This window comes from Haliotis asinina, chromosome 5, assembly GCF_037392515.1.
Source record: "Haliotis asinina isolate JCU_RB_2024 chromosome 5, JCU_Hal_asi_v2, whole genome shotgun sequence".
In the NCBI taxonomy this organism is placed as follows: domain Eukaryota; kingdom Metazoa; phylum Mollusca; class Gastropoda; order Lepetellida; family Haliotidae; genus Haliotis; species Haliotis asinina.
This window is the reverse complement of record NC_090284.1, coordinates 18,126,318-18,228,461: the sequence shown is the minus strand read 5'-3', so window position 1 is coordinate 18,228,461 and position 102,144 is coordinate 18,126,318. Positions and strand designations below refer to the sequence as shown.

The window sequence follows — 102,144 nt, the reverse complement described above, 5'->3', positions numbered from 1 at the left end:
GGCAGGCTGAGGCGAAGATTTGTTTGATACGCATATATTTAGGGGAAAAGTTACATGCCATCAGACCGGTCATCGAGTGGCATGCAGTTGATTCCGATTGTACCGATGGGAACTGTAAAAGAACATGTGCCATACTGTCAGTCCAATAAGTTGGAAAGGCATGTTCAGATTGCATGACCAAAAAGCCAACCAAATCTCTACTAGAAGTAGATCCGTTATGAATATAAGAAGTAACTGCCCTAAGCATGAGGACAATGTATTTCGTTTCAGTTTCTTCTATCGACCGAAGAGACGGGCGTCTTTGATAGTTTTGGACTTGAGCAACGAAATACCGGCTTTGTTGTTCAAACTTTCATCGTTTAATTTTGGGTGACATGACTTTTAGGTCATATGTGGAATATATTTATGAAGAAGACACGTTTCAAGATGTCTTGAATTCCGGACTTAATTTAACATATTTCACAAAAATATTAACTGGAGGATATATTTTTACTTTCACCCCAGTTTATGTACGTTTCATTGACTGCTGAAGACCCCGTGAGGGGTAACGTTTCCCAGATACACTGCGTTGTTGATTCTATCAGGGATACTCTACAACTCTATATAAGCTCCTATTCTATATAATGTTTTTAACTGACGTTTATCATTTTAAGTCATATATGCTGGGCAGATAGATAAAGAGAAAGTATGCAGAGAGTGTAATATGTGACTCTGACATTTGTTTCATTCTATTACATATTCTGGCCAACACTGACTCGGAGAAGTCCCCCAAATTTTCTGCCCCTCAAAGAGACCACTCATAAATCTTTCCTTTTCTTTGTGTTGTGAATCGACTAGCATGCAGTGACTCCTCAAATAAGATTAATGCTTTTATTAATTCTGCTGTACTGTCATTACATATTGGTTGGGTTTACTTCAGAAAAAAAATACTCATACAGTTCATTAAGTACCATCAGTTTTGCTCTACATATTCCATTACATTGCAATCAACAAGGTGATTGTATTCAGTAGCAAACTTGATATCCTTTCTGTATTTCTCTTAACAAATGTAACAATGGATCCAGAACTGTGAGGATTGATCTGGTTAGAACTGGTCTGCAGCAAACAATGATGTAGTAAGAGGTGACTAACAGGATCTGTGTCCAGGCTTTGCTGACTTGGTTGATGCATGTCATCTTATCCTGAAATGTTTACAGACCATCGTAATGTTGCTTGAATGTTGCCCAGTGCCATGTTCAACAATAAACAAATAAAAACACTCACACGCAGCAAATGGCTTCTGAAGAAGCAGTGTATGCCACAAAATTCAAACAAAAACTGTGCCTAAAAAATTGGCTGATAGTTTACATTGAACAGATGCAGCAAGAATCATTAACTCTTGTTGTCCATTATGCTTAGTGCCATGAAAAAACAAGATAACATAATGAAAAAAAACCACTGTGAAAATATGGGTTAGAATTGGTCTTAAGCAATCCATGCTTGTCATTACAGGCGACTAATTGAATTGGGTGGTCAGACTTACTGACTTGGTGGACATGTCATTGAAACGCAAGTGCATAGATACATGCTCATGATGTTGATCACTGGATTGTCTGGTCTAGACTTGATTATTTACAGTCTGCCACCATATAGCTGGAATACTGCTGAATGTGGTGTTAAAAAACAACTCAACTTATCTGAGGACAGTTCAGTTAAAAATCCACTAAAGGTCGACTATTTTTTTATTTTCCTTTCTCTTTCGTCACCTCTGAACTCATGAAGATCCAGGTCAGAATTGGTGTTCAGCAACCCATGCTTAAGAGATGATTAATGGCCAATATTGGGATCATGGTTGACAAATCTTGGAATGTTATTAGGAAGAATAATCTCAGTGACCCAGAATCTGAACTGTCAGATTTACAAAATCATGACCTCAAGACATCTGGATTTATGAAATTTTACATCAAGGTCATAAACCAGTCACAGCTGGTTTGAGCTAATGATAAATACTTTATTACCAACAATCTGCACAGATGAATTCAATAAAATAAATCTTGTGTGGTTTAAAAATGCAAGAAATCTTCTCAAATTCAAACATATTTATTGACAGCTAAGGAAATATAAGCAAATAAACAATGAAAAATGAAGTTTAAAAATCTAATTACAAATTAATTTACAAAAAAACATCTTTCATTTGATCCTTGAGTAAGTGGATCAGAAACATATATACTATATTAGATTTGGATGTTGAGAAATCTACAATCTGTACCTTTCAGTATGGGAAAGTATCTGTGAAGATACAGTTGGAATTGATCTTCAGCAGCCCTTGTTGCAAGAGGCGACTAATAGGGTTGGAAGGTCAGGCTCGCGGACTTGGTTGACACCTGACATCATTTCCTAATTGTGTCGATTGATACTCATGCTGTTGACCACTGGATTGTCTGTTCCAGACTTGTTTACTTACAGACTGGAATTTATAGCTGGTATACTGCAGAGTGTGGCATTAAACAACCAACAATAACAATCAGTATTAGTGAGTCAGACAAACAGAATGGTTTAGAAAAAAACAGGTACAGCCATCAACATCCTCCAACATATCAAGATTCTGGGGGGCAATAAATAAAATATCTCCAGCCCCAACCATGTATGAGCACTTAAAAACAACTATAAATGTTACAAACCTGCTCACTTGTACATGTATAAAATTAGCACATATACACTACTACTATAAAGTAAATATAATAACGTGGCCCACCCTCTCCCCAAACAAATAAATGTACATATGTTAGTTACGATAATATGACTTGCAACTAACCTGTAATTGAGAATTGCATATACTAGTTGCTAGTTGTCCTGATTAAAAACAGGCTTGAAACCACCCAGTTTGTCCTGGTGCTTGAAGTCATACAATGATCCTTTAGATGTGATCTGATGAACAAATGTACATTGTTGTCATGGTATAATTGAACTATAACATGGGGGTTCATAATGTTCTTAATCACAAACCAGAAACCACATCCAGATAAAATTACTGTCAGACTGCAATGCAAACATATCACAAGCTGATTTGAAATTTGGTAGATGAATACTGGACGGAAATTAATGTCTTTCCTTTAATAATATCTAAATTCATATAGCATTTCGTAACTTTGTACTTCATAAACTATGTTCCTTTTAACAAAACAACCCGTTAACAAAAAACAACAGTAACAACACATAACATATATATATAAATAATAAATACAGTGGAATGTTGACTGAAAGTATTCAACTGTACACAAACATGATCTGAAGGTGGCCATGCAGAAAGTGAGGTCACTTGTTTACCCTACTTTATTTCCCTGCATAGTAGAAATAGAATTTACTCTGTGACCAAGCACCAATATTGCCTAATGCTGCAACAATTCACACCTTCATAGTAAGACTGCCACATAATTTTTGAAGGATTATTATCTTTTCTCTTCTTTCTCCTTTCCCAAGTTCACAAGTGATGTTATTACCACACCATAATTATCAGTATCAAACCATACAGACGTGCAGTTATTCATTATTCTTCCTGAACCTTCTTGCAACAGATCTGGGTATCAAAGCATCCATGCATCACTAGCCTTCTATCAAATGACTGCTTTTACTGATAATATACATTGCTAGATAACCATTCCAAGCTGTCTGCATGGTGACTGGAATTCAACAGTGACTATATTGTTTTTTTTTGTTCCCAGTGTAACTACACATGCACACTAAATGATACATCTACTGAGATATATTTAGATGTAATACTATACAAGATGGACATTTACAAGACTGTGTAGCATTTACAAGGTCTAAATCTAACCTAAGTATGACTCCAAGATGTAGCACATAATGGCTATCCACTGAATACAGCTGATAACAATACCAGCATGAGATATGAAGTGACAATACCAATATACTTGCTGATGAGGACAATGTGCTTTGCATAAGTGAGAGCTTGCTCAGCAGCAGCAGCAACAAATGTAGGGGTTTCACTGCAGCTGATTCTGATGCTAAACATCCATCAGTTTTCAAGGTATCTTGGCATATTTACTGGTTCAGTTATGTGTCTGCAATCGAAGACTGGAGTGTGGAATGTGATGAATGTTCATAAATGGAATCCACTGGACGTAGCCTAACCCTACAGTTTCTGAAGATACATGTATGAGTTTCTGAAGATACATGGTATGTACATAGGGAATTATTGTGACACTAGGCTATTGCTACATCTTACTAGTAGTAACCTAACTAACGTCATATGAATATTATTTAAAACAAATGTCAAAGGGTCCTTGACATAACCAATGCTGAACATAAATGATTTAAGGTCTTCTAATTTAAGTCCTATAACAGAAAACCGTATGAGTCCCTTGTACAGTACCAATATATAAAATGTCTAACACAGTTCGTTCATTCTCTGAAGCAATTATGCTTTAAGTATCATGGTCAGCACGTACCAAACATAATGACACAAAGTGCTATCAATCCTTTGTGGTACAGGGGACTGTATAACAACGGTGTACCAAGGATAAACAAAGCCATGAGTACCTTTTCTGACACTTGTGAAAATCTGGTATTGGTTTGTTTTACATGAAATACCTCCAGACAATGTACTGTATCAAGGAGTTGATGGATATGATCCAAGAAGTCATTACTCCTGTGTTGGTGGAACTGCCATGCTGGGGCAATCCAGTAAACAGCGTACACAGACCTGCATAGATGGCGTTGGGTAAACTGGGCACAGTCACCTACACAGATGGCTTTCCTGTGCACTGTCAACAACGATGAACATGCTTGGGATAGTTCAAATGATGCTGAAGCTGAACAGATCAACTCAAATGTGAGGCCATATCAAATGTGCACGGTTATGGCAAATGTGAGTGGCTGTTTGTGTCAGTGACGCTGCAAATTTTCTCGATGTGCCTTCTGAAAAAATCAAAAACAAACAAATTATAATGAGTGAAGCATTCATAATATTGATATGTGAACAGTCATTACAAAGTGGATTTCAAGGTGTAACACATGCAAGCAGAAAGTAGTGCAGATGGACTGGATGGTGAACCGGTGAACGTCTCAATGGTAGTTTGGGCTACTTTTGGGTGGATCCATGGGGGTCAATCAGGACATCGTTTGGCGAGTGAAGAATGAAATAACTGCTATTCCTAAAGAGTGGGGAAATATTGCATGATGTATCAGCTGATGAAGGATGATACAGTAAGAAAATACTCTGAAAAAAAAAAAAAAGGTTCATGGTCCTTATTACTGCTGAAGCTGGAATCCATAAAACTGCCCCCTTTATGGATATCACTTCTAAATTCCATTCAAAGTCTTTTGGGGTATTATTGAATGTACTGTCACCATGGATCTCTTTGGCTAGGAATACAAAGTAATATTTTCTTGAATAAATATGTGAAAAAAAAAATTCATTTCCTGTCTATATTTTGGCTTGAATGTATGTTTTTACACCTGCATCAGTAACGAAATTGAAAATATATGTCATAAAATCAACATGCCATGTAGGAAAGGATTAGAAATTTAAATTAATTCAAATTCTGTAAAAAATGCAGAAAAAATGAAAGTGCCATCTACATGTATATACTAAGAACACCTTTATAACTGTTTGTAACCGACATCCACACACAATGAACCTGGCAGTCAGTGTGAGGTATAAGGTTCTGTTCATTACTCTGTAATTATATCAGCATCGAGTTGCATATTCTAATCTGTTTGACTTAAATTAACCAGCTGCAACAGATGTCACACATGTAATTGAATCATGAAGTCAGTTTGTAGAATAGATAACAATACAGGCATGAATACACTGACCGAGGTGTGCGGTGAAGTTGGGTGTATTAGTACATGTAGTATATGTGGATGTGCTACTCTGAAGAAGTCAAGGAACACATGATCCTTATGTCCGATGGCTTATATACCACATGTGGAGGCACAACACTGAGCTGAAGGTGCTTTCAAACATGGCACGATCTGCTAAAGGACTGGCTGTTTAGCATTGGGGAAGGGTTTGAGTTTGATTTTGATCATCATATTTTGTCATGCTCATCAGAACTTTGGTATTGATATACTCATTGCATACTGCTAAAATAGTTGTTAATTCCCTGTGCTGTGCATTATATATATAACACAAAACATGCACAACACTTAACTCCTAACCTAGATTTCACGTTATATCAAGTGATTCACTTTTAGACTAATGCAATGGGCAATAAATACGGAAATTGTCTGGGTGTCATAAATCATTATCCCAAAAATATTTATGTGAAATAATTACAGTGTTAATGCAAATGTAAAATTTAAACATAGGGATGTATGGCACCCTTGTTTATAAACTGGTGAAACTAACATGTGGTCCCAGATGAATGTCCATACTGCTCTTGGTCTAATTAGTCCAACGGACAACTGGTGTCTCTGATTCTGATGATTCTACAGTGATAATAACAACCGTTTGTTGAGATTCTGGACTGACCAGGTTCTTATGCCATGTTAGATAGTTGCTAGATTTACAACAACGATGACTGGGCATGGGGAAATTCAACTTTCACCCTTTGAAGATAAACCTTTCTGCAAGACGAAGTTTCAGCTGCTTTCTGGCGGTTACCATACCCCATAATATGAATTGATACTAACCCTATCTCTGATGTTTTACCCATCCAATCAGGTGCATAAACAAGATCAATTATTCCCTGTCAACCTCCCTCCTGACTATGGGGTCAGGTGTTGGGGGGGGCTACAACTGACAATGTATCTGAAGACTTTCATGTCCTTCAAACATTCTTTTCAAGTTATTTTCCAAATACATTCTGGTATTACAGGACATACTATTGTTTTCACATGGTTCTTTCACCAGCCTTTACCTCTGGAAGCGAGCATCAAACGGTCATCTCCTAACTTCATTTACTTGCAAACCAACTCCTCCATAAACCCATCAACATCCATACCATGACCTTGAAATCTAATCTAAGCTGAAATTTACACGAGGACTGTCAGTATGGGGAGGAACATAATTCCCACAACACACCTCAAACTTAATAACGAACTGGTTGAATATTCCAAACATGTCGCTTGTGTCCATCTTGTTGGGGTCCTCCCCAAAGTACTGCACCATGTCGTGGAATGCCTCCATGGAGGCAGCCTGAAGACGGGACATCAACTGCACCTCACTGGTGGCACGCCCGATGAATTTCTGGGGGAAACTCAGGAGAAATAATGATAAAACCTTTCTACAAAAAAGTGTCCCTTGGCAAAACCAAGTATTCCTACATGACAAAATTTTTCTTATAGGTACATTTTACAATATAAAACTAATGAAAAATTAATGTTCATAATCAGATTTGGATAGATTTTTTATGAATAGTTTCGAAATCTCCCCTTGATGATGACACCACCAGGGATGGCAATTTTCTGCGAATATGCGGATTTACATGCAAATCAATCGATGCTGGACCACATTAGGAGCTTGCAGCCCCAAGATCCCCAACTGATTTTCAGCTGAAATCACTTTCACCTACTGCCATCCCTGCTTCACTGGTGATATCTTCAGACGACATGTGTATATTTTTCCTCTGTATTTTTCATAAAAAAGCAACATACACAATCATTTTGTTAACAGCAGAAATCCACATTAGGCCAGACCAGTTCTATTTCTTGTTTCACAGATTTTTGTCCCCTCAAAACCTAGAGGCAGGCAGGGAAAAGATATAAAAATAAAATTTCCAATCAAAGTAAAATTTTACTTTTGTCAATATAGGAAGTGAATATGGGTCAAACAACCCCAAAATTATTTTCTTTTGAGTTTGCATGTTTAGCCAATAAAAACATTAGGATTTTAGTTTTTGAGCAGGGAAAACTATGTTTATTTTTTTTCCTTATTCTTAAAAAACAAAATGTTCACCTGTACGTCAACTGCGACAGCAAACAACCAGCACCTTGTATAAATACCCTGACATGTTACTAACAGTAAAGGATACACCAATGACTTCGTTGAATCTGTCAGTGATGCCAGCAGGTGGTTGGTGCCCCTTCATCTTCTCCAAAGTGCTGGAGATTTCCTGTAATTGCCATGTATGCATCAGACAAATTTGAAGACCAGGGCCTAGATTTTCGAAGCTCTCTTAGTGCTAAGATAGTCATAAGATAATGTTCATGTATGGCACTTATGCTATCTTAGCGTTAAGAGAGCTCCGAAAATCTAGGCCCAGGGTTAGAATTGATTTTCAGCAACTGATGCTTGTCATAATAGGTGACTTATGGGATTGGATGGTCAGGCTTGCTGACTTGGTTGCCATATGTCATCATATCCCAATTACAAAGATCGACGCTTATGCTGATGATCACTGGATTGTCTGATCTAATGAGTGGGTGGGATTGGGTGGTCAGGTTGACATGTTATCACATCCCAGTTGATTACATCACTGGATTGTCTGGCCAAGACTCATTTATTTACACTACATCACTATATATATTGTTGGGATATTGTTGAGTGTGGTGTTAAACAAACAAACGAACAAACAAAATCAGACATATTTGAGAGTTATCTTAAACACTATATCTATCAATGGATGAATATGATGACATAGACCTGTTGAAGTTGATTGCTTATGTATTATTAAAAGGAACCTGTTATATTTGTGTATCAACCTGTCAGAAGGCATGGTTATAGAATGAAGGTGCCGTACCTGTACTGCCTTTCTGAGATCCTGTAATTCCTGCTGGAGCAGAACGTTGGACACTGCAACAGGGAGATATTGCAATTATAGCATGCTCATTGTCAGCACTTATAGTATCCTCATTGTAAAACTGTATCCATGGATACAGAACTGAGGTACAATATTCTTATTCTGACTAACCAGTGCTTGTTTTATACGGTTAAATCCCAACACTGGGAATGGTAACAAAAGGTACCATCTTTCAATATGTTTTGGCATGGTGCAGTGCGGTAGTGAGAACCATCAACCATCCTCTTCCAGGAAGGATGAGGACAAACTGTGTGTCATTTCAGTTAGTGGAAATACTCGTAACCTCAATGCATTGTGGGTGTGAGAGATCTGATGCATGATATGACCAGGAGCAGTACCTTTGCAAGCTTTAGAAACTGAGTTTATTTCCTCGCTGAGTGTGATGAGCTCGGGGAACTTGGTCTTGATGGTGTCCACCAGCACGTGGAGAAAGGTCAGCTTGTTATCGCTTGTCTTTGTAACATCCAGCTGGGAGATAAACATTACCATCATATACAAGAGTCTCCACATTGACAAAACACAGTTTTGCTTCACTCATCAATGGATATGGTGGTATAGATGAATGGATTTGATATTGAAACATATATTAATCAGATCCATGAAGTTCCTACCAATGTATCTCTCAAGAAGCTGGAATCAGTTCTGATGTCAAAACTCCTTGTAGAACTTCCATATCACTATATATACTGTTTGGAGAAGAGTAGAGACTGGAAATGCATCTAGGCAAACACTATGACCAATCTTCTCTGTGACCAATCTACAAATATCAGAATCAATGCGTGAGTCTTTACTGTTTAATTCATACTGCCAATTGGTCAAGCATTTCAGCTATACCTTTGTGTCATCTTGATTTGGTTGGGCAAATACTGAACCATGCGGTAGAATCATAATCAGAGTAAACTCCTGATCATTTGATGCGGACATGACAAAAACCTGGGACAAAAACTCTGCACAGTGAACTATGACACCTTGTACATCTGGTCCACCAGCACCATGTCTGTAGGATGTGTGTTGCCCTACCTGTGTGAGGAAGGTGACTCTGAAGCCAGCTGCCTCTCCTACTCTCTGGTTCCCTTTGTTCATGTAGTTCCCCATCGCCAGGATCAGCTGAAACATGGAATGATGTGATTAGACATTGTTGGACACAATTCTTAACTGATGTTAACAAGGCAAGACATGATCAGCCTTGCAAACTCCTGCCTGCCTGGTCATCTGGGATGGTCTGTTTTGCGATTGAATGGTCAGTTAAAAAAGTTTTACTGCTGATGGTCTTGGACGAATCTGACCTTGAATATAATGACTGAAGACTTGGCTGGCTGAAATTTGGGAGAGTTTACAACACTGCGTGACCAGTGTTTTTCACTAATGCTAACAAGGCATCACATGATCAAGGGGCATAACCCCTCAACATACTTTGATGCCATTCTGCTTACACATCAATGAGTGAATCATAGCTGGACTGCTAAAGTAAAACCATTAAGTCTGTGAAGAGGCAAAGCATCACAGTCAGACAGTCTGACACTCTTCCAAGTGTTTTTATCAAATCTTAATTTAATCAGTTAAACATGCTTGCAATGAAAGGTCTTCAGAGCTGACGCGGTGTCTCATCATTTCCCTAACAAAGTTCTGACTTCTTGTCACTGATAATGATGTAGCTCTGTCACAGGCCTAAATTTAGGTTTAGGGAAAAAAATCATGACTTAAACATACAGTCTTGTCAAGACAGTTGTATCACTCTACAATATTTTTTCTTACCTCTAAAATCTTTGCAAACTTCTTGCTCTCTTTCATTTCTATCGATGCAGTCTTGATGAAATGCAGATTCTGAAAAAAGGTCAACTAATTAGTGTAAAATATGAGTCTCTACAGGTTCACAATTGTTCTCAACCCGTGAAGGTCCCAGGGTAGAATAGGCCTTCTGCAACCCATGCTTGCCATAAAAGGCGACTATGCTTGTTGTAAGAGGCGACTTATGGGACCGGGTCATCAGACTTGATGACTTAATTGACACAAGTCCGCAAATGTGCAGATCAATGCTTATGTTGTTGGTCACTGGATTGTCTGGTTCTGACTCGATTATTTACAGACCGCTGCCATATAGCTGGAATATTGCGGAGTGCGGTGTATAACTAAACTCATTCACTCACAACTGTTCTCAAGTCATGAAAACAAATGAACCAGGTAAGTGGGAAAATAGTTCTCAAGCTGAAAATGTGTTCAGGCAGATTAAGTAAAGTCTGAATATCGTCTGACTATTATGGATATGTTGATACTAGTGGTGTTCCGATGATTGAAAATCAGTCAAAAGAAAGATTACGAAAGATAATCAATTGTAAATAAACACTTTTTCAATAAACTGGAATTTTGTTGGTTTTGTATAACAAACTTTAATGAAGTAAACAACCATTAAATATGATGAATATTCAAAAACAAGCGCTCAATAATGTAAAGCTATGTGCATTGTAAAATTTTAACCATTTTCAATGTTAAATTACATTTCCAGTGTCATTCTTGCAAGTGTGCATTTCACTGCATGACAGTATTAATTTATATGAAAGCATTAATTAGGAAAAACATGGGGAAAAACTCTAAAATTTGTGTTTAAAGTAAAAATATACATATATCTTGAATATAACTGATAATCATTCACAAGTCTTCTGATGACTGAAAGAGGATCTGGTTTCCAATTCCCAACACTAATTGATACTGTTCTCACAGGCATTGCTGACATTGTTTTGATGTGACTGGTCTATATACTGAACACTACAATATTGATTGTGTTTTGATTTACACTGCACTTAGCGATATTACAGTTATGTGGTAAATAACTGAGTCTAGACCAGATACTCCAGTGATCAACAGCATGAGCATTGATCAGTTCCAACCCAGATCTTCATGGATCGAACACTACAATAGCAGGAGATGTGTTCATGGGATTCGTTAAATGTTGATAGTTGGAAAATGTGTTTTGTGATGGCATAAGTGTCTTTGATTTGTGAACCCATACCAAGCATGATCATCTAAGATAAAATAATACATTAGGGGGAGATAACTTTTTACCTCCTTCATTTCAGAGATTTTCTCCTCAAAGCTTGTCTTGAACAGCATAGCCTGCAGTCGTGATTCGTACCCTGGAATCCTGCTCATCTGAAGATTAAAAGCACAAAGGGTCATCTTGAGGTCAAATGACATCATACTAGGAAATTAATTCCTCTTTTCTCACAATGAAAATAATCAAACTGTATAGGCTAAACAGCTACAACATAATCCTGTAAATAATAATTCTGTGTATATGGAAGGGTAGCAGAAGTTGACAGTAGGACCATCACACTACTGGACTGAGCAAGGCTTAAGAATTTCTTCACCCGATCACATGAAAATGTCTAAGACATAATGTTGAGATGGTAATTTTAGCTCCTTGGCTTCTCCATATTCAACATACATGTTTACAACCAGGTTTCCTCATTACGTTACTTTTGGGCGAAACAGAACAACAGATGACTAATCCTGCATGCTGATTTTATGCGTGCTTCATCAATACCTCGAGGTGCCATATCAAGCGTATGACTGGCAAGCTAGTGGATTACCTCATACGTGAACTGGTCAGGTTTGCTAAGATCTTCAATGTCTCCCTTGAAATCACCATAGCTGGCCATCTGACGAAAATGGGTTAAAAAAATAGATGAATAAGCTGTGTGAATCTTCATACCAGAAAAAATATGTTTACCTACATCAAAAGGATACTTGAAACAATGGGTCACATGGAGTCTTTGTGCATCAATTCCTTAACTGTCAGACTGCCTACTAAATAGAAATGTTTGGGGAAACATTTTTCTCCAAAGTGAGGAGCTGAGAAGAACTCAGCTGAAAAAAAAAAAAAAAAATTACAATGAGGGTCAGGAACAATTTGTCCCCAACCAGTAAAGGAAAACTGGACACACACTGATTGTGGCTCTTTAATGTAATGTCAATGCAAGCATGGAGAACAGAAATACAAGAAGAAATTTGAAAAAAAACCCAAACCAAACCCAAATACATGAGAAAAAAGACTGATGTGTAGGATAAAGTGACAGGCCAATGGTTGATAGAAACTGTTCTTTCCTTGCCCATTGTAATCATGTAACCTTGCACATGTCAATTCTTCAGTGCTATTGTTTGAAAACAAAATATATTTTGCAAGTAAATATGAAGGAAAAATTAAGTGGGCAGGTTTGGAGTTGATGATTTCAAGATCTTAACAATCCTTGACTGCACAACTCCACAGTCTCTAAGTGCAAAACTTACCTGTAACATTTCATGCATCTTGTGGATTGTTACATCAGTAGGTTAATAAGTGTCAAGTGAATCAGTGTCAATCTAATGTTTCAGTGTGGCAAAGTGAACACAATAACATTGCAAAAAACATAATTTTCTTTTAAGATGGCCTGTGACTCACAGCCTGGTCCTATGTATGCTTTAGGTGTAAACATTCCAGAAATTACAATGTGTGGGACTGATACATTATGGTGGTGGCCTTAAGATCGGAATGGAGATGTATTTACAAAATAACCCCATGAAAATTCACTTGCCAGCTGGGGTAGTGATTGTGGCAATTTACTGATCCGACTGGAGTTTCACTAGTCGCAGGCTAGTGGGCCAGCTGTATTTCACACATGGCTAGACAGATTCACGTAATACCTGAATTAGCAGAAATTTGTGGCTTTTGAATTACTTGAATCAGGACTGGCACTTGGACTGAATGTTGCCCGTTTCAGGTTTACATTTAAAACAACTCAATAAAGTTTAAGGATACATCATTCTTCAGTATTACCAAAGTTAACATTTCATGCTATGACAGATTAACTATAGTAATACTGAACTGGGTGACCTTAGATTTTCTTGAGTAATATATGTGACTTTCCTAAACTAGACTTTCACAACAGATATTTACATTGTTCCAGTACAAATATTTGGTAAAAGTCTTGAGGTTACCTCTGTTCCATTAGGAGAATAAGCCAGGAGTTGTTTAATGAGCTCTGGAGTCAAGATGTGTTCATCCATTCGATACAGGGCCTCCTTCATCTGGGCTCCAGTCATCTTCAGGTGGCCCATCAAAATGGCTGCCAACACACAGCAGAATACAGCACAGGGCTAGGACAAAACCTGTTTCCAAGACTTAACTGGATCTATCTCTGCAGGAATGCTAAGGACATTCAGTAAAGACACTACCATGGTGCCAGAAACAAAACAAACCCAAAGTATCTGTGAAACTAAACTCATAACTGGACAAACCAAATCTGACAAAGACAGTCTTCATAGTACTTTCATTTGGAAGGAAATACTACAATTTCAGTGCATCACAGAGCGTTACTTGCTTGCATGTTTTTGTGTCAATTCCAACATTTTGTGGGTACAATGGTATTTCAGTTACATGTTCTTATACATAATTTCAGGACACACTGCCACGGATTGGATATACTTACACACATTGTACGCTTTCTTGGGATTTAGAATACAGAGCTCCTGTCGCTTCTCATGGAAATCTGAAATTCAAACAAGGGGGAGACTTCAAGCAATGGACTCAGTATACATATATTTGACAAAAGCACTTTACTCATGTTTTCTGAATCTTGGTATCAAATTTACATCCATTCTTGCTTCATCTGTGAAGGTCTGTTTTAGAAATGGTGTCTAAAGGGATTGAGTTGATGCATGTCATGGTGTTCCAAATGGGTCAACGTTCTAGATGTGAATGAGAATATTTAAAGACTGATGTCATATAGCTGGAAAAATGCTTCATTCAGCTTTAAATAAGAAACAAAAATTCTATAGGCAGGAAAGACCGTTAAAACATGATTGGTTTTCTTTGCCATGGATCTGATAGATTTTAACCCCAAGTCCTGAAGATGCTTGTAGAGGGCCTTCCATATTGAGTAGTTTCTTCTACTTACGCTGACGCACATATATTATTAGAGAGCAGCTCTAGACTACAGTGATAGTCTTACTACCGTGACATTTGCTTGAATGGGTGATACCCCCTTGACTTAATCTGTGTGACTTACGTGTTTTCTGCATCTTGGTACTAAACTGATTTTCCAGCTCCATGTGCTTGACCATCTTTTCCAAGGAAGCATTGTCTTTCTGAAAGTTGGAACATTGTCATGCAGCATGATAATCAGTCAATGCTTGGGGACGACCTTTGCCAATATCAGTTGCTAAAGCTGGAAATATTGACACATATCACTGAGGGATCCATAATTGCTCACATGTTATTTATTGATTATAAACAAATATTGGAGAAGCAACTTTGAGCAAAAATGCCAAAACTGTCTGAAAGAAATGTGGGTGTATACATTTCAGATCACTGGTGAATGGTGACATGTTCATCCATGGATTACTAACTAAACAACATAATAAAAGAAATATAGAAGCAGCCAATGAGTAAAGACTTCACTTTAGACATGTGAGTGTATATCAACTTTATTTTATCACAAGACCCGTGAAGGTCCCGGGGTAGAATAGACTTTAAGCAACCCATGCTTGCCATTAAAAGGCGACTATGCTTGTTGTAAGAGGTGACTAACGTGATCAGCCTGGTCAGGCTCGCCGACTTGGTTGACACATGTCATCGGTTCCCAATTGCACAGACCGATGCTCATGTAGTTGATCACTGGATTGTCTGGTCCAGACTCAATTATATACAGACCACCGCCATATAGCTGGAATATTGCTGAGTGCGGCGTAAAACTAAACTCACTCACTCACTCACTCATTTTATCACAAAATTTAATGCACCATATTATCAATGACATAATTATCATGTTGATATTTATTGATATTTGCTTTTGACAATGTTTCTGATTATGAAGCCTTTCAGCAAGCCCTTTGAAGAGTTAGATCCAGTCAAGATTGTACTGATCACATGAAAATACACAAATATGAACCCAGCCTGAAATTCTGTATAGGAGTATGAGCAAGACCTATATAACTAGCAAACAAACAAGGACAAGTCTCTGTGGTTTGAATGGCTTTGGTCTGTAACTTCAAAATAAAAATCACTTATTGTGATTGGGTGAACATTTGCAATATGAACCCCTTATATTCAAATGACCTTTCTTACTGTATTTCTCAACAATAATAAACATCTGTGTGTAATGTGCAAACCACCTTTGGAGTAGGGTTTCATTAAAAGAATATGGATCACAGGGGAGCCTAGTGGGTTCAATTCCCCACATGGGTACAATCAGTCTGTCTTACAAACCCTGAAGTATATATATCCAAGAAAGCCCACGCAAGTGAAAATGAAGAAAGTCTCAGGGCTCCATTTCATTATATTATTTTTTTTTCACTATGAACGTTTTTTCAGTAAAATATGTTCATTTCAGAGACTAGCTGTTAGTCTAGGGTACAATGTGTGAAGCCCATTTCTGGTGACCCTGCTGCAATTTTGCTGGAGTTTGGTAACAGCGACATAAAACTAACCTCACTCATTGAAAAGAATATAGTTCATATATATAATCAATACAATTGTTTAATATTAGCCAGATGTATTTCTGGAAACAGTTTTGTCAGGACAAAATATCCATAGGGCTACTCATACTGATACTCCATCAAAAGCTAGTTCCGGGAACTACTCACATTGACATTTCTCCATATTGTGTTCTCCACAATACTGTTGTCCAGTTTCTCCCAGTTGATCCTCTTCACATTCATGCCACCAGGCTCTATCTTGCTGCTGGGACCTGTTGAAAGAGAACAGTAGTCAAACCATATGTTACAGAACTAACAACAGCAGGAGAATGCAGACATAAACCTGGACAATAAAATTGTTTTATTTTGACGCATTTGTATCAAGAAATGACATGAAATACTGACGAAAGTCAGGTTTTATGGAGATTAGTTCAATCAGTAAACAGCCTGGGCCCTTTATTTTTATCAATGATATTTTAACACTTATATTTCTTTCTTGAATTTGAAACAGATGTCACATGGCCACAGTGTTGATGCCACAGGGGTAAAGAGATGATGTCACATGACCATAACAATGACATACGATAAAAGCAAGGCTGAAATCATATGGGCAAATAAGTGATGTCACATGACCAAAAAGTTGATATCACATGACCAAAAAGTTGATATCACATGACCACAGAGCTGATATCACATAACCTTAGAGATGATGTCACATGACCATAAATTTGACCTCAGATAAGCATTGAGTTGATATCACATGACCAAAGACATCAACGAAATGTTATCACATTGTCACAAAACCACCAGGTTTCTCAGTATCTGGTGACACAGCTACAAACACTTCACAAGCAGTATGTCTGCCCAGTGTGCACACCTGTGTTGTTGGTATACAGTACAATATAATTATCAAGGAGATGGCCCTTTACCTGGTGGTGGAGGAGGAGGTGGTGGCGGTGGTGGTGGTGGTGGAGCCGGTGGTGCAGCAAATGTACTATTCCGAGCTGTGGCATTGCTACTGGATCTGGATACTCGGTTGTTCTGGGCTGTTACACTACTCCCTGACCTTGACACAACCCCATTGACTGCAGCCTGGTCACTCTTGGTCACTATGGTAATGTTATTGGTCCTGGGGCCCAAAACACCATTTGTCTGATGACTCCTGTTGACCATGGGTCGCTCCAGTTCTTCTGCCTCAGCAGCCATCACATCATCTAGTTCCTTCAGGGCCACCATGGCCTTCTGGTTGAATGTGTCCCCAGAGTAGCTGGATAAATCCCTATCTGTGTGATAGTCCGTTTCATCTGTACTATAAAACACATGATTGCCGACAGAGCTTTGCGACGATTCGTTTGAGGTGGTGTGGCTCACATTATTATGAATCTTTACCTCTGTGGACACTCCATTCGGGATGTTGCCATGGGAACTATGCTTTACCTGTTCTTGGTACCCAATCGGGATAACAGTTACAAACCGCTTTGAGTCTGAAGACTCTCCATTAGCGAACAGGGGACTGCCATTCGAATCACCTGCTGAAAGTGTAAGAAAACACAGCATATAACATACATCATCATTAAAACTATAAAATAAATCATGTGGACACTAACATTGTCTTTTAATGAGATAATGACCTAACTGGCTCTAGTGACAGTTTCCTCATATGCAACCTGGTAACCTACGTAACATTGACAAACACGTCCTGGGTGCCATAAACAGATCTCTTACCAATAAGAACCGTCCGGCTCATAAGTGCCTCCCTGACATCTTGCACAGCCTTCCTCGTCTCCTCCAACTCCCGCAGCAGTGCACGCTCAGACTTCTCCTTGTGATCTTTGGATTTTGGTCGCCACTCAATAGATTCAGAAGAAGCTGAACTGGTCTTGTCTTCATCATCAGACGATGACTGAATGACCATGAAAATGAGCAATGGTGAGTAACTTCAGCTTGTGTCTCAGCATGCCTATAATTGTTTTTAACTTCATCTCTGAGAGAAAGGCCTTAAAACACTGATGAAAACGGTTTCACTGTGAACTGTTCTATTGCTGATACTGATTTAGGGTCACTCTTTCAACAATGAGTTAGGAACAGAAAGTTTGTATATAATATGTGTAGTCCTCATTTTGTTTTGGAAGAAATGAATGATATGTCTTACCAATTCCTCGTGACGGTGATGGACTTTTCCAGACCCTGGAACAAGAATAAGCATACTACACTAAGTGGTGGAACTTCTTGACGAACAAAAGGGTTGATGAGACAGAACACTACCCTAAGTGGTGGAACTGCCTGAAGAACTAGACAGTCTTTGAGACGGAACACTTCACTAAGTGGTGGCTGTTCTTGAGGAACTAGATGATCTTTGAGACAGAACACTACACAAGGTTGTGGAACGTGTTTAGGAACTAGACTACACTAGGTGGTGGCTCATCTTGAGGAACTAGAAGGTTTTTCAGACAGAACACTACACAAAGTGATGGTTCTTCTTGTGGAAGTAAAAGGTTTTGAGACAGAACATGTACAGTACTTGAAGTGGTAGCTTTTCTTGAGGAACTAAAAGTTTTTTGAGACAGAACACAACACAAAGTGGTAGATCTTCTTGAAAAACTAGATGGTCTTTGAGGCAGATCACTACACAAGGTTGTGGAACTTGTTGTGGAACTAGACTACACTAAGTGGTGGCTCTTCTTGAGGAACAAGAGGATCTTTGAGACAGAAAGAGCACTGGAAGGTGACTGGCATCTTTGATGAATATTTCACTAATTGGGTGGTTGTGTTTTGATGAAGATAAGAGTATTCATGATTTGGGAACTACTTAGATAGACATGGTTGAGAGTTGTGCATCTGGTTTGGTTGGACCATATGGTTTGATGGTACTTGGTATGTCTGCAGGTTGTACGGCCACATTTACAGGTTGACCATATGATCATGGTTTGATGGTACTTGGTTTGTCTGCAGGTTGTACGGCCACATTTACAGGTTGACCATATGATCATGGTTTGATGGTACTTGGTATATCTGCAGGTTGTACGGCCACATTTACAGGTTGACCATATGATCATGGTTTGATGGTACTTGGTATGTCTGCAGGTTGTACGGCCACATTTACAGGTTGACCATATGATCATGGTTTGATGGTACTTGGTATGTCTGCAGGTTGTACGGCCACATTTACAGGTTGACCATATGATCATGGTTTGATGGTACTTGCTATGTCTGCAGGTTGTATGGCCACATATACAGGTTGACCATATGGCCATGGTTTGAAAAAGTAGCTAATGAACACGTCATTTCAAGACCACTGTTGGATATATCTGTGAAGCTGTTATCGAAATGATGGTTAAAGGACTTTCAGCTTTGTCAAGCATCATCATGCACCATGAAAATGAAGGCAAGGGACTGATCGAGGACAATAAGAAACTTGCTTGAAGTGTCATGTGAATGTAATGCATTACTGGTATCCCATCTTTCAGCCTGCAGGTTTGCTTCAGAACACAATAAACTTGGTGACATCAGGAGTGAATGAGATCTTACTCTGCTCTCATGAATATTACAGCAACGTGTAAATAATGACACAAGCAAAGGCTTGACTGGTTTCTACACCATCTGGAGACTCTTTTCTACCATGTCAATAACAGGACCTCATGGTCTGCTCTGTTGTAATAATGCTGCTTGACCACAACCATTTGCTGCAGGTGCTTGTAATGGTTTCTACTGATGATAATTTCAAATGTGCTCTGTCCATTTACTCGGGAGGGTCAGTGTTCAAGGGCATAGTAACCATGCCTTGACATTTCTATTTACATGTATAAGTGTTCAGAATGTCTTAGTGTGTTATCAAAATTGCATGTAAACAGGTTTAGAATGAATAAAATATAACTGATATTGACATTACAGATATGCAACATAAATCTAATGATTTGTTTAGATTTGTGTCACGACAATGGTGTATTTAGTTCTGGTACGTACAAAACAGACGACGAAAGAACACAACTCATAATCACAACCAGTGGAACACGCAGTCACATGCTGTGAAGATAATTTCAGCAAACAAATAAGTTGTGCACTTAAACACAACAACGTGAGACTGCAGAAACAACACCTATCTACCGATCTCAATCTCTTCCTGAACTGCAAGGTCATCGTGGACGTCATCGTCAGGGGGACCAATGTAGGAATCCATTGCTGAGTCAGAAATCTGACTGGCTGATTGAGGAGGGTCAGAAAACAAACCAATCTGATTGACACAATGCATCACAAAGTTGAACTCTGACTGGCTGATTGAAAAAGGTTATAAACCAATCCAGTGTGAATGTCATGATCCATCACAATGCCAGATATGTATGTGACTTTCTGATTAAGTGGGGTCACAAAACAAGTCAATATGATTGACACAATCCATCGCATAGTCAGAAATCTGACTCCCTATTTCAGAGCGGTTATAAACAAACCAGCTCGAGTGACAGATCCATGAGCCATCAGCAGACACATTTCTGGGAATACAATTCACTAACACAACATCCCCAAACATATCATGTCTAGTAGATTACCAGGTTGCATTTGATCTATTTATTGCAGGATTTGTTTTATAATTTATTTTTGGACAGACTAGAGGTCCTTGCTGAAGGCATTATTAGATTTCACCCATTTACAAGTAAAACATCCTTGACTCATTACTAAGCCAAACTAAGAGAATCATCTCAATCAGAATATAAAATCCCCCTGTTCTTATTAATTTTTTTTAAGACAAGGATGAAGGCATATGGGTATAAATCTAATGATCAACTCAACACGGCCTCTGGTCAGTTACATAGTGTCCAAGATTATGAAATGTTCTACCCTGACACCTAAAGACACAACATGGACATTTTTACTGAGAAATTATTTTTTTCAAAATATTCCCTATAAAAGCATTCATGGAAACAGGTTATTCAACATATCTTAATCATCTATTCTATGCCATAAATTTTCCTTGCTACCTTTTAACATAGTAGTAATATTTTATGCAATCAAGGAAAAGTTACAAAGCTTCAACAGAGACTCAGTCCTTGACATCAACACCAATGGTAATTAAATCTTAAAAATGGAAATGTTGGTACTTACTTATGTACTGCTGTCGGAAGTCAAGTCTGCGTTTGACAATATCTTGGTGTGAGGTTGTCAGCAATGGCAGGATAAACTTCCACAATGTCTTCTTGGATGGCGTGTCCAGCATCTCCTCCAGGTCATTCAGCAGAGCCTTCACATCTCTATAGAACAGAACAATGTCCCATTGTCAAACACGGCACCTGCCCTTTCAGCCACTGAGTATTTGCTCATAAATTGTCATACAAATTGGGTATTGCTTGTTTTCTTTGGGCATTTCTTACTCCATTGGGTCTTTTCCAATCAGTAGTCCTAGACATGCTTTCCAAAGAATTCTTCTCAAGTCTTCACATAATCCTTCAGTGATTAAGGATCATTTGTTAATTTAATGGGAGGCAGGCCTATTTAATATTTAATCCCCCATCCACCCAGATCTACCACAATGTAGAGCATGAAATCCCTTAATGAACTGTTTTATAAACCCACAATGGTGAGTGATCATGCAGTTCATCAGAAGTAAAATTTGAATACCCAGGATGTTTCTATGTTAATCAATAGTCACAAAAAAAAACGAAAAAAAGAAAAAAGAAATTTAACAAACCCCCCAAATAAAACCTATACCAGTTATTTAGGCCACCATTCAAACAAACAATGACATTATGACATCTATAATGAAAAACTTGGTTTTGAAACCAATTTTCTCTACATCCTGGCCTACAAAGGTCAGAATTCTTTTTTCGTGGTTCCTCAGAGATGCAAGGTTTAGATGAAGTTATGATGAATGTGTTCCCAGAGAATTAATGACCAGACTAAGGTCATACAAACAGAACAACATGTGGGAATATGGTCACCATGATGGTCCAGGAATACCAGCTCCACAGAGATGGAACACACAATAGAAGTTAGTGCACTGTAAACAATCTCGCCCAACACTAGGAGTTGTGTTGCAACACAGTGATAGCAGATCTGTTGGTGCTGTCAACATGTGGGAGATATAGCTATTGATCATAGGGATGTGGGTTAACACTCTATACAGGTGTCACTACATATAAGAGGTGTTAATGGCAAAGGTCAAGCTGTGGATACAACTTTGATTGGTGAAAGATTTGATCAATAACTTGCAATAATTAAAATACAAACACATATGTCTTAAAAAGGTGTTTCTAATGATTTGTGTTCATCAGATTAGTCCGTATAATTTTGAAAAAAAAAGAGACCAATAAAAAACCTGCATGACACCTGTGTTTCTGTGTTGATTTTAAGCTTTTGAAAATGGATATAAATATATTTCCTATTTTAAATTATGCCAGGTAGTTGTAATTACCTAGGTTGTCAAAAATGGTTTACTCTTGGCAGCATAAAACATCACCAATAGTTATTGCAACAGTAACTGATTTCTTTTATCTTTAGGCCAGAACAATTTTATTTCTTGTTTTATGGATCCGCCTGCCATATTTTTTCAAAAATTAGAAAAAAAAAAATTAATTAAAACTGCTCAAAAAAAATACTAATGTTTTTACTGGCTAAAAATGTAAACTCACAAGAAAATACTTTTTGACTCATATTCACTTCATAAATTACCAACAGTAAAATACTTTGATTATTTAGAAGGAATATTAATTTGATTTGAAAGTTAATTATATTTTTTTTTCCTGTCTGCCTCTAGGTTTTCAGAGGACAAAAATCCATAAAACAAGAAATTAAACTGATCTAGACTTAAGGTAAAAAAAACATGCAAGAATATGTATAGCTTGTGAACCCACAAATTTGTTTGTATGATGTTTAATGCCACAGTCAGCAACATTCAAGCTGTATGGCAGCCAGGTGAAAACAACTGAGTTGGGACCAGGCAGTCCAGTGACTGACATCATGAGCATTCATCACATTGGGGAATGATGACATTCATCCACCAAGTCAGCAAGCCTATCCACCCGATCCTGTTAGTCACCTCTCAATTTTACGAAGAGCATGGGTTGCTGAATAATAGTACAATAATAATGTGTCTCCTTACATTGCACTACTTCAATGTGCCAATGTGCTTACATAATTGTAATGGTTGGACCAAAAAGAAAGAAACTGGTAATCAAACTGATACAGCAATTGAAAAGGAAACTTGAAAGCAACTCTAATTCAATATGGCGCTGATGAAGATAAGTCTGTGCCTAGCTTTAAATGTTTCCATTTTTAGCAGATGACTGCCATCAGTTTGCCGGGCCGTTTTATGAAACAGATATGATGCTGAAGGTATACATGTTGGCAGGCAGCATGTTGTATCGAAACCAGTTCTTTGAAGAATTATTTACACAGAGAAAGACATGATCAAGATACTTATCCAAGAGTTCATTGCTTTGAGTTCTGCGATTTGTTATTAAAGGTACTTTAATCTAAAAGTAACAAATTCACATGACTTTAAAACTTACAATTATCTTTCTATCAAAGATTATATTTTCCCCTTCATATGGTTGTAAGGACATTCCTATGCACAATTTCACAAATCTTCAATATTAACCATTGAAATTTTGAGCAGCCTGGGTGCCTGAGTCAAATTTCATGTTTTTTTTCTAACTGCCATGGATTGCCATGCTCATCACGTTACTTCAGTTGCGGTAACTACGTAACTGCCTTGCTGAAATGAATACTGTCTATATGCTAGAAATATACTATGCCAGTATCGCTATAGCATCCTTGTACATCCATACTCGCACACAACGGTAATTGCAATTGCGTAACTGCCTCTCTGAAATGAATACTGCTTATATCCTTATGGTACTATACGATACTATTATTGTTGCAATTCTTTTGTACATCTATATTCTTATACAACTGAATATGTAACCATATAACTGCCTCACTGAAATGAATAAAATATTGAAAAAACCCTGTTTTTTAAAGTAGAAATTCAAATATGGCTAGTAGAAAAGGGAAGTGATCCTTCAAATTGTCCAACTTCAAAACTTCTAGGAACAAATAAACTTTTTTCTGGTGTTAAAGTTGTCCTAAGAACCTAATACCAAGCTGCCACTCCTGAAAATATATCTTTTTATTGACAATACCAACTGATTTTTCAATTAAAATTAAACAAGTTGGAATTGATGAAAAACTTATTCATTCCATCAATACTTGTGGATGCAATTAATTTGTGATTTCCCACCTGTTGTCTTCATACATGTGGAGGGAACGCTTGATCTGTATCCGTTCCTGGGATGTCAGCAGGAATTCGATCTGCTGCTGGAAGGAAGCGGGCAGACGGGCAGACGTCCCGATGTGAGTCTCCCACCCAGCCTGCTGGAGACCATCTGACAAAACATTGCATTGTGGGATAACAAGTACTAGATACCATTTACATGAAGAGTCTTGCACTTCTGTACTTACACCTGAATGGCATTGTTTACTTTCTTAATGTCAGTTGGCTTGAATCGCAGACTCTACAAAGTAATGTTTCGAGGCTTGTCAGCTATATGCTTGTGGGGGTTCACCAAAGTGGTAATGATCTAAGAACAGCCCCATTTTGAGATATTCTTCTGCATCAAGCCATGATAAAGTACTGTTCAAAGTGGCACCAATCCAAATTCATTAACTGGTCATTATCACAATCTCTCAGTCAAATTTACAATATTATATAAACTCAAATTAACAATATGTGTAAATCAAAATTAACAATATATCAACCAAAATTAACAAAATTATTTATAGACTGAAAATAATGTATATGTATATGAACTAAAACTAAACTATATAAAACAAAACTGACAATATATGAACTAAAATATATAATATTATATAGACTGCATGCTCTGGGTACCAGTGGTACTGTACACAACAAAATGATTTCTCATCAAAACTCATTTTGAAACCTTGTTGCTTACATTGCACTCATTTAGATTGAAATAGTATGACAAGTTTTGGTCGCTGGGTCTGAATAACAGATGAAATGAGCTCTACCTTAAGAAATCCATAATTATCAGATTTACACTGTTACTTCATAAAAAAATTAACTTCCTACACACCTGACTCATTTTTAGCATTTGAACGTAGACGACTGTTTGACCTTAAAATCATTTGGTCTCCTATGTAAATAGAAGTCACTTGGAAAAAGTGATGACTCAGCAGTCCAAGGAGAGCAATGTTTGATGTACAGAACAAGATTCCCCCTGGGGACCCTGCCTTCCACACAACTGCTGTTTTTATATGTTATTATGCTGATATTTCTAATAAACTCAAGTCAGAAACTTGCTCATCATTAGATTTTCTTTAAGTTGAAAAATCAGTTTTTATTGCTCATTTTAGCCATTGATGTACTGGATCAAGTTTAAGTAAAAAACCTGAATGTGTAAGACATAAAAGAGGTTCGCAAATCATTTGAACATATCTGAGAATGTTCATACCACTATTTCAACCTCAAACATTTGATATTTCCCCCATGCCAAGGATCACATCTCCCAAGTCCTGTCCAGGATAATGAAACTTTGGCATCAAGTAAAGTCATGATAACAATACATGAAAAGCAGTTGTGTGGAAAGCAGGGTCCCTGGACTAACAGGGTTGTACAGTATATCAAACCTTCCCCTCTGGGGATGCTGAGTCATCCCTTTTGGCAGCTGATTCCTATCACAAGACTGAGAGGAAAGCAAATCGATTTTTTAGTTCCAATTCTCATTTTTTATGAACCTAGCAAATTGTTTTTCATAAAAAAAGGGGTAAATAATTTTTCTCCTTACTTGCTGTCATTTGCCCATGGCCGTTTATTTTCTGTTGTGTTCGCAAAACCTCTGAAAAATAAATGTTCCAACATGTTGACTGAATGCAATGGTAATTTCTTTAATTGAAAACTTCTGACAGTCAGACACTCTTGAAAAAATGTTTGGAATGGAAGTCCTGAAATGTTTGTGCTTAGGGAAGTGAAAAGGGGATGTAATTATGTAGACATGCTTGCTCAGTGAGGCTGAGTGCCTGACCCATGGGGTGCCTCCAAGGTGGTTCCCAAATTGTTGGTGAATATGGGAAAAGACATGGTGGATTACTCAAGGGGGTTCCATAACTCAACCGCCTTCATTCCACACATTTACTAATTCTCTAGCTGCTAGTTTGTCTGAACCACTTAACACTGCCATGAACACTGAGGGCTGTGACTGGACTATCTCACTCAGCCTGGCCGTTGACAGGTGGAGCACAGAAAATTGCTGCTTCTCCAATGTTTTGTGATTTTTTTCTGGTTAATGAGCATGTGTGTTGAGAATACTTTTTGTGAATATATTGAAATTGTGGATGCAGGCATGAATGCTTGGGAGGATGGGGATATGTATGATGTGGAAAGGCAACTGGTGCATGCGTGCCAAACTCACCACACATGTGAGTTAGACAATTGGAAGTCAACCATAATGATTTTTGGCTGGGTAGGACACAAGGAACTCCCCCAGCAGTGGATATTGGTTGGGTACAACTCATGGAAGTCAACCACAATGAGTATTGATCTGACAAGACACAAGGAACTCCCCCAGCAGTGGATATTGGTTGGGTACAACTCATGGAAGTCAACCACAATGAGTATTGATCTGACAAGACACAAGGAACTCCCCCAGCAGTGGATATTGGTTGGGTACAACTCATGGAAGTCAACCACAATGAGTATTGATCTGACAAGACACAAGGAACTCCCCAAGCAGTGAGTATTGGTTGGGTGCAACTCATGGAAGTCAACCACAATGAGTATTGATCTGACAGGACACAAGAAACTCCCCCAGCAGTGGGTATTGGTTGGGTACACTGACCAATGGAAGCCAACCACAATGAGTATAAGTCAGACCGGACCCAAGGCGCTCCCGTAAAGGAGGTATTGGTTGGGTGGGGTACACAAGCTACTCACACAATAGAGGGAATTATGCTGGCAAGATACACAAACTCAGACAGCTATTGATATTGGCTGAACATGGCATACAAACTCACCCAGCAGGTATGAGTTGATTCAGACTAAACTCACAGAGGGTAGTATGTGTTGATTGAGAATAAAGTCACCCAGCAGTATGTGTTGATTCAGACTGAACTCACCCAGCAGGTATGAGCTGATTCAGACTAAACTCACCCAGCAGTATGTGTTGATTGAGACTAAACTCACCCAGCAGTATGTGTTGATTCAGACTGAACTCACCTAGCAGTATGTGTTGAGGCAGACTAAACTTGCCTGGCAGTATGTATTGAAGCAGACTAAACTTGCCCGGCAGTATGTGTTGAGGCAGAATAAACTCACCTAGCAGTATGTGTTGAGGGAGACTGATTCGGTGAATGCAGAACTCCTGATGTTGAGGAGGGAGACGGGCGATCACAAACATCCACAATGTCCTCTTTGATGGTGTGTCCAGAATTTCAGACAGACTTGTTTCAAGCTCCACCACATCCCTGAGTAAAAACAACATGAAGATACAATAACTGACAAAGAACCCTTATTTCAAAAGACATGATGCCACAATATGGCGCTATCTCCATTCAAACATAAATTGGATTTCTTGAGCAGAACATACAATTAGTACCAAAAATATATCGTTTATTTCAAAACAGGAGTAACTTCGATTAATTATTTTGACATGACAACATTCAGTTTGAAAACAGAAAGATACAATTAGCAACTGTCAGATTTCTTATGTCACAATACACAGGGACAGATGAGGAGCAATGATCCACTATGGTTCTTCAACTGAAGAGTGACTGAGTGAGTGAGTGAGTTTACTTTTTTGCCGCACTCAGCAATATTCAGCTATATGGCAGCAGTCTGTAAATAATCGAGTCTGGACCAGACAATCCAGTTACCAACAGCATGAGCATTGATCAATTTGGAACCAATGACATGTGTCAACCAAGTCAGCGAGCCTGACCACCTGATCCCATTAGTCGCCTCTTATGACAAGCATAGTCGCCTTTTATGGCAAGCATGGGTTGCTGAAGGCCTATTCTACCCCGGGACCTTCATGGGTCTCACCTGAAGAGAAAACAAATAACTGTATCATACCATTTAACAGAAACAATTAATTAATCTGTTATTCATGACATAGCTTCATGTCTGGCATAGACTGACTAGACAGTGAAGGTTTTGTTTGAATTTATGTAGATACAAACTGATCAATACTTTCAAATCCGTAACACTCTCTGAAGAGAACTTACTTGTTGTCTTGTGGAACAATAATGATAACACTAGGCAGGCACTGTGAGTGGGTGCTTGAGTGAGTGCTTGAATAGATGAGTGAGTGGTTGATCGATTGCTTGGTGGTTCACTGAGTAAGTTGTTCAGTGTCTGAGTGAGTGAATGAGTGAGTGAGTGAGTGAGTGAGTGAGTGAGTGAGTGACTCAGAGTGAATTGAAATGTGAATTAATAGAATGTGAGGTTGAGGGGTCGCTAGAGTAGTGGAGGTAATGGTTGACTGGTTGGTTGAGGAGAGTGTTTGAGTGAGTTGTTGAGTGAGTGAGTGAGTGAGTGGTTGGGGAAGTACAGAGTGATCTGTTGGTTCAGTGAGTGAGTGGTTGTGTAAACTTTGAATTAGAATTTCCAACTACGAAACTTTGGCTAACAAACTGGAAAAATTTTGTGTTCCTGTGAGTACATAAGTGATTGATTTGTTGTTATAATGGGTTGGAGAATGGTTGAGTGAGTTGTAGAACATGTGGGTGAGCGAGTGAATTAGTAGACCATGACTTGCACAGTATATATGTTAATCATCACACAAAATGAACCAACGCTTTATCCAGCAGTCTACCACCCACTGCCCTAAATCACAGTGGAATCTCCTGACCATAGCCTATATACCACAAATACTAATCTGCATCCCTCAAGCTTTATGTTTCAAAACAAGGCAGATGCGCTTAGCTCCACGGTGCAGTAAAGAGGTGGAAACACGAAAGCATGTGAGAGATACACTGTAACAAGTCGTATACTACAGGCTGACTGTCAGGAGGGTTCGCAAGGCAGTGTACGTGTGTGAGGCAGTGTTAGAGGGAGGTAGCAAGTCAATGGGAACACTTGGTAGGAGTCAGTTTGAAGGAAAGGTGAACTCAGCACAGTGGAACCAGACTCAGGACTACTGTCATGCTTCAGTTGCTTTGGTGACGAGTGTGGAGCGCTGTACATGGTAAGTGTGAGCATTGTACTTCCTGGGTGTCAATATTGTGTTGCATTTCCTGGGTGTCAGTGTTGAGAGTTGTGTTCCCTGGGTGTCAATATTAAGTGTTGTGTTTTCTGGGTGTCAATATTGACTGTTGTACTTCCTGGGTGTCATTCTCAAGTATTGTACTTGCTGGGTGTCAATATTGAGTAATGCATTTCCTGCCTGTCAATGTTGAGTGTTGTACTTCATGCGTGTCAGTATTGACTAGTGCACTTTCATGGGTGTCAGTACTGACTGTTGTACTTTTTTAGTTTAATCTCGATCCATTATTGTCATTGTTGCCAACATATGCAGCAGTGTGATCCAATGTTATGTTGTATGATCCCTAGAGAGCTGACACTGATAATACGATGTGCCTTTGACATCAAATGATTGATGGTAAATGAAAGCGCTTTTGAGTGCTAAGCTGGATATTGGCGCCATACAAATGTCAGTACAATAAACTGGATTCATAAGCGAGTGTCATTTTTATAACAAGCTACAAGCTTTTTGTTTTTGCTGATGATGAAAACTGGGCATGTATGTACAAGCTAGTCAACAGGACCATCTCTTTACATCTGTAACGCTAGAGATGTTTAATATTGACAAACTGGGTATCTATCTGATGGACTCAGTGAATGGATGTTGACAGATGTGGCAACATGTGTAAAATGTTTTGAGCATTGGTTTGGGTATTTTACCACAAAATGTTGTAAGTGTTGACATTCGTGTCTTGTATGGAGGCCGTTAATCTCCATCACTTACATTTACACCTGCAGTAGATATTTCTATACTCACACCACACCTGCAGTAATTCATTTTACACATGTACAATCACACCTGCAGTAAAATCCCTTTACATGTACAACCACACCTGCAGCAAATACCTGTAAATCTCACATCTGCAGCAAACATCCATCACTTTCACCTGCATTAAATACCTGTAACTCACACCACACCTATTGTAAACACCCATCACTACACACCTGACGTAAAATCACTTTACATGTACAACCACACCTGCAGCAAATACCTGTAAATCTCACAACACCTGTAGTAAACACCTATCACCACACCTGAAGTAAATACCTGTAAATCTCACCACATCTGAAGTAAACACCTATCACTACACCTCCAGTAAATACCTGTAACTCACACCACACCTGTGGTAAACACCCATCACTACACCTGCAGTAAATACCTGTAACTCACACAATACCTGCGGTAAACACCATCACTCACACATGCAGTAAATACCTGTATAAATACTTCACACCACACCTATCATAAACTCTTGTCACCTACCGTGTCACTTCATAGGTCTGCATTGCTCTCTTCAGGTGAGATCTCTCCTTCGAGGTCAACAGAAAATCAACCTTAAAGGAAAACAAACAGAACATTTTACAGTAAATTTATTCATAACCAATATAGATTTCAATATTATCAACTTTTGTGAAGATCAAGACTTTAAACAGGACAATAGCACTAATTCTCAGACATATTTTTACTCATAAAATCCAGATTGAAATGAAAAAAGGCAATGAATTTGAATTAAATTCTGTAGTTTCAATCCTACCCTCTGCTTGAATGTGCGCCCCTCTTTATCAACAAACTTCTGATCTGTCAGCCATTCTGTGGAGGCATGGCTTGAATCAGATGAGTCCGTGGACAGTGAACTGAGGCTGATGGTAGGTGCTACAAATGAAAGAGGCGATAACAACTTCAAAATAATCACTAAATGAACTTGAATGAACAATGCGTCTTGCCTTCATTTACTTAACACTTATGCACATGTTGCACAAGTGTTCTCATATCGAAAGATGCCTCTTTTCAGCATATAGTGAAAGGGTACCTGGTAGGAAAGTGACACTGACTGTAAACTTTCGAGTGTTTTAGTGGAGGCAGGTGTTGAGAATTGAATGCACATGATCCACTAGCTATATTACTGTAGCACTTTGTGTAAAATAAGTCACATTCTTGCTGTAGTTGTTACTACTACTACTACTACTACTACTACTACTACTACTACTACTACTACTACTACTACTACTACTACTACTACTACTACTACTACTACTACTACTACTACTACTACCACTACCACCACTACCACTACCACTATGAGATTCTTTAGACGCATTTTTAAGTTGGTGAATATATATCTCATACTTGTTGATGATGATGATGATGATGATGATGATGATGTTGATGATGATGATGATGATGATGATGATGAAGAGGAGGAGGATGCCTGAGACTACTACTACTACTACTACTACTACTACTACTACTACTACTACTACTACTACCACCACTACCACTATGAGATTCTTTAGACGCATTTTTAAGTTGGTGAATATATATCTCATACTTGTTGATGATGATGATGATGATGATGATGATGATGTTGATGATGATGATGATGATGATGATGATGAAGAGGAGGAGGATGCCTGAGACTACTACTACTACTACTACTACTACTACTACTACTACTACTACTACTACTACTACTACTATGACAAATACTCATAGCAAATGCTACAATGCTACACATCAGTCTACAGAGAAACATTTAAATCCTATGCATATCAGTGGAGTTGAGTGGAGTGAATTGTTCTATGAGGAATGGTACGTTCCTCAAAGGGTATCAAGCCATGACAGGAATCCTGCAGCTATCTGCATCTTATCCCCATCTCACCCAGTAAACTAATTCAGCGCTGCACGTTCGGAAATGGTCGGTGCCAGCTGATCCCCTGAACCTGCATTCCAGGAAGCATGCTAATGCCATTCCAGAGATGTGGTGAAAACAACCCATTTATCCACCAGCCAGTAACTCTTGATAACATCTGTGTTTTCCAACACAGAATAATCATGGAAGATTGCAGTGTATTAGATTAAATTACCTTTCAACATATTATCTATATTTTCATAGCTAATTACAACCAGTTACAACTTTTAAAGAGAGTCAAAGCCAGAAAGAAATTTCTACAATTCAGGAGACATTCAATGACTTTAAACACATTGTTTTATCTTGACAGAAAACATATAATAATAATAATATATTTTTACTGTGCTATAATACTCCATAATTCCTGTTAGTCTGAAAAAAGAACTTTGCAAATGACTTTAAATTCTAAAAAGATATAATCTGATCATAAGATATTAAGCAAGTGTAAACATATGCTTTCTAACAATAGATTTGTGTACAGACATTCTCCCATTACTATGCTCTATCTCAACTGCTTGTTGGTGGCAGTGAGTGAAACATTGTTTGTGATGAAAGCTGATAGGCTCAGTAACAGTGGATAAACAGGCAAAACATCCAGATTGACGTAGATGCTTGGTTATTCTAGCTACGTAGCTGGTTTTCACACAGACTGAGGTGAATAACCCTATGAGCATCATGACGACTAAATCAAGGTAAATATGATGAATTATGGGTAGATTTGAGTTAATGAATGTAATGCATCTTGAGATCATTCACAGATATTGGCAGAAAATTTTGTATTGTACTTAATTTCATACATTTATACACATTGCCCTGTCATATGTGTATCCAATGAAAATAAGAGTCAGCAATGGTCTTCAGCAACCCATGCGTGTCATATGAGGTGACTAACTGGATCGAGTCGTCATGCTCACTGACTTGGTTGACTCATGTCATCACATCCCAAGTGGGTAGATCAATGCTCATGCTGTTGATCATTGGCCATTTTGGCTGGATTATTGTTGAGTGTGGTGCTACATAACAAACCAACCACCTACTTAATGGACTTCTGCTGTAATGTCCTGACTCAATTGTTTACAGGTCGTTATTGCTGAGTGTGGTGTTAAGCAAGACAAAGGTAGTGAACTGAATCTGAATAAAATCTAGTATTGAATTTATTGTGCCCTAGATATATTTTAAAAAAAAATTCAAAAAGTGCATGTAGGAATGCTATCTTGCTTGCACAAATGTGTTCAGTGTGCATTAAATTCAATAAGATCAAAACTGTTTTTCTCCTTAGTAATAAGTGTTGAAAGGGCTGGACCAGTTTTTAGGGTATGTGCAATAACTGCATCCATTGTAGTGTTCAAATCTGTAAGATGTAATCGTATCAGATGAACTACATTGCAGACAGAATTTCAATCTAATATTGAATGCATTTCTTAACAGTATTAAAAGTCTGGGGTTCAGGTCATGTGACGTCTCATACTCACAGTTGAGTCCCCCTACACAGCGCAGCACCTCCAAGGTCGGTGCCGTCCCACTGTCCCTTAACAGCTGCACAAGGCGATTGTGGTCAGCACGCCTAGAGGGCAGTTGGAGCATAACATTAGATGTAACATAAAAGCGTTGTTTGTTAGTTCCTTAAATATGATGGTGATATTGATAGAAGTTGTAAAGCCTTTTCATTTTTTTTTAAAATGTTCGTAATTCCTACATCCCCAAATGAACTTTTACTGTGAGAATAATTAACAAATCTGTAACTTTGATGTAAAGGTCACACACGAATAAGAGTTTTTATCAGAAAAGCCACAAAAATATTTTGTGCAGGAATCGAAAATTAGATCATTTCTATCACTAATTCTCTATATGTCACACAAATACTACAATTTATAAAATGTGAAAAAAGGCACTTAGTCAAGATCTCAATTCTATGTGAATAACATTTCTTTTAATGTATTTTTTCGCCGAATTCTGGCTGCAAACCAGCAGATATTAGCTATACCCCACCTGACGTCAATGCCATTGAGTCTCATGATGAAGTCTCTGGGCTGAAGTCCAGCTTTATCTGCTGGGCCACCTTCATCAAGGTTCTCGATGTAGGCAGGGTTACTTCCCTTGATGATGAACCCAAAACTGCCTTCATCTCGTATGACCTGGATTACTCTGTAGAGGATATAAACATCACATCATGTGACATGGAATTATAGATTAAAATATTTGCTGTCATAGAGCAACACTATGATAACAGCTTTTAAAACAGTCACTTGAGAAGCAAAATCCATCTCCAAAATCAATCATGCATCATGATATATGCTATTTATTGTGAAAAATCAGATCCAATTGACATTTTTCATGGAATTTTCCATGTGTACAATGGAACTATAGTGGACAAAAATAGTTAGGGATATGTGTAAATTTTTAAATTATGAATAATGATGTATTTATTCATTGATATACTGATAAAAATACCAATATCCCTAACTTATTTTGTATGGTATATTTTTTTCAAATATTTGCATTAGCAATATTGTGATAACAACACTGACCAGTTTTCAAACTCAAAGCTAAGGATTGTTGGTTGAGAAGCAAAATCCATTCCAAAGTCACATGTGCAGCATGATACAGGGACTGGGAAAGACAGGGGTCATGGGCCATTTTGCACATTAGAATGAAAAGTGGCCCATTAAAATCTGAAAGTTCACTATTGATACTAGGAAAGTGGCCCATTCAAAATTCAGGAAATGGCTAATAGTCCTGAAAATGGCCCATTGTCAAAGTTCTCTTTCCAAGTCCCTGATGATATAATTGCTATTTATAGTGAAAAATCAGTTCAAATTCACAACACTTTTAATGTAATTTTTCATGTGTACAAGCGAACTATTTCTTCAAATATCTGCACTAGATAATGTTCCACAACCTTTTATAATCATGGGTAAATCACTTTATCTGTTTATTTCATTTTGAGTTGCAAATAACATTTCTGGATTAAAGAAATATCAGAGGCAGTAAATCACAATGTGATTTGTTCACAAAACCATCTGGTGCAGAACAAAACCTGGCGATTGTAATGTGAAACACATCCTTCACCTGGCAACTTCTGCCATCCTGCTTATTCTGTTCAACTTATTCAGGGAGAACTACGACTAAAAATACATCAAAGCACCCTGGAAACATACAACAGGAGCTGTATTTGATGAAATTCTCAACATTCCAATTACTTTTTCAAATCTCATCCTTACAGAGTGCCTTATAGGAAATTTTGTAGTTCACTGCACAGAAATGACAGGAGATTTAAACACCTTCAGAAAATACATTCAAGAAAGACTGAATTTATTTTTAGCTGTTGTTTCTCTTTGATGCATCATAAAAAGAAAGAAAAAGTCAAACAAAAATAAAAATGATAGATAATGCAGTATTTCCTGTAAAAAATGTGCATAGGAATTTGTCAAATGAGGGAGCTTGCTAAAACCACGTACAAAATTAGTCTGATGTGAAAGATAAACTAATCGAGTACTGATACAGTAGAATATTTTATAACAAACATAGATAAATAGGACTGTTGTGTTACAGCAAACTGTCTTAAAAGTCAAGAATAAACCTCTGTATATTATCATATAAAAAAGTCATGAATACCAAATTCACTATAATGAACTTACTATATATATAGTGAACTGATTTCCAGTCCCTATAAGTCCAAGTTAACACTAATTAACGGTGTGAATAATAAACGAACTCAAATAGCGGTGCTCACTTTGAAATCAGTGTATAGCAAACTGATTTGCAATCTCTGGACATTTCAGTGAACTTATGCAGTCAGCCAAGCGTGGACACAGACTTTGTAGTGAAACGAACGTATGAATGAATAAATAAACTGAGTAGAAATGTATTGTACTCCATGTCTTTAATCACTCCCGATATCTCCAGGGTATATGTTCCAAAGAATCTCCACAATACCCTAGATGCATCTACGGGTTGGCCCAATAATTTTAGTACCTCAAATTGCCTCCGTATACGCTGGAGATATCGAGGATGGTCTTTATTGTTCTATCAATGGAATCTCGTGAATAGTGTACTATGGATATAACAAACTAATTTCAGTGCTCCCTCATTATGAAGGTATTTCACTGTAGTTTAAACATCATGAGCTGAAATTGTCTGGATAATTGTTAACAGGAACTTTGAAAAAATTTCCATACTGCTGTGTTGACCATATCCATAATATGCGACAGAAAATATGAACTGATGTGAGAGTTTTTTAAGGTTTTTCTATATAGACTGTTCATAAATATTTTGTTATATATTAGTCAAGAATCTATTCAGTGTCTGCTTTTCAGTGTATTTCTTCATATATGGCAGATATTGTAATCTTGTCAGTGAGTGACTGAGTTTAATTTTATGCTGATTGTAGCAATATTCTAACAATATCATGGCTGGAGACACCAGAAACGGGCCCCACAAATTGTACCCATGTTGGGAATCGATCCAAGTCTTTGGCGTGATGAGCAAATGCTTTATCCTCTCGGCTACCCACCACCCCTTGATGTAATCTTGAGACAAACACTTCACTGATAGGTGTACAAATCCCACATGTTACTGTACAAATGTCAGACATCACACGTATAAGACAGAATTAGCATTTAGTTTTTCAAAATTAATTGCGATTCACTTTGATTAGTTCGTGCAACAAAAGTTGTTTTACTTAATCATACCATCAGTTTTTGTCACGAATTGAGAAATTTGTAATTTCAATTCAGGACTTTTCTTCTGACATTTGTATATCTCTTTGGACAAATATTTGTCTCAGAATACATCTAAATAATGCAGAGCAAGTCTAAATGTAGAACCTGCAGTGCAACTTCATGTAAAATAAAATACAGAGCATCCTTAAACAGAATTTTAATTTCAGTCCTATTTCTATCTCCAAGCTGCATGGTTAGTGGGAGATCTGTAAAAATATGTAACAAAGAAAGATCGGCCTTGTACCTTCTGTATCCGATCTTGTGGGCCAGGCCTCCAGACATATTGCTGGACTGGTCACTTGACATGTGAGATGGGTTCTTCATCTTCATCAGCTCTTCAAATCGGGGGCGGTGATTGGGTGGCACAAAAGGTCTGCAAAAACATCCCAAACTATTAGTCCACAACAAAAGAACTGTTTTCTTCAGTCAACCCATATGACCCTGTGAAAGTACTGCCTGCATATGTTTTGACATTTTTCAGCACCCAGAAATGCACCGTAAGAGGACAAAATGTGAGAGTCATTTCTAATGTTTTGAATGTTTTTTTTAGTCAAAAACTGCACTCTGCAACATTTACACTATGTGTTATCCAGTGCTTAACATCATGAACATCAATCTAAGCATCTGGGTTGTGATGACATGTATCAGATAAGTCAGCAAATCTGACCACCCAATCCTGTAAGATGCATCTTAGGACAAGCATGGGTTGTTGAAGATCAGTTCTAATCCAGACCTTCACAGGTACTGTCTGTAAAAACGGTCTAACTTAACTATACATAACCATGCCACAGTGTCCAAAACAGGTGCATTTACAATCATGGCCTTAAAATTTGTCATGTGAAACAAATAAGTTGCTGCATAATTAGGCATGGCAGTTCCAGTAGACTTGTATAACAGATGTGTTTTTGCAGCTTTACAACTGCTGAGCTACAGCTGGTCTAGTGTACATATGTGTGATGCTAAAAATAATTAATCTGTTACTCAGGGGTTTTCTGAGAGAAAAATACATCTGAGGTTTGATTATTAATTAGGGTGAAATTTTCAGAACATTCTTATGAAACTGGACTCTGTCTAAATAGGAAAAATTAGAGTCATTTTAAGCAAGTTTGTACCTGATTTGCCTGAGAACCCGTCGTTGATGTGGAGTTTTAAGAATGACACCAAGTGCCTCACAAAACACATCCACATCCCGATCCTCAGCATATTGCTTGAGTATTCCCACAACGGCCATCTTCTTCTCGTAGTCATCTCCAAGGATGAGGTTCATCTGTAACAGAACAACAAGTAGAGGATAGTGGGCAGTTAAAGAAGGCCTGGGTCCATCTATAGCAGAACAACAAGTAGAGGATTGTGGGCAGTTAGAGAAGGCCTGGGTCCATCTATAGCAGAACAACAAGTAGAGGATTGTGGGCAGTTAGAGAAGGCCTGGGTTCATCTATAGCAGAACAACAAGTAGAGGATTGTGGGCAGTTAAAGAAGGCCTGGGTCCATCTATAGCAGAACAACAAGTAGAGGATTGTGGGCAATTAGAGAAGGCCTGGGTTCATCTATAGCAGAACAACAAGTAGAGGATTGTGGGCAGTTAGAGAAGGCCTGGGTCCATCTATAGCAGAACAACAAGTAGAGGATTGTGGGCAGTTAGAGAAGGCCTGGGTCCATCTATAGCAGAACAACAAGTAGAGGATTGTGGGCAGTTAAAGAAGGCCTGGGTCCATCTATAGCAGAACAACAAGTAGAGGATTGTGGGCAGTTAGAGAAGGCCTGGGTTCATCTGTAACAGAACAACAAGTAGAGGATTGTGGGCAATTAAAGAAGGCCTGGGTTCGTCTGTAACAGAACAACAGATCAGTGTGTGAAATAGTTTCCAGATTTTGCTAGCCAGTCAGGCTAGTTATGCCTGAAAGTTTAGCCAACAAAATATTTAACAACCCTAAAATTTGAATGTAAAACCTAAGCAAATTATTACACAAAATAAGATATTGTCAGTGTGACACAGGTTTTATCATGAAGCATATTTTTATCAGGCAATAATCAAGGATGATTTGAAAGTGTATAGTATAACTTAACAAGTCGGAGAGAGTGCCATGTGTACAAAATGACTCCATGAAAATCAAACTGAGAGTCAGGCCAGTGAGTATGGAGATTTACTGGCCCAATGGATTTTTACTAGCCTGGGCTAGTGGGCTAGTGGGCTAGAGGGCTAGAGGCTATTTTGCACACTTTAACAGATAGAGTGTATTGGGCAGTGAAAGGAAGCCAAGGTTCATCTGTGTCTGAACAAGTAGAGAGTCGTCAAGAAGTCACCTCATTCACAGGTGACGCGTCCACTATACCCTGAGAAACTTCTACCCTATTAGTTTTTATGCTGCGTAACATTATCACAATGAACATCTAAGGTAAAATAATTAATAATTGCAACAACTGGTTCACAGGCATAATGGAAACCAGCCCTTTCATAAAATGTATTTCACAGTTTTCAAGAAACATGTGAATCTGTCTTTCAGGTCAATATTACAATGGGTGCATGTGAGGCTTGTCTCCAAGATGCTGGAATTGATGCTGAGTTACTTCCCTTTAGCATATCAGTAACCCATGATGCTGGGTTCGAATTCCAGTTCACCCTAGTTATGTTGTTTAGGTGTGTAAGCACCTGCTCAAAGCATGTTAAACCCTACTTACAATTCAACTGTAAATATAAATGAAAAGTTGTGAAGTATTCCCAGCCTTTCTCCAGAAATTCCATTCAGTGTAAAATAGAAATTATCTCAGACTTGATTCACACTGATTTTGCAAAACATTCATATTAATTATTATATCATGTACTTTGATTATGTTGTGATTCATCATTATATTCTGATTAGCTTGACACTGTGTATAAATACTTTCATCATTTGTTGTTATATACTTGTATTGACTCTATGAATGCAAGACAAATTTCCCTTGTGGGACAATAAAGTTTATCTTCTCTTAATAGGGGAAGTGGAGTAGCTGAGAGGTTCTTGTCTACTAGTTACTCTTAAACATAAATTCAATTCCCCTTATGGGTACAATGTAATCACCTCATTTCTGGTGTCACTGCAAAGATATTATGCTGGAATATTGCTAAAAGCAGAATAAAACTTAACTCACTCACTCTCTATAATATTATATAACGGTTGTAGAACATGATCAAAACCGTGTTTACCTAAATAATTCCAAACCCCTATATTTCAAGACAACAAAGCCAGAATACGTAGAAATATTCCATCCACTAAAAGGCTTTCCTCCTAAAACAGTGGCACTTAATGGCCGCCATCTGGTGCCTCAAACCATCAACAATCAATGGTCCGATGAGAAACCCTTGTCAGATTTAATTAGTTCTGAGGAACGCTTCATTAAAGTTTAAAGGGTGTCTAATAAACACTGGGAGTCTCTATGGGCAAGAACAACACACTGCAATCAATAAGACTAGTAGGAAAGGTTTTACTCTTTTCTCCTTATGTTGGGGACCGATATCTCATGTACAACCTGAGCAAGTGATGGCTTCAAATGGCTGTGATAAATCAAAGTGTTGTTCAGTTTAAGTAAAACCTTCAGTCATATTGCACGTCTGTGTGAATTGCTTTCGTAGGCTTGGATGTCAGTCTAATATCTCATCTTTGAAATGAACATGTTTAACAGAAAAAAAAAGTCTTAAATTATCGTCATAAAATCAAATAAGAAAGGAGTCTGGGTGCTTTCTCTGTGACATTCCTAAAGCAGCAGAAGTCTAGACTTGCTAAATGTTACACACTTTCACAGGCTGTCTTTGTTTCAGGGTCTGTATGAATTTAAATGGTCTATATTTTTCATGTGAATTATGAATCATAAATCAAGGAAGAAGGCTAATACCAATTGTATGCTCCACACGTTATTTCTACATTTCATGCTTTTAGCAGATCTGAATGTTACAACTGTCCAGTTGATAGATCACAGTTTTAGACTTGTTTTAGTATCTTTAGTGTGATTAGAACTGGCTTGTCACTCTGAAGAACCTTGTTTGATTTCCTTTGTGGGAAAACTAGACTTGTTTCATTTAGAGCTATCCTTGTAAAAAGGGAGGAAAATATTGCAGTTCTGGGGATGAGAGACAAGACTTATGGTTGCCTGATTTATTGTTTAATGCTGCACTCCACAATATTCTAGCTACATAATAATAGAGTCTGAACCAGAGAATCCAGTGATCAACAGCATGACCACTGATCTACCCAGTTGCAATGCCATAACATGATCACAACCAAGTCAGTGACTCTGACCACCTGATCCCATTAGTCCCCTCTAACTGCAAGCATGGGTTGCTGAAGACCAATTCTAACCCGGATCTTCAAGGAGAGACAAGCATGGGTTGCTGAAGACCAATTCTAACCCAGATCTTCAAGGGGAGACAAGCATGGGCTGCTGAAGACCAATTCTAACCCAGATCTTCAAGGGGAGACAAGCATGGGTTGCTGAAGACTAATCCTAATCTGGATTTTCACAGACAGAGGAAGTATTGGGATGAGTGAGTCTGTACAGTTTTATGCCATTTTTGGCAATATTCCAACAACCACAGGGAGAAACCAGATATGGCATTCACACACTGGACCCAAGTGGCAATCGAACCTGGGTCTCCAGCATGACGAGCAGATGCACTAACCATCAGGCTACACAATGCCCCTCCCCAACAGACTTATTTTGTATGTGTCAGAGACACCCTGCAGCATAATACTAGTGGGCATAATCAAACCAGAAGATTTGAAGACTGACCACAGTGACCTACTTGATGTTCAGGGGTCAGCGACATGTGTCACACCTAAATCTATATATGTTATCACACTCAGCTTAACTAACAGTCATGGGTCAGTACTTCATAAATACATCTATCTGGGTTTGTATCCCTACATTAACAACTGAGAAATCTAATTGTTTATTATGAAATTAAGACATCTGGAAATCTATGACAAGAAAAACGGAGGGAGGTTTACTGTTCAGTGGACGGCAAAATTTGTGGTCAGTTACATTCACATTTTCCAAAATTTCATATGCTCCTAAAATCATAGCAGCATTATTGTGACATATTTGCAGTGCAGTGACTTCTGTGTTGGTGTTGAGAGCTTTTAAGATGCACAAAGCAATCAGTTTATCATTCTTACCCAAATGGAGCCAAAACTATATGCAAAGTTATGCACCATCTGTGAACACCATCAATTCATGAGGTTCTTCTTACGCAGCAGAAAATTTGTTGATAAAACAATGAATATTCATATTGAGTCCAGTAAATGGACTGAAAAATCGTTTGTTAGTTCTGTCATTTTTTGCAGTAAATCGGGATTAGTAGGAGATCAAAACTGCGTAACAGATACGATGGACAAGATTCATTCTGACATTGCAGCCATTTGTCTCTCAACACCATTGAGTCTCTTACACAATCTATAAGTCCTGGACTTCTAGCCCGATAGTCAGACTCAATAGGTGGATGAATATCTATATATCCTTGTAATATTCCTTTGTGTGCAGTTTGGGCTTCACCAATAAAACATGTGCAAAATCAATAAATCTACATAATGGTGATAAACGCATGCATGCACACCTCGCTATAACAACACCTGTTTTTAGGACACACTATACCCCATGATCAATTGATAGTTCTTAATTATTTTTTTCATCGATAACATATTGCAGTTAAAACAACTGTGTTATCTATTTGTTGGGTAATTGTTACAGTTGAAAGGAGTTTTAAAATGAGGTATGTGTAGTAATATGAGAAAATAAGGACCACCTGCTGCACATCTCAATAATAATGGATGGCGCGTGAGCTGTGGTAGTCTAAATGTCTGCTACTGATCGGAATATCAAACGCAACATTTCCCTCTGATACTGCCCAGTTGATACTTTCACAGTTGCCTCTTCATTACGTGATGAGATTTTTTTACACTTCATAACATTCACTTTTCCTGATTCCAAAATGGTGAAACTTGCACGCTTAATATCTTCACCATGCTGTATCATCTAATGAGTTTAAACATTATTCAAAATTATGAAAACATTGTCATTACAAAAATGGATATCCCAAAAAATGTCAGTTAATTCTAATAGCTAACATTTTTATAATGGCGGTAACTAGCACTGAAGTTATTAAAAAAAATGAAGAATAATATTGAGTGTTCAATATGTTAAAGGTGTGGCCAAGTGATGTCATCTGCTACACCTAAATTTCTTATCATTTGATGCTGTTGTCTGAAACACTCGTATTCCAAGCCTCCTTACAACCTTTAACTGTCAACCATTCAGAAGATGAATCTGCAAATATTTTAATGAAGAGATTTAACAATATTCCTAAGTTAGATTTGAACTGACTGTTCAGTGGAAGGTTTCAAATGTATGCAGTTTAGGTTTGTTTTCACATTTTGAGCAGTTGTGAAAAAAAAAGATTTAAAATGCTTATGAAAGTAGAACCTTTTCAGCAATAATTTACACTCCTTTTTTCTGTAATAGATGTGGTATATACACAAAATAATTGTCTTAGCAGGGGGTATTTTTAAGATTACCTACCGAATGATCACGAATTTGGTTTTAAGACAAGGCAAGTGTGGTATTAAACTGACAACCGACACTGTTTTAGAAACTTTTCTATCAATGTCAGTGTCTTCTGTTAAATTTAGAAATCCATGGTAAAATTTGTGCTTATCCTACATGAGTGGAAATGTTATAGCCCAAAAAATGCCAGCAATTTAAAAAATACTTGAAATGAGTCAGGAATAGGGGTGAAACGGAATACTGTGGTATTAGTAGATATTTGGCCTTCGGTTCGGTATACCGTAACTAACTAAAAAATTTGGTAGATTCGGTTTTCATTCCGTCATTTTCTAAAACTTTTAATACCTTTTCTAAAATGTCTACAAATCGAATCATGTTGTTCAAGTCTATGCATTCTTAGATAATCGCCATTTTCCTGGAAGTAAGCTCGGAATTACAGAGAATGTCGTCTACTTAGATTTACAAGCCAGCAAGATATCAGAACCTGGGTTTCTGCTTCAGCTATTTAAAATAAATATATTTGTCAAGTAGTGTTATACCTTCTGTAACTTTGTGCATTATGTAAACATATTTTCTGGATCAAAGACGAGTTGTTACATATCGTACATATGAAATTCCGGCTGGGTTTTTCCAAATATGACTGGTAGAATACGTTAGACTTTAGAATAAATGCAAAAATCATCTGATACATAAAAAACCCTAGTTTCTTAATTTTAGTACAACCACAAATGGTTTATGAATAAAAACCACAAATGGTTTATGAATAAACATCTAGAACATGAACAGTGGATTTTCTGAGAACATATCATATTGACAGGTAAATTTTGTTACGTGACGTGGCAAAACTTACCTCTCATATGTTCTCAGTATATTCTATCTAAGAATTTCGTAATTGTAATATTGCAACTATTCCAAATTCATACATGTCTGAGATTTTGTACTATTTATTGAATTAACGTTCAACAGATAAGCTCATTGGAATTACGATCAAATGAGTTCTCAATCTTACGTAAATGTAACTGAACTACCGTATGCTGAATAATCAGTGTTGAATTTTGCAGCTCATGTTTCAGTACAATCAATTAAGAAAACATTTTCAAAAATTCATTCATACTAAAATAACAAAACTACCTACTTGATACACATCATTGATTACTTAGAGGTTATTATATGAGTGCCCATGTCATGCTATGCCTGAATATAGACACTCGTGTCATAACATAGTATCTTATGGGCACTCATATAATGTTTGAATTTATTACTGAAGTTGTTAAATTCAGGAAAATCAACCCGAATCTACCTTCAGAAATGAGGTGGCTACCCACAGTTGCACCATGTAGAACACAGCATCACAGAAGAACTGTGACATTATGGCATTGTTCATGATGTCACGTTACCATGGCAATGTGATACTTTGCCCTAGGGCATCATATGAAAAATATGAACGCTGATATGACTTCGTCCTCGTAGGTAACAAACTTTGATGTGTTTCAACAACTGGTCAGCTATGAATGAGATGACTTGATCTGAAATTAGGTGTTACTTTAGACATGTCATTATTCGGCATAACTGTAACATCAAGATGAGATATGGAATACATACTGTTATGAGCAAAAGCTATGAACGCACAAGGGATCACCTGCCATTTGCTATCCAGTTCTTATATCTTGTGTTAATTTATTTAATTTATTTAATATAATTTATATAATGACAGTTTTGTTCATTCAAAATATCAAAGATTATGGTAAGTTTTTGCATGTTATTAAGCAATGTAAGGTCTAGTTTGGCTCTTGCTGCCAATTTTCTGCATAATGATAATATCTCATATACTGAACCAAGATGGACCAAGGCCTTGTACCACAATACGTGCTGTACTGTGTACCGTTTCACCCCAAGTCAAGAATGAATTCATAAATTGATGCAGCTGGTCAGTTTACCATTTTGTAGCTTGGGACCTTTTTTAACTGGTACCTCACAATTTAAAGGTTTTGAGTTATTTGAACCTCTGAAATAGGGTCAGGTAAATCACTGAGTCACTGGATGGATGACCATACTTGCTAGCTTGATTCCTGAGAGTTTCTTAACTTCAGTCCCGGCCTCACATTGGGCATGTGAGTTTGTCTCTGTTCACCTAGCTGAAAATGGGTACCCAGTGGGATAAGTCATGTGACTATTAGCCTTCTAGCCTCACAGGCAGCTTGGGCTATGCGGAGAAATAAAGATCAGATTGTGTGTTACCACTTTACGAATGTGCCTTGTACATGGAAAAGATGCATAATAAATTCACAAGTATTATAGAGCATGAATGATTATAAAGAATGATTTGTTTCTCTCCTGTCAAGACATATTCTCATTCAATACTCAAATTCAAGGTCCAAACTGAATCACTTGTACGAATTCTTTATTTGTTATTTACTGTAAATCATGAAATTAATGCGTCATGAACTTAATGCGAGTCTAAAATGCGTCATGAAATTAATGCGAGCTCAGGAAGCTGTGTTGATCAGAAAATGCGACACCCTGATTCTTTGTTGTTCATTTTCTTTTCATTTCTTATTACCACACACTAGTTACCTGAATTGAACTTGTTAAGCATTGAATGGAATGGAGCTAACAATGTTTTGATTATGCTGCCATGTTTGATCATTTGATTGCTTTCTACTACTTGTCTTATGACAACAATTGATGGTGAATTCAAGGTGGCCATGAAGAACCAATTTATTAATTGGTATGCCAACAAAGTGTTAGACAATTTCACAGGTTCCAAAAAGGACTTGTGGATTTACGAATAAGTGTGATGAAGCCTCTACATGCCAAATGGATGGAGGCCGCGATTGCAAAGGTGAGCAAAGATCGCTAAATGATCCTGTGTGGCTGGAGAATGTCCGGTCTGGCTGATGTGCCTCAATGACTTTGAACAATTGACAGTGATTATTGTAACCAGTGATAACTGACTTGCGATACCCGTAATGAGGAAGTGACCTGTGTTGTCTGGTGTAGTCAGAGTCAACACTTCTGCTTAGTGACAAAATTTGCCGATGAATAATTTCAATAGGTATTAAGTAGTGTCAATGAAAGGAAGAGATTTCTGTTTATTCAAAAGTACACCCCCAGACTGAAATGCGTCATTTTAATAATGCGACACATGTACAGACGCATTTTTCGCATTAATAAAATGTTCGCATTAATTTCATGATTTACAGTACCCTTTACATGACACAAAATCTAAACACCACTCGTGACTTGTAAATTGAGGATACTGTGACCTTAGTATCACTCATCACTCGGTATCACACCTGTTTTTGTGTGATCTCATTCCAAACATGTAGGGCTGAGTATTGCCAAGATTTTTGTATTGTGTGATAAGTGTGTGATATAGTGTGATAAGTGTTAGCATACTGCAATATGTATTGCAATATATTGTGAACATGGAACACATGGTTTAAAGTAATGTAACTATTGCTCCCTTTCTTGTAAAACAATACCACTGGCCACCGTCAGGACCCAGATGTGAATGTACTTCGCTTTAAAGTTTGGAACTCGAGGATCCGTGAAGGTCCCGGGGTAGAATAGGCCATCAGCAACCCATGCTTGCCATAAAAGGCGACTCAGCTTGTCGTAAGAGGCGACTAACGTGCGGCACAAGGCCTACATATTGCTATCATCTGGTACTTTGTGTATGAGTGAGTGAGTGTCTTTAGATTTCAACAATATTCCAGCTGTATAGTGGCAGTCTGTAATAAATAAAGTCTGGACAAGACAATCTTCTGATCAACAGCATGATTATCAATCAGTACTTATAGGAACCAATGACACGGGTCAACAAAGTCAGCAAGCCTGACCACCCAATCCTGTTAGTCGCCTTTTATGAAAAGCATAGTCGTCTTTCATGGCAAGCATGGGTTGCAGAAAACCTATTCTACCCGAAATCTTTATGGGTATCTATGATTTAAAAACGTAATAAATATACAGATACTGAATCCTCAGACAGTTGTCATTTAACCAAAGGATGATGGATTACAAAGGCTTTACTGCAGTTGTCGTTGTGCACAGTTTCCTGTAATCAATATCACAATAACTAGTATCAGTGCACAGTGATAAATGTGCACCAGTTGTCCTCACACACATACAGTATACCAGTAATTCAATTCACCCAATTTACCCAGGTGTTGGTAGTGTCCTTCAATATCAGGGGTTTGCTGGGATAGTTTTACAGGATGGGTGATGACGCTGGAGATGCGGGTTTACTTCTTACAAGTTGGTTCTCCAAATGAGATATCTGACATTATTTTTATGGAACCATTTAATTTATCAATCCTACCAGGGACACTCTTACAAAGGGAGCCCTCCTCGAAAAGCCCCTTATAGGTGGCTACATGACCAGTCGTTACATGACCAGTGCAGCCAGTATGACGGTAGCTTAGTATTAAGGATTGAGCATGGTTTATTTTCAACAGCTGATTAAATTTGCTGAGTGTTGTGGCAATTGAAAACCTACATGTAGAAGATAAGGTAACTATTTTGTCAATTCAGTTTAAGTCCAATAATTGTTTTCAGTGTCAGTATTAGTACAGTAGATTTGTAGTAAAGTTCCATGTCAGCATGTTACAGCTGACTGACTTCCATTCTCGGTACACTGTGAAGATAGACTAAACTGTGCCAACAAAAACTTCTTTCACACATTCGTTTAATTTTTAGAAGAGAAATATACCTTTAGTTGAAATGTGTTTCAAGTAATAGTGATAGTTTTATAACTTAAAAAACTTGTTAGGGTGTATTGAGGTGTGTCTCAGTTTTGACTTAAGTTTGAGTGTTTACTCAAATTTGAGTAAACACAGGACAATTCATTTCCCAGAATGAACTGAAATCAATATTAAACTCAAACACAGGGGACAATTTCAGTTTGGTTGATAGATTAATCAAGTATGTATGTTTTTTTTTTATTTCATAAATAGTTGAGTTATTAAGATTCAGCTGTTTCATTTTGTCAAACTCAGTTTGAAATTTGAATTTGTTGATCTTAGTATTTGACAAAACTGGAAAGGTGTTTACAACGCTTTGTGATCGTTTTAAACTCTCTGTTTTTGAGGGGTGTGTGACAATCTCAGGTAACATTTTCTTAATGTCCATGCCATTTCCCCAGGCAATAACAGAGGCCCAGATAAGCTGCATATCAGGGTAAAACACACATACAAAATTTTCCATTACGTATTGAAAAATATTTGTTGCGTGCTAATTACGCACTGAAAATGTTAAATATGGAAAAAGTTTAAAACACATAACTACAGAATATATTCATAAAAGTCACTTGACCTAGATTGCCATGAAGTGTCAATATAGGATGAGTGATTTTTTAATGAAAATCTCCATTATGTTTAAGTTGGTTGTGATTAGGTGTGACATGAGGCAGAACATACCTGCTTAGTATAATTACTCAATGATGAGGTGTTTAAAAACACTGAAATACTCACTCAATATTCATACCACCTACTCCCAAAATACAGTGGGTACAGTACCCAGAGCTCTGCAATAAGATATCTAAATTAATTACTAATGTAAACAAATGTCCCAATGTAGATTGTTTTTAAAATGGGCAGATGATGTTAAGACGTGCTCTAGTGATAGTTTTGCGTTCTTTAACATGTTTGGGGAAGGATGGCCATGGTGTTATTCTTTCATTCGTTCATTTATGTATTTCTTTGTCCTTTTTCTTTCTTTCTTTCATTCATTCATGAATAATTCTTGCCCTGAATGAATGAATGAATGAATGAATGAATGATTATCCCTGATGCTACATGGTTTTGTTAAGTTCCCCAACTGCAGGCCCTTCAAAGAGTTGAAGCTGAAAACAGTCATCAAGACGCTGCAAACTTAGATATAAAACCTGTATCAAATGGTATACCATTAAATAACTAGGTCCTGTTTAGTTCAGTTTTAGCCGACAGCCATGGTTTCTATCAACCTGCAGTGTATATCATGAATGTTTTCCATTATTTGTAAAATGAACGCTCAGTGTGTGATGTCAAGGAGACATATCTGATCAACTTCAGTGTGTCAGCAGTATGAATATTACTTTCAATATTTCAATGTTTTTTCATACGGGCCTTATTTCATACACTAGTACGAGCCTGGTATTTATATCATGAATGTGTTGATTAATTTGAAAAAGATACTGTTTGGCAGTATAATGATGGTCAACGAGACATATCTGATCAGACTTGAGTCATACAAACATCCGAGACTCTTGACATTTTTTCACATATGAATATATTGTTGTTTAATGTCCAGTTCGTGCCTGGCGATGTTGGGTGTAATAAAGAAACGCCCAGGTTGCAGCAGCACATGTTGCAGTGTTGACTCCCATGCTGCCTCCCATCCTTGAGAACAATGAGCAAACACTCCACACACAAACACCAGCATAATACACATCAATACACAGGCGGGCGTGACTGGGAGCTGGTGACATTACCACTCTGGTCCACCCTCTCATGGACATTGATTCACTGAAGCCAAAAGTTAATGTTTGCGGGATAGGTAGGTATAGTATCAGAGCACCTTGGTCTTTTAGGAGGTGCAACCAGGGGTACTGTAGCTCACCTAGTCCACTGATTGACTGATGATAGTTGTGACACTCCATCAGCCATATGTAGCGACAGCTAACAGTCAGCTTTTATTGAACACCTGCCCAGCTGTGTCACAGAGAGAGAGTGGGACATTAATGAATGTGAGAATAGCTGCCTGCTTTCAAACTTATGGCTAGCAGAAATTTGGTTAGAGTAATGATTCTGAACTGTCCTGCAGCAAGCTGGCTTATAAAATTTAAAATTTTACTTTCATGCCCTTATTTGCTTGATTAAAACTAAAATGGTTTGCCTGTTCAGTATAAAAATAATATTGATAATGATAAATGTACCATACAAATCAATGCTTACATTGACTGGGATTAGCGTTATCCCCACTTAATCTTGTTCAAACATTGTAATGCTGTCAAAAATCTCTACAAACATCAAATGACTATAAATTACTTATGTGTGTGATTAAGGTTTGAATTACTTGTTTTGCTGATAGATTAACTGGGCATTAGAACTTATCATTACTTATCTTTATCAAGTGATACAGCTGTGGCTACAAAAGTAAGACATACTGGCATCTCCTGACATATTCAATAATTCTGATTAGGGGTATCAACAGGTATGTTTATTTATTACTGTGTTTAATGATACAGCAATACAATACTGTATAGATATATTGCCCACGCTCAATACAGATAGTATTGTGATACGAGGGTCAGAACAAAATACACTGATTTGCAACTCCTGAATTGCAGCAAATACAGTTAATTACATTACAGAGCTCCAGACAATTTTACAAGCAATTGGGTATTTACCCCCACATCTGTTTATGTATGAGTAATTGCATTTTTTGAGGAGTAACTAGCATCTTGTATGCAGGGTGCTGATCTGTGAGTAAATGATTAAATAAGCATAGGCAGAGTAAGAATGTTGTGTCTACCTTGTCATGGAGGTCTCTGGCCCTCTGAACCCGGTGTCTGGCTGGTGTGGACTTGTTCAGATTTTTCTCCACTTGCAACATGTTCCCTGTCCTTCCAACCGGGATGGTCAGGAGACTCATTCGCCCTGCCTTGGATAGTCTCCCCACATCGTCTAAACTCAGGGCAGGCTGGTTGTTCACCTCAAGAATCACATCACCTAGAAGCAACAATGTTAGTGAGTCATTTGGGTTTCATCTGATAGGTATGATGGGTAGCCTAGTGGTTAAAGTGTTCACTCAGTCCATGTTCAATTCCCCACCTGGTTTAATAATATGTGAAGGCCAATTCAGGTGTGATGTTGCAGTCCTGAACATTGCAAAGTGGCATAAAACTAAACTCTCTCACTCACTCTATCATAATCAATTTTCTGGTATATTCTGCATATGTGGTGAAATCCTCGTCCAAAACGGATATTTAAAATTGATATTTCACTGACCTGAGGCCTAAGTCTGGATAGTCAGCAGTGTTGACAGATACTACAGTGTTTACGAGTGGTGTTTCAAAGTAACAGCACATTGCGTCCTGTAAGTTTCAGATGTCTGTCTGACCCACTGAAAATTCACAGGACCCACAGAATAAAATTAAACACACATTTCAGATTTAACATTTCTTATAACTGGCATTGAAATTATTAACATATGACGACAAACATTATAAACATAAATTTATAAACAGTGAAGAAGTGTCACATGCCACAAATAAGAACTTCAGACAAAGTCATTGTAATATATTCAGTCAGACAATGAGGCTGGCAGGTTGGGGACTTCTGTCTGACCATTGGAAAATCTGTCAGATTTGTCAGAGGGTCAGACACTATTCGTGAACACTGATACTAAGGTTGAAATATTAATGTTTTTACATCAATGGATGGATGGACTGAGTAGTTCTCTAGAAGGTTGCAGAGTCTGTCCCTTCGTTTTCCAGGATCTGATACTCAAGGGTTATATAGAGAATCTCTCCCAAGTGTCTACTGATATCAAATGTATCAACATGAGTTGATAAAGTAACAAATATCCAAGGCTTGCCAAGGACATTTATACCTTTATCAATGAGTGTTGATATAATTGATATCAGTATATACGAGGGTGAGATTTTATTTATCATCCAAAAATCATTCCTTATTAGTTTTAATGAAAAATGTACAACCCAGCGGTGGCATCTGATTTGCAGTGCAATGATGTCATAGCACTGTGATGTCATCAAGTTCATGATGTTATAGCATTGTCGGGGTATTGTGCAAAATCTACTGCTAAAACAATATCTCCTAGTAAATATTGTCTGATCTCACACTAGCGATATCTCTTGTGGAACAGAGTTTTGGATGATAAACGCAGACATTACCTGATACTCATGGGTTATGAAAAGATATACCATGATATATCTGAAGTACTCTTCAAACAATCATGGCCTGACACACCCAGTTACTAATCTGAAAAACATTCGCATTGCTTCTTTATGTCCCAAATGATTTAGCATTTACATGAAAAGAATTATGAACGTTTGGATAAAAGTGAGGAGTATAGTGTGAACACATGTCCAATATCCAGAATCAGTACCATAATCACAGACAAGATGACCGTGACATGTTTGTTTAATCCGCACTCAGCACTATTCCATGTTTCCAGCTACAGGGCTGTGGTCTGTCAATAATACAGTCTGGACTAATATATAAATAACTAAACGCAGTGATTGACATCAACAGCATCAATGTATGGAATAGGGACATGATGACCAAGTCAACAAGCGTGACCATGAGACACATTATAGTCTCGATGACCACACCTTACAACAATCATGGGTTGATGAACACGAATTCAAACCCAGATCTTTACAGCTCCTGTATAATGTGATCATCATCAGGTATGCATTCAAAAATATTTTTAAACATGTAGAGAAATATAGTGAATAGCTTATTTTTCAAACTGAAAAAGAAACAAAAAGCAATCTAGTCCTGCATTATTTTATCTTCCTATTTTCTATCACAATTTTCAATGACTGATAGGAAACAAATATTGGTTTTTGAACAACCAAAACACAAAATTTAACATATATCTTCTATCAAATCCTCCAGTAGTCTCTGATGTACTGAACCATAGAGAAATGATTCCTGATTGCCAGGAACATTAATATTGCAGACACAGTTGTAAATAAACCATGCATGCTGGTTGTTACTGTAGTAATTAGGCTGATGGGTGCTGTTAAGATAGCACTGGCCATATGCCTTGGTGACCACACTAGGAATGATCCTGGTGTGCTCTTTGGTGTGGTTGCAGTACCAGTGTTCATTATACCCCTTGGCAATGGAAGGACAACCAAAGATTTGAAACTGGAAACATGTAGTGTTATACGGCATTGTGGACTGACTGACTGATTGGTTGGTTGGTTGGTTGGTTGATTAGTTGGTTTGTTTGAAACTGGTAACCTAGAGTGTTATGCAAATTTAGCTTATGGATTGATTGACTGGGATGGTTGATTGATTGATTGATTGAATTTGATTGATTGATTGATTGTGTGTGTGTGTGTGAGTGTGAGTGAGTGCATGAGTGAGTGATAAAAAAAAGAATAAAAAGAGACATTTCGGGGTTACCTTTTAACAAATGGTGCACCAGTCAATAGACATCAGGTAAAGACCGACTGACAAGAAATCTGTGCCCCACCTTTGAGCACTTGTAATGCTACAACCACCTCAAGTATAATTCAAAGTATGTGAGTTAGATCTCCTTTGTGCGATGTGGAACTGATTTCAGTTTCAGTCCACGGAATCCATCATGATATTTTTGATTCAGAACTTTTAAGCTGTACTGGTAATTTTAATGGATTTCTTTGGATGCTCAGTTTGACTGAACCCTGAACTTTGAACATACAAGATTCTGATTTGGTCAATCCGAGTCTTCAAATCACAAATCATCTCAGATTGAAACAGCTGTTTTGACAATGTATATGGTTGCAAAAATCACAATAGCTCATTCATATATGAAGTATCCTAACTCTAAACAGATAAGTATATTTCCTATATATAACATATGGTACGGCTTATATTTGTATTATACGACAAATGCTGTGAGCATAGATCCACACATTTGGGAACCAATGACATGTGTCAACTAAGCCAGTATGTCTGACCACCTGATCATGTTAGGAGCCTCTTACAATAAGCATGGTTTACAGAAGATTAATTCTAACCTGGATCTTTACAGGCCCATTTGAACCCCACATTGTATCCAAGCTTCACAAACAACATTGTATTAGAGAGCTGAGTGCAATGTGTGTGTGTTAGTTGTTGTTGATATTCTGGGTTGGTAAAACAAAAAATGTGTTTGTTTTTCCATGAAACATGATAAATGTATCTTTATGAAAATGGTAAAGCAGAATTCTTACAGTATGAATGTGTTTTATAAACGATAGGTTTTTTCTTGTGTTTTTATCCAGCATATAGTGGACATAGTGAAAATTGTGACATGTGAATACATGTGATATTATATTGATATACATTTCTTTTTTTAGTGAGCGAGTGAGTGAGTGAGTTTAGTTTTACGCCGCACTCAGCAATATTTCAGTTATGTGGCAGCGATCTGCATATAATCGAGTCTGGACCAGACAATCCAGTGATCAACAACATGAGCATCGATCTGCGCAAATGGGAACCAATGACATGTGTCAAAACCAAGTCAGTGAGCCTGACCACCCGATCCCGTTAGTCGCCTCTTACGACAAGCATAGTCGCCTTTTATGGCAAGAATGGGTTGCTGAAGGCCTATTCTACCCTGGGACCTTCAAAGGTCTCTTTTTTTCATCCATATTCAGAAATATCCCAGCTATATGAAAGTAGCCTGTAAACAGCGGTAACTGAGTTGGTCTTGATAATCCTGTGATTGATACTGCAATCATCAATACGAGGGTACCATGACATGCACTTTACCATGTCAGATGAGACCCATAAGGTCACCTTTTATGAACAGAAAGGTTGCTGGAGACAAATTCCACAACAATCTTGACAGAGTGTTTCCCAATACGCACCTATCCTTAGTCCGGCTCTGTAGGCGGGGCTTCCGAAGTCGACAGCTCCCACAACCAAAGGGCGCCCTTCCACAAGAGTAAATCCGTACCCTGTTGCGTTTCGGGCAGGTATATCCACCTGACACAGACATGACACTACTTCGATTCCGGGGGGCTGGGTACGACTTTGTTTGGCTAGTATTCTCAATGACTCTGCCGACAGAGCCGTCACATCTCGTCCTTCCAGCTGAAGAATCTGGTCTCCAGGCATAAGCCCTGACCGATGGGCAACACTGCCCTTCTCCACATAGATAACATAACATGGACCACGTCCATATATCTGAAAGCCATAAGACAGGGGCCACTTCACTGGCACCCTCAGTGGCATGGCGTCAGTTGAACAATTCACAAATTACTGTACTTGAGATATCACACAGACAAGTTATCCGTCAAAGCATGTGATTCTTCCTATTACATCCTTTCTTTATGTATAGTCCATTTTGTGGTCAGAACAATTCTGAAATTGAAAAACAAATATTAAAACAAAATCTTCGGACAAATGTAGATACAGCATCAAAATCAGATAAAATGATGCACTTGGCATTATCACCAATACTGCATATCTTGACCATGTTGAACACTGGTGCTTGTCACAGTCCATTAGACCATGTGGTCAGTACTCATACAGTTGGTCTATGAACATGTGGACACTGTTTCAAACCTTGTATGATTTTAGTAACATGATACATTCTGTCGCAAGTTCCATGTAACCAAGAAGGTTTGGAGGGTGGGAGGTGTCATACTATTTACTGGATAGTGCTTTTACTGCTGATGAGAGATCTTAAAATATGGGGACTTTTCTAGCATTTGGCCTGGGACTATTAAACTTTACATTTCTTTAAACGCTCACAAATCAGCAGACAATCAATGAATAAACATGATAATTAGTCTGTGATAGGTGAAATGACAGTTATTCTACATAACTCACTCAAACCAAATGTGCAGTGTACTGGTTGGAAAAGAAGAAAGGTGAGAAAAGTTTATAATTTTACATCTATCTCTAAAACCAAAGTCTAAAACATGATAAAATGCAAATATGTACGTACCACATTTCTCACAAACAGAAGTTCTGCATCATTTCAAAATTTACCATTATGATCCAGTACCAACTCAATTAGGTCGAAAGTGCAGTCACCTCGCTTTATAGTCAGAGCTCCTGGATTTCATCTATTATTCACGATCATCACATTAATTTGGATACTCAACATGTGAACTGGAACATCGCCATACTGGCTGAGTTCATCACAGCCAAATACAGACGAAGAAGTACCACTTTACACTCTGCTCACACATACATATTCCAATGTATTGTGTATATCTAACAAGTAATACAGCATTAATCATATTTATATACTGAGCTATTAGGGTGTGTACTTATAAAAATCAATAACACCTTTGTGCCAAATGGTGAATATATTATTGACCATTATGACTGTTATTGAAGAGCACTGCTGGAATATATATCCCAGTTTTTTACACAAAAGATTATGAATACTGTATCTCTAACATTTCTGTTATGAAAGTTTTGAAAGTACTAATAGAAAGTATGCAGGGGTTTCCGTTCGAGTGTACTGACAGTAACCTACACTTGCATAGATGACAGAGAATGTCATATGTATTGAATATTCTCGACAAATGCATTAATTCTAAGTCTTACTAACACCGTCACTTAAACTTGAAAAACAATGAGTAGATAATCACGTGATTTGTGAAGCTGTCAACATTTAGAAAAGTTACCTTTGAAGTCGTTTGATCTCAGTCTATCGCAGTGACACACATTTACCTGTTCAGCACGACCTATCAAACGATGTCTCACCGCTGCATAGTGAATAAATCCCATATCGATCAACAGCAACAAGTTGCGTTCGAAGCTAGCGCGCTGATCAATATTATGTCACGTGACGCCACGTGAGAAGCTGTTGATGTAAACTTCCGGTTTCACACGTGCGTGAGAATGGCTGCCGAAGTTGTAAACACACAGAAGGAACAACGTTTATTTTGACGATCCGTGGCGTCTTGGCAACGGGGAAGCGCTGGCGCTGTTCTTCAGATGATAGAGCAGCAGATGTCGCGCGTGGAACCAGAGGTAAAGGTTTCTGCGCTCGTTGAACAGGAACTTAAATAGAGCCGTGGTTTTGCCAACCCAAATGTCGTGTTGTCGATACACTGCAGATGGACATACTTTCTGCAGTGTATATGAATCTTGTCCTGACATCTGACAAATCGATGCATCATGTCAAAGTCACCTTGTCAAATATGTCTCTTCCCAAGGACTTATATTTCGATACGTGAAGGACAACCTGCCAGTTCGATTTTTTACTTTCTCTCCTGTTTTGAACATCGACAAATTATTGATTACCAATAATTGAGATAACATGATATGGGTGAATCATGACGCTATGCTTGATTCATCCCACAGTGTAGGCGATTTATGTCCTCATAAAAGAACACTGGAGGTCGCGAGCGTTGTAACTTCAGTGATGCCTTCTAGACTAGTGAAATGCATGAATGCCATGTTGACTTGAATGGAGTATTCACAGTAATGAAACATGTATCCTTATTTTTCTTATGTACCCTTATCTTACAAGTACACATGCTGGCATCTTGCTACTTTCGTATTTCCTGAAGACATATGTGATAATTTGTAGTTTAGAATACAACAGGTTGGATACTTTCCCTCATAACAGTGAAAAACAAAGAAATGAATATGATTGTTAAGCAATGTGAGCACTTGAATTCAAAGAGACCTGAAATATATCCTCTGCTATTCCATGTTGCACTGAACCGCACTCAGTGTCATTGCTGAGGGTGCAGCATTTTCATTTTAATGTGATATTTCTGAGAATCACTTTGGGACTATTCTGTTTGAGATTATTTAAGTTGAATAATAGAAATGCAATAAGTTGTTTCAAAGGCATTTAGAAGTTGGAGGAACGTTTTGAGACAGATTCTAGTCTCTTCTTCACCTCACCTGAAGAAGAGACTAGAATCTGTCTCAAAACGTTGTGACCTTGTATAATAAAGAAGTTGAACCATAAAGCACTTTTAGTTAGAAATGCAATAGGAGTAATTTATCTGCATATTTTGTGCTTGATTCTCCCATTTTATAAGCATGATATATAGTCATACAGAATGTGTGTCCCATGGATGAACAACAATCCACATCAGGACATGCACTGAACGTAGTCACAGAGTTTGACTATCTGATCCATTGGTTTGATTCTGACAACCAGCTTTGGCATCCTCAATATCTCCAGGGTATACGTTCTGATAAATCTCCACTATACACTGGATGCATTTATAATAGTTTTATTATCCCCCTTGGCTGGCTTTTTATCCAATCAGGTGTCTGTGCTGTGAAGCTGAGTGTACCAATCACAACTCACTTTCACTTTTAAAATTATCTAATTGATTAAACTTGGCAACACAAGGAGGTTGAAGGAATTCTTGCATATATTTTTTTAAAGTTTCAGACCTAACAATTTGTCTGTATGATTCTCCCAAAATCTGAGTCATACTGCAAACAACCTTCATAGCTTCGACCACTGTGAAGGTCCCGGGGTAGAAAAGGCCTTCAGCAATCGGTTCCCAATTGCTCGCATTGACGCTCATGCTTTTGATCACTGGATTGTCTGGTCCAGACTCGATTATTTACAAACTACTAGAATGTTGCTGAGTGCAGCGTAAAACTAAACACACACTCGACAGCTATCTTTGTTGACACTGGCTAGCTTGGTTGTAATGGTGGCTTAACTGATTGGCTACTGTGTGAATGTGGAGCCAGCAAAGGGAGGTAATAAAATTATCAGACTGAGCCGTAGATTCATCCAGGTTGTATTGGAGATTTATTGGAACATGTACTGTGGAGTTGGAACATTTACTCTGGAGATACCAAGGATGCAGCTGACCAGGAATACAGAGCCTTGATTTTCGAAACTCTCTTAGCATTAAGAAAGTTGTAAGGGCTCTACATTAACAACATTACCGCACATTACCGTGTATAAGCCAAATTTTGAGGATCAAAGAATGTTGTCTGTAGAAGGGGGTCGGTTTATCTATGAGGCACAATTTCACGAAACTATTTTTCTGGTCGTCAGTGCCGATCTTACAGGTTTGCGGTACACCTGCTAGGAAGTTTACGACGATTACAGCCACTTTCATATACATGATCAATAAAATACAAATCGAAGTATACAGTTTTCATTATTTCCAATTGTTTTGCACTTAGTCGTTATTGAGTTCCGTACCTACCTATTTACATGAAATATTTATTTTCAAAAAGTTCTAATCCTGTCCGGTCGCCATTTGATGTGCCAATCGAATCAGCTGTTTCCTGTCACTTCACATACGGTGATTGCTTCTGGCAGATGTCTGATGCAAGGGGTCGGCTTATGCATGAAACATACCAATTTGACACTGGTTTGGGGGGTCAGGTTAGGGGGTCGGCTTATCTATGGGGTCGGCTTATACACGGTAATATACGGTACATGGAGGATATTAATGGGTGCCCTTGTCATGCTATGATACGACACAAGTGCCTAAATATTGGTATTTCTCGGGTGAGAGCAAGGCATATACAAACATTTAGGCTCAAGTGTCGTAAACATAGTATGGTATAGGAATGAATATGATATTCTATTTATTACCAAAGTCATCAAATTGAGGAAAATAAACCCAAACTACTTTCAAACACAGGCTGGCTGCCCGCCATTGCCACCTGTAGAATGCAAAATCATAGAAGAAATGTGTCGTCATAGCATTGTTCATGACGTCATGTCACCATGACAAAGTAGTATTTTGCCCTAGGGCATCAAATGAAAAATAGGAGTCCTGACATGTTTGCCTTTGTAGGTAATAAATTAACATTAACTTACGAGTATATATTAACGCTAAGAGAGCTTTGAAAATCTAGGCAATGGTTCACAGACCTGTTAATCAAATCTGCAAAGTTGGCAACATGCTCTATAATCTATACAATCTTGGTACGATATGTAATGATATTCATCCAGATGACCCATGATAACATGATAACCAGCGTGTGATATACAAAATTTATGCTCATCCAGAATCCCGAAGGGATTGAAAGCAGATAATAATTGATTTCATCACTTTCCTAAACATGTTATGTTATTTTTATAAGGTTGTAGTTATAGCTTTTTCATCTCTTTTGCTGCAGGTGACAAAACTGTGATGTAGTACTTCAAACGTCTTCACGCCAGTAAGCCATCGTTGATAGAAGTGCGTGACCTGACCCACTGGCCTTGACCTTGACCTGACCTACGAGACATCATGGACTTTATCCTCCTCTTCACAATCTACATATCCCTCTTTGGATTGTTTGTCGTGTTTTACCTGTTTGGAGACCACCCTTTGCTGAACAGCGGGGTGGTAGGCCGACTGAAGGAAAACGTGATACAGGTACTGCTTTAAGACTGAAATATTTACCAAACCTTCAAAGGGATACTTAAGCAAAAAGTTGTAGCATGTCATCATTCATATTCCGAGTTTCTCTGCTGCCACAATATCTACATGGTTCATATGAATCACATGTGCTTAGAATATGTCCTGAAGAGAAACATTGGTCATGCAGCAATGATTTTATTCAATTGGTAACCATTATCTTTTGATGAATGCAAGACAAATTTTATTGGGCAACTGCAATTACAATCAACAGTCATGGTGTGATGTTACTGGAGATTTGTTTCAGACTGTGATGTTCTGCATCCCAAACTCAGTCCTCCGGATCGGATCTGACTCAGCGTACTACTTGTTTAATACAAGGTAGGGAAAACTGGCTTGTTAGACTCTGGGATACAACAGTGGAAGCTCTCTAAACCAGCATTCATTATAAGTGACAAAAATTGCTGAATTGGAGGGTGTGATGGTTTAGAGAACTTTTCGCTCTTCAACCTGAGAATGATCTTCCGTGTGCTGTAAAACATGATGAGCGACTGACAAGTTGTGACATGATAATTGATTTTTAATACAAGTGACACGTTTCACTCACCAATTTGCCCAATCTCTTATCACTCCTTTTGTCAGGCAACATCAGTGAGCTTAGTGCAGTAATTAATGGTGTCTCTGTCGCTGTTCCTCTCACAGGGTAGTTAATGAGCCCATTACTAAATAGTAATGTGGATGGTAAACCACTGTGTTGTTAATACTTGTTCAGCTAATTAGCCAATCAACAGGAGAGCTGAGATAACCGGATGCTGGTGGAGAGAGCATAAATTACTGTAAAAAGAGCCAAATGGGCAGTCTTTGTTGTGCCAAATAGACTGACGCTGTATTAGAGCATGTCTGTAAATGATCATAAATGAACTAGCTTGGACCAAATTCTAGTGCCGATATGCATGTTGGAAAGGAGAGCTGTCAGTTTAGAAAGCTTCCACTGTACATGTTAACACAGAGTAGGGAGGTAGGTTATGAGGCACAGGTGAACAACCTGTTTGATACAAATCAGGCAGTTTTTGATGAAACATGAATTATAGGACCTCTAAACAATAACTCAGGCTTTAAAGATGCTGTTCATAATGTTATCATTCTCCTTTACCCACAATACTCCACTGTCAACCATGCTGTCAGTCTAGGGACTTTATATATTCAGTAAAACTTGTGAGTGTATTGTTAATCTGATCTGCAGTAACATGGAAGAGTAATAAAATAGATGCCAAAATCTGCCTGAAGTGTGACTGAATATTCAGGGTTGGTGGTAGCTTAAGAATTTGCACACAGCATGTGTATAGAAATATATGATGCAGTCTTTGACTTGAGAAAGAATGTACTTTATTTCTCATTGAATTGGAAATAATCCACATCATAGAAATTGTGTCTTAGTGTTGAAGTTCACAAGAATTTTATTTGATGTAAGGTCAGATTCACATGGCCTTAAAAATGTCACAGCAGAAAATTGATGTCATTTGACAGCTGCGAATTTCAAAAGTGGTGGTTGTCATCTGTATAATTTTCTGAAGGATTATGAAATATGGGTGATATGTAAATTATTTTACTCATTTTTGAGTGATACTACTTTCATGAAACACACATCTAAATTCATGTGTACTACCCATAAAAAGTTTAGACTCATCTAAAGCACTCACTATATCACAAGTAGTATAGGGAATAGGGGTTCTGGACCACTTTCAAGAAATGTCTCTACAAAGCCTTATTTATTAAATAAGGCTTTGGTTGGGCTATTAGCTCTTGCTACTATTACCCCTACTACAAAAAAGTTGGCGGTAATTACTGTGCCTTGGTAGGAGGTAATACTGTGCCGTACGGTACGATCAATAATTCTTCTCTTACAAAACCCCTACCCGGCCCATCCCTCAAGTAGTACAAGTTAGGTTCGTTGGCTTTCATATCCACTTTATCTATGTTGTAAGTTTTGACTGACCATATAGGATCGGTGGCTCGCTTACGGCTATCGCCCTCGTGTTCCCCTATGTTATGTTTATATCGATGAAACAGTTTAACGTGAACCGCCTACGATCTCTTTGGTGTTCATAATAAAGGCTTGCTGGGCTTTTTGTATTCCCTGTGCTATGTACTTTTTTTTCTCGTCCTCGCTGATAGCAGACTTACGAGACTTGGATCGAATATCTTGTTTCATTCCGTTATATTTTTTGAGTTCAGAGAGGATTGAACGAAACTCCTCTTCTGAGATCTTACTATCAGAGAGTGCCGTGGAAATTCGCTCACTCACTGTGTTCAGCTTTGCTTCGGCCAGAACCCTGATCTCGTCGTGTTTCAATGCCTTACGATTAAGTCTGCGTGATACTAACTTAAGCGCCACCCCTACCAACCCTGTCACCCCAGCCGTTATTTCAATACCTAGCACTATAGGTGCAGCCACGATGGTGGTTAACAACCCAACGCCTGCCGCCCCTAGTCCCATGCTGGTTGTCATAAGGGCAGTGTCAGCCCCGTCCACGATATTGAAAGCTCTATTGTACTTTTTACATAGTGCTTTCCGCGTGTCACGGTCTTGTTCTAGTTGACGTTTCACATCACATAACTGCCTCAAACGGAACCCATCTACGGTTTCCAGCGTCTTCGCTACTTCCTCTACGACTGGGTACAGACCCATCCTATAATGTATATTTTGAAAGATATTTTAATTGGGTTTCAGTTAAAAACCTATCAATGAATTTGAAGTCTACAAGTTCTAGACTACTAGTCAGGGCAATAGGTGAGAGGCTAATAGAATTTCCTGTTGTAATAGAAACCCCACGGAGGCTTATTAAGTGGTTTATAGGACCCGTGGTATCCTGTTGTATAACAATACGACAATATTGGTATATGTCAGACCAGCGTATTGACACCCCGGGTAAAATTTGGTGTACTATTGGGGGGGTTCCATGGAATAAAGACGTAAAGAAGACTTCTATGATGAGGGTGAAAGGGGAGGATATTCTATCAAGATTACTGCTAAATGTTAATTTATTGTTTGGATAAGCACTTAACCCCTTTTTTTCGTAATTAATAGATGCTATGTGTACTAATGTATTCTCCGGAATGAAATCCCCGGCCCAGATACCGTTGTTCTTAATCTTAGAGACAACCCCATTATTTAATGTGATATAAGGTGAGGTGAATGTTAAGTTGATCAGCCATTTGGGCTCTTTTAAATCTGGTAACGGCACCCGTCTGTACACGTTGTCTTTGAAGTGTAGGATGTATAATTCATCTTCCTCACCAGGCTGATCGAATCCCTCCGTGTCTCCTAGGTCGTTAAGAGTAGTGTTGGGACGATGACTGGTCATTATTATACTATTACGATATAATTTCCAACTGGTTTTTTGATAATAATTCAGGGGTTAACTTCATACCCATGAAGTGTATGTTGTCAGGCAGGAAGATCTTGATTAGTGATATCTTGTTTTCCACGATCACGTTGACCCCCTCCATACTGGTGTCGGCTCCAACACCCACCCGCACGTAAACGTTGCAAACTTGATACTGGTGTCGTTTCACCCACCCGAGTTTGATCCCCTTCACGATCTCGATATCATTCACCGATGGTTCCCCTAGGTAGACTTTGATGATCAGTGTTGAGTTTGCCGGTAGACTCTCTAGTATCTTGACCACGCCTTCGAATTCAGACACCAACTGCAATGTCACGTTTTGTATGGCCGGTTTACTCGATAGCATGTGGGCTGCCATAGTGTTGACTGGGCTGACGACTACGCTACGTCTCTGAGTTGGGACGTAAGCCACGAGCAGGGTTCCATTGTTCACGACTTTGTTTAGGTGGTTGTCTTTGTTACCAGTAAACACGTAAGGGGAGACGAGTCTAATATTGAGAAACCAGTCGTTATCGGGTAACAACACCCACTTGTCATCTTCGGTGAAGACGAGCATATATGGCTTGTTTCGGGCGACGGTAGTGCTCTCAACATCGTCTAAGTCGAACAGTTTACCCCCGAACGATGGGTATATTATCCAATTATTATTACCGGTGTTGACAAGGGCGTACTTAGTGTTGACTGTTGCTCTTGTGGTATCTATCATATCACTTAGGGTTCCACCGGAGGGGATTTCAACGCGTTTGTAAATGTTGTTTTTCAGTTGCAAGGCGTACGATTTACCATCTACTCCGGGAGCGTCGAAACCGCGCGTGTCTCCGAGGTCGGAGATCCCGATATTAACGCATTTTTTCACTCAGGGCCCTTGTGCGCTGGTCATTTTACATGAAGCGTTAAGCTGAGGTATCCTATATTTACAGGATTATGATTTATATCTAACACCGATATTGTCAACTCAGGTATGTTGCCCTGGGTTAATCTCTTATACTGCCGTGGTGAAAACGACTCGGTTCTACCGTCGTTGAATTTCTCAGTTTTCACCGGCACTGCTCTCAGTATAGTGGAAGGGTGACCTCCTTGAATGTTATACGTTGTGCTCACCTGACCGAGATGAATGTACAGCTCTCGGTACGGTACTAGGTCGGGTAACTTCGTGCCTGTGACGGTTGTTGTTGGTTTTATCTCGTCAGGAGACATACCGAGTATCCTCGCTAATGGTCGGCCGAGCCTCAAGGAGGTTCTTCCGTTGTTGATTAACACCACTGTGCCGTTTGAGTCGTTCATCTTGAGTTCGGCTCCCAGGGGTTTGAAGACCTCGTCGTTTAGAGAGCAAACGCTGTAGTAGCCGTCAGTTATCTGACTGCGAGTTCCACTAACGAACAGCTTATTGTTGCTGATGTTGATGTTAGTCCATTGCGGTAGGTAGGTGATATCGCAGAGTGCGACTTCGAGTTGACCTGACGTGTTATCGATCGCGTGCGTCAGCTGAACGGCCTCACCGCTCGTTATTCCTGGAAGTGTTATGTACATATTATAATATATAATTTATATATTATAATATGGATTTAGCACACTTGAAAATCGTGGTGAATGCAGATGGTACGGGGTTTAAAACAACCTTTATTAATATCTTTGAAAAATATATCGTGTCCGTTAATAACGCGCAGGCGGTGGTAAACTGGAATCAAAACCCAATGCAGTTTTGGCAGAACCAACTAAACTTTGCTGTGTGGTGTGCGACGACAGGGTCGGGTGTGACACCAGACTACGGTATAGACGAACTGAGTAAGGCGGTTATTTTGTTTCATATTTATTATCAAACAAGACGAATATTGAAGGAAATAAGTGCTCCTCTTCCCCAAGATAAAGCGTGGAGTATGACGAATAACCCCTATGATAGACGCGCTTATGAACGTATTTGTGGGGAGTTTGAGATTCCAACGAATAAAGACTTTCGCCTTCCTGGTGTGAACCATGGTCTCGGTATAGTTCTCGTGTACTTCTACAGGTCCGGAACATATTATGCCGGTTCTAAAGATGGTTCATACAACCCAAACCGTCATACATTTACAGGCCCCACAACGAATGAAAAGATCCATGTCAGCTGTATAAAGCAAACCAGTCCTGATGCAGCCACAGCCTGGACTAAAATGATCTCAAAAACATCGAAAGAATTCACTCGTGCTGGTACAATACGCTTGAACGACTCGATTCGAACGTACGTGTGGGCGCTGTTGGGTGCGCAGTCGATGACGCGTTCCAACATCCTCGGTAAGGGAACTGCTTACGACGCTCAGACACAGTTCGTTGCCAACGTTGAGGATGCTATCAATTCTCCAGTTGATCTCCCGAGGGCCATCGACCGTTACCAAAACGTGTTAGAATACGCCAGATCGAAAGTCAATTACGTGTTCGGCGTGGGGTTATACATGGCCCCGAGTGATATGCAACTGAGAATAAAAAAAGTGGTGGGTTATAACAACAAAATAGTCATAGCCACGGCGGACCAAAAGTTGGGTATCAACCCCGATATTAACACCCCCTATATCCCACACATCCCACCACGTGAAAAGGGTATAGTGGCGCCACCCCCGGAGTCTAAAGTTCATGTGCCCCCCACACACACCCATATGCATGTGGGGTTACCCCCCTATCAGCAGCATATTGATAATAAAACGGCCCTGGTGGTTGGTGGGGTAACTTTGGGACTTATTTGGTTAAAGATTTCTTAGCCGCTACGTACACCAGACCCGCCACGGCGACGATGGCTGCCCACAGGTTTTGACTGAGCCACATGGCAGTTTTAGACAGAGCGCCCAACAACCACGAGACGATGCTACCCAGGATGCCGGGAAGGGCTTCGGCGGCTTTACCAGCCAGTTTAGCTAGGCCTTCCCCGAGTTTTTTTATCCAGTCTTTAACACCCCCACCGCCACTTGGAGTTCCGCCGCCTCCTGTAGACCCAACAGGGGTACCTCCTGTTAGTGACACCACCCCAGGGTTGATATGATAAAACCCAATGCAGTCAGAATGCTGGCGATGGTGATCCCTTGCTCCCGGAACAATATCCGAATCCTGTCTGCTAACGTGGTGTCTCGGTGGAGGACTTGATTGATGGTTTCCCGTATACGGCTGACCTGGGATCTAAGCTTTTCTTTGTAGCCGGACGCTGTCTCCAACCAGGTCTGCCTTTCATCTTCCAAATTACGTATTCGTTCCTCAATGGTGGCTTTCATAGACTCGTCCTCAGTTTCACCGAGTTTTTTCTTTTCATAGGCGATGTGGTCGTCTATCTCACTCATTTTGGCTGTGCTTTTCCAGAGCTGACCACGAATGGTTTGCATCAACAGATCCAACCCCCTCAGTTCCCGAACGGTAAATTCGAGCCCCGGGAAGGGTTCGTTCTCGTAGTCGGCCAACATCTTTTTAATATCATAAGTCATGTTTTGATCTGATGTGGCGTCCCTGATGCCTTCCAGACCTTGAACTAACTTCGGAGGATACTGCTTAGGTCGCGCGCCACCGTAATCTATGAAACCTAGTTCATCTTGGACCAACTGACTTCCATGTTTACCGGCTAATGTTGATAAAGCAAGCGGTTCTCTAGTGCGTTTATTCATGAGATCGATCTCCGGGCGAGACTTCAAACGCAGCGTGCCATTGCTGAGGGTAAAATCAGAATAGTTCCTTCCCAACGGCTTGAGTTTGGATTTATTTTCAACTGCGTTGTAATAATCATCGACGGTGTCCTTAAGGAGCTCGTCACCTTGCGAGAATGAGGTCTCCTGGTCATCATTGAATGCCTGGGCACTATCGTCCCACATATCATCCATAGGTATGTCTTCATCCATTAGTATTAAAAATATATTTCATTTATATAACAATGTACGGCAGAAAATTAGATCCTTTCAGAAGATTGAGAGAGCCATTAGGCGCCAGAGCCGTGCGACAGTCGGTGACCATCACCAACAATCCCAGCAAGATAGACCAGAATCAAACTCTGCTGGTTAGATTTCCAAACCTTGGTGAGAATGACCTCATTGTACCAGGCACTGTTCGACTGGCGTTCAATATCACGTTGACCTCCGTCAACGATAAACGCGAGCTAGTGCGGAACGTGGGTCGAGCCATCATCAAGAAAACGACCGTCAAGATCAGCGGTAACGAGGTGCTGAGCATCGACGACAGCGACGTGTTTCACTGCTACAAGGATCTCTGGAAAAGCGATGGAGAACGAGTCAATGATGTGTACCAGGGTATCAGCAAATCAACCCGGGCGCGCATAGGGTATGTCTTCACGCAAGACCAACAAGACAAGCTATCGGCCGGTGAAAAGGCCATCGCTCTAGCATACGGGAATCGATTCTGCGTGCCGCTCGACTTCGAGTTGCTCACGGGACACGCACCGTTTTACCAGGCCGCGCTGGGTGATAGACTCGAATACGAGCTCACGTTTAACGACTATAGCAAAGTAGTGCGTACGCCGAACGGTGATGAGGCCAGTTATGCCATAGACAACATCTCTCTGGAGTTCGACATGGTCACTAGCCCGGAGCTGGCCAGGCAGGTTCGAAGTCAGTACTCTGGGAAGATGGCTATCCTATACGATCGCGTACTGAGACATAGATCAGTCGTGCGAGATAAGAGCGACACTGTGTGGAATATCAACCTGAACGTGCCGGCGAGATCGATGAAAGGTATCCTGGTCGTCCCCGTGGAGGATTACGAGCCATTCCAGAGGGACAGCGAGAAGTTTTTCAACCCCGAGATTGAAAAGGTGGAAGTTACCATCGAGGGCGTGCCCAACCAGCTGTTCAGTCATGGTATGAGACCACACCAGCAGTGGGATGAGATAAAAAAGCTACCAGTGGGGGATTACATAACAAAGGACCTAGACCTAAGCTCCGTGCAGATCGGTGAATACCTGACCACCAAGTACGCCCTATGGTTGGACATGCGATCCACGGATGATGATAAACTGCACGGTAGCGGGCGCCGTATAGATAACGGCAGCGAAGGGATAACCATCCAGATTACTAAGAAGGCTCAAACCGCTGGTAAGTTGAAATTATATCTGTACGTTATTATGGACGCGCAACTTAATATAGACAATGGGAGATTCGTGCAAGCCATCTACTGATGGGGGGTACCCCCCCACACCCCCCAACAATAAACTGCCCCACCTCCCCACTGACCCACACTGCGCTATCATATGCGGGCAGACTGGCTGTGGGAAGACCGTTTTCGTGTTGGATATGTTGGAGGGTTACTACAAGGGTGTGTTCGATAACATCGTTATCATGTGCCCTACTCTGAGCATGAATAAAACGTACGCGCGACCTTGGGTGATGACGGACCCGGACGTACACAAAATCGACCCTGGAACACGCCTGCAGGACTGGTTGAAAGCTCTTCACGAGAAATTTAAAGGGGAACCGACGCTGTTTATACTGGACGACTGCAGCGCTAATCGCGAGATAACAAAAAAGAGAGACATGCTATCGTACCTGGCCTTCTCCGGCCGGCATGCAAATCACAGCGTCTGGGTGCTAACGCAGAAGTTCAACTCGGTGTTGAAAGACCTCAGGGAGCAGACGCGATGGGTGGCCTTATTTCACTGTAAGGACAGGGATTCGTTTGAGGAGTGTTTGAGAGAGAACGATGTGATGAGTAAATTAGAACGGGAACGGGTGAAGAAACAGCTCGCTGAAACTAAACACGCTAAGCTCGTTCTAAAAACCGACCAACCAGTAGCATATATAGTATGCTAAGCAAAGCTAAGCTAAAGCTAAGCAAAGCTAAGCAAAGCTAAGCAAAGCTAAGCAAAGCTAAGCAAAGCTATGATATTTGAAGTATTTGTCGTGTGCAACTTAACCTTCATTTCTCTGTGTTTTGCCTGTATCGGGTATTATATAGTTAAAACTAAATCTTACTTGTTATATTATAAGATGGAGTGTGAGGAATTGCTCGAACAATTGTCGTTGGAGGGTTCCCCCACTGGGGATTCCCCCAAGCGAGAGAAACTGGTGGCGTTGGCTGTTGGCGGCAAAGCCAAACATTACTTTGGAGACTACACTCCGGATAAAATTAACAAAATGTCAGCCGAAGAAATCGATAAGCTGTACGCTAGATACGAGTCCCGGCTCGGAGCAGAAATGACAAAGACAATAGGATCGGCTATGACCCAGATATACACCGGTATTGTGTCACATTTCCTTCCCATTCCACCAGAGCGCCGACTTTACCTGTGGGAGGACCTAGATAAAGACCCTTTTATCGAACACGCCGTGAGCTCTATCAGCTGCGGGCTGTACCACAAATATGGTATGTTGTTGGCTCCAGTGACGGCGGCGATTATCACAGCAAAACATTGTCAATTTGAGAGAAAGAATAATAATAATAGTATAGATGGATGCTGCACAGGAAACCCCAGTGGAGGAGACCCCACCCCCAACAGTGAGTTCACAGGAACCAGTGACGGTGGAGACCACTTCAGTGGGGGTACCCCCAACAGTAACCAGGCAGAAGAATCCTAAGAGAGTAGCTGCCGGTAAAAAACGGTGGTGTAACCAACATAAAGTGACCAACCCCCGACTGTTGTTGGCTGTAGGCGTAACTGCTGCCGTGGTTATAACATGGTTATACGTGGGGGTACCCTCCCACAGTGAGCCACCACCCACCCCCAACAGTGGGGGTATGGGGGTATCCCCCATGGTAGACCCGCATATCATGTTATAATTTTAATATTTTTATATATACATAATGTCTGAGGGGAAAACGTTCGTCAACGACGCATACCACGCCACAGTGGTAGCCAGTCTAGCTGTAGGGTACGCTCGGTTGACTAAAATGGTGCTTAAACAACCAACTATCAAGCTAGATTTCAACCTGCAGGATATGGGTATGCTCATAATGAACCTTGGTATGGCGATGGCCACAAAAGACATCCTAGTAAAACAAGGGATCATACCTGATAATATAATGAAATAAATATAGGGATGGCCACGATAGCTATGATGGTCGGTGGGGCGTTAGTGAATGCCCTGGCATTTTCCGGGAGTAATTTCCTCTTCTCGAAACTACGAGATGATCACGCGGCTGAAATACAGGAAGAAAGGAAGCGACACGATCTCGCTACTGAGAACTTACAAAAGGCACAGGACGAGTACGTTAAAAAACGCCTCCAGAGGATCGATTTTATTAATGAACAGCTCAAGCGTGAAAACCATGCCATTAAAACATTCTACGATGTCGATGAAGCAATGAAAGAATACTATCTACTAACTGGTAAACAATTGGAACCGCTCAATAAACCCACACTCGCTCAGTACTACACACCATCCAAGGGACAAATGAATCGTGAACTGGGCTTCATAGTGTTGGGTATAGCAGCTACTGCGTTGGTTGAGAAGCAATTAAACTAAAACACCTATATAAGTAAACATGAGACCCGCTCCATACCGATGCGAATACATACTTATGGGGAAGACCGAGGCCTGTGGTAGGAAATGCAGGAATCAGGGGTTCTGTTGTTTCCATATGGGAAGTCCTAACTACACGTGTTCTGTGTGTGGTATCGGGGTTAAAGGGCACTACTGTTTATGTAAAGCTCACGGAGCGAACGTAGTCAGACATCAACTCATCTACGAGAATAAAAAAGGCTACATAAAAGAACGTAGGCGACTGCTCAAGATAGCCACTTAAGAGTTACCTCCCCTTACTGTGAACCAATTAGACATTAGTTCTCTTAGGTGTAAACACTATGTATACTGTGCGCGAGCTGAAGAGGGTCGCAAAACAGAGAGGTGTGATCGGGTATTCTAGAATGCGGAAGTCAGCATTGTTGAGATTACTAGGTTTAGAAGCCCCTCCTACGGTAAAACAATTAAAAGCTCAAGCAAAACAGCTTGGACACACGGGTTATTCAAACCTGGGGAGAGCCGGGTTAACAGCATTGTTATCACATGCCCCCGTAGCACGTCCCACTGTAAAACAACTGAAAGTCGAGGCACACGATTTGGGTTTAGGCGGGTATTCCCGTATGAGAAAACCACAGCTTGTAGAATTATTACGACAGAATAGAGCTATTGACCTACAGTTCGTGCGCACTGAGCGCGCTGTAGGCAACTATTTGAGAGGTTGGCGCATGCACGTTGATAGAAACATAGACATTACAGATATCAAGCCTCTGATAGCTGATAAGGTCAACCAGGAACTAAATAACCTAGGAAGTATCAAGTTTCAGATCACAGTGAAAATGTCGCTCGATAAGCAGGTTGGGAGTACCACTGAGTATGTTCAGCCTTACTTCCGAGGTCAACAAGAGGTCGTCACACATGCAGAGACCATTGACGCATCAATCGATACCAGTTTTCAGCAGATACGAGAATACCTAGAACGCTATACACACTTGGGGTCCGGGTGGGCTGTAGATAAAATCGATAATGTCTATCTCGACATAGCTAAATACGTGCCGTTCAGAGGCGGGTCATACCTAGCCTTGCCTCCCTACTATAGGAACAAACATGCCATAGTAAACGTAAAGAATAGAGGAAACGATTGCCTGAGGTTAGCTATCAGGTCAGCCTTATTTCCAGCTGGCACTCATTCAGATAGGCTTTCTAGCTATCCCCAAGACGATGGGCTCAAATGGGATGGTATAGATGAACCCACCCCCATATCCCAGATCACTAAAGTAGAAAAACAGAATAATCTGGCTATAAATGTCTTTGGGCACGAAGGTAACACAACAATAGTACACAGGGTCAGCCCGGTGAAGGTCAGCCGGGGGGTACCCCCCGCTCGCGTTATCAATATATTCATGATCCAGCGAGGTGAAAAGTATCACTACACATGGATAAAACACTTTAGCAAGCTGTTGTATGACCAATCAGCATACAAAGGAAAGACCCACTTCTGTGAACGATGTCTACACGGTTTCAGTCGAGCTGATTTATTAGAATCCCACCGGGATGATTGTCAAGGTGTGGGGCAGACGGCCATACGAGTCGAAATGCCTAAGGAAGGTGAAAATATCCTAAAATTCAGTAACCACAAGAACCAAATGTCTGTACCTTATATTATATACGCCGACTTCGAAGCCTTAGTTGTGGGTGGGGATTCCCCCACACCCCCTAGTGGGGGTAGCTTCACCCACAAGACACAAGAGCATAAAGCCTGTTCGTTTGGATACATTGTCGTCCGTTGTGACGGGGAAACGAAAGCTCCGGTAGTGTATAGGGGCCCTGACGCGGCTGAAAGGTTTCTAACGTGTTTACAGGAGGAAGAAAAAATTATTAGGAATGCATTGTATAGAATCGCTCCCATGCGTATGACCCGAGCCGACAGGCTAGCTCACGCTAGTAGCACTAACTGTCACGTGTGCGACTCACCACTTAACGGTGATTCGGTGAGAGATCACTGCCACATAACTGGTAAGTATAGAGGCGCCGCTCACAACGCGTGCAACCTCAAGCTTAAAATCAACCCTAAGACAATAAACATCCCCGTTGTCTTTCACAACTTGAGAGGGTACGACTCACACTTGATCATGCAGGCCATCGCGAAAATCGATGGTAATATAACGTGCATCCCCAACAACATGGAGAGATACATCTCCTTCAGCTTAAACGGACTTAGGTTCATTGACTCGTTTCAGTTCCTCCTGTCGTCACTCGACAGTCTGGTCAAGGCCAACAATACCTTCCCTATCACCGATCGATACACAGACGCCGAGACTAGACCCCTGCTTATGAGGTAGGGTGTGTACCCCTATGAGTACATGGATAGTTGGGCCAAGTTCACCGAGACCAGACTACCCCCTATTGACTGCTTTTATAGCAAGCTGAATGAGGCGTCCGTCTCACGAGATGATTACTCGCACGCGACTAACGTATGGAATAAACTGGGTTGTAAGAACCTGGGTGATTATCACGACCTGTACTTGAGGACAGATGTACTGCTGTTAGCCGACGTGTTTGAAACGTTTCGGCAGACATGTTTAAAGCAGTATAAACTCGACCCCGCATGGTATTACACCAGCCCAGGTCTGTCGTGGGACGCCTTGCTTAAAAAGACCGGAGTTAATTTGGAATTGCTCACAGATTACGACATGCACCTATTCATTGAGAAAGGCTTGCGAGGTGGGATTTCCATGGCATCCAAACGATACGCGAAAGCAAATAATCAATACGTGAAAGGTTACGATCCTAACAAGCCAACCAATCACATTCTCTACCTCGACGCAAACAACCTGTACGGCTGGGCCATGAGTCAGTATCTACCTACAGGGGGATTCGAATGGGTACCCCACGTTGATGTTATGGGGGTTGCACCAGATTCGAACAAAGGGTATATCCTCGAAGTTGACTTAGAGTATCCCAAGGAATTACACACATCGCACAACAGCTACCCCCTGGCCCCCGAACGTATGAGGGTTAACCCAGACTGGATGTCTGAGTACCAACATAACTTGTCAGGTGGGCGTGTGACAGACGTTGAAAAACTCGTGCCTAACTTAATGAATAAGACCAAGTACATCGTTCACTATCGCAACCTACAGCTGTACCTGTCGTTGGGTATGAGGCTGACCAAAATACACAGGGTGCTCATGTTCGACCAGAGTCCATGGATGGAGCCCTACATCAGAATGAACACAGACCTACGAAAAAAAGCCACCAGTGATTTTGAGAAAAATCTCTACAAGCTCATGAATAACTCGGTGTTTGGTAAGACTATGGAGAACCTGAGGAAACGCGTGACCGTGAAGCTGGTTAGATCTAGTGAGGAAGACAAGCTCAGGAAATTGATAGCCAGTCCGGCATTCAACCGTAGTAAGATATTCACAGACAACCTGGTTGCCCTACACATGAAGAAAAGCCACATAAAATTCAACCGGCCTGTTTACGTGGGGATGAGCATCCTCGATTTATCCAAACACCTGATGTACGACTTTTACTACAACGAGCTCAAGAAACAGTATGGCGACAGGTGTGAAGTACTGTACACTGACACGGATTCCCTGCTGATGGAGATTCAAACCGAGGACGTGTACGAGGACATGAAAAAACACCTCGATTTATACGACACCAGCGATTATCCTAAGACCCATACCCTACACAGTACGGTAAATAAAAAGGTCCTAGGTAAGATGAAGGACGAGTGTGCTGGCACGCCCATAGCCGAGTACATAGGTTTGAGACCTAAGATGTACTCCATACTGAAAGCCGACAATAGTGAGATCCGGAAGGCTAAGGGGGTTAAGAAGTATGTGGTGAAACAACACATCAAACACGCCAGATTCAAGGAAGCCCTGTTCAAGACCCGTACCTTTAGACATAAAATGAACACACTTAGAAGTGATGGACATAAGATATACGGACTGACTATAAACAAGACGTCCCTGTCGCCTATGGACACGAAACGTTGGATAGCTATTGATGGTATAAACACATACGCGTATGGACATGAAAAAATTTGAGGCTATTTACTACAGCCCGCGTGGGTACTGGAAAGGAGCTAGCGCAGTAGATAAGCTAGCTAAAATAGCGCGAGTACCCCCGGAGGAAGCCAAAGCGTGGCTTGAAAAACAAGCCCTGTGGCAGATCTATTTGCCGGCACCACGCTACGTGCCTAGAAGGAGGTTCGGTATTAACATACCTAATAGCGTTCACCATGCAGACCTACTGTTCCTACCCCACGACAAGAGGTACAAGTATGCCTTAACCGTAGTTGATATAGCCAGTCGTTACAAGGAAGCCGAACCCTTGACCACGAAAGATTCGGCTCAGGTAGCCAGAGGATTCGAACGCATATACAAACGCAGTCCGCTGACGTGGCCAACAGAGCTGCAAGTTGACCCCGGACGGGAGTTCATGGGTGCCGTGTCACAACTGCTAGCCAAACACGATACAAAGGTCAGACGTGGTACGGCCGGAGTCCATCGCAGCCAAGCCATAGTTGAGAGATTTAATAGGACTTTGGCTGAGCGCTTGTTCGGCTATCAGTATGCTAGGGAGATGACCACCCCTGGAAAACGATCGACTGAATGGGTCACGAGGTTACCCAAGGTGGTGTCGGCAATCAACCATGAAGTCACCCGTCTCACCGGTAAGAAACCGGCAGACGCTATCAAACTAAAATCAATAGTTGCAGAGTCGGCCGCTCCATTGCGTGGGAAGGAGAAACAGATACCAGATAGGGCCCTAGTGAGGTATCTATACCAGCCGGGGGAACACGAGGGCGATAGCCGTAAGCGAGCCACCGATCCTATATGGTCAGTCAAAACTTACAACATAGATAAAGTGGATATGAAAGCCGACGAACCTAACTTGTACTACTTGAGGGATGGGCCGGGTAGGGGTTTTGTAAGAGAAGAATTATTGATCGTACCGTACGGCACAGTGTTACCTCCTACCAAGGCACAGTAATTACCACCAACTTTTTTGTAGTAGGGGTAATAGTAGCAAGAGCTAAGGGCCCAACCAAAGCCTTATTTAGTAAATAAGGCTTTGTAGAGACATTTCTTGAAAGTGGTCCAGAACCCCTATTCCCTATACTACTTCACATGATATATTTGTGGTCACATCAAAGATGTCTTTCTCCACTAACTTGGGTGAACCAACTGCAAACCTTATGCAGTGTTCACGAATAGCACCTGACCCTCTGACAAATCTGGCAAATTCGCCAGTGGTCAGATAGAAATCACCAACCTGCCAGCCCCAGTGTCTGACTGAATATTTCACAGTGTCTTTGTGTGAAGTTGTTATTTCCGGAATGTGACACTTGGTTGCTGTTTAGAAATCTTCTGTTTGTTATGATATAAATGTTAATAATTTCAGTGCCAATTATAAAAAGAAATGTTAAATCTGAAATGTTTGTTTAACTTTATTCTGGGGGTCCTGTGAATTTTCAGTAGGTCAGACACTGAAATGTTTGTTTAACTTTATTCTGTATGTCCTGTGAATTTTCAGTGGGTCAGACATCTGAAACTTACACTACACATTACAGGACCCAATGTCCTGTTTCATTGAAACACCATTGTGAACACTGCTTATGCAGATGAACCATGAAATAAATTGCTGAAAAGCATGTTCATTTATGGTGTTTTTTGTGCATGTGAACAGCTGCATTATAATGTAAAGCTTTTTTAAGAGTTTCATCATTTATTGAACCTATGACATTATAATTAACTTTTTTCAACATTACAAATTTGTTTTACAATACATTAACTCATTTGTATAGTATTCCCAGAAATTATTGAGAATCATGTTGCGTCATGTAACTCATTACGTTTATTAACTTCTGGCGTTTTACTTACATAAACATGTTAAAACATCATGCTTTTACAGTCTCAGTCTTGTTTTAGTACTTTGTTGGACCTCCTCGCTCAGCAATGCATGCCTGAATACGCCTAGGCACACTACCCATCAAAGTTTGTAGGTAATCGTGTGACAGGGTATCCCAATATTGGACCTCCTCGGCCTTCATATCTTCAATATTTCTCAGTCCCTTTTGGTTTATTCTGTCCGTCATGACTCCCCACACATTCTCAATTGGGTTTAGGTCTGGGCTGTAACTGGGCCAGTCTAAAACTTGAACATTTTCGCCCGACAACCACTGTTTTGTGTAGCGCGCAGTGTGTTTTGGGTCATTATCATGCTGGAAAATCCAATCATCTTCATACAATGTTTGTACTGTTGGAAGAAGGTGACCATTTAGAATGTCAACGTATCTTTCTTTTGTCAAGTTTCCCGTGAAAACACACAATGGTGTCACTCCGCGAGCCGATATGCCACCCCACATGTGAAACTTCGGGCTATGTTTTGGTCGCTGGTAGATAGGTTTGACAGTATCTTTGGTCCAAATTTTCACACAGTTAGGGAAAAGCCAAACAGAACTTTCATCTGAAAAGAAAACATTATCCCAATCTTGATTTTCATGAGCCCGACACCAGTTTAAACGTTTTTCCTTTTGTGCATCTTTAATCAACGGCGAGGGAATTCCATGTTTTTTCACCCAATTAAGTCTCTGTAATTCCTGCCTAACTGTTTTATTGCATACCTGAGGACTTCCTCTCCTAATCATTTCATTTCTGATGTTCTCAACACTTTTCAATTTGCCCCTACTCACAATCTCCCCAAGTCTTCGGCGATCCACAACACTAAATTTCCTAGGCCGACCTGCCCCTGCTTTGTGCTCTATCCCGGTTCCTGTTTGAATATTCTTCAAAGTTCTGTATACTGTAGACAGAGGAATACCATGTCTACAAGCTAACACTTTAGCATCAGCCTCACCCCTTTCAAAATCATCTAGAATGAGCTTTCTTTTCTCTCTTGCTGTAAATTCTGCCATGTCAACACAGGAAGCCGTCTGCTCAGACAAGGGAGATAAATCTTGACGTAATGAGCTGCCTTCTAAGCCTTCAAGAGTTGTCTCCCTTATTTAGTATGCTTAGTGCACAGTGAAAGCCCTTTTTCCAATCTTAGCATTATTAGGAAAAAAACAAAGATTTTCTCAATAATTTCTGGGAACACTGTAAACAGTACTTTTGAACAGTATGGAATATTTTGCAAAGTCTAGTTGAGAACAGTTGACAGAAGTAAGTGTATTTTACGCATGCTCTGATTTTGGTAATGTAAGAATTCTGACATTTGTTTCACAAAAACAGTGACACCCAATTGTGCAATTATCTGGATACGTTTTTGTATCCATATTAAAGGATACGCCTTTGTATCCATATTAAAGGATACGTTTTTGTATCCATATTAAAGGATACGCCTTTGTATCCATATTAAAGGATACGCCTTTGTATCCATATTAAAGGATACGCCTTTGTATCCATATTAAAAGAACTGAGCATGTGCTGCATTAGTCGCACTGAAATCTGAAGTCCGTGTTAATGACATCACAAGTTTGTTGTTAAAACTAGAGTAACATAAGGTCTCTAAAATGAAGATATTTCACAGGAAAAATGGCTCCAAAATTATGATTATAAAATGTGACGAAAAGGAGTTCAGAGACTTTCTTGAATTCTGTGTGGTAGACTTGCCACATATTGTTGACTTGCTTGGACTTTATCATTCTCTACTAAGAAAGTGAAATCCCAAATATGACATATGTTTCATCATTCTCTTCCCACAGTGGTTACTTGTCACATCTTCCGACGTAACCTCTGTTCTAATACGATCCATTCATGGTGCGAGTGTTCAAACTCGTGATTGGAGGCAATCAGATTTAGTAGTGCAATCAGTGACCTTGTTTCAAAAGTGATCGTTTGAAAGATCTCGGTAATTTCTGGATGCATCGTGAAAACTAGAACCTTTTCCCAAGCGTGATACTCAAATGTTTCTTCTAGACAGAACTAAGTCATGTCATTTTTGTTTCTCCACATTGCTTGCATTTGTCAAGTTGAATCTAAGTCAATGTAACATGTGTTCTGATTGGACAGAAAAAAAGGAGATAAATCTGCTGCCATTTTTTGCCGCTAGGGGATTTTATGAGAACCGCGAAATATGGCCGTATTAGAACAGAGGTTTGTAGGAAAATATGACAAGTAACCTCTGTGGGAAGAGAATGAGACTTTATTGGAAACAATTGTTTCAGGGTCTGTGTTACAGAGTATTGTAAAAACATGCTTTGATTTTCCAGAAACCACATTATGCAGTGTGTGTTTGGCCTGTTGGTTCTGATGGGTCACGCCATCTGGATGTTGGATCTGCTGCCAATCTTCTACACCCTGGACCCTGACACCAACCATATCATCATCCCCATCTCCATCGCCTTCATCAACCTGGCCTGCTTCCATTACAGCTGCACCACCAGTGCAGGGGAGATAACCCCAACCAATCAGGAAAAGCTGTGTTCCGTGTACAAGCCCGACAAACTACTGTACAGATCAGGAGCTGTTTGCTGTACATGTAAACTAGAGAAACCTCCAAGATCCAAACACTGTAGTAAGTGGACCCAAGAACAGTCAAATCTGCACAGTCTGAAATTACTTATATATATCTGTAAGTGCCAATACAGTGTTCAAATTGTGGATGAATGGAAAGAAATCTTAGAAATTATGTATGTTTAAGTTTAATTTGCTGCTAGAGTTACATTTTCTTCGGCAAAAGTCATTTCTTGACTCCCATGGTCATGATAATAATGAAGTTAAATGAGCATTAATTCCAACTCACTGTTCAACAAAGACAAAGAGGACTGTGTGAAATAGTTATACAAACAGGCTTAGAATGTTTATGTACTTTGTGTGAGTCATAAGATGAACCCAGGTATTCACAAATGGACTATGATATTATGATCACTGATTTCTAGCATCTGGAATTAAACAATAATGACTGATAATTCTGTGTAATTTCTGAAAGTGATTGTTCATGTAAGAAATGCCCATCTAACAAATTTGATAATGCTTCATCTGATGCATAGATAAAACCACTACACTACTAAGGTATGTTTCAAACAAACACTACTCTTTAAATATTGCTGATAGTGCAACAAATTGGGTTTTACAGCATAACTGTTCGTGTACACATCTTCAAATCATGCAATATTTCTCAGTTGCTAAATTCAGAGGCCACCTCAGTGTGTCTCAAGGCAGAAAAGAGACCCCTGACAGTGCAGCAGTTTTTTACTCACTTAATAATAGCAGACTCCCACTAAACTGAAGAGGTTAGGCCTGTGTGTCTCTGTTTGCTAATGGAAGAATGACTACAGGTGATTCAGCCATTTTACGAATGCTTCATTTACGTTGACCTCCATGCTAAGAGCCAGGAGCCAGGATTTTCAAAGCCCTATTAGCACTTAAATAGTCTTTAGTGCCATGCATCAACAGTAACTTATAACTATCTTAGTGCTACCAAAGCTATGAAAATCTAGGCCCAGGTTTTGGAGCACATTTCTCAGAGGCTCGATGATGGTTGTTACTAATTGTTACCTACCTTGTGGTGAAAGGATTTTCAAGATTAGTCTATTTGGTTTATATTAAATTCAAAAGTGGACATGTGAATAAGCTAAGATATAATGAGAGAATTCATTGGTCCATTCTCACAAACGCCATTATAATAAACACATTACACCATGTATGTACTTTGTATAAGTCGCAGATTGATGCTCAAGTTGTTGATCACTGGATTGTCTGGTCCAGACTCGATTATTCACAGACCGCTGCCATATAGCTGGAATATTGCAGAGTGTGGCGTAAAACTAAACTCACTCACTCACTCACTTTGTATAAGTGATATTTATGTCACAGAAAAACAAACATCAGATCACACCCTATGACATAAAAATGATGGTAATATGTTTAATACACATTTTACTAACTCAAGTAACAGTGATTGAAAATATTTTGTGAAATGACTTAAAAAATTGCTTATGAAAAAAATGTTTGAGAGTATGATTCCATTTACCACATATTGCAGTATGATATTTGCATACATTTCTATCCCTTTTGCTTGAGGACATGTTAAATTTGATCCTTTTCACATGTCCTTTCCAAGTTGTGCACATAGTGCATGTTTGCTCTTTGTGCAGGTATCTGTGATAAGTGTGTCCACCGCTTCGACCATCACTGTGTGTGGACTAACAACTGTGTTGGAGCAGCCAATGTCCGTTTCTTCAACTTCTTCCTCATGTCCCTCGTTGTCATGTGCCTCAATGGGGCCTACATGTGTTTCCGGGCTCTGTACCTCATCGTCAGTCGCATGAAGCTGCTGCAGACATCGTATGTTGACACTAGGACGGGTGAGGTGAAACCCATCACATTAGCAGTTTTGTGTCAGGTAAGTGTATAACTGTTGAACATATTGCCAAGGTTATAAGTTGCTGACGTTTTGAGAACGATCAAATCTCTAATCTGTGACCATTATTAGCACCTGTTCATTTGTCCTGTTATTACCTGCTCACTCAGCCTCCCTCTGTTTGAGCACTTGTTCATTCAGCACCATTTTTGTCAGTATCTGTCATGCAGCATCATGATGCAGTATCTCTTCTTCTTTCTGCAACTGTTTATGTAGCACCTGTTCATACAAACCCATTGGTTTCAGCGCCTGATCATTCAACACCACATGTTCAGCACCTGTTTATGCAGTATCATGATGCAGAATCACTCTCTTTCAGCACCTGTTCATGCAGTACCCTTTTGTTTCAGCACTTGTTCATGCAGCACCTAATACAGCATCTCTTTGTTTCAGCACCGGTTCATGCAGCTTCTCTGTTTCAGTATGTGTTCATGCAACACCTAATACAGCCTCTGTTTCAGCACCTGTTCAGGCAGCACCTGATCTCAGTTTCAGCAGTGTGATGCAGCACTATGCTACAGCATCTTTTTCAGTATCTGTTCATGCAGCACTATGATGCAGCACCATGATGCAGCATCTCTGTTTCAGCACCTGTTCATGCAGCACCTGATACAGCATCTGTTCATGGAGCATTTTTCTGTTTCAGCACCTGTTCATGCAGCACCCCCGCTGTGTATTCCTGGCAGCGTCCCTGTCTGTGCTGATCATTCTCCTGGGCACATTCATGGGCTACCACCTCTACCTGGTAGTCACCAACCAAACCACTAACGAACGATACAAAGTGTCATATCTGGCTGAGAAGGAATATATCGAAACAGGAGACACTCAGCGGAGGAAGAAACTCCTGGCCCATAGACCCTACGATAAAGGCCTGATACAGAACATATATGAAGTCTTATTCCCTTGGAGCGTTATCAAGTCTTCGTTGAAAGCCAAGGGGAGATAACTCTTTACATTCCTATATCCATCCCTCAGGATTCTTTCAAGGCAGTTTATCTAAATGCGAGACAACACCGATGTATATGGTCCATAACAGGTTTTCATTTGTATATATTCATGAAGAATGCTTAGTATCTTATTAACACTTGAATTATATTTATTGCTAACAGTATTCCTCTAGACACCAAACAGACTGTAGTTATGCTTGTTTTGAAGGATTCCTTGGATTCAATCTTTAGATAATTGTCTTTTCTAAAGCGTTACTTCCTTATCACATCTGTCAGTGGTTGTTTCTTTTGTCATTGAAACACACTGGTAAATGTTTAAGGGCAAACTCTCACAACATGGAGATACACCTCACAAGATGGAGATGCACGTGATGTAGAATGTGAAAGTGTTTAAGCTGTGATTTAGCTAGAGATGCTGTGATTAGGAAATCATGATTTTTTATCAAATGTGCTCAAATTTCACAATTACAAAAAAATTCCTTAGAAAGAATAGCTGTTCAGTGTCTGTTCAGTGAGAATATGAACTGATGTGGAATCATTATAAATACACAATAATTTTGTAAGTGTGAAAAAAAATGTGATGAAATTTCAGTTTTGATGAAATTCTGCATTGAAATAAAGAAAAAAATACGAATGACAGAAATATTTTTCATATTTATGAAATATCTCTGCTAGAAGCGCATTTTTTTGTACAGTTAAAACTAGGTGATAAACATGTGTTTATTAATGAGTAATGCATGGTATTTCTGGCTTAGACTACAGAAGGAGATGTTGGATCTTCTTAAGGATCTTCATGATGTTGATGATTGAGGATGTTCATGATGATGCCTTTTCTAAGTTTTCAGACTGTAGATATTTATATTGTCATACATATTCTGTCTCACGTTGCTATTTTCTTTAATGAATTACAATGCATCCTTCATGGATGATGATGATGATGATGATGATGATGATGATGATGATGATGATGATGTCATTGTCAATTAGTTTTGATTGGTGTGTTGTAAATTATGTTCATTCATAACCTTTTCACCAAATTGAAGTCAGTAGAGCCTTACGCACAAGTTTTTACCAAAGCAACACGATATGTGATATTTTTCTACCAAATGATGTACTTACTGAGAACAATACCAAAACTAATAATAACTTCAGTACAGCAACAATAACACTGGCATAGTTGTATTGAATAAGGTGAGCTATGTGATTGTTTTGTGAAACTCATTACAGATCTCTGTATCTGTTGATCAGTTGATTAAATGTGTTGCAAGGAATAAGTTATTTGGATTGGAGGGTCTGACATGCTGAATGGCTTTTCCTTGTTCTGATGTCCTTAGTGGTTGTTGCTCAATGTCGTTGGTTGTCTACAGTCTGTTTGCTTCAAAAGTGGACCGATGGATAGCAGTCTACCTCGAAAACTAATTAACATCAAATGATGCATGAACAGGTGCTTAAACTTTGTCAGCACTTGTGCACATGCTTCTCAAACACCTGGCTATCCCTTTCTCAGCTTTCATCCCTCATAACAAATAGTGAAATGTGTCAATATTTGAATGATACTTTGTTAAGAAACGCTTTTTATATTTTTAGGACATACATTCTGTGAAATCCTCACAGAGTTAGTCTGATTTTGATTATGATCAGTGTTTCATTGAGTATGTAATGTTTACTAGTTTTCAAGTTACATTCCAGTTCAAAGGGCCACTTTTGAGTCAAATTGACTGTAGTTTATTTGCTCCAGTTGTTTAGTGATGTAGCTTGCTGATTCAGGAGCATTCTTTTACTCATTCCCTATATGCTCCATGTAGCTTGGCTGGTTTTTGTCTCATGAAATGAGCCTTTATCATTGCTTGTTTTGAAGATTCTATCATATTTCACATCCTCCATTTTTGTTTGCAACCCAGCTGAGCACAACCATAACCTCAGGCGTTTTTGGTTTGTATAAGAGATAGGATCAAACTTAGACTGCTTTCAAGTGTTGTAACCACCGACCTACTCTGCTGTCCATCCTAGAAGGTGTTTGTGTGTTTTGAAAGACATCTGTAGTTATTTCAAGATACAGTGGAAGCTGCAATGACTGACATTTGTCCTAACGGCATAAAATCAATCTTGTACATTTATCGTCATTTAAAAGCTCCACAGTTCAGCAGCTGTCAATTCCAGATCCTGGCATGAAATGAGCCTCCCGAAAATGAGTTTATACAGTAATCAGCGCTGTCTAATAGGGCACAAGGCAAGGAGTCAGCTGGATGTGTGTTTTTAACAATTAATCCTGCGTTGAAACTACATGCTTGCTGACAGACTATTTAATCTTAGGTCAGTATGGATACACTTGTACATCATTCTTGAGTTGAGTCAGTGTGTGCAGTAACTGAGAGAACCACGTGATTCAACAGTGTATATGAGAGTGACAAAACTGGTTCAATTCTAGTCACATGTAACCAGGTCAGCTCATAAATGCAGCATGTTGTCTGAACCTGATTATTTCTTAGGTTAGACGTGTGCCGGTTCAGACAGTTTCCGCTGTACATCACTTATACATGACATGGCCAATATACACTACATTCCTCTGTCATATGGATAAAAAGTTGGAGTTGCATGTTGCACATGTCTGTTGTCAGGGTTTTTATTTAAGCATTCAGAACTTGCTCTGGGGCAACCTGAAACTGCAAACTGCAACCTCATGTTTATATTACTGTTTATTAAAAAGATGAGCCAAATTTTGAAGACTGAAGCAGCCTGTAGAAGGGGGTCAGTTTATCTATGGGTAACTGTTTTGTCCAACTTTTTTTCTGGTTACCTGTAACTTGAAAAACGACATTGTAACATCTGTAAGATTGGCTTATCTTCAGTAATATACGGTAACTTGCACATGTGACTATTTTGCCGTTCAAAGAACACAGGCTTCATCTGGACACCAAAATGATTTGGAACTACCTTGGAGCAGCGACTAGAATGATGACACTGGCAAGTGATTGGAAGACAATTACATTTCATGTCAGGAGTCTGTGAATGTTGATATATGAAATGGTGTATGTGTTTTTGTTACTTCTTTGTCTTGGTGATTGACTTTAACACCATGAAGTCAATGGAACACAGGTCAGACAAGCAATCAGAGTGTGTTGTACTGTGATTTTGTGTTGTTCTACTGCTAACTGTGATGTTGAAATGGGGGATGGTATGTAGCTTTCATAGTCTTCCATTGTAATGAATTTCCTGTGATGATGATGTCTTACAGTAGGAATATTTTACCTTTGACTGACTGTCACCTGATGGAACAGATACCGTGTTTCCTCTTATAAGTGCAGGCCTTCAGTAATCACTGGAGGTAAAGCAAGTGTTCAAGAAATATGTGTCGGGTCAATAAGCACTGGGTCTTGAATAAGAGTCGGATGTGCCATATGTTTACAGTGGAGTTTTCAAATAAAACACCACTGGAGAATCTATAATCATTTCTAATTAAATTTAGGTGCTGGGTTCCCAGTAAGAGCTGGCTTCTACTAAGCACAAGGTCTGAGAGTTTGCTGAATTAATATGCTCCCGGGCATTTATTAGGGTAAATACGGTATGTTAACTGTCTACTGTGATGTGTAAACCTTTGGGCAGGGCATGGCTGTGTCACATTGTTAAACTTTCACGGTCCAACCAAGGATTTAGCATCAAACCTTGTGTGTTTCTACCTGTTTATGGTTCATATATGAGTCATTCTCAAAACTTGCAGCTATTTGACATACAAAAACAGAATATTTGAAAAGTAACATAATCATTTTTTATTTCCACAAACCTCAAAATACATTGTTCATCTATTAATGTCAACATGATTTGGGGCTCAATCAACTTTAATTTTTCAACAACACTAATTAAACTAATCAATACAAGCGCACAGTGTCTTTGCAATAACAACAATATTTTGCACATTTTTATTAGAAACAAATTTTAAAATACTGATTTCTCTTTTGTAAAGTGCTGCTTACTTATAAGTTTTGTCACCCAAGTTTTAAATTATCTTCAAAATTTATTTATTTTTTTAAAAAAAACGTGTTCTATGTTTTGTTCAATAAAAAGAATGATTGTCAATACTTATATTTATAATGAATACACCGGCAACGGGCTCCCCAAAAATCGATGCACTGAAATTGATTTGCAGTGAACATCTAAACACCATATAGCCATTTCTTATGATATATTATCCTTTAGATCATAGAAAATCTACTTTTTATACCTGTTATTTGAAGGACAATATGCACTGAAATTGATTTGCAGTGAACATCTAAACACCATATAGCCATTTCTTATGATATATTATCCTTTAGATCATAGAAAATCTACTTTTTAAACCTCTTATTTGAAGGACAATATTGTTACATCAAAGACACAAACTGTTATTGGAAAGACAATCTGCAACATAAATTCTGTTTAAGAATTTTTAATATTGTATTCAGCTTTATACCATCTATCAACATTAGAAAAATAGTTGTTACTATTATGCTGAAGGAAATATTAATTATCTCCGTCGTGTCTACATCTTGAAGACGGTTGGAAACAATTACGCTTGTTACAGGAAAGACCATGAAGTGTTACAGAACGGACAATTTATCAGCATAACTGACTTAAGACATTATTAGTTTTTGCTTTTGATAAAAAAAATAGCTTGAGATCAACAAATTATAAAGAGTATCATTTCTGTCACAGCGAATACGTAGTGTGATTACTAAATTGTGTACTAAACCTGTCTGTTACTCCAAAGACATGCAAGTGTTACAGGAAAGATAAAATTAGAACAGGTAAAAATGGAAAAGTCAAACAACTATGAAATTGCTATAAAACACAACAATGATAGCAGTTATTGCTCTAAAAAATTTTTTTGCAACTATAAAAGACATAACAGTTAATATGACAGTTCCTGTCATGAATATCAAACAGCCTTTAGATTAAGAAACCAGCGAACACAAAAAAAACCCACTCCAGATGTCCTTCTTTAAGCTTATCTTCAAACTTCCATGAAAATAAGAATCATAATCTTTTTTAACAATAGCTAACACCAACTTCATTTGTAAACATCAAACAGGAACATAGTTATGTCAGTACTTGGACATTTTTGACCAAATGTCAGGGTCAATCTTGTAGTGTGACGTATGTTCAATAGGAATAGGTGGTGGAATGATTTTCAGTACTTTCTCCAACTCGTACCAACATTTATCTTTAATCTTTTTGGGCCAGAAGAATCTGTTATCAGCTCTGCCAATCTTTGCCATACAGGACACAAAGACTTCATCTTCATTGGCATCTTCAACAAAACCAGGATAGGGCTTGTTGTCGTAGGAGACAATGACATACTTATCCAAATAGTCAAAGCCACTTGTATGGCCCGGATCAGCAGTGTCTGGGGTAGGATCAGCAGTGTCTGGGGTAAGATCAGCAGTATCTGGGGTAAGATCAGCAGTGTCTGGGCTAGGATCAGTAGTGTCCGGGCTAGGATTAGCAGTGTCTGGGCTAGCATCATCAGTGTCTGAGTTAGGATCACCAATATCTAAGTTAGGCTCCAGTTCTTCAGTGTTGCTCTTCAACACTTCAATGTTCAGCTCCAGTTCGTCTGAACTGGGCTCCACGAACTCAACACTTCTCATTATTGGCTCCACTATGCTTGCGTTGAGTTTGTCCTTGGACAGCACTGCCACGAAATGATTTGGTATCCAGTGTTTTGTGGACATGTCATTTCTAGTGCTTGTCCACATTACGTAAAGGGGGAAAGTACCTGAGGACTCCAATTGCCTTGGAATGATCACTCTCTGAAGATCTTTGCGAACACATGGGGCTCCAAGTTTGGGATACACTGAGTAAAGAGGACATCTTAGAACACTTGATAAGGCATGGATCTGCCAGATGCCCATGTAAGCAAAATTGGCTCTGATTTTCATTATTTCATGCCTTAAAATATCCCTGACAATGTTGTTTGTGAGATGAGTTCCAGGGATGTACATGTCAGAGTATTGGGCATAGATATAAGGCCAGGTCTTTGCATTTGCAGGACATCTTCCTCTTTGCAAGAAGTTTCTGTCAAGGTAGAAGTCTTCGTTGAGGGCAAGTTCAACCACAATCCGTACTCGCATTTCGGATGTTTTCTCAGTGGTTCCATGCGCATATAGACTTCCAACAGAAGGCAAACAGTTTCCATCTGCTTTCACACTGCAAGGATATAACTCACTGACATCATCCAAGTCATTTGGAAATAGCTTCATCGAAGGGGTGTCAACCTTGAGGTTTTCATGTGGCAGGGTGATGGTTTCCTGTATCTCAATGTAGTCTATTATAGCTGCAATCTCTCTGCATCGTTCTTGAAGCTCAGTGAAACTCGTGCAATGCTTTAAAGTATCTAGATATTCATTGTAGACATCATCTTTGAGATTTGGAGATGTTTCTGGACCTGACTGAATGATGTGCTTTGTCAGTTTGTGATCTGAACATTCATTTGGTGCTTTACAGATGCAACTGTGGTTCCTGTAAAAGATAACATTTTGAGACCCAAACCAGCAAACCTGGTGAAGCTTCATGGTGCCTTTGATTGGTCTTGGCTTCATTTGACTCAGTGCCTCCAGTCCCTGAACAATGTTCTCTTGTGGAATGATGATCACATTTACCTCACTCTCCCTAGTGGCTTCAACAAATTGTTCTGCAGATGTTATGTCCTGTCCATATTTCACCTTTGAGTCTGCCTTTCTTTTGATTGCTCCTCCAACTGCATCAGGGGTGCCCTTGCCATGCCCAGATTCGAAAAAGTTCCAAAATGCAGATGCGAATCCAAACTGGGCTGATTTTTGAGAAAGAAGTAGAAAGTTTCTCTTTTGTCTGTATTGGGTTGTAGGCCCGTCACTGAATATATGTAATGTGTCAATAGTTGGATACCATGTTTTGATTTCTTGCAAGACAGGTTGAAGGTGTGCCCAAATTGCTCCAGGACTATGGTCAAGGTTCTCTGATACAGTACAGAAAGTTTGTGGACCACTTTGATATTTGACAAAGTACACTCCAGTGTGTAAAGAGAGCTGCTTCTTCGAGGCACCAAAATGCATGCTATGAATTTCAGAGGCCAATTTGCATACATAGTTCTCAGAGAAATCTACATGAATGACACATTCATTGTCTTTCAGATTGTCCTTTTTTTCTTTGAAATACATGAACTGATGTTGGATATTGAAGCAGTGTTTCTTGTATCGATCAAGATCCTTCTCCAACTGCTGGACGAGGTCACACACCGACCCAGTTTGAATGCCCTTCACAGTGACAAGGACATCTTTTTCAATAATTTTCTTGTTTTGTTTGATTTGTCGCTTTTCTTTCTTTGTTGTCCACGCAGACCATTGGACGGATTCATCTTTGATCTTCTTATCATACACCAATCGTTGATCTTTGTACACAACACAATCACCATACATGCAAGCATGCGAGGTCTCATCACAGACCATTTCTCTGATGATAGAGTGAAGGTTAGCACTTGTAGTTGCACCTGAATTTTTCAATGAAGTAGCTATGAATTGTGTATTTTCACATAGTTTGCAGTGGCATGTATTTCTGTCGCTTGGCTTTGGAAATGATACCCAAAATGGCCTTAATCGACAAAAAGTTGAAAATCCATTGGACATTTTAGATTCCGAGATATATTTCAGATGTATGTTTTTCAAACTGTCTTTCAGAATCCTTCTTTGTTTCTTTTCTTTTGTGTGTGTCACCGTCTGTTTGCTTCCTGTCAACAGTCGGGAGTTGTCGTCTCTTTCAAAGAAAGATCTGACCTTTTGACATTGTCTCAGTGACAGGTAAGTGCGATTAGTAGTCTCTGATGACTTTCTAGCTCTAATTCCAAAAGTGGTTCGCGCATGGCTGAGAAATTTGTACTTTTTTAGGATTGCACCACTTGTAACCATGGAAGAGATATCTTGTTTGATTTTCCTTGATTTCTTCTTATACCACTGACTCATTTGTTCAATGAGAGTACTGTGAAATAGCAGCGTCCTTCTGGCTGTTTTACTGGAAATATTTCTAATGAGTCTTCTGGTTTTGCTCCTAGGAGTTTCCTTATTGGAATTATCTTGTTTTGTCCTCTGCCACCGTTGTTTATACATTAAAACTTGCTTTTTTGCCTTTTCAAGTTCCAGTCTGAGAGCTTTATTGTCTCTGTAACACTGAGCCTTGTCTCGCTGAATTTTCTTCTGACTCTGTCGTCTTTGTCTTGAACTTTGGACTTGTACCGGCGACAATGGCAATCTCGGTGACAGTGGCGACATTGGTGGGGTGATCATTTCAGCAACGATTTTCTGTTTGGCTCATAGAACTCTCTTTTGCTTCTTCCATTTTCTTCTCAGCTGTCTTCTCTCTCGTTCAGGAAGTTCTTTTGTTGATTTTCGCAAACCTTTTTCTTTATCATCACTGTAACGCTTTCTCCCCGCCTCCAAGTAAGCCTGTCTGCGTGCAGGATCCTTGTCTCTGTTTGCTCGAAACTTTCTCTGCCTCTCAGCATTTGTCATTCCCATCGTTTTAGATCTGAAAAACACAAGTGAGATGCTTCAGTGAATTGTTCTGTCAAATTACATCACAATAACTTTCATAAAATGTGTATGTTATACACAAATATGTTGTTATGTTTTTGCTGAAGATCACTTTTGGATTGTCTTTCCAGTAACATATTGTGTCTTTTAAATAACAATTGCACTTTCGGAAACATTACAAGTGCAAATATGTTGATATGATTAATTTCATTCAAAATATTATATTCAAGATCAAATATGATTGCGCCTTTTTGAACATAATACTATCAGAAATAATCTTATTTCAAAAACAGTATTGAATTGTCTTTGCAGTAACAGATTGTGTCTTTACAATAACAGTCTCTCAGAAAAGGAGGTTCTACGTAATGCATGTTATAAATAACAAATTATTTTCATCTCTAGTAAGGGAAGAAATTTGAGAGCAATTCCTCAATTCAGCTGTTAATGATACTGCTGTTCAAAAAGGTAAATAATATAAAAATCAGCAGCAATATTTCTTTGCAGTAACACTTATGGTCTTTCAAATAACAAAATAACAGTTACATGAAAAACTGTTACATTAAAGACAAAACATGAAACATTATACCAAAAAGTATTAATGACTAGTCCCTTATAGTTTTTAAGCCAGCTAACTGAGTTGTGATTATGGTCTCTAATTCATTGAAAAAAACATAATTACTGAAAAATATCTAGCTCCATGTGAATTTGCGTTATCTCAAAGACAGATGTTCAAAATACTTGCAATTTCTTACCTTTTGAACCTGGTTTTCTCACAAACATTTGGCTTTTCATCAAGACCACATGTTCCTTGCTCTCAACCAGAATGTCCTAATGAGCATGACAGGAAGTTCCAATTTTATAGGTCAAGGGATCATTGATTATTTCAGACTGTTGAGGAACTGTTACAGCAAAGACATTTGTCTTGTATACAAAAGAAAAAGTTTTATTTTTTAAATATAGAATTGGAATATAGGTTCTTTGCAACCACATGAAATTGGTGGAAGCTCTATGGTTGCAAATACTGCAAAATAAAATCATTTTGAAGCTTAAATTACAGAGCAACACACACAGAAAGTTAGATTTTCACACCTGGATACAAGAAAAAAGGGCTGTTTCACTTTCCAATTCATGGAAAATATTTAAATCTACATTTATATGGTGTGTTTTTATAGGTTTGCAACAAAGATGATATCTTAAACATGCAAGGTGAACAAAAATAACGGCTTACTTTAAGATTTAATCAAGATTTTAATCCTGATACAGGAAATATCTGCATATTTTGAAAATGACTCATATCTGATTTCTTTTATGAATTTAATGGATTTTGAGGAAAATGATTGTCAAGGTATTTCTGTCTGCAGCAATGCCACTTTCTTGCCCAGATTGCTTGTGAAATTTGTAATTGTTGGCAAATACTGCTGATGAAGTTTAGGCGTGTCCACTGTTTCATTGCAAGGTGATGCCAACAATATTATGTTGTGATGGTATACCTCAAAGCAATAGGTATTGTAAGAGTTATCGTTAATTATTTGTGTATACAACAAGGAGGGGACAGGAGATAATGCCTTTAATTAAAATGAGCATGAATTAGAATTTATTATGTGGGGAGTGTTTGCACATAGAAATTTTATATCAGCAAATTGTCATACTGTCCTATGAAAAATGTTGCCCAAGACATACCTCTTCCCTGAACATGCCTGTGACAAATGGCCATTCCTGAGTTTTACATGTTTTTTCAAGCAGCAAATATTAACTGACTCAAAGCAGTGTTTGCAATACTTAATTTGCCCATGAGCCATCAAGGCCTGCTGCCACCTGCGAGCTTTCAAATGTACAGGCCCTGAATGAAATCTGCAGGCCCATTTTGTTTTAGTTAGACCAATAAAATCAAAACAGATTTCACTGTACACAATTTCATACTAATTCTACAAAATTAAATAGTGAAGCCTGTGGCCCAAAGTAAAGTTTATATTTGTTAAAGACTGGTGTTGACATTCCATTGGGTAAAACACTGAAATACCAGGAAGTGAAACTGTAAGTTGTCGAACATGAAGGATGATTGATGCAGGTTGATGAAGAAAACAAATAAGGGAAAAATTCTCTTTAAAATTCTCTCTCTATAATTTACTTAAGGCCGCAAGGCCTGAATATTTGAAACTGCCTGCCTGATGCTGGGCCTCCGAGTTGGCAATCTTTTCGAACGCACTATATGCTTCCTTCCTTTGTCAGACAGTAAATACGCGGAAGTTTTGTTGTCCAGTAAACCAGTATAGAGGTATGTGCTGCATCCTGTCGGCGATTCTTGCCATGTGTTGTGAAACAGTTGTGCAAATTATTGGCAAATTCCTAAGTGTTTATGTCCTGCTGTCAAAAATTCTCATGTTTCAGTGTTACAGGCTCACATCATGAGACTTGCTTGGTACACAACTGTCATGTGCCACATTTAGCTAATCTCGTGCACAGCTGTCAGACTCATTATCAAGTTAATTCTGTACACAGCTGTCAGGCTCCTTATCGAGTTAATTCAGTATACATATGTCAGACACCAAATCAAGTTAATTCTGTACATAGCTGTGAGGCTCCTTATCAAGTTCATTCTGTATACAGATGTCAGGCTCCTCATCAAGTTAATTCTGTCCACAACTGTCCAGCTTCTTATCAAGTTAATTCTGTTTATAGATGTCCTTATCAGGTTAATTCTCAATACAGATGTTAGGCTCCTCATCAAGTTAATTCTGTCCACAACTGTCCAGCTTCTTATCAAGTTAATTCTGTTTATAGATGTCCTTATCAGGTTAATTCTCAATACAGATGTTAGGCTCCTCATCAAGTTAATTGTGCACGCCAGGCAAGAATCACCAACAGTTTGACTCCTCACAAAGCTAGTTCTCCACAACTACTAGGCCCGTCAAAAAGCCAGGTCTTTACGCCATTGTAAGGCTCCTCATGAAGCCAGGTCTTTACGCCATTGTAAGGCTCCTCATGAAGCCAGGTCTTTATCCCATTGTAAGGCTCCTCATGAAGCTAGGTCTTTACACTATTGCTAGGCTCTTCATGGAGCCAGTCTCTATACAACTGTTAGGCTCTTCATGGAGCCAGTCTCTATACAACTGTCAGGCTCTTCATGGAGCCACTTACCTGCACAACTGTTGTACTCCTGCTATGTTTATCACGTATCAATTATTGTGTCTTTCACTATTGCTGCAATTCGGCATGTGTAGAAGATGCAGTTAAACCTGTAGTATATATATACTGGATATTTATGCAGCACACACATGAAGGCAACTAGTGCTTCTCAAGGCGCTGGTATTTGTTTCCCTTGATCATTGGATGTCAGTCTCAACCTCACATTGTATTATCAATCTCAACTCCCATGGCACTCTTGTTGGCACTTGGCACACCAGGTTGATTGTGGCTTTCTCATCAGCTACCAATTCACAGCAGGGTGGACTGGGACATATAGCAACAGTACTTTGTCCAAGTTCACTGCACGTTGCTGTACCTGCAGATAGGTGTTTGTATGTATTTATGTGGCCACCATCTGATCATATGCCAGTGGATTCGTGGGTTCTTTTAAGTGTACAGGGATGTGTACTGTACACTAGGGCTTGTGACAACACGGAAAGAGTCTGCCACAAAGTTGATTCCAAGGTTCTTACACCTGGTTACAGGTGGCCTCGATCCCGACACCTCTGCGTCACTGGCTCGATCACCTGGTGCTTTATCCAGCTTGCACACCGCGCCCCCATAGTACATGTGAATTGTTGAAACATTCCATCTCTTCGTCTTTGTTACGTGACAACGTGAAGCTTCACCATGAGCAGATAACAGATAAAGGCAAGATAACACTGAAGCAAGGGCAGATAACTCTGAAGGCATCTTCACATCTCGATGTGCCCCAGTGGTGTTTTTAAGTTGATAAATCTTATTATTTTCTATTCTTTCATGTGGATAATAAATTCATGGTGTAAGATACCTGACTCGAAGTAGGAAGTTTTTGTAGTAAAATGGTTTTGTTAAGAAAACATTCTTGAGATCTTGAAGCATAAATTCATTACGTATCATTTTTGAAAAACTCGGGATTGAATCTGAAACCTTGGATCAATGTTGTATACACACAAGATACATGGTTTTGTTGTATACACACAAGATATATGGTTTTGTTGTATGCACACAAGATATATGATTTTGTTGTATACACACAAGATATATGGTTTTGTTGTATACACACAAGATATATGGTTTTGTTGTATTAACACAAGGTATATGGTTTTGTTGTATACACACAAGATATATGGTTTTTGGTCTGTGTTTTCATTCGAGTGGAGAAAACAATGATAAAACATGACATTTATAACCCTGTCCTCTGCAGTGATATCAGCAATAAAGATAGGAAAGTGCCAGTATGACTGATATAACAGATTAATGCTTAGTCTGTGAATATATACTTTTGAATGTAACAAACAAACATATTTAAATTGAAAAGGAGCCCAAGGCCAACCAGAGATTCAGAACCTTGGAAATCTAGGCTTGCCTTATTTAGAGCCTTAGCACTGCAGAAGACCAGGCTGTAGTGGCTGAACAGATCATGATAAATCATCCTTCTCTCTCAACCGGTATTTATACATCATAAACATGATGCAGTGCAAAGAAGTCAATAAACCAGTCTCAGATGGGCTTCTCCGTAGTGTGAGATGAAAAAGCTATAGAAACTTGTACAAATATATTCTCTGACTTTATGTCAGTGCTATTTATTCAGACAACATTGTGATTATGTGAAAATGTTTATAATAGTTGTTGTGGGCACAGTACATGTTGTCGTCTTTCAAGTACATGGTTGTGAAGCAGTTATGTTGTAAGTAAGGAGATTATGAATGGTCATTTGGTATCGTTGGTAATCTAGCCCTGCTATTTAGGTATACAGAGGGCAGTTCAGGTATCTGGGGGCTTTGTCATGTGATATCACGATGTATACACCATGCAGAGTTGCACCCCTTTACCTTCTGAGAGGGCGTGGCTTGAATCCCAGTTCACATTGATTACGTTTGTCAGTTTGTCAGCACCAGACCTATCAGATTCACAGAATGCTATGTGTTCCTGACCTGCAATGCTTTGGTCTATCTTTCTCTACATCAAGTTGACAGTCATAATCTACGTGAAATGCTGTTCAAGGCTGTGGATTTGACCAAGTTGAATCACTCAGTCACTATTCATCGGTTCAGATAGCTCTAAGCTCTACCCCACAACACACTCATACTGGCACCATATTTCAACAAAGACGCATTTTTCATTAATTCTGGCATCTAAAAATACTTATGAAAGCTTTTATTCAGGGTTTTATGTGAGGGTGAAGTACCCTACAACATTTTTGTTAGGTGGAATCTAAAAGCACAGACTGTTATTATGTAACAAGCTTGTGCAAGAATAGTAGAGAGCATTCAGTAAAATGCAGCCTTGCCCTGGCATGTTTAAGTTGTCATGTGTTTGTAAATTTCTATGCAAATTTCTTGACCTCATGTTCATGACATGATTTTGAGTGAGCTATTATTGTACAGGTGTTTTAATGGCTGTTGTCATTTGTCATCAGCATTTATCACACTACAGAACCTCTTTTTCTCAAAGCAATCATGGTAAGTTACAATTATTAGATTTGCATCATGTGAGTCAGTGCTGTTTGTATACTGGACGAAAATAGTTAGATTTATCATACAATAGTGTTCTCGACAGGATAAAGCCAACAGATATTTTTGGTATCTGTTGGGGTCATATATGGATACCGATGCAAATTAGAGAGGTCATGTGCAAATTTTAGGGCCTACTTTCAAGCTGTAAACAAACATGGTGTCGCACCCATTTATTGGCGATCGTGTCCAGATTGATGGGTGTGGTTACGGTCCTGAAAGTGCCTTGAAGGGAGAAAATTTGTTTGTATTTTCTTATTTTGTCAAACTGAGTTAATATTTGTTGACGACAATATGCTCTTTAACATAAAAACTGAATGGGAACTACATGATGTAACACAGTCAAATGAGTGATCAGTAGAAAACGCGTTACCGAGCTTGTGATGTCACGTATTACTACGCACATATTTGTAACGTCATAGATATGCGGGCACATCTCAGGAAGTTTAGTTTCATGATCTGTGGCAAATAAAATCACATTTTTAAAAATTTTAATTTAAGAATGACATTGTATGATAAATTGGTTATCACACTCTTGGGTTTGGGGATGGTTGATATCCTGCAATGGGAATAAACACTATGCATTTAACTCGCCAAGGCTTGCTAAGTACAATGTTTATTCCCAATGCAGGAAATTAACCATCGCAAAACACACTTGCGTGATAACCTATATATATATATGTAAATTTTGAAATTATGAATCATAATCTATTTATTCTTTGACAATGTGATGAAATAGCAGTCATAAATATACCAATATCCCTAAATTATTTTGTCCAGTATACAAAGACAACATTAATCATTTGCATATCATGACTTGATCTCGTCACATGTCATCACTATAGACCCATGAAGACACAGGTCAGTTGAATATGCTTGTCATAAGAGGCGACTAACACTGGATTGTTTGGTCCAGACTTGATTATTTACAGACCGCCGCAATACAGCTGGAACATTGCTGAGTGCTCCGTAAAACTAAACTTCCTCACTCAATCATCACTAGATCTAGTCACGTCCTGACTGGATCAAAGTGACATATCACGACTGAATCTTGTCATGCGTCATCACTATATCGAGTCATGTCTTGCTTATGAGGCCTACTGAAAATCACCTTGTACAAGACAAGTTTTATGTAACTTGAATAAGAGGGGTTTCATGATATGCACAGAGTAGTAGATCTCACATTTTGTTAAAGCTGTATGACTTCAAGTCCCACTGATGACATCAATCACTGATATGTCATAGCTAGCCACTGGTTTTGTTTGACATTAAACTTTGCATTTTGTCCACAATAGCTGTTCGAGGAACTATTTTGCTACATTCATTTCCACTGTAGACAGGTTCCTACAGTTATGCAAATAATGTTTAAACAAGCCATGCCTCAATCACAAGTGCCAGGCCTGCTGACAGTGAAGAAAAATCAGTCTCCACCAATGGAGAGCTGCACAGAATCATCTCAAATTTGCTGATACATTTTTGTGTGATTTATAAACAGTTAGTTTTACATACACATTTGTTACTCAGAAGTGTTTGTAGCATTGTGGATGTATTTATGGGACCTATCCGATTCCATCACCCAATGTTTGGTGTGCTCATTCCTTCGGTGGATTTTCACATGTGAAATATAACATGTATTACTGATATTATACAATTTGTAGAGATGCTTTGTTGTAAGACAGTCCTAAATATATGAGGAAGTACGGAAACTAGTATAAGGCAAATTCGTTAACTGCAGGTCTTCATTGTGGTGATTGATAAATGATGTATGATACTTAATTGACATCAAACAGCTTACCACAAACCTGTGTCAGGGCTTGTACTTCAGGACCTAGTTCCCTGGGGTAATCGTAGAGCTGCAACAGTCATAACTCCCATACTTTATAGTAGATTTATGACTGTCACAGTGCTATGATTGCCTTGAGGAACTAGACCCTGGGCTGCAAGAAATCTTTTAAGACAAAATGATATCACAGACACGCACGCAAACATGCATGCACATGGACACACACACACACACACACACACATGATATTGCAGGAATATTGCTAAAAGCAGCATAAAACTATACTCACTTCATGAGTGTTTGGATTAGGTATTGACCCAGACATTGTCACACACACAGCCAATGTCAGTAATTCCTAAAATGGTTTAGTGAAGGGAAGAGAAGCTTAAGAATGGACAGTTGATAACTGAGTCTGAGCGATTCAATGCAAATGACAATTAATGTCATTGAAACCATGCTGTCAGTGATGCTGATAATTATTACTATATTTTTATTATTATATTTAATCAAAATGTTATCCCCACGTATACCATATTCACTGCTGCCACAACTGTGTTAGTCTTTCATTCATGGATGCAGTCATGCACCTTTCACGTTCTAGACGTTCTTATCTGTAATTGCCTGAGATTTGACTGATGCATTTCCGTTTTGTGTTTTTGTCAGTGTGAAGTTAAGATACAGATACTGATATCTTTTACAAGCATGTGATCAACAGCTGGGTATTTGTGTGGTAGTTTTTAGATTCATGAGATGTGTAGCCAGCTGTGCATCTTACTACTTGAATGAACACATGTTAAGCAGGTTGCACAGCTTTTGTTTTCTGAGAAGCAAACTCATCCAAGCAAATTATATCGTAGCATTTGAGTAGAATGGGTGGCTTGTTTGCCTGAGGTGCCTCATGTCATTTACACAGTTATGTCCCTTTGACGTGATCCAATGATCATGGCTTTGAATCCCAGAATCACCCAGGGTTCCATTGTACAAAACGACCTTATTGCTAAGACTCATAAGTCTGTGTTAAGGTATGGGAGTTTTGATTACCTTAGCACTGAGACCGCTTTGTTCAGCGGCACCCAAGTTATTTTATCCCTTCTCACACTTTCAGCTACCATACACTCATAAGCATAGGGGTGTTGGAGTAGCCTAGTGGTTAAGGCGTTTGCTGGTCATGCCAATATGCCGGTTCAATTTTCACATGGCTACAGTGTGTGAAGCCCATTTCTGGTGTCACACGAAGATCTGAGTTTGATTCCCCATATGGGTACAATGTGTGAAGCCCATATCTGGTAACCCCTTGCCACCATATTGCTGCAATATTGCTAAAAGTGGTAAAAAGTCGCTCCCTCACATAAGGGTAATGATCTTTAGGGCTTGGTGAGGTGTCAGTGACCTGCCCCTGCCCTCAGAGGAGACTTTTATACTGGTCTCATATCCAGACCAGTTTGAGAACTTGTTTTGAAAGCATCTCTCATATTTGATCAGTACTAAAGGACGTAACTTCTGTAATGTACAGCACATTTAACCCACAATTTAGAGTTTCATTTTGATGCAGCTTGTACTCTCTCACACTTTGTTCAGCTAAAACTTCATCTGACAGTAAACAATAGTATCAAAACATGAAAACAAATAGGGAATCTTACCCTTACATGAAATATGCCAACACTCATCCCTAAATTCAATGTAAGCCAGTTACAATTTGTGGTACTGTTTTAAAAGTATGCAAGCAAGGAGACATTTAATTATCCAATGCTCTGTATAATCCAACATTTTTAGAGGATATTATGTTTACGACACAAATATAACATTCTGTTTATTTCTGGAGTCAAATTAAGGAAAAGAAACCTAAATATACTTTCCAACACAGGCTTAAGCAACCCACCATTGCCGAATGTAGAACGCAGTGTCATAGAAGAAACATGATGTCATAGCATTGTTCATGATGTCATGTCATCATGACAAAGTGATATTTTGCCCTAGAGTATCGTATGAAAAATATGAACACCAATATTTTCGCCCTTGTATGTAATAATAATACTGAGGGTGCATAGATTACAGCTAGCATGCTTTAGTAAGGTATATTATGTTTTATTGGGGATTACTAATTCCCAGTAAAGTACATATTCTAGTACATTAAGGGGATGAGTCCCACCAGGGATTTCTGAGAAATGTAATGACAACTATTGTTCAAGTAAGAGCTTCTGATCCCTCCTGGAAGACACTTCTGTGATACAATTGCAAACATCTGAGAGATCAATAGTTAACAAGAAGCTACATTGAAACTATCGCTTATCAAACTCTAAAGCTGTTTATGACTACAAAATGCCATTTTAAAATGTAGCGTGTTACTTCTGTGTAAGCCTGTGTTAGACAGTATTGGCACATTCAGTAGTGTCCTATGAGTATGTCATATGAATACATATTATTTATGTGTTTAATAAAATGATGCTTATTCACTGTTTCCATCTCTCTCTTTAGCCTCCTCTTCTACCTTCCCTCATTCTTTTCTTTATGTTTTAAGGCCAGACCAATTTTATTTCTTGTTTCACAGATGCGCCTGCCGTACTTTTTCATTAATGAGAAAAAAAATATAAATTAATTTTCCAGCTCAAATATGAAAATCCTAATGTATTTATTGGCTAAAAATGTAAACTCACAAGAAAATACTTTTTAGGATGTTTTTTGACCCATGTTCACTTCATACATTGCCAAAAGTAAAATACTTCAAGTATTTAGAATTATAAAATACTTCAAGTATTTAGAATTAATATTACTTTGATTGGAAATTTTATTTTTTATTTTTTATCCTTCTGCCTTTAGGTTTTCAGAGGACAAAAATCCGTAAAACAAGAAATATGATTGGTCTGGCCTAAGTGGAAAATCAATGAAACCATTAATAAACTGATCTATCCTATGGAGATTTTTTTACATGTATATTTGTCATCTGAGACAACTTGGTGTCATCTATGAAAGAAACACTTGTATTTTCTCTTATTGTTGAATACTTCATTGATATTTACATTTGTTTCATATTACATTGTGTAATAACAATCTATGCATTTTCTTGTTTTTCATCTTGATTAAATATTTCCAAACTCATAATGAGTTGTGTTTTGTGTATGACTTGTAAGTAGTCACACTGCTCTGTATGTGATAATGAATCACAGTTTCACATTAAGTTGAATTATATTGAATTATACAGGATACAGGTCATTGTCGATTGGTGAGTGAGACTGACACAGATACAAGACTGGTATGTACAATAGTTACAATAGTTTTACCAATCTGCTTTTGTTAAGGGTGTTTTTATATATGATACTCAAAAAGGACTATTATGATATGCTGGGTGTATCTTTAAATATATATGTACGTGATATATCAAATCAGATGATCAGTATCAAATGGTATATTCCCTTACTTAGGTGGGGTCCTTGTTGATTTGAGGATATGAAATGTATTACTGGTCTATGGCCTTTCAGTGTTGAACAAAACATCCTGCCTAGTAGACTGGGTTCAAATAATATGTAACCATTTCATAAACTTCTTGGTGAGCAGGTAGACAGGTTGGACTGACACATAAATCGAATTGTTGAAGT

General features: G+C 39.0%; 1 protein-coding gene and 2 pseudogenes across 2 annotated transcripts; 2 read left to right on the top strand and 1 right to left on the bottom strand.

Annotated features, from left to right (window-relative positions):
• Positions 1–4,655: 4,655 nt before the first annotated feature.
• Positions 4,656–55,338, bottom strand: LOC137284120 (delphilin-like; annotated as a pseudogene).
• A 1,591-nt stretch (positions 55,339–56,929) lies between these two features.
• LOC137284118 (palmitoyltransferase ZDHHC4-like) lies at positions 56,930–83,185 on the top strand. Of its 2 annotated transcripts, none has more exons than XM_067815799.1 (6): positions 56,930–57,081; positions 60,172–60,413; positions 60,703–60,776; positions 79,451–79,755; positions 81,338–81,585; positions 82,250–83,185. In XM_067815799.1, the coding sequence occupies exons 2-6, from the start codon at positions 60,285–60,287 to the stop codon at positions 82,547–82,549; spliced, it is 1,056 nt and encodes a 351-aa protein (XP_067671900.1). In that variant the 5' UTR covers positions 56,930–57,081; positions 60,172–60,284; the 3' UTR covers positions 82,550–83,185. The 2 variants fall into 2 exon arrangements, with proteins under 2 accessions (XP_067671900.1, XP_067671901.1); XM_067815800.1 differs by having other exon boundaries at positions 56,932–57,081; positions 79,451–79,713; positions 82,250–83,178.
• A 9,235-nt stretch (positions 83,186–92,420) lies between these two features.
• LOC137283425 (uncharacterized) lies at positions 92,421–94,308 on the top strand (annotated as a pseudogene).
• Positions 94,309–102,144: the final 7,836 nt, after the last annotated feature.

Excerpts from the sequence above, each read along its gene's own strand:
- LOC137284118 (XM_067815799.1), top strand. The coding sequence starts at position 60,285 with ATGGACTTTATCCTCCTCTTCACAATCTACATATCCCTCTTTGGATTG. Across the intron at positions 60,414-60,702 it reads TGAAGGAAAACGTGATACAG|ACTGTGATGTTCTGCATCCC; the intron begins GTACTGCTTTAA and ends GATTTGTTTCAG. Across the intron at positions 79,756-81,337 it reads TCCAAGATCCAAACACTGTA|GTATCTGTGATAAGTGTGTC; the intron begins GTAAGTGGACCC and ends CTCTTTGTGCAG.